The sequence below is a fragment of the Scyliorhinus canicula genome, chromosome 14, assembly GCF_902713615.1.
Source record: "Scyliorhinus canicula chromosome 14, sScyCan1.1, whole genome shotgun sequence".
In the NCBI taxonomy this organism is placed as follows: Eukaryota; Metazoa; Chordata; class Chondrichthyes; order Carcharhiniformes; family Scyliorhinidae; genus Scyliorhinus; species Scyliorhinus canicula.
Genome location: NC_052159.1, coordinates 48,236,563 through 48,380,741, shown reverse-complemented (window position 1 = coordinate 48,380,741; position 144,179 = coordinate 48,236,563). Strand labels below are relative to the sequence as shown.

The following is a 144,179-nucleotide window of genomic DNA, read 5'->3' as shown; positions in this document are numbered from 1 at the left end:
GGCCAAGAAAGAACGGAGCAGCAAGTGGGAGAACTGTGAGTTGCGCATCTATCAGGACCTGGGAGCAGATTTGGCCAAGAGGCGAGCTGGGTTTAATCGGGCAAAAACAGCCCTCTTTAAGAAGGGGGTGAAGTTTGGGATGCTGTACCCAGCCCACACATGAGGAATGGGACTTCTACTTTGAAACACCAGACGAAGTATGGATCTTTATTAAAGAAATGAAGCTGGAGGCGAATTAACAGACACTTAAGCCTTGGAGAAGTACTGTGGTGGCGATTTGTGGTGCTGGATTATATAAATTTAAGTACCTCTATGTCGAATAATGGGCTGTGTGGATGGTTAAAGGTGGCTTTGTCTTGCAGAGACCTTGTTAGAGGGGAAGATGTGGTTTGAATTTGGTTCTGCTTTTTGGGTGACTATTTTTCTAAAGTGGCTGTTTCTTCACTGTTTTTTCTGATATTTGTTTACTGGGGAATGTGATGCTTTTAAAATGTTTATTCATGTGGGGGGTGGAGAGAGGAGAGTACAATAGGGAGACAGACTGCTTGGTTCTAGGGGCAGGAGCTACCGAGTCAGCATGGGTCAGCTGACTCTCGGAAGCGCCGTGGGGGTGGACAGGTGTTAAGCTGGAGCTTGACTTGGGGGATTGTTTTTTAGTGTTGTAGCTAGGGGGAGGGGGGGGGGGGGAGCTGCTTTTCTGACAGGGGAGGAACTGTTACTAGGGGACAAATGGGAGGTCGTTGGCAGCCCCCCGCCCAGGCTGATCACATGGAACGTGAGAGGACTGAATGGGCCGGTCAAGAGGGTTCGCGTGTTCGCGCATTTGAGGAAACTGAAGGCGGACGTGGCAATGCTACAAGAGACACACCTAAAGGTTACAGACCAGACAAGATTGAGGAAGGGGTGGGTTAATCAAGTATTCCACTCAGGACTGGACTCAAAGACCAGGGGGGGTAGCGATCTTGATCAGCAAACGAGTGGCATTCGAGGCAGGGAGGTCAAAATCCAGGACAGGGAGGAGGCCGGTGCGGCAAAGGAATTGAAGGGTTTTATGGAACAGACGGGGGGAGTAGACCCATGGAGGTTTGCACAGCCGAGGACGAACGAGTTTCCCTTTTTCACATGTCCACAAGGTATACTGTTGCATCAACGTTTTTGTTCTGAGCGGGGCGCTAATACCGAAGGTGATGGATACTGAGTACTCGGCAATTGCAGTGTCGGATCATGCCCCACACTGGGTGGATCTACGGGTTAGTGTGAAGAGAGGGCAACGCCCGTTGTGGAGACTGGATGTGGGGTTGCTAACAGACAAAGTGGTCTGTGGGCGGGTGAACAAGTCCATCCAGAACTACCTGGAAATAAATGATACGGGGGAGATCTCTGCAGCAATGGTCTGGGAAGCTTTGAAGGCAGTGGTCAGAGGGCAATTAATCTCGATACGGACCCACAGAGAAAAGGTGGAAAGGGCTGAGAGAGATAGATCAGTGGAGGAAATGCTCCAGGTGGACAGGAGATACTCGGAAGCCCCAGACGCGGGGCTACTGAGGGAGCGGCGGAGGTTACAGGTGGAGTTTGGGCTGTTGACCACAGGGAAAGCAGTGGAACAGTTGAGGAAGGCAAGGGAGGCGATCTATGAATACAGGGAAAAGGCAAGCAGAATGTTGGCGCACCAGCTCAGGAAAAGAGAGGCAGCCAGGGAGATAGGTAGAGTAAAGAGTAGAGATGGTGATACTGTCCTGGACCCAGCGGGGATGGACGAGGTGTTTAAGGACTTTTATAGTAAATTATATGAGTCGGAGCCCCCGGCTGGGGTGGAGGGGATGAGCCAATTTCTGGATTAGTTGAGGTTCCTGAGGGTGGAGGAGGACCTGGTGGAGGGGCTGGGAGCCCCAATTGAGATTGAGGAAATAATCAAGGGGCTGGAGGGCAAGGCCCCGGGGTCTGACGGCTTCCCGGTGGGATTCTATGAGAAGTTTTCAGAGAAATTGAGCCCACTGCTGGTGAGGAAATTTAATGAAGCAAGAGAGAAGGGAGTCCTCCCCCCAACAATGTCGCAGGACTCAATTTCATTGATCCTGAAACGGGAGAAGGATCCGGAGCAATGCGGGTCATACAGGCCGGTTTCTCTACTGAATGTGGATGCCAAATTGCTGGCTAAGATATTGGCCACAAGGAAAAAGGACTAAGTCCTGGGGGTGATGGGGGAAGACCAGACGGGATTTGTTAAGGGCAGGCAACTCGAGGCCAATGTTTGAAGGCTTTTAAATGTTATTATGATGCCCTCAGAAGGAGAGGAGGTGGAGGTGGTGATCGCGATGGATGCAGAGAAGGCTTTTGATCGGGTGAAGTGGAATTAACTGTGGGAGGCGCTGGGAAGCTTTGGGTTTGGCAAGGGCTTTATTGACTGGGTGCGGTTGCTCTATCAAGCACCAGTAGCGAGTGTGCGTACGAACCGGCTGAGGTCGGGGTATTTTAAACTACACTGAGGGACAAGGCAAGGGTGCCCCCTCTCCCGGTTACTGTTTGCTCTGGCCATAGAGTTATTGGCCATGTCATTAAGAGCCTCTAAGTATTGGAAAGGGCTGGTTCAGGAGGGGGTGGAGCACCGGGTCTCGCTCTACACAGATTACCTGCTGTTGTACATTTCGGCCCCGTTGGAGGGGATGGGGGAAGTAATGCGAATCTTGGGGGAATTTGGCAATTTTGCAGGGTATAAATTGGACATGGGGAAAAGCGAGATGTTTGCAATCCAGGCAAGAGGACAACAGAAGAGACTGGGAGAGCTGCCACTTATAATGGTAGGGAAGATCTTTCGATATCTGGGAATCCAGGTGGCGTGGGAATGGGAGGCACTGCACAAGTTAAACCTATACCGGTTGGTAGAACAAATGGATTGGACTTTAAGAGATGGGACATGCTCCCGCTATCACTGGCGGGGAGGGTACAGACCATGAAAATGACGGTCCTCCCCAGATTTCTATTTGTCTTTCAGTGCCTCCCCATCTTCATCCCAAAGGCCTTTTTCAAGCAGGTGAATAAGGTTATTTCGGGCTTTGTGTGGGCGGGTAAAACCCCGCAAAGAAGAAAGTGTTGCTGGAACGCAGTTGGGGGGTAGGGTGGGTTGGCGTTTCCGAACTTCTGCAATTACTACTGGGTGGCGAATGTGGCCATGATTAGGAAGTGGGTGGTGGGGGAGGGGTCGGCATGGGAGTGGCTGGAGACGGCGTCATTTAAAGACATCAGTTTGGGAGCACTGGTAACGGCATCTCTGCCATTCACACCGGCCCGATACTCCACAAGTCCAATGGTGGTGGCGACTCTGAGAATCTGGGGGCAACGGAGGAGATATAAGAGGGGGAGGAAGCATCGATTTGGACCCCGATTTATAATAACCACAGGTTTGTACTGGGTAGGCTAGATGGCAGGTTCCAGAGTTGGCAAAGGGCAGGAATTAGAAGGATGGGGGATCTATTTACAGACGAGAGCTTTCCCAGCTTGAAAGCTTTGGACTGGAAACATATTGCTGGAGAAAATTCTCCTGAACCCATTCTAGAAACTCTTTCCCCTCTTTGCCCTTTACACCAATTATCTGAATATAGACTGGTATCATAGTAAAGCCCCCCATTATAACTACTCTATAATTCTTGCAGTTCTCCATAATTTCCTTGCATATTTGTCTCTCGAACACTTTCTCACTAGGGTGGCCTATAGACTACATTGAGCAATGTAACTACACCTGTTTTTTCTTTAGCTCTAGCCAAATAGATTTTTTCCTTGACTCCTCCAGCATAGCACTGTTCTCCTTAATCAATGCTGCCACCCCTCTCCTTTTTTTCTGTTCCATAGAAACTTCCAGAAATATTTATACCTGGTCTTGCCCTACTTTGTTGTCACAACATCATATTTCCATATGGTTCTCTGCACATTCAACTCACCAACCGTATTTACTACACTCTGTGCATTTGCATAGATGCACAGTAACCCTAATTTAAACTTTATTACTTTCCCGCTTACACCAAACTCACCCAATACCTTCCTATTTCCTATTCTAGCACTACCTATATCTCCAAATATTCTTTGCACCTTGGTATCCCTCTCCAGTATGACCTCATGTTTCCCACACTACTGCCAAGTTAGTTAAAACCTCCCCAATAGCACTGTCATATTTCCCTGCAAGGGAATTGGTCCTGGCTCCTTTGGATCCAAAATGCCCAGCCTGTACAGTCCCATCTTCCCCGGCACTCATCCCAAAGTCCAAAGAATCTAAAGCCCTCCCTCCTGCACCGTCTCTCCAGCCATACATTCACCTCCTCTATCCTTTTATTTCTCTACTCACTTGCACAGAGGTAATCTGAAGGTTTAAAAGAATTGAAATGATCCAGATCCTTTATTTTTATTAAATGCGTTTATAGCATTATGAAATATTAAATAATTCATACTGTATTTATTCTCTCGATTTTCCTTCAATCTGGTTTCTGTCTTTTCATGAAAACAGATGAATACTTTGCAGTATGCATTTCCAACAAGTCCAGAGAGATCAGGATTTTCATTGTGTGGATTCTGGACAACTTCTTAACACCATGTCAGGAAGAGATGCATGACACAATTTAAAAAGAAAAGGCCACTAATTGGCCTGAAGACAAGATCGCAAACCAATCAAGTGGGATTTACACAGAGTGGGCCCAATTTAAAGGGTACACAGTAACCACCATAGTGCTGATCCTCACATCCATAGGTGGAGGACAGAACAGATTTAGTTCCTGGTTAGTTTTGGGTCCCTATGTTGGCGGAGAGAAGCATTCTTTTTCCAGAGAGCTTGTCTCTCTTCAAGGTCCTTGCCTCTCTGGAGGGCCATGTTATGGATAGCGCTGCAAATCACCACAATGTGTGAATGGGTGTACATGAACTCCAACCAACTTGTCAAGACACCAATTCAGTATCTTCAAAAGTCCTGAATGCATGGTCTTCTGGATGGTGGTCCTTGTGACCAGATTGCAGAGCAACACTAAGGTATCAAAAGTAATCTCTCCAATATTGCCCAGCAGCCAGCCATGGATTCTCGCTGGTGTCATGAGGATGAAGGCATCATGAAAGCTTCCAGAATAGCACCTTCAGAAAATACTTGTTGCAGACCAGCTGAATGTTTAAAGATGGAAACTCTTCCGATTAATGAATCCACATAGATCTTCACCTTCAAATATGTGCAATTGCCTTTTTTGAATGGGGTATCTGTGACCTACCTAATACAATGAAGTTCTACTGCCTGAGAAATGCCACCAAGATCCACTGCTGATCACTGGAACGAGCCAAAGATGAAGACATTCAAAGCCATAGTGACTTTGATAGTTATTGACAGACCCTCTGAGCCTTTTCCCCCTTTATGTGCCATATCCCACTTGTTGCTTCCTCTTAGTGGATGAGTTTGAGAAACCTCCTATTTCCTCTACCTCTTTTTCAAGACAACAAACTGGCCCTCAACTAGTGTGGTGAACCACTGTGTACACCTGTATTAGGGGATGTAAGTTAGGACCTGGACTACAGGTTCACCGGTAGCCCCTGCCTGCTAGCTCCGCCCACTAGGAGCTGTATAAATACGCGTGTCCTCCATTGATCTGCCATTTTGCCAGCTGCAGTAGGAGGCCACGCATCTGACTGCAATAAAGCCACAGTTGTACCCAATCTGAGTCTTTGTGCAATTGATCGTGCATTAATTTATTGCAGTCAGATTTTCAACGAAATGAATATCAGAATCAAACCAGATCGCCTGCAGCTGGACCCGCATTCACCCGACGCCAGAAAGGACTTTAATCACTGGCTAGCTTGTTTCGAGGTTTACATCAACGCAGCGACCCCTACGCCGACGGAGGCTCAGAAGATACAGGTCTTGTATTCCAGGTTGAGCTCAAGCATGTTCCCGTTGATCCAGGATGCCCCGAATTACGCGGAAGCCATGGCACTCCCAAAAGAAAACTACACGCAGAAAACGAACACGTTCTTCGCCAGGCACGTACTCGCCACTGGCTCTCAACTCCCTGGTGAGTCCATCGAAGACTTCTGGTGGGCCGTAATCCCACCCGTCCAGGACTGTGACTGTCAGGCCGTTATGGCCACCGAACATTCTAATCTCCTCATGCGCGATGCGTTCGTAACGTGGATTGCGTCGGACCCCATCCAACAACGACTGCTGGAAGGGGCCACGCGCGACCTGGCGGAGGCAAAAACTTTAGCGCTCTGCATGACGGTCACATCCCGTAATGTTCAGGCCTACCCCCCTCGCCGTGCCGCCCACCTGTCCTATCCCTCCTGGACCCCGCCAACGACCCCCCCAGCTGGGGCCCTGCCTAGCCAATACGCCTGCGCCGCACTCCAATCCGCGCACCCCGGGGGTCCCCACTGCTACTTCTGCGGCCAACAGAAGCACCATCGCCAACATGCCCGGCCCGCGCCGCCATTTGCAAGTCCTGTAGCAAAAAGGGCCACTTTGCAGCAGTGTGCCAGGCCCGCGCAGTCGCTGCTATCGCCCCCTCTCCCCTGCCAAATGCACAATGGGCGCCACCATCTTCTCCTCCCGGTGCCACATGTGGCCAGTGGGTGCCACCATCTCCTCCCCCTCAGTCCACGTGTGGCCCATGGGCGCCGCCATCTTGTCCAGCACCACCAACGTGCGCCCCATGGGCGCCGCCATTTTGTCCTGCCCCCGCAATGTGCGCCCAATGGGCGCCGCCATTTTGCTCCCCACAGGACCTCCAGGCGCCGCCATCTTGTCTTCCCCACGGGGCGGGTACGCGAACGACATCCACATGTGGCCCATGGGCCGCCGACGCTCTCCATCCGAAACCTCTGACGACTACCCGCAGCTCGCCTCGATGACGTCTCGTCCACACAACCTGGCCACCGCTTCGACAACGGTGAAAATCAACTGCCACGTGACCTCTTGCCTGCTGGGCTCCGGGAGCACCGAAAGCTTCATACACCCGGATACGGTAAGGCGCTGCTCCCTCGCGGTCCACCCAGCAAATCAAAGGATCTCCCTGGTCTCCGGATCCCACTCTGTCCTGATCCGAGGATTCTGTACGGTCACTGTCACAGTGCAGGGCGTAGAGTTAGGCGGTTTCTGTCACTACGTCCTCCCCAACCTCTGCGCTGCACTATTGCTGGGCCTGGATTTCCAGTGCAATCTCCAGAGCCTCACCCTCAAATTCGGCGGGCCCCTAACTCCACTCACCGTTTGCGGCCTCACGACCCTCAAGGTTGACCCCCCCTCCCTCTTTGCCAATCTAACTTCGGATTGCAAACTCGTTGCCACCAGGAGCAGACGGTACAGTGCCCAGGACAGGGCCTTCATCAGGTCCGAGGTCCAGCGGCTGCTTCGGGAGGATATTATCGAGGCCAGCAACAGCCCCTGAAGAGCCCAAATGGTAGTTGTTAAAACTGGGGAGAAACACAGAATGGTCGTGGACTACAGCCAGACCATCAATCGGTACACGCAGCTCGACGCGTACCCCCTCCCACGCATATCTGATATGGTCAATCAGATTGCAAAGTACCGGGTCTTCTCAACAATTTACCTAAAATCCACCTACCACCAGCTCCCGATCCGTAAATCGGACCGTCCATACACTGCCTTCGAGGCGGACGTTCGGCTCTATCACTTTCTTAGGGTTCCCTTCGGCGTCACTAACGGGGTCTCGGTCTTCCAAAGGGAGATGGACCGAATGGTCGACCGGTACTGTTTGCGGGCCACATTTCCGTACTTAGATAATGTCACCATCTGCGGCCACGATCAGCAGGACCATGATGCCAACCTCGCTAAATTCCTCCGCACCGCCACTCTTCTCAACCTTACGTATAATAAAGAGAAGTGTGTGTTCAGCACGACCTGCTTAGCCATCCTCGGCTATGTAGTCCAAAATGGACTTCTGGGGCCCGATCCCGACCGCATGCGCCCCCTCATGGAGATTACCCTCCCCCACTGCCCAAAGGCCCTCAAACGCTGCTTGCGGTTCTTTTCGTACTACGCCCAATGGGTCCCAAAGTATGCGGACAAGGCCCGCCCACTCATACAGTCTACTCAATTTCCCTTTGCGGCCGAGGCACAACATGCCTTCGCCCGTATCAGAACAGACATAGCCAAGGCCGGGATGCACGCAGTAGATGAGACACTGCCCTTTCAAGTAGAAAGCGACGCTTCAGATGTCTCCCTTGCCGCCACTATAAATCAGGCAGTCAGACCCGTGGCATTCTTTTCCCGCACCCTTCATGCCTCTGAAATTCGGCACTCTTCCGTCGAAAAAGAGGCCCAAGCCATCTTTGAAGCTGTGCGGCATTGGAGGCATTACCTTGCCGGCAGGAGATTCACTCTCCTCACTGACCAACGGTCGGTAGCCTTCATGTTTAACAACACGCAGCGGGGCAAGATCAAAAACGATAAAATCTTGCGGTGGAGAATCGAGCTCTCCACCTATAATTACGAGAGTTTGTATCGCCCCGGCAAGCTCAACGAGCCTCCATGTGGTATTGTGCGAAGCAAATAATAGCATGATGGGAAAACTAGTCAAGTTTCTTGGTACGATGAAATTTAAACTGACTTCGCATAACCTAAGGCACAAATACAAGCAGCCAAGGTCAACTTGACCCGAAAACTTGCTGACTATAAACTCGGATAAAACTCAGTCGTCACACCCCAGAGCAGTCGAAATACACAAGATAAGCTAGAAATAGTTATTTTCGATACTTAAACAAATCTGCTCCGTTTCTTAAACATGCGACCAAAGGACAAGACAACGATATGAGACCCCGAGTCCGCTAAAGGTCAGCAAGGTGATGCCAGTTTTATGATATTCCTTTTACTTTTGATCAAATTCCTGACCAAGCTGTATTCATGTTATCTTGATTCTATAATGTATAAATATCGTCCTATTTGTCTGTACTAGTGCAGACTTGGGACGGACCCAGCAGTTTGTATTTGACTGCTCTCCGACTCTAAAAGTTTCAGCCAATTCTGCCTGCAATTGTAATTCGTAAATAAAGCTTTGTTTTGTTTTCTTAACGAGCGTTGTTGAATCTTTCTATCACAGTCCAGAAGCGGGAAAAATATTGATTACGACATTTGGCGCTGAATATTCATACTTTCAGAAAGTTTAAACATTTACCATCAGCAGCTTTAAGATTAACATTTCTCTTGGTGGATAGCTAATTTACACTTCACATAATAGAGTGAAATCTCGTTCAATGTCCGCTGCTTAATATTCAATAAAAGAAATGTTGTATATGCTATCATGAGAAAAATGATCAATTGACAATTCTGTTCAGGCAATAATGAAAATGTTCAAAATGTTTAGGAATTCACAAGTTAATTGAACCATAACGTTGCTTCCTGTACTCTTAACAACAGACATAAGGGACCATTCATTATGATTGGCCATTTAGTACCCCGGTAGACTTTCGATGATAGTTAGTAAACGGCAATACTCAAGACTTTTGATGTCACCCTGAAAAATCTCATTTGCTTTGGCACCTGACACAAATGTTTCAGTGATACATGCTCACTGTCAATTTAAACAACTGTAGGGTAGACTTCCATGAGTTGACTGACAGTGAGAACGCTGAGTTAAATCTTTCAATTTGGGCTGGACTCCAAGGTAAATGCTGATATTTTTCAGGAAGACATTGAAATTCTTTCAAACTGCCTCTTTCACCCAAGTCTGACTAAAAGATTACTTAGGATGCGAAAGGACAAACCATGGCAAGCCGTATGGTTCAGCTTGTTCGTGATCTGCTAATGACTTTTTTGTGTCAATTGTTATCATGGCAGCACGGTAGCACAGTAGGGCGGCACGGTACCACAGTGGTTAGCACTGTTGCTTCATAGCACCAGGGTCCCAGGTTCGATTCCCGGCTTGGATCACTGTCTGTGCGGAGTCTGCACGTTCCCCTGCGTGAGATTCCTCCGGGTGCCCCGGTTTCCTCCTACAAGTCCCGAAAGAAGTGCTGTTAGGTAATTTAGACATTCTGAATTCTCCCTCCGTGTACCCAAAAAGGTGCCAAAATGTGGCAACTAGGGGCTTTTTGCAGTAACTTAATTTGCAGTGTTAATGTAAGCCTACTTGTGACAATAAAGATTCTTATTATGGCAGGAAAATGACAGCTGAAGAATCTTTTCTTCAATTCTTTTGAGGCAACCAATGCACATTCCCGTGATTACATTAGAATCACAGAGAGGCGATGGAACAGATTGCTCTGCCTCAAAAGTGCAACAGGTACAGCATTCTGGTGGCTACTGAAATATCAGTAAGAAATGAGGCATCTGCACATGAAGTTAAATTCAGAAATCAGAGTTGTTGTCGGAGTTCTCCCTGCTCCTTAAGTTTCACTGTATCGTTACCTCACTAAGAAACACAGCATTCAAAAGTATAATGTGAAATTGTGCTACCTGCCCACTAGATGCCCATGAAACATGACAGAAAAAGATAGTGCTTGTCAATTCAAGTGAATCTTTAACAACTTGATAAGTGTGGGGGGAGGTCACGTGATGTGAGCGCGGGAGCGGCTACATTTTCATGATCTCTGGCTCTGCACGTCTTTTAATCGTTTATTTTATCTTAGTGCACATTTATAATTGTCTTTTTTGGGGGATATGTGTCCTTGACTATGTCCTTGCATGACCCTAATCGGTGTTTTGCAATGAGGAACAAGTTAAATCATAGAAAAGCCTCGTTTGACTGTGGCGGTCAGAGTGGCTGGGGTGGGGCCCAGCTTGCAGTGGAGTTGTCGCTGGTGAGCTGACCATCGTCCGGAGGTGCTGTGTGCATGAGGCTGATAGTCGTCACTGAGAACGTTGTTCTAAAAGAGGATCTTGACACTGTGGTGCAGGTCTTTGGATCTCACTTTGAAGAACTGCAAGATAACCTTGGGAGAATGGTGGAGGCGCAGAATAGATTCCTTGTATTCGGTAGAGCACTTTCCCTGGTGAGGGCCCGCCTTTGATTTGTTGAGATCCTGCTGCATAGTGTGTCATCAATCTTGACGGGTTCGGGAGGTAGGGGCCAAGCAACGAGTGTCCATGAGCCCGGTCCCTGGTAAGAAGGAGGAGGCGAGTTCCCGAATTGAGTTTAAGAATTGGCTGCCATGCTTTCGTAATCCTGATCCAGAGGCTGGGCATATCAGGTTTGATGTGGCACAGTGTGTCCAGTCTTCGATGCCTGGGGTTAGTTGGGGCCCTTGACTACTGGCCCAATATTATCCTGTTCTCAATGCTCGTCGAGAGGGGTTGGAGGCAGCCAATTCTGTTGAGTCGTCCTCCTCGCTGTGGTTGGGTTTTCCATATGGAAGCAATGTTTGTGTCTCTATTCAAGCAGGGCTTTCGTTTCTCTTAATATCCTTCTTGTAATAGCGTGCTGTGTGGGACGGTGGCTTATATTCATAGGTCAGCTCGGGGGCTCTTTTCTTTGTTTTCTTTTTCTTCTTATCTTCTGGGTGAGCAGTGTGTTGTTAAAAATCCTGGTCCTGTCTGGACCCTGGTCCCCCCCCCCGCCCTCCTTTCCCCTCCTGTCGCACCCAATTATTGGGTGTCTTGACAATTCTTCTTCTCTTTGGTAAGGAGGTCTCCCCATTGGGGCTGCCATGATCTTTTTGTTAGTGTAAATGAGGGTGGTGCACTGCCCGGTATCTGTGGTTGGTGAAGTGCAGGGTTGGCTGGGGTGTAGGTTTTGGGATGTGTTGGAGGTCCTTGGGATGCTGATACCTGTATATCAGTGTGTGCTGCACTAGGCCAAGTCCACTGCTGTGGTTCATATCCTGTTGCCCCCTGGAGCTCGGGTTGTCTCTACTCAAAGGCACTTGTTAGGGACACCCTGAGGACCTGACTTTTGCTTCTTCTGTGCACCTAGAGGGGGGAGGGGGGGGGGGGTGCTGGCATTGTGCCAAGTCCTGCACTTTGATTGATATCCTGTTGCTCGCCCCCCCCCCCCCCCCCCAATGGTCGGGATGCTTTCTCGTTTGAATGAGCAGCTTGTTCTCCTCTTCATTAATGGATGGTGGGTACGCGTCAGGGGACTCCTTTGTTTCCTGTGATCTGTTACTGATAGTTCTAATTCTTCTTCCTTTTTGTTTTTTTGGGAGGTGTTGATGGCACTGAGCATAATGTGAACAGGTTGCTACTGGTCCTTTCTGTATAAATGTTGGTTCGGTGCTGGGCATTATGTTGCGTTGTGTGATAAATATGTAACAACCTTTTAGAACTGGGGTTCTTGCATATTTTCATTGTAATATTCCCTTTTTCTAAGGGTAGGTGTAAAGAATACATGATTGTCTTCTGCATGGGTACAGATGGGTCTGGTATCCGAGGAGAGGAGGTTGTGATGTGTCATTGGTGCCTCTGGCACTGCTGGAGTTGAGAAAGAAATATATTGGTGCGCGCCTGAACATGGTGCAAAACATTTATTCTGAACTCTCATGGCAATTGTGAGCAATCGCTGCAAGGGAAGGGAAGTTTTCATGGTCCTATCCTGTGTCTCCATTTGTGTCTGCTTGGGTTTACAGAGGGATCACATTATATCTAATGATTGTATCGAGCTAGTTACACTGCAGTTCTCCTGTCCCCCTCTGTATTCATGTATCCTGAGCCTTTTTTCGCTTGCTGTGCTGTATCATTCTTGTGGTTTTGTTGCATTGTTTGTGAAAATGTCAATCCTTGATAAATATACTTTTAAGAAAAACAACTTAATAAGCCTTACTTCCTGCCAAATTATCTCACTGACTCTGAACATTTAGGGCTAAATTCTATGCCTCGGGGCACCACAAACATCAAACACGATCGGGCAGAGAATCGGGCGTCCGCCAAAATCGGGTGCTGATTCAGACGCCATGCTCCGGTCCCTTGCTGGTGGCGATAACGAGGTTAGTGACCTGCGCCGGCATTTAAATCCATGATTCGCGTGTTTGACCTACTATGCTCCGGGCCTTCACTATGCCCGCCCCGCTCAGGTGGATGTCACGCGGGCGTGATTTACGACAGGTATTTACAAACAGGAGCAGGGCAGCATGGCTCCCGAGGGGGAGAGAGAAGGTATGCAAAGCTTTAAAAACTTACAAATTGTAGTGCTTTCTGAGGTGGCTGCGAGGACCGAGGGGAGTAGCGGGGAGCGACTTGGTGACAGCTACGTGAATTCTGGGCACCCCCTCAGGATCGGGGTGGCCTGGCTCAGGCTGCCATCGCTGCAGTCTGTGTTAAACGCCCCCATTTGGTACAAGTTACAGGCCCCTGGCTGCTCACTCAGCTGACTGCTCACTGTGACCTGTAAATGTTCACAGAGCCTCTGGTTATTTGGGAGCCCATCCAGGCCACCCCTCCAGAAACCCTCAGTCCCAGATGACTTATCAATGGGATAGGCATGGCCAAGCTCCATCATTGACACACCAGGTGCTGGCACTCAGTGCACTCATCATCAAACCATAAGATCGTAAGACATAGAAGCAGAATTAGGCCACTTGACCCGAGTCTGCTCCGCCATTCAATCATGCTGATATTTTTCTCATTCCCACTCTGCTCCATTCTCCCCATAAACCCTGATCCCCTTATTGATCAAGAACCCATCTATCTCCGTCTTAAAGACACTCAGTGATTTGGCCTCCACAGCCTTCTGCGGCAAAGAGTTCGACAGATTCGCCACCCTCTGGCTGAAGAAATTCCTCCTCATCTCTATTTTAAAGGATCGTCCTTTTAGTCTCAGATTGTGTCCTCTGGTTCTAGTTTTTCCTACAAGTGGAAACATCCTCTCCACGTCCACTTTATCCAGGCCTCGCAGTATCCTGTAACTTTCAATAAGATCCCCCCTCATCCTTCCAAACTCCAACGACTACAGACCCAGAGTCCTCAATCATTCCTCATATGACAAGCTGTTCATTCCAGGGATCATTCTTGTGAACCTCCTCTGGACCCTTTCCAAGGCCAACACATCTTTCCTTAGATACGGGGCCTAAAACTGCTCACAATACTCCAAATGGGGTCTGACCAGAGCCTTATACAGCCTCAGAAGTACTTCCCTGCTGCAGTATTCTAGCCCTCTTGACATGAATGCTAACATTGCATTTGCCTTCCTAACTGCCGACTGAATCTGCACGTTAACCTGAAGAGAATCGTGAACAAGGACTCCAGTGATGGGATCATACTTTCCAGAAGCGCAATACCTGTCCTCACTACAGCTGGTTCCTGGGATCAGGCAGCCCTCTGACTGTCCGCTCCCTCAGGGGACCCTCCCTCCACCTGATGTACTGCAGCATGTGTGACGTGAGCACCAGAAGGTGGCCCAGGAGAACTGCTCACTAAAATGCCCCACTGACATGATAGTCCCTATGATGGTGGAGGGTGCAGGTAAATGCAGTACCGAGAAATCAATGTCTTCTCCGGAGTGGTCCTCCGGGTATGCTGGGGTTGTGGCTGGGGGTGAGGTACCTTCGAAAGGTCAGCCTGATTTGATGGTGATCCTGCCAGACAAAAGACAAGACACATGGTGAGATCTTGGGAAGGGATGGTCTGGAGGAGAGGTGGTCTGGAGGCGAGGGACATTATTTTGCATTAGGGGCTCACTTGATTGTCGTATGCTGACCTCCGCCTCAGAGATAAACCACAACTGCCCCTCCCTGGCTAATTCCATCACCTTTGCTCAGCAGGACTGAGAGCTTTCAGATCCAGGATGCCCCCTCCGATCTTATCCTGCTCTCTTCTAGGTCGCCGTTCCCTAGGGGACACATAAAGCACAAGGTGAGACGCACAGAGGCGAGTTACACGGGGGATTTGTAGCTGGTGGTATGCGTTTGCAAGGCACCCGGCCAAAGAGGACTGTACAGGTGTTGGGGTTTGGTGCAGGGTGGGATGTGAGGAAGATGTAGGCAGGTGGGTTTTGATCGGCCTCTATGGGAGTGGGGGTGTGACGTGAGTAGTGAGGGATAGGAGTTATGCCAGGGGAGCAGTGGCATTGGCTCACGCGAGCTGCTCTAAGGAGGTCATTTGTCTTCTTGTAACACTACGTGCCAGCCTGCCCGGTGAGGCTCACAGCGCTGACTGTCTCTGCCACCTCCACCCAGGCTCGTTTGATGACCGGGGGCGGGAGCTTCCTGTCCATCTGGGGATGGGGGTGTCCTGCCTCTCATCCACCGCATTCAGTATTGTATTGAGCTCCAAATCGGCGAAGCATGATGCTCCTCTCCTCTGGGCCATCTTCTAGGCTGGATTGAGTGTATGAGGAATGGAGACCTTAAAAGCAGCTCCAGTTTGTCAAGTTCTCCAGTGCAAATTCCAGCCCCAGCAAATCCAATGCGGTGGGAATGAGAATTACTCTAGATTCATGTGAGCAGAGTACTGGCTCATTAGCATGTACAGAATTGCACCACAGGTAGCGCCCCAACGGGAATGCGAACCGCAGGTAATTCAGTCCCGGCAGTCTCCCAACCAGATCATTTTGCCCTTAGCTCGAAGGCTCATTGTTTCAGATTTTAATTATTGTTGGAGATTGTAAAAATGAAAATAGTTTTCTTTGATCTCTTCCTCTTATTATCATCTATTGTCCCTCTTTATTTTGCTTTCGGCAGCTAATTTTACATTAAATTAAATATTCTAATTTAAACTTCTTCCTTTAGACTTTGTGTCATAATAAGGATTTTGGAATTTGAATGGTAAGGAGAGAGGCATTTGATAATCCTGTTCACACTGTCCTGGGCCCCCTGCAGATGAATTATGCACTATGGGCAGCATTCTCCCATTTCCCCCATGGGAGGGAGAATCTAGCTAGAGTCATAAAGTTAGAAACCCACCAGCATTAGAAGAGGCAGTGGCGTGGACTAGTAATCCAGAGACCCAGAGTCATTCGCTGGGGACCTGGGTTTAAATCCTGCCATGGCAGATGGTGAAATTTGAATTCAATTTTTTTAAAATCTAGAATTAAAAGTCCATGAAACCTTTGTTGATTGTAGTAAAACCCCATCTGGTTTTCTAATGTCGTTTAGGGAAGGAAATCTGCCGTTTTTGCCTGGTCTGGCCTACATATAACTCCAGCTCCACAGCAATGTGGTTGACTCTTAACTGCCCTCCGGGATGGGCAATAAATGCTGGCCCAGCCAGCTACCCCCATATCCCATGAATGAATTTTTAAAAAATAACTAAAAATAAACAAACAAAATCGTGTTGCTATTCTCCCAATGGCGGGTTGGTCCTCCTGCTGTCAACATGGCGGTTCAGTGGTTAGCACCGCTGCCTCATAGCACAGGGTGCCAGGTATGCAAAGTTATGGGGATAGGGCCTTGGTAGAATGCTCTTTTAGAGGGTCGGTGCTGACTCAATGGGCCAAATGGCCTCCTGCACTGTAGCGATTCTATGGACTAGTGGCATGAACGCCATTTGTAACCATTTACATCTCATTAAAACAGCTGACTGGCAGAATCCGATCAGGCCTCCCAATCTTGCATTGCACCAGTGGGAAATTATGTTAGTCTAAACCCAGTCGATAAAGACCGGCATACAAAGACAATCCTCAGTTCACAAGAGACTTTGAGGTGAGTGCAGTAAAGCTTTTTTGTCAGGAGCACTGCGCCTGATGCACTGTACTCCAGGCTGCCGGGGCAGACCAGTTCCTGCCCTCCATCTCCATGCCAAGCTGGTCTTCACAGGCAGCACCAGGTTGCTGGATCCATGGACCCACCTGTGTCACTGTCAGATTAATACAGTGCCAGGTGTTAAGGAATACCGGGAGTCCTTCCCCTTGGTGCCGCACACCAGTGTCTATCTGGACAGCACTGTGGCCCACAATGCAAAATCCAACCTGAGATAGAGAGCAAGGTGCCTGGGCTGACAAAGACAAGGGAGGCAATGTGGAAGAAGGGCTGTGCAAGGAAGGGGTGAAGGACAAGGCTTATGATGGCAGGTAAAGGGGCAAGGAGTTGGATGAGGTTGATGAACAATGAAAGACAAAAGGGAAGACAGAGGGGAAGGAAGCTGGACCCTGCCAAGGTTGCATGAAAAGCTCACAAACAAGTGAGTCAAAAGGATACTATATTGTTTCCTGGAAGGGAATGCACAAAAACTTCAGATGTGGTGGGTACAGATCTGTGAGGCATGGTGTTGGGCTTGGAGCGGAGGATGGGGGGGGGATGGGGGGGGGGGGGGGGGGCGACAAAGAGGGTGCAATCGAGGAACAGACTTCTTCTTGTAGCTGCTAACTGTTTTCCTCCATGATGTGGAGATGCTGGCGTTGGACTGGGGTGAGCACAGTAAGAAGTCTTACAACACCAGGTTAAAGTCCAACAGGTTTGTTTCAAACACTAGCTTTCGGAGCACTGCTCCTTGAGCATGGGGAGGTCACTATCTCATGTTGCTGCAGAGTTCACCTGAGGAAGAAGCAGTGCTCCGAAAGCTCGTGTTTGAAGCAAGCCTGTTAGACTTTAACCTGATGTTGTAAGACTTCTTACTGTTTTCCTCTAGGTTGCTAATGAAAACAGGTTGGATGGAGAGAGTGATGAGTATGCTGGACCGGTATTTAAATATGGTGGTGGGACCTTCAAACCCACCAACTGACAGCGGGCAGAGAAATCAGCTGCCAGGAGATTCGGATGGGAACTCACATGTACATAATCACTACTCCAGCAAATTATTGTGTTACTCCAATTGCACATTATCTGGTTCAGCTAGTTATTAATGCACATTTCCAACTCAGAGAAAATGAAGACTCGCATTTTCATTGCTGTGGAGCAAAAGTGACTCTGGAATGCAAGTGGTAGAAATGCTTAGTGAGGTTTTCTTAGAACATTCGACACCTCGATAAATCCAGTGTAGTGTTATTTTTTTTTTTAAAGAATTACTGTTGCTAGATTAAACGTTTTCAAAAAGCAAACTCTTCCAACCACCTCCCAGATACAATTTTCCAGTGGGTTGATAAATGAGTGATCAGGCTGCCTGCCTGAAACAGGTGTAAAATTATTTAAATATGTATATTGTGATCCCATGCCAGTTGCAGAAAGCAAATTGCAAGCTCAAAAAAAACTGTGTGGTGCTTGCTGACTCTGCCTATTTGTACTACATATTGGGCATTCCCTCCCTGTGCTGAGTTTGATGGTATGGGGGGGGGGGGGGTTTAATTAGGCTTGAGAATGACATGACTCCTGAAGGTGGGGGGCCTGATCATGGGGGGGGGGGGGGGGGGGGGGGGGGGGGGGGACTTCAACACGGTGCCCTGGAGGTAGGGGGCGTGATCATTTGGGGGGGGGGGGGGGGACTTCAACACGGTGCTGGATCCCCCATTGGATCGATCCAAGTCCCGAACGGGTAGGAGGCCAGTAGCGGCTAAGGTGTTGAGGGGATTTATGGATCAGATGGGAGGGGTGGATCCCTGGAGGTTTGCGAGGCCAAGGGCCAGGGAGTACTCGTTTTTCTCCCACGTGCATAAGGCCTATTCGAGGATTGATTTTTTTTTGTCCTGAGCAGGGGGCTGGTTTCGAGGGTGGAGGATGTTGAATACTCTGCCATTGCCATTTCAGATCATGCCCCGCACTGGGTGGACCTCGGGCTGGGGGAGGAGGGGGACCAACGTCTGCTCTGGCGCTTGGAGGTGGGGCTGCTGGCAGATGAGGAGGTGGCCGGGAGGGTTCGGGGGTGTATTGAGAGGTACCTTGAGGCCAACGATAACGGAGAGGTCCGAGTGGGGACGGTCTGGGAGGCATTGAAGGCGGTGATTAGAGGGGAGTTGATTTCCATCCGAACCCATAGGGAGAGGGGGGAGCAGAGGGAGAGGGAGAGACTGATAGGGGAGATGGTGAGGGTGGATAGGAGGTATGCGGAGGCTCCGGAGGAGGGATTGCTGGGGGAGAGGCATAGCCTTCAGGCCAGGTTCGACCTATTGACTACCAGAAAGGCGGAAGCTCAGTGGAGGAAAGCACAGGGGGCGGTGTATGAATATGGGGAGAAGGCGAGCAGGATGCTGGCACACCAGCTCCGAAAGCGGGACGCGGCCAGGGAGATTGGGGGAGTGACGGATAGAGTTGGGAAGGTGGTGCGGAGGGGGGTAGACGTTAATGGGGTCTTTAGGGACTTTTATGGGGAACTGTACCGGTCTGAACCCCCGGTGGAGGGGGGGAATGGGGCGCTTCTTGGACATGCTGCGATTTCCGAGGGTGGAGATGGGGCAGGTGGAGGGACTGGGGGTGCCGATTGAGCTGGAGGAGCTGGTTAAAGGGATAGGGAGTATGCAGTCGGGGAAGGCGCCGGGGCCGGATGGGTTTCCGGCCGAATTTTATAAAAGGTATGCGGACCTGTTGGTCCGGACCTTTAACGAGGCAAGGGAGGGGGGGGCTTTGCCCGCAACTATGTCACGGGTGCCGATTTCCTTGATCCTGAAGCGGGACAAGGACCCTCTGCAGTGTGGGTCATATAGGCCGATCTCGCTGCTAAATGTAGACGCCAAGCTGCTGGCAAAGATCCTAGCAAAGATCTTAGCCACAAGAATAGGGCAGCACGGTAGCATAGTGGTTAGCATCAATGCTTCACAGCTCCAGGGTCCCAGGTTCGGTTCCCGGCTGGGTCACTGTCTGTGCGGAGTCTGCACGTCCTCCCCGTGTGTGCGTGGGTTTCCTCCGGGTGCTCCGGTTTCCTCCCACAGTCCAAAGATGTGCGGGTTAGGTGGATTGGCCATGATAAATTGCCCGTAGTGTCCTAAAAAGTAAGGTTAAGGGGGAGTTGTTGGGTTACGGGTATAGGGTGGATATGTGAGTTTGAGTAGGGTGATCATTGCTCGGCACAACATCGAGGGCCGAAGGGCCTGTTCTGTGCTGTACTGTTCTAAATTCTAAATAGAGGATTGTGTGCCGGGGGTCATTCATGAGGACCAGACGGGGTTTGTGAAGGGAAGGCAGTTGAATACTAACGTACCAAGGCTCCTCAACGTTATTATGATGCCGGCTGTGGAAGGGGAGGCGGAGATACTGGTGGCATTAGATGCGGAGAAGGCCTTCGATAGGGTTGAGTGGGAGTATTTGTGGGAGGTGTTGGAAAGGTTTGGGTTTGGGGAGGGGGTTGTCCGTCGGGTGAGGTTGCTCTATTCGGCCCCGATGGCGAGTGTAGCCACGAATAGGAGGAGGTCGGAGTACTTTCGGCTGTACCGGGGGACGAGACACGGATGTCCCCTGTCCCCCTTGCTCTTTGCGTTGGCAATTGAGCCCCTGGCCATGGCGTTGAGGGAGTCAGGGAACTGGAGGGGTCTGGTGCGGGATGGGGAGGAGCATCGAGTGTCACTTTATGCGGACGACCTGTTGCTGTATGTGGCAGGCCCGGTGGGGGGGATGCCGTAGGTGATTAGGATTCTCAGGGTATAAGCTGAACCTGGGCAAGAGCGAGTTGTTCGTGGTGCACCCGGGGGATCAGGAGGAGGGGATTGGTAGACTCCCACTGAAGCAGGCAGGGAAGAGCTTCAGGTACCTAGGAGTCCAGGTGGCTGGGAGCTGGGGGGCCCTGCACAAGCTCAACCTCTCAAGGTTGGTGGAGCAGATGGAGGAGGAGTTCAAAAGGTGGGATATGTTGCCGCTGTCACTGGCGGGGAGGGTGCAGTCCGTTAAGATGACGGTGCTCCCGAGGTTTTTGTTTCTGTTCCAGTGCCTTCCAATCCTTATCCCGAAGGCCTTTTTCAGGAGCGTGAACAGGAGTATTACGGGATTTGTGTGGGCGCATGGGACTTCGAGGGTGAGAAGGGTGTTCTTGGAGCGGGGCAGGGATGGGGGGGGGCTGGCGCTGCCCAACCTCTGTGGGTACTATTGGGCTGCCAACGCAGCGATGGTGCGTAAGGGACGGGGAAGGGGCAGCATGGAAGAGGATAGAGATGGCGTCCTGTGTGGGCACGAGCCTGGAGGCACTGGTAACGGCGCCGTTGCCACTCCCTCCAATGAGGTATACCACGAGCCCGGTGGTGGCGTCTACCCTCAAAATTTGGGGGCAATGGAGACGACATAGGGGAGAAGTGGGGGGCTCAATGGAGGCCCCGATACGGGGGAAACACCGGTTTGTTCCAGGGAGCATTGATGGCGGATTTCTGGGCTGGCACAGGGTAGGGGCTAGGAGGTTGAGGGACCTGTTTGTGGAGGGGAGGTTCGCGAGCAATGGGGAATTAGAGGGGAAGTTTGGGTTCCCCCTGGGGAACATGTTTCGGTACATGCAGGTTAGGGCGTTTGCCAGGCGGCAGGTGGAGGGGTTCCCCTTGTTGCCCCCACGTGGGGTACAAGACAAGGTGCTCTCGGGGGTGTGGGTTGGAGGAGGGAGGATCCCGGACATATACTGGGTAATGCAGGAAGTAGACGAGGCCTCGGTGGAGGAACTGAAGGGTAAATGGGAAGAGGAGCTGGGTGAGGAGATTGAGGAGGGGACATGGGCGGATGCCCTGGAGAGTGAATTCCTCCTCTTCCTGTGCGAGGCTTAGCCTCATACAGTTCAAGGTGCTGCATAGGGCCCACATGACTGGGACGAGGATGAGTAGGTTTTTCGGGGACGAAGACAGGTGTGCTACGTGCTCGGGGAGCCCAGCGAACCACGCTCATATGTTTTGGGTGTGCCCAGCGCTGGGGGAGTTTTGGAAGGGGGTAGCATGGAAGGTGTTGAGGGTGGTGGGATCCAGGGTCAAGCCAGGCTGGGGACTCCCAATGGGGTTGCAGTGGAGCCAGGAGTGCAGGAGGCGAAAGAGGCCGGTGTCCTAGCCTTTGCATCCCTAGTAGCCCGGCGGAGGAGTCTTCTTCAGTGAAAGGATGCGAGGCCCCCAAGCGTGGAGACCTGGATCAATGATATGGCGGGGTTCATCAAATTGGAGAAGGTGAAATTTGCCCTGAGGGGATCAGTACAGGGGTTCTTTAGGCGGTGGCAGCCTTTCCTGGACATCCTGGCGGAACGGTAGGGAAATAGGCCAGCAGCAGCAACACAGGGGGGGGGGGGGGGGGGGGGGGGTTTGGTTCGGTGGGAGAATTGTGTACATGGGTTTGTTGGATGTGGCGGGTGTTATCTCTTTCATTTTTGTTGTTTGCTTTTTTTTTTGTAGTTGGGTGGGTTCTTGGGTTTTTACCATGGTTGTTGTGTTAATATTGTTTTGTTGTTTATATTTTGTGAAAATCTTAATAAAAATAATTTTTTTAAAAAAGAGAATGACATGACTGATACTTAATACAACATATCTTCCCTAAAAGGGGTGAAGTGGAGCTCTTGAAAGACCCGTTGCCTCCATTAAATACCATTCACTGAGTAGTCCAAATAGTTGTCCTTAAAAGGGACCAATAAATGTCCATTTTTATTGTTTTGGTCCCAGGAAGAGCAGGAATGCTACACAAAAACCTCTGGCCCAGAGTCAGCCTCAGATGGCCAGTCCCCTCCTACGCCCGACTTTCTGGCCGGCCTCGAACAATTTTCTCTAATACATGCATCGCACCAATTCTTAAATAGCCTGCACACATAATGCTTGCTCAAGGTGCATAACTACTCAATAAATTACTAAAGGAACAAATATGAAATTATACAAACACTGTGAGACATACAGCAGCGGAGACTGGAGGACAAACTTACAGACAGATCACTGGAGCGAGTCAGATACAAACAGCACATTACCTAACCTCCATTATGCTGATTTTGCACTACTGCTGAAGACCAGTTTTACCCCATCATGTATTATTGGGTATAACTAGCAGACGATATCAGCAAAACTCCTATGGCATTGCTCACCCTGATTAAAGGATATGCAGTGTTGGAACCATGTGTTTCCGCCATGTGGAGAGCATCAGTTCCACTAATTTAAAGTGACTGCATATATCCACTTCAAATAAACTGTATTTTGGGATTCTTACTGGCACTTCAGGAACTGAATTTCACAAATCTCCATCAGCTCAGCAGAGGGCAGCAGAGCTACTGATCAGCTGTTCTGGGGAAATTTGCATACGTGCAGTGCGGTCAGCCTAAGTTGAAGGTGAACCTGCGAAGAAGACCCAAGGAGTTTGAGTAAAGGCAAGCAACCAGTAGAGGGCAGCAGAGCTACTGATCAGCTGTTCTGGGGAAATTTGCATACGTGCAGTGCGGTCAGCCTAAGTTGAAGGTGAACCTGCGAAGAAGACCCAAGGAGTTTGAGTAAAGGCAAGCAACCAGTAGAGGGCAGCAGAGCTACTGATCAGCTGTTCTGGGGAAATTTGCATACGTGCAGTGCGGTCAGCCTAAGTTGAAGGTGAACCTGCGAAGAAGACCCAAGGAGTTTGAGTAAAGGCAAGCAACCAGTAGAGGGCAGCAGAGCTACTGATCAGCTGTTCTGGGGAAATTTGCATACGTGCAGTGCGGTCAGCCTAAGTTGAAGGTGAACCTGCGAAGAAGACCCAAGGAGTTTGAGTAAAGGCAAGCAACCAGTAGAGGGCAGCAGAGCTACTGATCAGCTGTTCTGGGGAAATTTGCATACGTGCAGTGCGGTCAGCCTAAGTTGAAGGTGAACCTGCGAAGAAGACCCAAGGAGTTTGAGTAAAGGCAAGCAACCAGTAGAGGGCAGCAGAGCTACTGATCAGCTGTTCTGGGGAAATTTGCATACGTGCAGTGCGGTCAGCCTAAGTTGAAGGTGAACCTGCGAAGAAGACCCAAGGAGTTTGAGTAAAGGCAAGCAACCAGTAGAGGGCAGCAGAGCTACTGATCAGCTGTTCTGGGGAAATTTGCATACGTGCAGTGCGGTCAGCCTAAGTTGAAGGTGAACCTGCGAAGAAGACCCAAGGAGTTTGAGTAAAGGCAAGCAACCAGTAGAGGGCAGCAGAGCTACTGATCAGCTGTTCTGGGGAAATTTGCATACGTGCAGTGCGGTCAGCCTAAGTTGAAGGTGAACCTGCGAAGAAGACCCAAGGAGTTTGAGTAAAGGCAAGCAACCAGTAGAGGGCAGCAGAGCTACTGATCAGCTGTTCTGGGGAAATTTGCATACGTGCAGTGCGGTCAGCCTAAGTTGAAGGTGAACCTGCGAAGAAGACCCAAGGAGTTTGAGTAAAGGCAAGCAACCAGTAGAGGGCAGCAGAGCTACTGATCAGCTGTTCTGGGGAAATTTGCATACGTGCAGTGCGGTCAGCCTAAGTTGAAGGTGAACCTGCGAAGAAGACCCAAGGAGTTTGAGTAAAGGCAAGCAACCAGTAGAGGGCAGCAGAGCTACTGATCAGCTGTTCTGGGGAAATTTGCATACGTGCAGTGCGGTCAGCCTAAGTTGAAGGTGAACCTGCGAAGAAGACCCAAGGAGTTTGAGTAAAGGCAAGCAACCAGTAGAGGGCAGCAGAGCTACTGATCAGCTGTTCTGGGGAAATTTGCATACGTGCAGTGCGGTCAGCCTAAGTTGAAGGTGAACCTGCGAAGAAGACCCAAGGAGTTTGAGTAAAGGCAAGCAACCAGTAGAGGGCAGCAGAGCTACTGATCAGCTGTTCTGGGGAAATTTGCATACGTGCAGTGCGGTCAGCCTAAGTTGAAGGTGAACCTGCGAAGAAGACCCAAGGAGTTTGAGTAAAGGCAAGCAACCAGTAGAGGGCAGCAGAGCTACTGATCAGCTGTTCTGGGGAAATTTGCATACGTGCAGTGCGGTCAGCCTAAGTTGAAGGTGGTTTGTGGAGGGGCTGTTGGCAAGTGACAGTTAAACCCGAAACACTTTGTGAGTGTTTCCCACCCTACCTCCTCCTCTAACCAACCCCCCCACTCCACGGTGGTTGGGAAGCGGGAGCAGGGGCCTGTCGTGAAGGTGAGTGTGCCTTTAAATTTGCTTACCTTTCAGCGGGATCAGGGTTTGAGGTAATATCAGGTAAGCTCTTCCTTTCTTTTTCTTTTTCTTGTTTTTTTTTTAATCTAGAGGGGATGTCAGGGAAGGCAGTACAATGCTCCTCCTGCAGAATGTTTGAGGTGAGGGACGCCGTCAGTGTCCCTGCTGATTTCATCTGTGGGAAGTGCACCCAACTCCAGCTCCTCAAAAACCGTGTTAGGGACCTGGAGCTTGAGCTGGATGAACTTCGGATCATTCGGGAGGCAGAGGGGGTCATAGATAGGAGCTTCAGGGAAGTAGTTACACCAAAGACTGGAGATAGATGGGTAACTGTAAGAGGGACTGGGAAGAAGCAGTCAGTGCAGGGACCCCCTGCGGTCGTTCCCCTGAGTAACAAGTATACCGTTTTGGATACTTGTGGGGGGGACGACTTACCAGGGGTAAGCCATGGGGTACGGGCCTCTGGCACGGAGTCTGTCCCTGTTGCTCAGAAGGGAAGGGGGGAAAGGAGTAGAACATTAGTAATTGGGGACTCAATAGTCAGGGGCACAGATAGGAGATTTTGTGGGAGCGAGAGAGACTCACGTTTGGTATGTTGCCTCCCAGGTGCAAGGGTACGTGATGTCTCGGATCGTGTGTTCCGGGTCCTTAAGGGGGAGGGCGAGCAGCCCCAAGTCGTAGTCCACATTGGCACTAACGACATAGGTAGGAAAGGGGACAAGGATGTCAGGCAGGCCTTTAGGGAGCTAGGATGGAAGCTCAGAGCGAGAACAAACAGAGTTGTTATCTCTGGGTTGTTGCCCGTGCCACGTGATAGTGAGATGAGGAATAGGGAGAGAGAGCAATTAAACACGTGGCTACAGGGATGGTGCAGGCGGGAGGGATTCAGATTTCTGGATAACTGGGGCTCTTTCTGGGGAAGGTGGGACCTCTATAGACAGGATGGTCTACATCTGAACCTGAGGGGCACCAATATCCTGGGGGGGAGATTTGTTAGTACTCTTTGGGGGGGTTTAAACTAATTCAGCAGGGGCATGGGAACCTGGATTGTAGTTTTGGGATGCGAGAGATTGAGAGTAGAGAGGTCAGGAGCACAGTTTTGACTTCGCAGGAGGGCGGCAGTGTTCAGGTCTGTGGTTTGAAGTGTGTCTATTTCAATGCCAGGAGTATACGAAATAAGGTAGGGGAACTGGCAGCATGGGTTGGTACCTGGGACTTCGATGTTGTGGCCATTTCAGAGACATGGATAGAGCAGGGACAGGAATGGTTGTTGCAGGTTCCGGGGTTTAGGTGCTTTAGTAAGGTCAGAGAAGGGGGCAAAAGAGGGGGAGGTGTGGCGCTGCTAGTCAAGGACAGTATTACGGTGGTAGAAAGGATGCAAGATGGGGACTCTTCTTCCGAGGTAGTATGGGCTGAGGTTAGAAACAGGAAAGGAGAGGTCACCCTGTTGGGAGTTTTCTATAGGCCACCTAATAGTTCTAGAGATGTAGAGGAAAGGATGGCGAAGATGATTCTGGAAAAGAGCGAAAGTAACAGGGTAGTTGTTATGGGAGACTTTAACTTTCCTAATATTGACTGGAAAAGATATAGTTCGAGTACATTGGATGGGTCGTTCTTTGTACAATGTGTGCAGGAGGGTTTTCTGACACAATATGTTGACAGGCCAACAAGAGGTGAGGCCACTTTGGATTTGGTTTTGGGTAATGAACCAGGCCAGGTGTTAGATCTGGAGGTAGGTGAACACTTTGGAGACAGTGACCACAATTCGGTGACCTTTACGTTAGTGATGGAAAGGGATAAGTATACCCCGCAGAGCAAGAGTTATAGCTGGGGGAAGGGCAATTATGATGCCATTAGACATGACTTAGGATGTGTTGGTTGGAGAAGTAGGCTGCAAGGGTTGGGCACACTGGATATGTGGAGCTTGTTCAAGGAACAGCTATTGCATGTTCTTGATAAGTACGTACCAGTCAGGCAGGGAGGAAGGGGTCGAGCGAGGGAACCGTGGTTTACCAAAGAAGTGGAATCTCTTGTTAAGAGGAAGAAGGAGGCCTATGTGAAGATGAGGCGTGAAGTTTCAGTTGGGGCGCTTGATAGTTACAAGGAAGCGAGGAAGGATCTAAAGAGAGAGCTGAGACGAGCAAGGAGGGGACATGAGAAGTCTTTGGCAGGTAGGATCAAGGAAAACCCAAAAGCTTTCTATAGGTATATCAGGAATAAAAGAATGACTAGGGTAAGAGTAGGGCCAGTCAAGGACAGTGGTGGGAAGTTGTGTGTGGAGGCTGAGGAGATAAGCGAGATACTAAATGAATACTTTTCGTCAGTATTCACTCAAGAAAAAGATAATATTGAGGAGAAGAATGCTGAGACCCAGGCTATTAGAATAGATGGCATTGAGGTGCGTAGGGAAGAAGTGTTGGCAATTCTGGACAAGGTGAAAATAGATAAGTCCCCGGGGCCGGATGGGATTTATCCTAGGATTCTCTGGGAAGCCAGGGAAGAGATTGCTGAGCCTTTGGCTTTGATTTTTAGGTCATCATTGGCTACAGGAATAGTGCCAGAGGACTGGAGGATAGCAAATGTGGTCCCTTTGTTCAAGAAGGGGAGTAGAGATAACCCCGGTAACTATAGGCCGGTGAGCCTAACGTCTGTGGTGGGTAAAGTCTTGGAGAGGATTATAAAAGATACGATTTATAATCATCTAGATAGGAATAATATGATTAGGGATAGTCAGCATGGTTTTGTGAAGGGTAGGTCATGCCTCACAAACCTTATCGAGTTCTTTGAGAAGGTGACTGAACAGGTAGACGAGGGTAGAGCAGTTGATGTGGTGTATATGGATTTCAGTAAAGCGTTTGATAAGGTTCCCCACGGTCGGCTATTGCAGAAAATACGGAGGCTGGGGATTGAGGGTGATTTAGAGATGTGGATCAGAAATTGGCTAGTTGAAAGAAGACAGAGAGTGGTAGTTGATGGGAAATGTTCAGAATGGAGTTCAGTTACGAGTGGCGTACCACAAGGATCTGTTCTGGGGCCGTTGCTGTTTGTCATTTTTATAAATGACCTAGAGGAGGGCGCAGAAGGATGGGTGAGTAAATTTGCAGACGACACTAAAGTCGGTGGAGTTGTAGACAGTGCGGAAGGATGTTGCAGGTTACAGAGGGACATAGATAAGCTGCAGAGCTGGGCTGAGAGGTGGCAAATGGAGTTTAATGTGGAGAAGTGTGAGGTGATTCACTTTGGAAAGAATAACAGGAATGCGGAATATTTGGCTAATGGTAAAATTCTTGGTAGTGTGGATGAGCAGAGGGATCTCGGTGTCCATGTACATAGATCCCTGAAAGTTGCCACCCAGGTTGATAGGGTTGTGAAGAAGGCCTATGGTGTGTTGGCCTTTATTGGTAGAGGGATTGAGTTCCGGAGCCATGAGGTCATGATGCAGCTGTACCAAACTCTGGTACGGCCGCATTTGGAGTATTGCGTACAGTTCTGGTCGCCTCATTATAGGAAGGACGTGGAAGCTTTGGAGCGGGTGCAGAGGAGATTTACCAGGATGTTGCCTGGTATGGAGGGAAAATCTTATGAGGAAAGGCTGATGGACTTGAGGTTGTTTTCGTTGGAGAGAAGAAGGTTGAGAGGTGACTTAATAGAGGCATACAAAATGATCAGAGGGTTAGATAGGGTGGACAGCGAGAGCCTTCTCCCGCGGATGGAGGTGGCTAGCACGAGGGGACATAGCCTTAAATTGAGGGGTAATAGATATAGGACAGAGGTCAGAGGTAGGTTTTTTACGCAAAGAGTGGTGAGGCCGTGGAATGCCCTACCTGCAACAGTAGTGAACTCGCCAACATTGAGGGCATTTAAAAATTTATTGGATAAGCATATGGATGATAAGGGCATAGTGTAGGTTAGATGGCCTTTAGTTTTTTTTTCCATGTCGGTGCAACATCGAGGGCCGAAGGGCCTGTACTGCGCTGTATCATTCTATGTTCTATGTTCTTTGAGTACCCAATTTTTTTCCCCCCCCAATTAAAAACAATTTAGCATGGCCAATCTACCTATCCTGCACATCTTTAGATTGTGGGGGTGAAACCCACGCAGACATGGGGAGAATGTGCAAACTCCACAGTGACCCAGAGCCGGAATTCAAACCCGGCCCTCAGTGCCGTATTCCCAGTGCTAACCATTGCGCCACGTGCCATCCCAAATCTCTATCATTCTGAAGAAACTGAAGGCTTTTAATTTCTTATACCTATTTATTTTTTAATCCCTTACTAGTTTTAAAGATGTGGGCTGCACGGTAGCACAGTGGGTAGTTCTGTTGCTTCACAGCTCCAGGGTCCCAGGTTGGGTCACAGACTCTGTGGAGTCTGCACATGCTCCTTGTTTCCGGGTGCTCCGGTTTCCTCCCACAAGTCCCGAAGGACGTGCTGTTAGGTACTTTGGACATTCTGAATTCTCCCTCAATGTACCCGAACAGGTGCCGGAATGTGGCGACTAGGGGATTTTCATAGAAACTTCATTGCAGTGTTAATGTAAGCCTACTTGTGACAATAAAGATTATTATTAAAAAGATGTGAGTATGCAATAAGATGGTACAAGATGTATCAGAGCTCGGTGACCAATATTTATTAATACTGGGAAGTAGAAATGGAGTTCGACTGCACTGAAAACGGTTCTATAGTTTGGAAGCACCAAGTGTGTGCTCCTGGGTTCTGAAAATATTGGTGGGCTGTTGGAGCTTAGCTGTGTGTGTGTGTGCCTGATGGTGGTGATGGGGGGGGGGGGGTTGTGGAGGGAATACATATAGTCTGACATCACTGTGAAAGGGGAACATGAGTTTTGTAAAACTGGTTCTCATATACTCTGCTACTCAGCAGAAACAATCTACGTGCATCTTTCCCGCTCAACTAAACGTTCTAAAGTTTATATATAATATTTATACATCAAACTTGAGCTGATTCCAACCTTCCCATGTTTGCGCGAGTTTCCTCCAGGTGCACCGCTTTCCTCCTGCGCTCCAAAGATGTGCAGGTTAGGTGGATTGGCCAAGCTAAATTGCCCCTTAGTGTCCAAAAGTTAGGTGGGGTTACAAGGACGGGGGATTGGGCCCAGGTAGGGTGCTCCTTTGGAGGATTGGTACAGACTCGATGGGCCGAATGGCCTCCTTCTGCACTGTAGGGATTCTAACCCCAAGCTATACGGACTACACACATCCTTCAGCTAATAGATTTTTACCTAGCATGGTGACACTTTCAAGAATAAGGCAAAGATTTTGGGAGAGGCCTTTAAGTAATGAAGGTTTTAAAAATACAATTTAAAAATAAAAGTGGATAAATCCAACCATATTATTGAGATATCATTAGCTTTGAATTTGACTTTAAACCTTACTTTGAACATTAGACATTAAATTGATGAAAAAAGGCAATTTACCTCTCAAAAACATACTAAATGATTTAATTGGTTCATTAAAAACCTTGGTGGTTAAATGTTTATTGTAAACGTTCATTATAAAATTGATACATGTTTATTTACAGAATCCCACTAATGGCTATATAGTACGGCTCCCGTATAATTATCTAGATTTAATTTCTATCTGCACAAACTCTTAGTACCCTGCTTTAGTATATATTCATTTGGTAATTTTTTTTTTTTTAAATGGGCAATTTAGCATGGCCAATCCACCTAGCTTGCACATTTTTGGGTTGTGGGGGCGAAACCCATGCAAACACGGGGAGAATGTGCAAACTCCATACGGACAGTGACCCAGAGCCGGGATCGAACCTGGGACCTCAGCGCCGTGAGGCCACAGTGCTAACCCACTGCACCACTGTGCTGCCCTTTTTGGTAATATTTATTACGAAAACTTGTTAGATTATAATTAAATTCCAGTCCCCTCCCAATACCCAGTCAATAAAGGCACTACAGCATCACCACTGGTGAAAGGGTGTAATTACAGCATGATAAATTTACATTATAAATATAGATATTAGAGACATAAAAATATACAGAATGCATGGTGTTAAAATGGTGACATCTGGTCCAATTATCATACAGTCCCAAAGAGGTTAGAGAAAGGCCACACTTGATTAAGTGTGCATTGCCAAACAAAATTAACTTGTAACACATGAAAAGCCTTGATATTTTCTCATCCTAAATTCTAATGTTTAAATTTTTAATAAGCATTTTCAATAGAAATGTGACGGTCTCTCATGAACCAACCCAACTCCCCACAGGTGAGGCATTACAGCGGGTAGGAGGGTGTAATTGCAGGACACGCTTTGATTAATTCTTCTATTATAAATGTACATGTAAGGGTTTATGATGGAAATTGGTGAAATAATTATATGACTTTAAAATGGGAACTAAATTATGGCTGCATGCTTTAGCCTAATTAGCTCCCGTCTTGTAACACTATTTCACCTAAAGACTCTTGGTCTTAACTCCCAATGACAGAGATCAACTAGTTCATAATAAGTGTTAGAACAGATAAGATTTGTGGACAGCAAGTGCAAAATATATATATGTTTTCAAAAAATAATATATGACATGTTAAGTGACCCACTGCAAGCAACACCATATGAGATCTGTTAATATATCCTAAAGCAATTATAGATTTAAGAAATTATGTATGTGGCTGACATCAATTGCAATTCCAGATTGATCATCCCTCCTAATATGAAGCCTCAGAGATCTTCTCAACATATACGTGTTAATCCTACAATAAGTTATTTGTCACTAATTAAGTTATTTATGACAAGTGCACAAAAATGTAAAAGCAATGTTGATGCTCAGTGGTGTGTAAAGAAAGGGTTAAACAAAACAAAGAAAACAAGTTACGAATATGTACTTCAAGAATAGTTTGTGTAATTACCACAACAAGTTAAACATAAAATTTAAGCAGTCTTTAGGCCTGTAAATTATCTTTTTTATTTCTGTAAGACAAAAACATAATTAAACAACAGGCCATCTCAATTAACCCTTTAAATACACCTAAAAATCAGTATCAAAAGTGCAATTTATAATTTAGAGTAATTTTTCAATATATATACATACAATATTAAGCTATCAAAGAACATACTTTTATCTGTAGAAATTTCTGACCCAATATACAAAATATTCAGCTGCTGTGTCCCAAAGAGCTTCTCGACAAAGACATTAATCAGTTGCATTATTTACTGGTTACTTTTTCCCCCAATCGCCCCGATTTCTGATGGCTAAAATGCAATTTTCTAGTATTTAAAATATCCAAAATCAAATTCTGCACCATTTGACAGCTGCACAATAGCCATAATGAACCAATTCCTAATGTTCATTAACATCCACAACCAAAAACATTTCTCCATTTTCTTTTTACAAATCCCGAGCATAATACAAGAACAAATGCATAATGCTGCAATAGTCTAACAAATCTCAATTAATCACTGATTTATTTTATTTTTTAATATGATTGAAGTATTCTTTTTTGAAACTATATATAGCAACCATTAAGCATATAATCTTCCAAACACGAAAATGGGGAGGTGGAGAGGAGGAGGAAAAAAAATTCAACTGAATGCGCATGGCTTCTTTATTCTTGAATCCTAAAGTGAGCTTTAATGCAGAAAATACAAGGGAATTGATTAAAGCACTATAAAGAATGCCTAACAGGCTTCAATTAAAAAATACAATTTTGGAAAAAATATTTTGGGCATTTCAGCTATCCATTGAGAAATAATCATCTGAATGCCTGCCCCCACAAGTTTACATCTTGCCCAAATAACATGATACTATTCTTTTAAAAAATACCTAAAGGTAAATGCTAAGGGTTAAATGGCATCAAATGTTAAGACCACAGCATTTCCTGAGCCAACAGGTCAAAAAAGCATTATTCTAAAAGCTACAGAATGTTCTCTGATGAATTAAAGTTCAGTTTAGCAGCAGATAGACATTCTTCACAGGATTTCAAAGTTTTGATATTAAGTACTGTACAAGAGAAAGGTGGTAAATTTCTCCACCTGATATATTCAGAACAGTGATTCTGGTCTTAAATCCTACTTTAACGTTTATACAGGCCACTTTAAAATTAATTTTGTCAGTCTTCAATATTCATCTATGTCATCAGCCAGAATTGGTGCTCAGATTCTATTGAATTTGAACTGCAATTAATCTACCTCCATTTACACATCATTCCTGCTTTAAATCAGAACAATTAATCAGACTGTCAAACCAAATGTCAGAGGCATGGGCTGGTGTGCACCACAGGAGGAGCTAAGAAAGAATTCATAAAATTACATCAGTTTGGTTCAAATTCATGACCACATTTTAAATTAATATGGGAGGTAGGATTTTTAACATAAAATTTACAAATGTATAGGTACCATACGAACAGTGTACTCTGATTCCCATAAAGAAATGCAAAACAGATCCGAATGTACACATGGTGTCTAAACAGGGCCTTGAGATATTACATTCATCTGTGACTGTGAGTTCAACTAAGTGCTTGGGAACACAGACCATATTTTTCAGGCAAACAAATTGGTTACTTCAATTGCAACATTGAAGAGTGCTTGATCAGGTTAGCAATGCAAACACTAATGCAGGAGAAATTATAAGATGTTACAATGAAGAATAATTATACTGTACATAATAGAAAATAACCAAAGATTTATAGAAACTGAAATGGTTTATAAAGAAACTAATGGATCTTAAACATGTAATCACATTATCTACATACTATATACAACAGAACATAATTAGTGCACACTCCAATATGGCAGAACAGAAGGGTGTTTCACTTCAGGTGAGACATTTAAAATATGGTCTATTTACTTTTTCGTGATGTTAGATGCATTGAGTCAAAAAGCAAATTGGAATTACTTTTATAACACTGTCACTTTACAGTTTCTCTGGGATAACAAAAATACTTTACAAAACGCATTTAATTATTTGACACTAACAAATTATTTCACTGCAGTATTTACAAGGCTCTACAACTCTTTGCCTGCCATTGCCTCTGCCCTGCATTTAACATCTACTCATAGTTAATGCTTCTTGTGCATTAGATCACTATCCAGCAATCAGCACCAGATTATGTTGTGAATAGCATCAAGTTGTGAATAGCATCAAGGTGTGAACAAGTGGTAAAACAAAAGAAACAATTGAATTTAACGCGAGTTGACACCAAGTCTGCAGATATATTATGTATTTACCTTGTGGAAATTGAAAGTAGATACAATTGCAAGGCTAGATGTCAGTCAAATATGTTTTAAGAGGTGTAAACACCTTACATAATCAACAATATCATATTCATCTTTGGTGGGAAATTTTGCCAAAATTTGTTAATATCAACTGTCATTGTTTTTGGTAATTTACTTTAAAAGGGAAAAAAATCTAATCTCAGTAGTTCCCAAATTTAAGAATGTAAAAATTATATAAATTAAAAAGCCAACAGGATGAAGCCAGAGAGAGATCAATCTGATAGAACATCAGTTCACTTTGGTTTCATACGTATGCATTTAGCATGCATTGCTTTCTCTTATGTCGATTTGAGCTCTGGAACTGGTATCACAGCATCAGTTCAGTGTCACTTTTACAGCGTTCCTTATACACAGCTGCTAATGCTTTATTTCAATGTGCTTTCACAATGAGTAAAACTGTTTTGTTTACATGGATATTTTTGCTTTACCATCACAATCAGTATTACTCTAGTGTGACCCAAGCTTTGCAAACAAGACTGAAAAGTTCTCTCATCCTCTTTCATTTGCATGGTCTCAATGCCTCGTTTCTGCAAGGGTAAGTGAATGAGGTGGAACTGTTCTCCCGCACTCGGCATCCATTTAATCCCTGGACTGGTAGAAAAGGATATAACCAGACTCAGAGTTCTTTGAGATATCGGATGTCAACCCATAGAACTCTTCGATGGCTTGTGCATCTATTTTCTGTGCAGTAGACAACATAAGCATTGTTAACAATTTAAAAAAAGAGTGACATAGAGTTTAGTTCAATTATAATAGCTGCCTAACAAACAAATGTAGTGCAATTATGTTCCCAAATATCTCACAGGAAAGTTAGGGCTTTTGCCCAAGTAGTAAACATACTACACGTGAAATAGACAATAAAGATTACTAAATAAAGACTACCTGTGTACCTGTCTCGCTTACTGTCAAAAGCCCTTACTTACTCCAGCTGAATAATAACCTTCACTATCAGCTGGGGCAACTCCCTACTTGATAAGTCAACAGGGATGAAATTTGTTTTCAGCAGCAATGTAAAAAGGTGATAGCAAATCAGAAGCCTCTTTTACATTGATTGGACAGCATAATAGGTAATCTGTTTTGCTTTATAAACCAAGGAGCATTTTACCGCCAATGTTTGACTATGTTTACATTGACCACAATGTTATTCCCATCCGATTTCTAATTCTTCCACTGCTGGATAAACTCTTCAATGTTAGCAAAGCAGCTATTGTGCTTAGTGCTTCGAGAGTTCATTCACCAATGTTTTACAGCTAAACCACTTCTTTAGAGTTCTAAAGTCATCCCACAGAATTGCTGGCAGGAGAATAGCAGAACCACAATGGAAACTTGGGGTCAAATATTCTGAAAGAAGTAAAAGCAATATACATTGAATAAAAAGGATTATTTTAATTGATGGAATCATCACTTAAACGTAGTTGCAAATATTTATGCACAATGCAGATTATTGGGAATAAGGATACCCTTGATTTAAGCAAATCACTCCTAGTGATGTACAACAAAGAGAGTTGCAATACTTGAACAAGCCCTACATCTCAAAATCAGCAGTGATCTTCAAAGGTAATTGATTAACAGTAATTGTGTGCAACAGAATTGCAAGAGGAGTATGGTACACAGAAATTAAATGCACCATTGCTCCAAAATGTTGTTTGAAAAGGTAAAGTTACCCTTTCTTTTGTGCCGTAATCTTGCTTTCATGCAATGCTGTATGTTACTGAATCACTGACGAGAGGTAATTTAGGATCAGAACTTCCTCACCATTTGACATCATGAAACCCCACTGGGTATTCTGCCTCTACCCAGTTCTAAAGCGTAACAATGGCCAGAGTAAGAAGGGACAGTTAAGACACCAGTCAAGATAAGTTTAACATTTAATTATGAAGTAGTTCAGCAGAGTATTTCAAAACAGGCATCCTACATTTTTTTCTTCATCTTCTCTAACTTTAGAATTTAAAAAAAGATTCTAAATGTACTATGTATGGATTTCTGCCAGAGATGAGAAATTCTGTCTGTTTACTGTTCCAAATTTAACCTTGAAGTGTGGTTAGAACTATGCTTTGAAGGTTTGCCAAACAAAAGAAAAATTACACGTCTTCAGTTGAGCTGCTTATCTCAGCATAGTTAATAACACAAAAAGGTGTGTTTCAGAACTGCAGATGCAGTGATTCATGTAGGAAAACATTCAGCCCTTCATGCCTGTCCTGGCTCTCTGAAAGAGCTGTTAATTAGGCCCACTTCCTGGTTCTTTGCCTTAGCTCTGCAAATCCTTCCTTTCTGTGTATACATCCAACTTCCTTTGGAAGGTTATTAATGAATCTACTCCCACCACCTCTTTTAATATTTTAAAATCTTCATTTAAGTAATGATGTCCTGAAGGGTAAGATAACAAACTTCATAAATGTTTCAGTTGCAATGCAATTACATTTTTTTCCCCAGAATGATCGAGCCTAACATGCCCAAACACAAGATCTAAGGAAGGAGCTATGTTAAGTATTTCACAGAATATATATTTATATATATTTACATATATTTTTTGAAACTAAATATTGATAAACTTGAAATCTAGAATTCTCACCCCCAAAAGGCGGCAGTTGTTGGGAGAATTAGCACTTTCAAAACTGAGATTGTTATTTTGATAGATATGGGTATCAACGGATATGGAGCTGATGAGGATAACTGGAGTGCAGGTACAGGTCAGCCATGATCTCATTGAATGGAGAGAATAGTGAATGGAGAGTCGACTCACTGAGCCAAACAGATAATAATAATCTTTATTGTCACAAGAAGGCTTACATTGCAATGATGTAACCTTGAAGGCCCCTCGTCACCACATTCCAGCACCTGTTCGGGTACACAGAGGGAGAATTCAGAATGCCCAAATTACCTAACAGCACATCTTTCGGGACTTGTGGGAGGAAACCGGAACACCTGGAAGGAACCCACGCAGGCATGGGGAGAACATGCAGACTCCGCACAGACAGTGACCCAGCCGGGACTCGAACCTGGGACCTGGAGCCGTGAAGCCACAGTGCTAACTACTGTGTTACCGTGCTGCCCAACAGAGTGTTCCTAAGAGAATATCGACAAAGTGGTCAGGGTCTATGTTCCGAAGGGTTAAAATAGTACTGGAGTTTGAGATAAGACTGATGAATGTCGAAAATAAAAGAAATAACTGAATAAAATAGTTAATTAAAGCTCATAGGCATGGCAGGACAGGTAATGTGTCAAGACTGCTGCATATGGGAGCTCATGGATACCACTATGATCCAGGACAAGCACGTCTGCAGTAAGTGTCTGCAGCTTGAGAAGCTTTGGCCCAGTCACACAGAAACATACATAGTAAATAGAAGCAGGAGAAGGCCATTTGGTCCTTCGAGCCTGCACCACCATTCATTATGATCATGGCTGATCATTGAGCTGCAGGTTGAGCTTTGGACATTGTGGCACATCAGGAGGGGTGAGAGTTATCTGGACTCTTTGTTTCAGGAGGTGGTCACATCTCTTAACGTAGAACCTTCTGGTTTGCAAACTGATCAGGGACAGAAGGGTGTGGCTGCAGCTAAGGCAGGAAAGGGGTCCCAAAGGCAGGAGTGTCAGTCTCTGCATTATCCAACAGGCTTGGAGGTTCTTTCAGCTTGCTTAGATGAGACTGGGACATGTGGTACAGAAAGTCATTCAAGTGAGGGGAGCATATACGAATGTAGTGGTAGATGGGACAGTATAGTGGGAATGACACTGTTCTCAGTAGCAAGGAACGAAAGCCCAGACAGCCGTGTTGCCTGCATGTTGCCAGTATTTGGGACATCTGCTCTGGGCTGGAGAGGAATCTGCAGTGGAAGGGGATAATTCATTTACATGCTCCATTTAGCTACCAATGACATAGGTAGAACGAGGAAAGAGATTCTGCATAGAGAATGTGAGGAGCTAGGCACTAAATTAGACAACGCAAACCCCCAGGGTTATAATCTTTGGATTAGTACCTGAGCCATGTATAAATTCCCATAGGGTATATAAAATTAGAGAGATGAATACATTGCGCAGAGTGGTGTGAGAGAAGTGGGTTTTGGTTCATGGGGCATTGGCATTCGCACTGAGGATGAGTGCTGTACCATTGGGATGTTCTACATCTGAACCTTGCTGGGCCCAGTGTTCTTGCACATCGCATGAGAGGGCTTTAAACTAAATAGAGAAAAAGGGCGGGGGGCAATGGAGAAGCGATACGAAGCTTACAAAGCAAAAGGATATGCCAGCATTGTAAGGCATCTAATCAGGTAACGATGCCCACAAATGTGACAGGAGGGACACCCACAATGTGACAGGAGGGACAAAGTGCACAAACATAGAAAAAGAAGCAAATAGGGTCAAAGAGGGAAAAAGTGGTTTAAAAAGCAAAATAAATAGCTCTTTACTTCAAGGCATGTAGTATTTGGCACAATGTTAATGGATTAACACTCAAATTGAGGTTAATAAGTATAACCTCATATTCATTACAGAGGCTTGGTTACAAGGAGATCAAAGTGGGCACTAAATATTCAGGGGCATGTGATTTTGTTTCGTAAGGACAGCAGGATGGAAAGGGTGGTGGGGTAGCTTTGCTGGCACAAGGTGGAATAAGTACGATAGCTAGAAATAATTTTGGATTGAAAGATAAGGCCGGGATTCTCCGAAAATGGGGCTATGTCCCCACGCCTGCCGGAAAAGGGGCGCGAATCACTCCAGAAATGTCTGGAATGATTCTCCAGTTTTAAGAGAGATAGCAGGACCCTGGCGTGCGCCGCGCAGCTCCTGCTGCCGATACGGGACACTGCACTTCCGGCCACAGGTCCGCGCATGCGCCAGCGGCCGTTTTCGTGCCGGCCCCTGCACAGCATGGTGGAGCCATACAGCGGGCCAGCGCGGAAGAAGATAGGACCCCCGGATCGCGCGCGCCCACCGATAGGTAGCTCCCGAACGCGGGCCTGTCCATTGTGGAGACCCCCACCAGAGTTTGATCCCCACCCTCCCCCCCCTCCCCCAACCAGGACGGCCAGCGGGGTCACGAGTCCGAGCCCGCTGGGTGGAACCAGGTTGGAACCACGCCGGCGGAACTTGGCTGGTTGATCACGGCGAATCGCCGTGGGGGCCTCTTTCAACTGCCCCTGACCGGCGCTGCGTCGACCGCGAGGCTTGCGCTGATTCTTCTTTCCGCGGAGAACCGCGTCCCGGCGCTGCGGGTCTGAGACCCTATTATCCGCCCCCGCACCAAGCGCAATTTCGGCACGGAGAAACCCTCTAACAGTAGCTATAAGGTAGAACGGAAAATATAAAAGGCAGTACATTAATCATGGGTGACTTCAATCGTCATGTGGATTGGGAAAATTAAATTGGCACAGGTAGCCAAGAGGAAGAATTAATAAAGTATACTTGGGACTATTTCTTAGCACAATATGTTGTGGATCCAACCTGAGATCAGGCTATTTTGGATCTCATAATGTATAATGAGGCAGGATTAATAAATAATTTCAGAGTAAAAGATCCCGTAGGAAGCAGTGACCATAACATGGTAGAATTTAGCATTCAGTTTGAGAGTGAGCAACTTGTGTCAGAAACAATTGTGCTAAACTTAAATAGGGTAATTACAAAGGAATGAGGGCAGAGTTGGCAGGAGTGGGCTGAGAAAGGAGTTGGGCAGAAAAGATGGTTGATCAGCAATGACAGATGTTTATGAAAATAGTTCACAACTCACAACAAAATTATATCCCAGCGAGGAAGGAGGATTTTAGGAAGGGGATAAACCTAGGAAGTCAAGGATAATATTAAACTGAAAGTAAAAAATATATGTGGCAATGTGGTAAACCAGAGGATTGGGGAAGTTTTAAAAACCAACAAAAGATGACCAAAAATAACAAAGAGGGAGAAGATAAACTATGAGGCCAAACTAGTAAGTAATATAAAAATGGGGGAGGCCAAAATGAACATAGGCCCCTTAGTGAATGAGACTGGTGAGTCGGCAAAAATTTGGCAGATGGAATATAATGTAGGAAAATGTGAAGTTTTGCACTTTCGTAGGAAGAACCTTGGCACGGGGCACAGTGGTTAGCACTGCTGCCTCACAGAACCAGGGACCCAGGTTCAATTCCAGCATTGGGTGACTGTGGAGTTTGCACATTCTCCCCGTGTCTGCATGGATTTCCTCCGGGTGCTCAAGATTCCTCCCACAGTCCAAAGGTGTGTAGGTTGGTGGATTGGCCATGCTAAATTGTCCCTTATAGTCCAGGGATGTGTGGGTTGGATGGAGTTATGGGGTTGCAGGGATAGGACTCCAGGGTGCTCTTTCAGAGAGTCGGTGCAGACTCTATGGGCTGAATGGCCTCCTTCTGCACTGTAGTGATTCTATTAAAAAAAGGGCGCCACGGTGGCACAGTGGTGAGCTAAATTTCCCCTTAGGTGGTTACTGGGTTACAGGGAAAGGGTGGAGGTATGGGCTTAAGAAGGGTGCTCTTTCCAACGGTCAGTGCAGACTTGATGGGCCAAATGGCCTCCTTCTGGACTGTAGGGATTTTATGAATAAAGACGCTGAATATTATTTCAAAGAAAGATACAGCAGAGGAGATTTGGGGGTCCTCATGCATAAATTGCAAAAAGTGAGTATGCAAGTTCAGCAGGTAATGGGGAATGTTAGCCTTTATTTCAAACGGTATGTAAAATAGGGAAGTACTATACTTATAGTATAGTAAAAATAGGAAATACTATACAAGGCACTAGTTAGACCAAACGTGGAATACTGTGAACGGTTTTGGTTTCCTTATCTAAGGAAACATATACTGGCATTGGAGGCAGTCCAGAGAAGGTTCACAAAGTTGATCCCAGGAATGGAGGGATTTTGTTATAAGAGGCCGAGTTTGTTTTTTACTCATTGGAGTTAAGAAGATTGAGAGGCAACCTTATTAAGACATATCACAGGCTCAAGGAACTTGGACAGGGTGACAGGGTAGATGCTGATAGGTTGTTCACCTTATACATAGAACAGTACAGCACAGAACAGGCCCTTCGGCCCTCGATGTTGTGCCGAGCAATGATCACCCTACTCAAACCCACGTAACCCGTATACCCGTAACCCATGGGAGTGTCTAGGACCAGAGACACAATCTCAGAGTAAGACAGAGATGAGGAGGAATTTCCTCTTTCAGAGGGTACTGAATCTGTGGAATTCTTTACCACAGAAGGCCGTAGAGGATGGGTTAAGTATGCTCAAGGCTGAAACAGACATATTTTTAATCAGTAAGGGAATCAAGGGTTATGGGGTTAAGACAGCAAAGGAGTTGAGGATTATCACGTCAATCCAGTCATAGAATCCCTACAGTGCAGAAGGAGACCATTCGGCCATTCGAGCCTACACCGACCCTCTGAAAGAGCACCCAATCCCCCGCCCTATCCACGTAACTCCACACAACCGTTAGACACTAAGAGGCAATTTAGAATGGCCAATCCAGCTAAACTGCACATATTTAGACTGGGAGTAAAGCGGAGCACCCGGAGAAATCCACTCAGACACAGGGAGGATGTGCAAACTCCACAAAGTCACCCGTGTCGGAATCAAAACTGGGTCCCTGAAGCTGTGAGCAGAAGTGCTAATCACTGTACCACTGTGCCGCCCAGTCATGATCCCATTAAATAGCAAAGCAGACGTGTCAGGCCAAACAGCCTATTTCTGTTTGTGCTTTTGATGGCTTTATGGAATATTGCGATTTCACCATTCAAGAGTAATCTGGAGAACCTTCAGTTTTAAAAATAAACTATATGTTTGTAAAATTGGAACATAAACTGTGAACTAGTCTGAATTCAGAGGCATTTCATGAGAGGTTTCATGAGTTATCAAGAATACAATTTTTTTAAATCAACCACTTTAAAACTTTTTTTCCTTTTGGGAGGGTATATACCTCAGTTTTTCAGATTATTTTTTCTTTTCAGTTTGGAAAACAAAGGTAGTTTTAAGGGATTTATAGTTTTATTGATAAACATTAGAAATACGGGTTGTTTTGAGTGGATTTAAATTAATATTTCTGAGCCAGGAAGGGTAAAACCTATGGTAAGAATCTTGCTGGAGAAGGTGTCTGTATGTGTGGGGGTTGTTTAATTCCCAACTGTGTTTCTATTATGCTTAGAGAGGGCTACGGCGTGAAAAACAAATAGTAGCAGCAGGGGTTTCTTAGTGACTGGAGGCCCCTGTAAGGGTAGAAATGCTTTTAAGTTTTAGCTGTATCTATATTGCAGTTGGAGACAGGACACTGGGGAGTGAACATCTCTCAACTTTGCCAGAAGATGCTGGACAGGACAAGGGAGTTACAGAGCTTCAGATTTGCCAAGGAACAAGTGGTAGTCCAGGGAATTGGGACAGAAAGAATGATTAAGATAATTGGAGTTAAGGGAAAAGAGACCAGGGTATTGTTCATAAGAATTCAAGGAAAGTAATCAAAATGTTCTGAGTTAAATAGACAATTATAGTACCAGATTTAAAGTGGGATAACAGGCTCCAGAAGTTACTCAAACATTTGAGTAATAAACGTCTAGGAATCGACAGTTAACGCATTTGTGAACAGTTTGCAAAGCATTCAAGATAAAGAAATCCTAAAGGGAGGGCTGAAAATCTTGGACTGGATTCGCTGTTAAAAGTGGAGCAGAAGCTTTGTTTAAAAGAGTAATTTGTAAAATTTGGACTAGTTTTCGGAATGAAAATCGCTAAGGGAAAGGATTATTATGAGAGAAGATTTTAAAGTGTGTTTTTGGGAGTGGAGCTTTGAAACTCTCATGTGACAATCATTTGGGGTTTCGGAGAAGAAATCCACAGACACTAACTTGGGTTCAGAGCGGAGTGTATTTGACTACAGCCAATCTGTGTGCTTAAAAAGGACTGTGTGTTAATGGGACCATTGTAGTTTAAGATGTACGTTAACCTTAACATCAGTGTAATTGTTAAACCAATGGGGGAGTAAAGGAATATTGTGTCATAATCTAATATTTTCATGTTTAATAAATGTTTTCTTATTGTTGTTCAAACTAATTAGTGGTCCTGTGACTCTTCCTCTGTGTTTTATAAAAAAAGTTAATGTTACGGTCTTTTGAGCCAGAGTTCCATTCTGGGATCCTCCTGCCCAGTTTTAATACCAACTGGGATCATAACACCTTTTTTCAGGTTTCTGTAGATTAAACAACAATAGTTGGGAAAAAGTCACCAGATCTGCTATCAGCCTAACATTGTTAAGGTCCCAGATAAATGGGTTAATAACTACATCAATATGGTTTAACACAGTTGTAGATACGGTAATAGAGCCATACAAACCTCCATGTTCCTTTTAAATTCAAGTTTCAAGTATATAATAAAATGATTTTCTTAAGTAGCTGCAATATTTGACATCGCAAAGCATAATCAAATCATACTTAATGCAAGTCGAAACATAAAAGGTGCTTTTCAAAATTGTGTGCTAATTATACTTAAATTCAGTATTAACTTTGAATAAACATACCTCTACTATGTCATCATCAAACAGCAACCAAAAGTCATGGCTCTTTACTATTGCAATGTAGTGACCTCGATTAGGACCACTAAAGAAAAGAAACAACTAGTATTAATACAAAATCTCTTTTTAATGTTTTTGTAGCGTCAGATAAATTTTATACTAACAAGAGTTGAAAACAAGAGTTGAAGTAAAATTCTAGCCGTTAAAGATGAAATTGCCTATCCATCATTTTCTCCTCTCCGCTCATATTAGACTTTGCCAGAAAATCTGGCAGGGAGCCAGGGTATAATGATTAATTTACATTTTACAGGTTTAATCAGTTTTTCACAAAAAAAAGGCTACAAGGGATATTTTTCAGCCTCAAAGGCTGCTGCTGGCCATATAGACATAGACATAGAACAGTACAGCACAGAACAGGCCCTTCGGCCCTCGATGTTGTGCCGAGCAATGATCACCCTACTTTAAACCCATGTAACCCATAACCCAACAATCCCCCCATTAACCTTACACTACGGGCAATTTAACATGGCCAATCCACTTAACCCGCACATCTTTGGACTGTGGGAGGAAACCGGAGCACCCGGAGAAAACCCACGCACACACGGGGAGGACGGGCAGACTCCACACAGACAGTGACCCAGCCGGGAATCGAACCTGGAACCCTGGAGCTGTGAAGCATTGATGCTAACCACCATGCTACCGTGAGGCCAAATATAATGTACGGACAACCTGCATTGCAGTTAACAAAATATTAGATTACAGACTGTCATAAAGGATGGCTCCAATAGGTTTTGATCCAGTCCTCAGATAATTTACAGTATTGCTGCAAAGCTTATTTTGTAAACTAGTACCAATATACTATAAGGCCAAGATTCTTAAAGCAGTTTCAAAATGCTTTGTAATATTTTTAACTCATCAGCTAAACAAGCTCAAACCTCTACCAGCTTCAATCACCTGTGTGTTACATAGCTGAAAATGTTCCCTTTACACACAACAAACGTTTATAAAGATATTACTTACAACTACTATTGGCTGCTTTTCAAACTTTGAATGAATATTGTGCGAACGATTCTCATCCATCATTACACTTTACAGATGTATTGGCAGGGTGCAGTGGGGCAGATAACGCAGGGACCGGTTTAGCACAGGGCTAAATAGCTGGCTTTTAAAGCAGACCAAGGCAGGCCAGTAGCATGGTTCAATTCCCATACCAGCCTCTCCGAGCAGGCGGCGGAATGTGTCAACTAGGTGCTTTTCACAGTAACTTCATTTGAAGCCTACTTGTGACAATAAGGGATTTTCATTTCATTTCATATCATTTACAGTACTCCCACAGGAAAACATACAAATTTCATATACCCAACATTGCATTATATTGAAAAGTGCAATTTATAAACATACTTTCTCCATACACAATTTCAAAAGATTTAAAACTACAAAAAAATGGTTCACGTGACTGCTCCATACCATAATAGTTCATTTCAATTAAGAAAACACCTCAGCATTTTCCCCCCAACAACAATGGACCATAACGTCCGACTAGACTAGCTAGGAAAGAGATGTCCCACAGGAATTAGAAGAATTTCATGCACAATTACCTGGTCTTGAAAACTGCGCTGATACGTCCAGCGGCCAGAGCAGCTTGGGGCCTGCATCAAAACACTCCCCACAGGCCCCAGCGGATTTGAAAGAGGTTATGGCTCCTTTTATACAGCACTAACAGTAGTAAAGCAGGTATGTTTGAAGGGCCCAGTGAAATTGGCAGATCAGGGAGAAGGGAAGTGTTTACAGTAAGTGGATAAAATTGGGGTGGTCTGAGGATGGGGTGGGTCCCGTGGATGTCGGTCTGAGTGTTTACAATAGTTACCCTGAAGTTCGAAGAGGTTTTAGTTTTTTTAACTTCTGGGTAAGCATTGGTGCAACCCTGGTGGAATCATTTGAAGTTAGTGAATTAAATTGAATTTTTGGATGGTTCCTTGCGCAGGGCAATTGTCTAGAAGAAGTTAGCACTTCTGGGCAATTGTCGTGCAAACCCTTACCGTTAACGTTCCGAGAAGAATTCCCCAGTATTTCTTGGGGTACCCCCATATCTAATGCTGGGAAGTTTGGAAGTTACAGCCCTCAAAGCAAATGGCAAACAAGTGACACAGGTTTTATTAAATTTTCTTTTTAAAAACCTTCCAAAACTACAAGATAACATACTTTCAATTACTTTAGACCTGATTGAGAAGGTTCTGGACCATGTACACTGGTTCACAATTATGCCAGGGAAATCCTGAATCCACTGCTCATTTGTCCTGTCTGCTTCCATAGGTGATCAAAAAGCTTCATGAATGACTCGCAACAGATCAATAGTATTTATTACAATTACTTGCATGTATGAGTTTACAAACATGTTCCTTAAAATAAATGCATCAAAAAATTATTTGTATACTGCATTAATTGTAAAATCATAATTTATTAATGCACTTTATCCAAATGCCCTCTCTTGCTCAAAACGCATATTTGCAAACCTCATACTTATGCAAAATGTATGTATCCCATACTTGCATACTGCCTGGGAACCTCTTGCCATTTTAAATTGCTGTGTTTGATTTTGTGATAGAAGTGTCTCTGTAAACGTTCCGCTCTGTAATTGCATCCTCCTCCAATGCAACGAGATGCTGCATCAAGACTGCAGCTCGGTGGCGCAGTGGTTAGCATTGCTGCTTCATGGCACGGGGACCCAGGTTCGATCTCGGCCCCAGGGTCACTATCAGTGTGGAGTATACACATTTTCCCGTGTCTGGGTGGGTCTCACCCCCACAACCCAAAAAGATGTGCCGGTTAGGTGAACTGGCCATGCTAAATTATCCTTAATTATGGGCAGCACAGTGGTTAGCAGCGCTTCCTAACAGCTCCAGGGACCCGGGTTCAATTCCGGTCTCGGGCGGCTGTGTTTGGAGTTTTTACTTTCTCCCTGTGTCTGCGTGGGTTTCCTCCGGGAGCTCCGGTTTCCTCCGACAGTCCAAAGATGTGAGGTTAGGTGGATTGCTCCTGACCACATAATGACTAAATTAACCCAGAAAAGTGCGAGGTGATGCACTTTGGAAGGAAAAACAAGACAAGGGAGTACTCAATGAATGGCAGGACACTAGGAAGCTCAGAGGAACAGAGGGATCTTGGGGCTCTTGTCCACAGATCCCTGAAGGTGGCAGGATAGGTTAATAGGGTAGTTAAGAAGGCACACAGGATACTTGCCATTGTCAGTTGTGGCACGGATTCTAAGAGTAGAGAGGTTATGTTGGAACTATACAGGACTTTGTTTAGGCCACAGCTAGTGTACGGTGTGCAGCTCTGGTTACCTCACTAATAATAATCTTTATTGTCACAAGTAGGCTTACATTAACACTGCAATGAAGTTACTGCAAAAGTTACTATAGGAAGAACGTGATTACACTGGAGAAAGTGCAGAGGAAATTCACAAGGCTGTTGCCTGGGATGGAGTATTTCATCTATGAAGAGAGGCTGGTTAGGCTCGGGTTATTTTCTTTAGAGTAGAGAAGGCCAAGGGGGGACCTGGTTGAGGTGTATAAAATTATGAGGGGTATGGACAGGGTGGATAGGATTCAGATGTTCTCCTTAGTTGAAGGGTCAATAACTAAGGGTCAATGAGGAGGAGGCATAATTTTAAGGTGCAGGGTAGGTGTAAAGGGGATTTGAGGAAAAACCTTCTCACCTAGAGGGTGGTCGGAGTCTGGAATGCACTGCCTGGGAGGGTACTAGAGGCGAGAAACCTCGCAACTTTTAAAAATAGATGAGCACTTGAAATGCCATAACATTTTAGGCTATGGACCAAGTGCTGCAAAGTGGGATTAGCATAGATTTAATGTAGTTTTGATCGGTGCAGAATTAATGGACTGAAGGGCCTCTTCTATACTGTATGACTCGAGAGCCAACACTAAACAACCTAATTCCCTCACTGTAATATCACCTGCTCTCCCGACCTTAGCTCATCTGCTTCTGAAACCCTCGTTTACGCCTCCGTTATCTCCAGACTTGATTAACCTGATGCAGTCCTGGCTGGCCTCCTGATATACCATCAAATTCACTGCGAGACTGTGAGAACGAGTGAACATAAGACTTGATTATCCAGGAACTTGCCTGCCAGTGTCTGCTGTACAAATGAGTGCCGCCCACAGGTGGCCGGTCTATATATCGCCCCGGAGAGGGCGGAGCCAGAGTCCACCGGGGTTCTAGTACAGTACCCGGAAGTAGACCGTATTATCATTTCCTGGTCATAGGTCACAGTACTATACAGACACTTCATACTCAGGTGAATGCATTCACCACACCTCCGATGTTCTACCTTCTGTAAGTCCAAGGTCACCCAAAACTCTGATACCCATGTTCTTTCTCACACCAAGTCCTATTCACCAATCGTCCTTGTGCTTGCTGACTTACATTGGCTCCCAGTCAAGCAAAACCTCAATTATAAAATTCTCATCTTTATTTTCGTATCCCTCTATAGTCTTTTCTTCTCCCCATCTAGGCACGAGCTTCTGGAATGCTCTTACTAAATCTCCCCAAAGCAAATTAGACTGATCCGTCTTCCATTAATTTGTTTCTTAAAACCTATACCGTTGACCAAGCTTTTGGTCATCTAAATATTTCCTTATGGGGTCGAACATTACTTTTTAATGGTCCTCATGAACACCGTTTGGCTTTTTTTTACATTAAAAGGCACTAGAAATTGCTGTTACTGTAGTATTCATTATGCATCAGTCACAATATTTTTTATATCTTGGGCCAGAAGAAAATTCATTAATACTTAAGACTACAACGAATCAATCCATTAATCCCCCTCTCTCTCTTGCATTTCATCAGCTTCTATCACTCTACGTTCCAATCTCTTCCTATTATTCTATCCTACATGCCTGCTCTCTAACTGCATCATTAATTCCCCTCTTCCCAGCCCCCCCCCGCATCCTTGCCATTCCATTCCTATCTCCCCTCCCATCCTACTCCCCTGCTCTTCTCCCTCTCTGCTAATCTTTTCTCTCTCCTTATTCCTTTGATCTATTCTCTTCACCACACACTTTCCAGCTCTGCTCTTTTCTACAGTCTAACTCCACCCCTGTATTAACATCCTGTGCTGGTTTGCTGCTATTCAGGCATTTCCTCTGAACTCCAAACCCACTTGGCAGCTTTCATTTCCATACCCACTTCCAAGATTCTAACCCCCCTCTGGCTTCATACCATGCTTTACCTTCCTCTTCTCTTAACTTTTAACCCTACTTTTTAAGGCCCCCGCCTTCTAATTCGTATCTGACCACTGCACTATCCCCAAATGTAACCCTGTGTTACGCTGCATCTTATCCTCTTCTATTCTTGCTCTTCCTTCCCCTCAAGCTTCCAGCACTACGGTTTTTTCATAGCCCTTGTCTGATTTTCTTTGTCCTCTAACTCAATTTGACCTGAAAATTCCACTTGCTCCAACGTGATGGGAGATTTGCTGTGAGTGCGCACCTCCTCGCTGTTCAGAATTATTGATCATAATTATTTTACTGAAGAACAATACACATACAATGCAGTGTAATAAGCAAACCATATTAACATTTTCTTCTTCATTCTCACGCTGAAGGGCAACACATCTGTTTACTCATATAATCCTAAATACATGTTTTGATTTTCATCTCAACTATCTTATAAAATGTAGAAAGGAAAATTGAGCAGAGTGGAATACACACTTATTAATGGAATCTGCTTAAGTTTTCTTCAATTCACTTAAATGAAAGAAAATGAGAGTGCTTTCAGCCAACAGTCTGCATTCCTCCCTGCATTTCCCAACTGGTAGGAAGGAGAGGCAATATAAATTAGAAGGATTCAATTCTAAAGGGGTGCTGGAACAGAGGTATCTGGGGTATATGTGTACAAATCGCTGACGGTGGCAGGGAAGTTTAGAAAGTGATTAATAAGTTGTACAGGATCCAAGGCATAAATAGGGACATAATGTAAAAAAGCAAGGAGGTTACGATGAACGTTTATGAAACATTGGTTTGGCCACAGCTGAGTATTGTATCCAATTCACAGGAATACATTTTGAAAGGATGGAGAGCCAAAACGAGGGTGTAGAAAAGATTTACTCGAATGCTTCTCGGGTTGAGGGACTTCAGTTATTTAAAAAGATTGAAGAAACTGCAGCCATTCTCTTTGGAGAAGAGAGGTTGGTAAGAGATTTGATGGCGGGTTCAAAATTTGAGTGGTTTAGCAGAGTACATAGGGGGAAACTGTTTCATTGGCAGAAAGGTCAAGAAGCAACAGACACAAACTTAAGATGATTGGCAAAAGAAGCAATGGGGACATGATGAAAATCTTTTACACAGTGAATGGTTAGAATCTGGAACGCGCTTCCTGAAAGTGTAATGGAGGCAGATTCAACCATGGCTTTCAAAGGGGAAATGGATAATTGCCCAAAGCAAAAGAATTTAAAGGACTATGGGGAAAGGCGGGGGAGTGAACTAGCCGAGTTGCACTTACAGAGAGACCTGGTATCGACATGACAAACTACAGTCGCTTTCTGTGGTGTAACCATTCTATGATTCAATCTAGCCATTACTTTATGCCCAGATGAGACAGACAAAAGTCTAGCCCTTGTAGTTTGGCAGTGACAATAATGCTGTGATACGATTCCACCATAGCAAATTGCCTTCACACTAAAGCTTAACTATTGAGATACTGCAGAAGCTGTGCCTGATCATATTCTCATCTTACAGTTATGAATGTGCATTTTCCAGCAGAGGTTGGTGAATGGTGGATTGTGATAAGAAGCAAAAGGGTGGGGGAGGGGGAGGGGTACATTACTGGCCCTTGAGGGGAGTCCAAGATATAGCTGAGTATATGTGCCCAAAAAGGAATGCTTTGATGGGTTTTTCTTGTTCTATACTTTTTTTGTATTCTTAAATGCAAAGAAGATTTAGTGCTTACCTTCCACAATGCACCACCACAGCAACCAGGTCATACATTCTGTCTGGATTGGTGGCATCACCTGATGTGTTGAATAGTCGGAGTTCTAGAGGAAAGACTACTCTGTAGGATAATTTTGTGTATCGATGCAATTGATCCATATATTTGAATCTCTTCAGGTGAAGGGCTAAAATCATAGGCAGTTTTTTAACTTTCATCCTGCAAAATGACATCAAAGGTCATGTGACAAATGTTATAATAAAGTTTTATTTTGATAATATATCTAAAAAGTCCTATAGTTTAGAACTAGCAGATTAGAATCAAGCTTTTTTAATTTGCACGTTACTTATAGAGCTACATTTTCCATCTATTGATTACATTAGGATTGTTTTTTTAAACTCTTCTACAGTCCCTGCCTTCTTCCTCTCCAAATCTTAATTCATCCAAGTAATATCTGTTATTATGATGTGATGTGGTTGTTCAAGTGTGTTTGCTACCAGCCTATCTGTGGTTTAATGACTTCTTTTGGACAGATGAAACATGGTCTCATATACTTCTTTCTATATCTACCAGATAAACATTGTCCTGAAGTTTAATTGGTTCCAATAAAGTTACGTTCCACTCAAAGGCTATTTAGTACATTGGACTTTTAAATAAATGATTCCTCACCTATTATACAAGCAGGACGGCATTTTTTATGTGTTTAGCAACTACTTACACATTTTGATACAAAGTATGCTGCAGCATAAAATCTGTTAGATTAAAAAAATTAATTTTGATATTTATGATAATAGTCAGCTTAGAAATACTTGCACATTTCAGGAAAACAATTGAATTTGGACTGGGCAAACTAAGACCAAATCAATTTGTCTGAGTTCATTGCTTTAAGAGCACCACAGAACTGAAAAAAATATCATTGATCTTTCACTAGAGTCCCTGATCTTATCTGTGCAGCTGTACTCAACTGTCTCTCTTGCAAAGAGGAGGAGATCAGAGAAAACACTAATGTCCCTAAAATCTCTGTATTTGTAACATTTGCCCGAGGGTGATTAGTTTCTTTAGTGTGTGCAGCTAGCTGAAAGAATCTCTGCCTTTGAGATTAGGTAAACTCCTGCATCTATCCTCCTAAACTCCTATCCTCCTCAGGAGACTAGCTGATCAAGAGCATAATCTTAAACAAATGTAACCTAAATTTGAAAAAAAAAATCAACCTGTTTAACTACTAAGCTGCACTACTTGTTCACATTTTCATTTATATAGAAGTCCATGGTGCACCATTCAGGTGATATTAGATCTCTGACAACACAAACAAGACAAGCCATTTGATCAAATACTACTGTAATTAGAAACTTGAAAATCACTAGGTATTGGGATAGCCATCATGTTAAGGGCTCAGATGGAGTAGAGTTCTAAAATGAATGCAGGAGAACCTTTTAGCTCAATTTGTAGAGGATCCAACAAGGCATGGTGCAATGCTGGACCTAATTCTGGGGAATGAAGCCAGACAAGTGGTTGATGTGTTGGGGGGGATAGCATTCTAGTGATAGCGACCACAACATGGACAAAGAAAATTACAGCACAGGAACAGGCACTTCAGCCTCCCAGCCTGCGCCGATCCAGATCCTTTATCTAAACCTGTCGCCTATTTTCCAAGGATCTACTTCCCTCTGTTCCCTGCCCGTTCATATATCTGTCCAGATGCATCTTAAATTATGCTATCGTGCCTGCCTCTATCACCTCTGCTGGCAAAGCGTTCCAGGCGCCCCCCACCCTCTGCGTAAAAAACTTTTCTCGCGCATCTCCCTTAAATTTTCCCTCTCTCACCTTGAAATCGTGACCCCTTGTAATTGACACCCCCACTCTTGGAAAAAGCTTCTTGCTATCCACCCTGTCCATACCTCTCATAATTTTGTAGACCTCAATCAGGTCCCCCCTCAACCTCCGTCTTTCCAACGAAAACAATCCTAATCTACTCAACCTTTCTTCATAGCTAGCACCCTCCATACTAGGCAACATCCTGGTGAACCTCCTTTGCACCCTCTCTAAAGCATCCACACCCTTCTGGTAATGTGGCGACCAGAACTGCACGCAGTATTCCAAATGTGGCCTAACCAAAGTCCTATACAACTGTAACATGACCTGCCGACTCTTGTACTCAATACCCCATTCAATGAAGACAAGCATGCTGTATACCTTCTTGACCACTCTATTGACCTGCGTTGCCACCTTCAGGGTACAATGGACCTGAACTCCCAGATCTCTCTGTACATCAATTTTCCCCAGGACTCTTCCATTGACCATATAGTTCGCTCTTGAATTAGATCTTCCAAAATGCATCACCTCGCATTTGCCTGGATTGAACTCCATCTGCCATTTTCTGCCCAACTCTCCAATCTATCTATATTTTGCTATATTCTCTGACAGTCCTCCTCGCTATCTGCAACTCCACCAATCTTAGTAGCATCTGCAAACTTGCTAATCAGACCACCTATACCTTCATCCAGATCATTTATGTATATCACAAACAACAGTGGTCCGAGCACGGATCCCTGTGGAACACCACTAGTCACCTTTCTCCATTTTGAGACACTCCCTTCCACCACTACTCTCTGTCTCCTGTTGCCCAGCCAGTTCTTTATCCATCTAGCTGGTACACCCTGAACCCCATACGACTTCACTTTTTCCATCAACCTGCCATGGGAAATTTTATCAAACACCTTACTGAAGTCCATATATATGACATCCACAGCCCTTCCCTCATCAATTAACTTTGTCACTTCCTCAAAGAATTCTATTAGGTTTGTAAGACATGACATTCCCTGCACAAAACCATGCTGCCTATCACTGATAAGTCTATTTTCTTCCAAATACGAATAGATCCTATCCCTCAGTATCTTCTCCAACAGTTTGCCTACCACTGACGTCAAACTCACAGGTCTATAATTCCCTGGATTATCCCTGCTACCCTTCTTAAACATAGTGGCAACATTAGCAATTCTCCAGTCCTCCGGGACCTCGCCCGTGCTCAAGTATTCTGCAAAGATATCTGTTAAGGCCCCAGCTATTTCGTCCCTTGCTTCCCTCAGTAACCTGGGATAGATCCCATCCGTACCTGGGGACTTGTCCACCTTAATGCCTTTTAGAATACCAAAAACTTGGTTCAATTTAAATTTGTTATGGACAAACAAATAGACAAACTGCAAAAAATAGGTTTTGGATTGGGGAAGAGGAAATTTTAACAAAATAAGGCAGGATCTGGGTGGACTGGAAGGTGTTACTTGTGGGGAAATCTATAGTAAAGCAGTGGGGTGTTCAAAATTGAAATGGGGAGGGTATAGGCCCAATATATCCCGTCTAATAATAGTAATCTTTATTAGTGTCACAAGTAGGCTTACATTAGCACTGCAATGAAGTTACTGTGACAATCCACTAGTTGCCACAGTCCGGCGCCTGTTCGGGTACACCGAGGGAGAATTCAGAATGCCTAAATCACCTTGGGTAATAGGAAGTGTAACAAACCCAGCAGAGAACCATGGAAGACCCAGAGACATTCAGGATATGATGAGAAGGAAAAGAGAGGCTTTTTAGCAAGTATAAGGGGAGCAAGACTGCAGAGTCATTAGTGGAGCACTGAAAGTGCAGGACAGAGCTTAAGAAATCAATTAGGAGAGCAAAGAGAGGATATGAGAAGGTTCTGGGTAAAAGTAGGGAAAAATCTCAAGATATTCTACAAGTATATCAATGGGAAGAGGATAACCAGGGAAAGCATAGGGCCCATTAAGGACCAAGGGGGAGATCTGTGGGTGGGACATTAAATTTAGAGTACTCAATTCTTTTTTTTCCAATTAAGGGGCAATTTAGCGTGGCCAATTTACCTACTCTGCACATCGTTTTGGGCTGTGGGGTGACACCCATGCAGATATGGGGAGAATGTGCAAACTCCACATGAACAGTGACCTGGGGCTCGAATTGAACCCAGGTCCTTGATGCTGTGAGGCAGCAGTGATAACCACTACGAAATCATGCTGCCCAGCCAGAGGACATTGATAGGGTGTTCACCCATCTTTCTTCACCCAAGAGATTGAGGAAGTAGTTAGAGATTTCGGGAAGAGATATTGTGAGGGTCTTGAGCAATTTAGCAATGTAGGGAGTGACAAGGTATTGGAGGTATTGACAGGCTTAAAAGTGGACAAATTTCCTGGTCCGGATTAATTGTGTCCTAGGCTGCAGTGGGAGGCGAGGAAAAGAAACATCTTCACTCAGAAGGCGGTGAACCTATGGAATTCTCTACCACAAAAGGCCAAGATATTGAATATATTTAAGAAAAAAGGGATGATTTCTATACTCTAACGGGGTCAAGGGGCATGGGGAAAGTGTGGTGTTGAGATAGAGGTCCAGCCATGATCATACTGAATGGCGGAGTTGGCTTTTAGGGCTGACTCACCTACTTCTGCTCCCATTTTCTACATTTCTATGTTTGTCGTACCAGAAACCGAGGACAGAGAGCACATATTCAAGTTAAGCATCCTAAAACATCAGTTCCTCATTGGAAAATAAATTTGAGGAAAGCAATCTCCAACACAGTCTATAATTGGTAAACTTTGGTTTACAAGTGCAACAGGTGATTAAGAAGGCAAATGGAATTTTGTCCTTCATTGCTAGAGGGATGGAGTTTAAGACTAGGGAGGTTATGTTGCAATTGTATAAGGTGTTAGTGCGGCCACACCTGGAGTATTGTGTTCAGTTTTGGTCTCCTTACTTGAGAAAGGACGTACTGGCGCTGGAGGGTGTGCAGAGGAGATTCACTGGGTTAATCCCAGAGCTGAAGGGGTTGGATTATGAGGAGAGGTTGAGTAGACTGGGACTGTACTCGTTGGAATTTAGAAGGATGAGGGGGGATCTTATAGAAACATTTAAAATTATGAAGGGAATAGATAGGATAGATGCGGGCAGGTTGTTTCCACTGGCGGGTGACAGCAGAACTCGGGGACATAGCCTCAAAATAGGGGGAAGTAGATTTAGGACTGAGTTTAGGAGGAACTTCTTCACCCAAAGGGTTGTGAATCTATGGAATTCCTTGCCCAGTGAAGCATTTGAGGCTCCTTCATTACATGTTTTTAAGGTAAAGATAGATAGTTTTTTGAAGAATAAAGGGATTAAGGGTTATGGTGTTCGGGCCGGAAAGTGGAGCTGAGTCCACAAAAGATCAGCCATGATCTAATTGAATGGCGGAGCAGGCTCGAGGGGCCAGATGGCCTACTCCTGCTCCTAGTTCTTATGTTCTTATGAGCTCAATATCTCTGGTTCCATGATTATATGCAACTCACTCAATTCCCTTTAGAGTCATTCCATTGCAGAAATGACATTTAATCTCCCCTCTTCATTCACATATCATTTGATTTTTCCTCATTTGGAACAATGGTTTAATATAAAAGCAACCCTGAAGGAATGTAAAGAACCATGAAGCAATTCACAGTTTTATTTTTCAGAAAATACTGCAACAATACATTTCCCTTTTTGATACAGATAGGGATTTTCAATTAATTTAATCAATTAACGTCTTTAATCAGAATCTGAACAATCAACTCTGAGTCATTACATCCATTGTATAATGGATCGAAACATGTTTGTTGAAACAATATTATAGATTCTTACCTTTTCTGAGCTTCTTGCTTACTGCAGCACACTTCACAATAATATTTATATTCGCTACACAGCGTCTCTGTATTACTAAACCCCCTGTGCAAAAAAAGGCAGATCTTGCATTTATCTCTGATACTTAACAATAAATTCAAGGTTAAAGAGATGAAAATTGACTACATATTTTAAAAGTCCCCCATAAATCATAAGTCTGATCATTTAACGTGATAAAAACCCTGATTTCTAAGAAGAATTACAAAGTTGGATATTGTTTCACATTTTACTCAGCATACCTCAAGCAATGTGTAATTGAAGTATTCTGCTCCACATCAACAGAAAGGTCTAAAAAGTCTTCATCTTTGCTACTTACCTGCGAAGTAGAGAATTTAAAGTTACTATCAGTAGTAATACAATAATCTGAAAGCATTTTTTCCTGAAGTACAAGAAAAGCATGCAATTCTTTCTGGGACACTTGTGGATAGCTAAATGGAGGGAAATGTAGTTCTGTTCTCAAAGCAAAATCTAGATCTAAATGTGATCATTCAAATTGAGTCACCCACACAGGAATTTCAAGCAAAATATTAAAGAAGCTGGGGAAAAGTGGCAAAACAGCATTAGAGTAGATATCCTGATATGGGGTTAGCACTAATACAACAGCTCAACTGACATCCACTGTATTTCAAGTAGCCACAGGCAATGAATGGAGTGGAAAATAAAAGTTTATTATTACTGTTACCCCCATATTTTCTTATGAATAATAAAATTGACAAGTTCAGAAATCGTGAATTTTTGAATGCTAAACTTACAGTTTCACAGTTAAGACAACGGGTTTCATTAGTCAATGTTCCTTGAAACATTTCATGCACCCAAGTTGGTTCTGGTACGTCATTGCTATTGCCATTATCATCATTAATACAGCCATTATGTAGCTGTCCATTCTGTTTTTCCTGCTTTTTCTCTTCCTGCAGGATATCGGCAATGGTGTTTAGCAAGTAGTTCAAGAACTCATGAGCATCTTGTTGCATGTAATTATCAAAAAGTTCTGAAACAAAAAAAAATGAGTGAACAATTCTATCTATATTGATAGGGAGCAAAATATGTGCTGCAATATATTTTTAATTGGAACAAGTACTCAATTTAACTTCATAATTGTGAGCTTCACCCTCGTATCAGAGTCAAAAAAGGGCAGACTTATCCAAGCTATTCCCCAGTTCCAGTAATCAAAATAACAGAAGATGATGTGGGAATAGTGGATGGTGTGGAATGAGTTCAGGACTGTACTCCTTCAACACACCCAAAGTAAATTGTCCAGCAACGATGTAATGCCTTTCATGAAAAATCTAACAGTGCTATGTTCTGGAAGCACCATTAGGTGGCAATTTTGCTTTTAGTCAGTCTTTAGCACAGGAGAGCAATAATTTCAACATCAATGTTGCTGAAATGGAGAGAAAGAATGTTTTGGAGGAAGATTGTGATGCAGGAGCACATGGAGGATGGCTGGGTGAATATTCTGGAGCATTGAAGTTCAGAATTTTCCTTCAAGAAATTAAATGGCCAGAATTTAAGAGTGCAGATATCTGAGGGTTATGGGGCTGAAAGAGATTAGAGATGGGGAGAGGCAAAGCCATGAGGGGATCTGAAAACAAGAATGAGCATATGAACGGACTAATATCATAATTTTCTTAATCTGCATACTTCTGTAGCATGTACCCTGTGCCTTTTCCAAAGACCAGAGCAAGATGGCATCCAGCTCAGCCTGCAACAATGTGCATTTGATGCAGACACAATTCTGGAACAAGAATGGTCCATGTAGCACCAAAATTATACAGAGATATTCAAAATGTTTTACCATTAAAGAATTACAGTGTTGGTATTCTTCAATATTCAGATAATCTGTAAATGTTGTGGTCAATTTTCAAATTATTGTGTCATTCAAAAAATAAAATCGATCCAAGATATCACAAGGCCAAAATGGTAAAATTGTTGGCTTTTTCCCATGTTGATTTCCCCAACATTATCTTACAATGATCAACCATCACCACTCACTGTGAGTAACACCCAAGTGCCAGCATTTAAAAATCACTGAGGTGTTGTCAGACTGATTGGGTGGAATCTTCCAGCCCTTCCTGCCAGCAGGGCTGAGTCAACACCAAATCGCCAGAGACTTCGGCGGGACTGGAAGATCCTGCCATCAACCAATGGCAAGCCACCTCCATGGGATAACACACTGCAGTGGGGGGGCTGGAGAATTCCAACCATTATATCTTTACATTCGTTCACAAGTTAGACTGACCTTGTCTCCCTTGAATAAGAATCTTACCATTTTCTTTCCGTAGTCTTGTTATAAACTTTTTGGGAGGTATTACACCAACTTTCTTCTTTTGTGTGGCTATGTTGTGGAAGAGATCTGCCAAGCACGTGAGTAGATTTTCCTTTCTCCTGGGTTGATTCTTGTAGGCTAGAACTTTCTCTCGAAATGGACGGCAAAAATAAAGTGCCTGAAGGACTGAATTACAGTAGCAGGTATTCCCAAACTAATAGCACAAGAGAGGACAAACAAGCTGAAATCAGTCACAAGGTAAATCGAAAAAAGTTCAGAAAAATACAACTCTTCACATAGTTGTATGAATAAATGCTTAGAATTTCCTAACCATTCTGTAAGTGTTGCCAACTTGAATATTTACTTTTCCCTATTGTTAACCAAAATGTTACCTTGCAGTTTTTGTATTTTCCAACCCAGCTAGTACATTACAGTACAAAAGCTACTACTTGTTTTACAAAAAAAAAGGAGAAAGTTACATATTACTATGTGCACATATACAAGAAATAAATAATGTTTTTTCAATTTTGCAAGTTCCAGGATTATTTTAACATATTAAAACATTGGGCCATATTTTCTTGAATCTAACATGCAGAAATTAATTATAGTGTAGGCTTCAGCACAGATCTTTTACTTTTAGAAGATTGCATAGAAAATTGCTATCAAACTCAAAAAACCTAATTGATGCTGATGTCTGTGATCGTGGGCCTTTCTGCATCCAAATGCTTGCATAGAAATCTACACCACCACATGATTTGTCTAAACCCAAGAACCTTGCATGAGCTATTCTTTGCACAGGAATGGAACTTTATAAATGAAGGCAGAGTATGGGGTAGTTGTATTTTACAGGCAGTGTAAATGATTGTGGATATTTCACCATAACTTACTTAGGTATACATTTAATATATGAAAGGATGGCACGGTAGCACAGTGGTTAGCACTGTTGCTTCACAATGCCAGGGACCTAGGTTTGATTCCCGGCTTGGGTCTCTGTGCGGAGTTTGCATGTTCTCCCTGTGTCTGCATGGTTTCCTCTGGGTGCTCCGATTTCCTCCCACATGTCCCGAAAGATGCGCTTGCTAGGCGAATTGGACATCCTGAATTCTCCCTCGGAGTGTGGCGAATAGGGGATTTTCACAGTAACTTAATTAAAATGTTAATTTGAGCATACTTGTGACACTAAGATTATTAAAATTTCCTCCAAACAGATGGTGCAACTTTACTCTCCTGGTCTTTCAATACAACTACTAATTTCCCAATTTGGAACCGTGTGAAATTAAAATGAGCTCTACAGGTAATTAATGTACTTATCATAAACTACCTGATCCTTTTGGAGGGAAACAAAAGATTACTTTGAATGTTCGCATAATTCTCATTTACTGTTACGGTGCAATGCGGATACTTTGGTAATGGAAACCAGTGATGGCTTAACCCAGTGATTCTATTCTTCATTATCAATTGAACTGATTATTTTTGAGGCGGACCGTGAATCACCACCAATCCTAGTCTCCAGAATGTTTGTAATATTTTGGTAAACAATCAGCAATGACTGTGCGATTATAAAGAATACAGACAGACAAACTCCCAGAAACCCCATCGAATAGTAGTTGAGGAACATCTCTTTCGGATGGATATTAAGGACCGTAAGCAAATATTGAGTAGCTGATACACAACTTGATTCTTAGATATATGAGCGTGCATCAAAATATATAATTAACACTAATATGGCTATCTTACTCAGATCAACAAGGGTGGATAGGGTAAAAATTGCCATTCCATTCAAGTGGGTCGAAAGAGGAGGAATGTGTTTGTGATGGGAGACAGTATAGTTAGGGACATAGATACTGTTCTCTGCAGCCACAACCGGGAGTTCTGAAGGTTGCCTGCCTGGTGCCTGTAGGAGGGTTAAGGACATCTCCTCATGATTGTAGAGGAACTTGAATTGGGAAGGGGAGGTTTCAGTTGTTGTAGTCCACGTGAGAATCAACGACAAAGCAAAACATCATTCCTGGTTCGACAAGAGAATTTGAGGAGTTAGGCTCCAAATTAAAAGGCAGAACATCAAAGGTAATCAGCTCAGGATTGTTACCTGAGGCACACGCTAATTGGCATAAGGTGGGAAGAAAGTGTTTCAATTCATGGGGTTTTGATTCATAAGGCACTGGCATCCGTACTCGGGGAAGAGTGAACTATTCTGTTGGGAGGAGCTCTGCTTGAATTAGGCTGGGATCAGTGTTCTGGTGAATCATATAACTAGGGCGGTGCGCAGGACTTAGGGTGTGTATGGGTGGGGGAGGGAGGAAATTGGGTGAATTGAGGTTTAGAAATCCAGAGAAAAGTTGAAGCATCAGAACAGTATAGTAAAGTGAGTAAAGACAAGAAGAGTGAAATGAAAAATTAAATGAAAATCGTTTATTGTCACAAATAGGCTTCAAATGAAGTTACTGTGAAAAGCCCCTAGTTGCCACATTCCGGCGCCTTTCAGGGAGGCTGGTACGGGAATTGAACCGTGCTGCCTTTGTCTGCTTTAAAAGCCAGCTCTTTAGCCCTGTGCTAAACCAGCCCCAGTGGGGCAGGAAGGGACAGATTACATAACGACGAATAAGGTAATTGCAGGAAACATAAGTTAAAAAGAACAGTAGCAAGTCTGAGCTTTAGCAGTGTATTAGAAATCAGGAGACGACCACCAAAATGTTGATGAAAGAGGGAAAAAAACTAGGAAATTAGGTTAAACTAGTCGCAAATATAAATCCAGACAGCAAGACCTTTTCCAAGTATATAAAAAGGAAGAGAGTAGATAAATTAAACGCTGGTCTCTTAGAAGCAGAGACAGGAGAAATTATGCATTCCAAGCATTGTCAGGCATCTCTGACTTTGTCTATTATAAATGTTTCTGGAACATACCTCTCCATTCACCTGAGGAAGGAGCAGTGCTCCTAAAGCTCGTGTTTGAAACAAACCTGTTGGACTTTAACCTGGTGTTGTAAGACTTCTTACTGATATCCAAGAGGAGAGAAAAAACAGTGAACTACAGATCAGTTAGCCTAACATTAGTGGTTTAGAAAATGCTGAAATCTATTATCAAGGAAGTCTTAACAATGTACTTAGTGTGATTAGAACAAGTCAATATGATTTTACTAAAGGAAAATTTATTAGAGCAGGTAAAATAGTAGGGTAGATAAAGGGGAACCTGGATTTCTAAAAGGCATTTGATAAGGTGCCATACAAAAGGTTAATAGGCAAGATAAGGGCTCAAGGAGGTAGAGTAATATTTTAGTATGGATAGAGGGCATTTTAACAGATAGAAAGTAGAGAGTGGGTGTACAGGGCTTTTTCCAGGTTACAGTGAATAGTGGAGTGCTACAAGGATCAGTGCTGGGGCCTCAGCTATTTTATGACTTAGATGAAGGGACAGAGTATTGTACCATAGTTTGCTGATGATACAAAGCTGGGTGGGTAGGTAAGCTATGGGGAGGAAACAAGTAGGTCGCAAAGAGATACTGACAGATTAAATGAGTAGCCAACATTATGGCAGGTGGAGTAAAATGTAAGGAAGCATGAAATTATTAGCTTTGCTTAAACGATTAGAGGAGCAGAATATTTAAAAGGTGTGACACTTGTAAATGTTCATGTTCAAAGAGACTTGGGTGTGCTCGAACAAAGAATGCAGAAAGTTAGCATGCAGGTGCAGCAGGCAATTAAGAAGGCAAATTGCATGTTGGTCTTTATTGCAAGAGGATTGGAGTACAGGAATAAAGACGTTTTGTACAATCGTACAGGGTTTTGGCAAGACCACATCTGGAGTACTATGTGCAGTTTTGGTCTCCACATTTAAGAAAGGATATATTTGTATTGGAGGCGGTACAGAGAAGGTTCACTAAATTGGGCCCTGAGCTGAAGAGAGTTGTCCTATGATGAGGTTCAGTAAATTGGGCTTATATTCTCTGGAGTTTAGAGAATGAGACGATCCCATTGAAGCCTACAAAGATCTGAAGGGGTTTGATAGAGTAGACATTGAGAAATGTTTCTGCTAGTTGGGAAATCTAAAAGACGGGTGTACAGGCTCTGAATAAGATGCTGATCATTTAGGACAGAGATTAGGAGAAATGACTCCATTCAAAGAGTTGTAAATATTTGGAATTTCCTTCCCAAGCGGGTTGAGGAAGCTCCATCATTGAATATATTTAAGCCTGGGATAGACAGATTTTTGTTCTCTCAGGAAATTAAGGGCCAAGGGAAGTGGGCAGGAAAATGCAATTGAAGCCCGAGATCAGTTATGATTGTATGAATGGTGGATCAGGCTCCTGTGTATTCCTGCTCCTTTTTGTGTTCTTGAGAGATTTAATGAAATGAAAATCGCTTATTGTCACGAGTAGGCTTCAATGAAGTTACTGTGAAAAGCCCCTAGTCGCCACATTCCGGCGCCTGTCCGGGAAGGCTGGTACGTTGAGAATAAAATATTAGTCAAAACAAGATAAAGGAGTTCACATCTCTTGTATCTCATCTAACTAATCTGGATTTGCTAAATGCAGTCATTGTTTGACTAGAGGTAAATATTTAACACCCCCCATCCCCGCAATGCCAACAGCATTAACTCTCACCATTAAGTACACAAATACACATTAAAAATGCCTTTAGTGATTAGTCCCTTTTGGAGATATTTATTAAATCAGTCTTCTCCACTTACATTGACTAAGCCAAAATAATGTTCATTGACTGGAAACTGTTCTGGCCCAATCTCTTTCTCCAAAGCAGAGGCATTGATGCCCTGTTAAAAAGGAAGGGAAAATGGTTAATGATTTGTGCTAATCTGCTGTAAACAAAGGTTGAGTTGAAAAGTGGAGAATGGGTAGACAATGTTTCACATACAAAACTGAATAGTTACACAGGGTTTATAACCCCTTGCTGATATCTTCACAACATCTGAAATCCGGGGTTCAGTCTGGGCAGGACTTTTAGGTTCCTGCTGTACTATTAAGAGCCATGCTGGCTCACTAAATTGCTAATGTGTACATTTCCTTCTGAACTTTATTTTTATCATTACTACGCGGGACTTTATCCTAAGACTTAAGTTTGTGGTAGAGCTGCTTAGAGCTTACAATGAGGATAAAGTAGCCAGTGGTTGTTTATTGACACAAAATACAGCCTTCAAAGATCATGAATAATTAAATATTAACTATTTTAAGCATTATCTGGTAAGTACAATGGCCAAAGCAGATCTGACCTAGCTTAAATATCAATGATTTTGAATACCACCAGAAGAAATTACATATTTCATTTTCATTTACAGAATGCTTCATCCTTGCATTTCCTAACTCTCCACTTGATTATTCCAATGATCTCCTGGCTGACCTCCAATCTTCCACTTGAGCTCATCCAAAACTCTACATGCTCATATCCTAAGTATCATTCATTCACCTATCGCCCCTGTACTCGCTGACCTAATTGGCCTCCGATGGGAGTCCAGCAACACTTCCATTTTAAAATGTTTGTTCTCGTTCGCAAATCTCTCCATCCCTTTGCCCTTCCCTATTTCTGTAATCTTCTCATCACTTCCGGCATCTTGCATATTTCCAATTTTAATCGTTCCACCACTGGCAGCTTTGCCTTCTGCTGCCTGGATCTTAAGCTCTGGAATTCCCTCCAAGTTTCTCCACCTCACTCTCCTCATTTAAGAAGCTTCTTAAAACCTTTTTGACCAAGCTATAGTCATCTGTCCCAATACCTCCTATGTGAATCAATGTCAAATTTTATTTGCTAAGACTCCTGCAAAGTGCCCCGAGACATCTTGTTACGTTAAAGGCACTATTTAAATGCAAGTCGCTGATTTTGTAGTAACTGATCCCCATTTTCATCCATCTTTCATACAAACTGTTCTGGAAGCAACTTAAAGAAAGTCCTTTTTCTTTGGGGATTATGCTACCAGCTGTGTACATTTTGTTCCAACATTTCAGCTGTGCACAACAAGTTGTTGTTTAAAGTGAAGCAACATTTATTTCCCAAAAGGGAACAAAGATACAAGTAGTATTAGCAGTGAAATGCTGGGATCTTTTCCAAAATTCATGGTAATCTTTTGTCCCTTACATATTTTAGTTTTAAAACCCATCACAAGTTATGCATCTAATATTTCTGCGCATGGCTCTCATTATACTATAATTGATTTTTCTTCCTCCAGTTCCTCTGTGCTCGAATTCTCCCAGCACTTTCTGCATGTTCTTCCAATTGTTACAGTCATATGCAGGAGATAACCAGAGTCACCAAATTTTATGACCTTGTTGGTCACAAAAACAGAACAGAATGACCCCAGATATTAACTTCAGGTGGCAGCATTTTGTAAGACAATCATGGGTTCGGTTAGAAGCAGCCATCTGTACATTTGGTTGTCAACCAAATAAAAACTTGCAGTTAAAATACATATATTTTATTTTGTGCAAAATTAAAATCTGACATGTTTTCTCATGTAATTCAAAATCTCCATCTCTCACTCCACCCTGGTCTTTGTTTTTACCTGCCATGCTGTGCTCTCCATATAGCCTCCAACTGCACTTTTTCTTTGCATCTCATAATGCTGTTTCCATTCCTTAATCTTGTATGTCAGGTTCTATCTTGCTCATGTTTAACCACTAACCATTTGAAATTACTACAGTATTTGTTTATCGGTTCAAATCTTTTTCTTGCTCAATTGTACGTCCCAGCAGCAACATAATTTCACAGAAATTTCATAGCTGCTATCTTCCCCCCCCCCCCCCCCTCAATTCCATTTTAAAGCTGTAATGGATACTGATCAACCATTGGTCCTGGTGGGACATTCCATATCCTAATGGGTTTCTGCAAAACAAAATTCTTTGTTTCTTGTGTTAAGAACCTCGCTGAAGTTTTCTGTGAATGTCTCAAAACCCTGAAGGATAACTTGAAACACTGGTTCTTAGTGGCGTATTTTTGTTTGGAATAATGTGAAGAACCAGTCCAGTCATTGGATAAACAGTAGCTGGAACTGCTTGGCTGTTAAGACGGAGAACAAACCTCCTTCCCCAATGAGGGTACTAGCATATATACTGATCAGTCTCTTTGATATTCCCCTCTGTGGATTCTGCTGTCTACCTCAAATTCCTTGCCTTTAAAAGTTACCATTTGAATAGCTTCGGGTGCTCCGGTTTCCTCCCACAGTCCAAAGATGTGCGGGTTAGGCGGATTGGCCGTGCTCAAGTGCCCTCAAGTGTCCAAATAGGTTAAGTGGGGTTACGGGGATAGGATGGAGGTGTGGGCTTGGGTAGGGTGCTCTTTCTAAGGGCCGTTGCAGACTCGATGGGCCAAATGGCCTCCTTCAGCACTGTAAATTCTATGATTCTAGAATGAGCTTGTTCAAGTGCTGGTCCTCAACTCAGGCTATTTAAAATCCAGGGTGGAAGAGGTCCTTCCTGCCACCCTGCCAACGCCAAGATGGGAATCCAACCAAGACAGGGTGAAATTATCTTTACATTTTCAGGTGACTGGGAGGCAGTTTCCTTCGCCTCAGTTTCCTCCATGCCTATGCATAAACTCAAAGGACCTGTTACAGCTTTGCAGAAAGAACTGCTGACAGAGGCAGAAACAGCTGTGGGGAGTCCCCTTGACGGGTAGAGAACAGATACAGCATGCTGAACTGGGTAAAGATGCAGAGCCTCTGGAATCATACACACTATGGATCTTCCTGAAGCAGTAATAGGTGTGCGCAAATATCAACATTTCCTGAGACAGTACCTATTCAGGGTCAGAGAACAGAGGGGTCATTCATGATATATTCAGAGCACATGTCAATGGAGGAGCTCAACCATTGCCTCATGGAGACCCATATGCAACAAAGGCTGAATGGATACAGGAACAGCATGCCACATTCTGTAGCACTAACCGGTAAGTTGCACTGATGGCATAAACGTTTAGCGTGGGTGTCAGGTATGCCCCAGTTGGCAATTTCCTCTGACATCCATGCTGTTATGATAAAGCTGAAGTAGTCAGCAATCATGTTGAGGAGCTAAACCCTCAGTAAGAATTGTCCTCATCGTCATCCACTGCTTTGGTTCCCCAGGCTAAGGTCATGATCAAGGCTGCCTTGCATCAATATGGATCGGGCAGCCTATGGTGTAGACCTCAATGGCCGACTGTATGCACAAATACATGAACAGACTGCTTCCACCTCATTCTCACCTCACAGGAGGAAGCACTCCATAGGAGCAGCAAGAACAGAAGGAACTGCCTTGGTAGTCACGTAGTGGCATATTTGGGAGACTTTTGTCATGGCTGCATTCATTCATAAAGGACTCTAATGAAATGAAAATGCTGATGATTGGATCAGACTTGTGCAATTCCAATGTTTGATAGTAATGCAGAAGAATGAAGAAGTGAAGGAGGAGAAAGAGACAAGGGATACACCAGTGTGTTTGTGGCAATTGCATTGGAGGCCTTTCTCCCAGGCAATGGAGAGAATGGAAGACCAATGGAAAGGCTATGTGTTATGTGAATTTTGGATGTGATCCCTCTCTCTTGGAGATGTGAGTTTCTAAGCTGTGCGCCTTACAGGTGTCCTCACAAGAAATGTGTCTGAATTAGTTCAACCCAAGCTTCCTTCCATCCTGGTCAATGCTTTTGAGTCCTCAGCCAAATTTGGTTGACCCTACTCCAACACTACTTCGTCCTTGGAAGAGGTGTGCCCCTCCTCTACATCTCTCTCTTCACGGTCCACAACTCTCTGGTGGACAGATCAACTTAATCCTACAGGTCATTGAGGGAGTGTACTGGACTGTGCCCAGGACCAGTTAAGGCCGGAGTGTCATCTTCAGGAGTTAAATGTTTTGCTCTATAGTGGCCCTTGTGCTAAGATGTCAGTGTTTAGAGCTGCTCTATGCAAGGAGTTTCATACTGATGTCAGCAGCCTCCTCAATGGAAAGCCATTGTCTCCTAGCAACCATCTATATATTACCTCCAGTGCTACAAACAGTTGTAACATCTGCAAATACCTAAAGATGGAGGTGCCATGGCAGAGCTGTAAGGATACAATGCACACCTGCAAAACACACTTATGGTGGTTACAAGCCAGCTGAACATTGAAGGAGTAGAATCCCTTCGTATTCATGAATAGTTCCTCATCAGCCGGTATCTTAATGGCCACATGGATGCAATCGATAACACGCTGCAGCCCAGGAAGTCCCATGATGAGGGCAAATACCACTGAGTCCGTGTGGCTCAATTAGGGGTGAATTTAATGTAATCAGAAACCCTCTTGAAAACAATAACCACTATCTGACTTATGCTGTGATAGGTAGCCACTTGCAAAATGCCCGTCAGTTCCACTGCCCGCCCCTCATAATGCCCACAGGCAAAGAAGTTCAATGTCACTGCCACTTGAAGAGCTACTACTAGGATATTCCTACTGACCAACAAGGAATGAGGCACTCCTCGGCAAAGCCAGACAATTCTGCCACCATCTGCTTGGAAGTCGCGTCCCCATTATGTTCAGCAAGCTCACTATCAGAACAATATAGCCTAAGAGTATCATTTTTGTGCCCACCCTGCTCCTCATTTATCACCTTACATGCTTCCTAACATGCATTTGCTGTTGCAGCACCTGCACAACATTGTTGTTCATCTCCAAAATAGAGTAGCTCAGCCCTCTTCCTCGCTTGCAGATGCACAACAATGGTTGCCTGGATCCCCTCACACTGCAGCCCCCCTTCCACTTCCCCACACTCTCAAATTGGTCTGGCACTCCCATCCACTCTCAAATTGGTCCGATGCCCATAGATCAAAGTGTTTGCAAACTCTAGACTCTCAATATCCCCAGTGTGCATCTGAATAAAGAGCTCACTGATCCTTCCCTTTTTACACCGCTCAAACACATCCATCTCAATGACTGCCCTCCCCACCACCCCCCTTCCCATTTCGAATCAGACTCCTGTTCATGGATCTAGTTCTGACCCTACGTGTTCCCCATGATTCCCCCTCCAAAAATGCTTTCTGAAATTCAACAAGCTTAAAACTGGCTCACTTGTATGGTGAATTAATGACCCATCACTTTGGGGAAGGTTACTCCTCCACAAAACCCACGTCACCACCAAAAGTATCGGGAGACAGGACCACATCGAGAAGCTGGCATGCCATTCTTTCTCACTTAAGACTTTGCCCCTCCAGCCCCATGTATGACAATGGGTGGCAGGACACCACCACTAGCTCCAGTCTATCAAAATCTCTACTCCAGCCCAGGTGGTGCCCCGCTCTTGAAGGTCCTCAAGTGTACTCCACAGCCTTTGGCCAGCCCAGGCTCCTTTTTCCATCTGGTGATGTCCAATCTGGTGGTGGGGGGGGGGGGGGGGGGGGGGGACCTTTGGGAGGCCAAATAAGTGTCCAGCCAGTCTGTGCAGGTGCTTCCGATCAATTCTCTGCAGTATTTCATCGGTGCTGCAGGCTCCCCATGTGTCTGCTGGTGGCTTCATGATCTCAATAAATTTAATAAGTGGCATCTGATACTCTAGACTCCGATGTTCCTGAGCATAAAGATTAGCTTACAGATGATGTGTCACCTGGAAACCTGCCTGTTTTCATAAAAGGTGTCATCTACTTTTGCTTTCAAATCTGTGAGCATTATGCTCAAGACCTTGCCTGCTACTGATTGGATTGCATTTGATTATTGTCACGTGTACCAAGGTACAGTGAAAAGAATTGCTCTGCGTATAGTTCAGACAGATCATTCCGTACAAGAAAATACATAGGGCAAACATAAAATACACACTGTAAATATATAGACACAGGCATCGGGTGAAACATACAGCAGTGTAGTACTACTCAGTAGAGAAGATGAGTGAAGAGATCAGATCAATCCATAAGAGGGTCGTTTAGGAGTCTGGTTTCAGCGGGGAAGAAGCTGTTTTTGAATCTGTTAGTGTGTGTTCTCAGCCTTTTTGTATCTCCTGCCAGATGAAATAAGCCAGGTGGGAGGGGTTTTTATTATGCTGCCCGCTTTCCCAAAGCAGCGGACGGTGTAGACAGATTCATTGGATGGGAGGTGGGTTTGTGTGATGGACTGGGCGATGTTCACGACTCTCTGTAGTTTCTTACAGTCTCGGGCGGAGCAGTTGCCAGACCAGGCTGTTATGCAGCCAGATAGGATGCTTCAATGGTGCATTTGTAAAAGTCAATGTGGACATGCCGGATTTCCTAAGTTCCCAGAGAAAGTATAGGTGCTGTTGTTGTGCTTTCTTGGTCGTAACGTCGACGTAGGTGGACCAGGGCAGATTGTTGGTGATGCGCATACCTAGGAATTTGAAGCTGTCAACCATTTCCACCTCGACCCCGTTGATGCAGACAGGGGTGTGTACGATATTTTGCTTCCTGAAGTCAATGACCAGTTCTTTAGTTTTGCTGACATTGAGGGAGAGATTGTAGTCATTACACCACTCCACAAGGTTCTCCATCTCCCTTCTGTATTCTGACTCATCATTGTTCGAGATCCAGCCCACTACAGTCATGTCGTCAGCAAAGTTGTAGATGGAGTTGGAGCCAAATTTTGCCACACAGTCATATGTTATAGGGAGTATAGCAGGGTGCTGGGTCCACTTCCTTGTGGGGCCCCGGTATGATGCCAGCAGTGTTATTCCCCTCCAGTTGTTGCAATTGCTGAGTGGTCTGACTTAATAATAATCTTTATTAGTGTCACAAGTAGGCTTACATAAGCACTGCAATGAAGTTACTGTGAAAAGCCCCTAGTCGCCACACTTCGGGTACACTGATGGAGAATTCAGAATGTCCAATTCACCTAACAGCACATCTGTTGGGACTTGTGCGATGAAACCGGAGCACCCGGACGAAACCTATGCAGACACGGGGAGTCTCCGCACAGACAGTGACCCAAGCCAGAATCGAACCTGGGACCCTGGCGTTGTGAAGCAAGAATGCTAACCACTGCGCTACTGTGCAGCCTTTGGCAGCTTGATGATTAATCCTCACCTCCAGTCAACTAGAGACAAACCCTGCAGTCCAAATCTTGTTGCAAAAGTCCGTGAACTCTGCTGTGATGCTGTTCTTGCTACTTTTCAATGGCTCTGCTCTTTGACCCCAGGTGTCTTGTTGTTCTGGATGCACCTTTGGACCTCTGATGTGTTCCATTTCCCCCAGGTTGGTGTGCAGTGCTGTCATCGAACTCCTAGCTGGGATGATTGAAGATCTTCCAAAAAAGTGTTCCATCCACCTCACTTTCTGGTTCTTATCTGTCAATCGTGTCCTGCCATCCTTGCCCAGTGGAATGTGGAATTGCTTCTGGCACCATCAGTTCCCATACGACCCTGCACAGCATCTTGGAGTCATTCCAATTTGCTGCTTATTGTACCTCCTGTTTTTTAAACTTGATCCATCCACGTTTGGCACGTCCTTTGATGATCCAAAATTGCCTGCTTGCCCACTTCAGTTTCGTACTTCTCAGCTCAATTCAGTCTGATATATCTAAGAGAACCTCTAAAGCATTATAAATTTGTCTTGTACTTTTAAAGAACTACTCCCTTCCATACAAATAAGTCTTCCCGCTTTCCCCTACCTCAGTTAAGATTCTTCACCCATTTTGAACTCTTCTTTGCAGCATTTTTTTTTAAAAGGGAACACAATTATGCATATAATTAAGTTGGCTTTGAAGCAACCAGTTCTTCGGGCCTACCACCTACTTTGGACATTTATAGCACAAGCTCTGGAACATTGGGGGAAAAAAACTAACACAGCAATCTACTTGTGTTTGATTAATACACTAAGTGACAGCAGAACTTTAAGCCGACTACACTGTTAGCAAAACAAATTTAAATTCAGATAAGGAGTCAATTACACCATAGATAAAAGACAGCATTCCACCTTACTGTACAGAGAAGTATTGTTAAGCATAAAGAAGAACATAAATGTGCTCAATACGTACAGAAATAGTTACCACCTGATGTAGGATATCATCCTTAATCATGATGTTTGGATTGTATTAAATAAGCTACTGCTCAAATTTATTTATGCCCCTTTTAGGTACATGCAGCACACACCATTCCACAATGGATAGTTGATTTTCTATTTTGTCTATGAAAATAGTACTTAACTTAGTGGGTGCAGAAAAAGGGGATAACCCAGCAATTTACCCAAAGGAATAAAAGCCCATCTATTTCCACAATCTTCAGCCATCTGACCTTGAAATTGACTTTAACAACTTCAAATCACCTCTCCCGTTTTCTTTGATGATGCGGAGGTGCCGCGTTGGACTGGGGTGGGCACAGTAAGAAGTCTTATAACACAAGGTTTGTTTCGAATCTCTGGCTTTCGGCGCGCACCTGATGAAGGAGTTGCTGTTGGATTTTCTTTGATGTAGGAGCTTGTAATGTGGGATGGGTGTACTCATGCTTCGGAGGTTGCAGGAGGGAATGGGTTGGTGCTTGGGATGTGGATTGTTATTGGGTTTTGACTGTAGGACAGCCTGAACCCCATTTGTTGATCTGCCTTGCTCTTCCACCAGACTCCTGGGCTACTGAGGCTTCTTTATTGCACCAGCTTTTGATATTTCCAATCTCTAATTTCTCACACCTTCACTATTAGTTCTCTCATTTAATCATCTCCTGTTCTCCAAATAATCATTTATAATAACAATCTTTGTCACAAGTAGGCTACATTAACACGGCAATGAAGTTACTGTGAAAAACCCCCAAGTCTCCGCATTCCAGCGCCTGTTCGGGTACACAGTGGGAGAATGTCCAAATTACCTAACATCATGGCCGGGATTCTCTCAGCCCGCACTGGCTCGGAGAATTGGAGATGACGCCGGGACACAATTCTCTGCAGAATCGCCGCCAAATGTGCACACGGTCAATACGGCGCCAGTCAGGGGCCGATGAAAGAGGCCCCCGCGGCGATTCTCCGCGGTCGACCAGCCGGGTTCCCGCCGGTGTGGTTCTAACATGTTTCCACCAGGTGGGAGCTCGGACTCGCGGCCACGGTGGCGTCCTAGTGGGGGGCAGGGAGATCAGATTCCCGGGGGGGGGGGGGGGCTCCATGATGGCCAAGCCCACGATCGGGAGCCACCGATCGGCAGGCACATGTGATCCGGGATGGGGGGGGTGATCCGGGATGGGGGGGGGGGGGTTACCTTCTTCCACGCCAGCCCGCTGTGTTGCGCAGGCCCGGCGCAGAAGCGGCCACAGCGCTGATTTGCGGACCCGCGGCTAGCCACACGCATGCGCGGATCCGCGGCTGGCCGTGCAGGGCCGCGTATCGGCGCCGGCGCTGCGCCCAGCACTCCAACGCCGTGCTGGCCCCCTGTGGGCAATGGATTTGCTGGGCCAGGAGGCCCGTTGACGCCGGTGTCAACACTTGGCCGCGATTTTCGGGACTTGTGGGAGGAAACCGGAGCACCCAGAGGAAACCCATGCAGGCACAGGGAGAACGTGCAGACTCCGCACAGACAGTGACCCAAGCTGGGAATTGAACCTAGGACCCTGGTGCTGTGAAGCAACAGTGCTAACTACTGTGCCGCCGTGCCGTCCATGCTACTGTGTCATTCTTTTTCTTTTCTTGTATTTCCCATCACCGTTTTCCCTTGCTGTGCTCCATTTTAAAAACTGATCATCTGCCATATCATCCAGTTCTGATAAAAGGTTGTCTCGAATATCAACAGCTCGCCTTTCTTTACATATTCTGCCTAAATTTGCAGCATTTTCTGTTTTAGCTTCTCCCTCACCGTATGAAGATCTGGCTCATGATCTCCCATCCCCAAAATCAGGCGAGCACAGGCGAAAATAAACCGTGTGGAACCATTCATATACAGTATACTTAATTTCTTCCTACTTCTATTTTCTTTTTATTCACGCCATAGTGTGAGCATCGCTGGATAAGCTGGCATTTATTGCCTTTCATTAGCTGCCTTTGAGGTGGTGATGATCTTCTTCAATTGTTGTATTGTAGAGGTTTGATACTCAGAAGCTTGCGAGGTCACTTCAGAGTCAGCTAGGTTGGTGTGGAACTGAAGTCTCCTATTGGACAGACTTGGGAAAGACAATTGGTTTCCTTTCTTAAAGGAAATTAGTGAACCAATTTATATGACAATACAACAGTTTAAATAGTCACTTCTACTGGTACAAGCCTTTATTTCCAGATTTTTGAGTTATCATTACCTCTCTCCTCAAAGAAAATGTGTAACATTACTCAAAGAGCAGACAAAATGAAAAATGCTGCTCTATTTCACCTTGATCTCTTTTTGCTTAACTGATGCTGAATAAGCTAGCTTTTTTTTCTTTCTGTTGAAACAAAATATTAATGCTAAACTTAAGATTTAAAACGTGGGATTCTTCTGATTGGAGCCATTGCGCTAGATCAATTGCTTTTTCATGAGAAGAGACAGAGAAAGTGAATGAGTCCAGCCCACTTTTACACACCTCCTGGGCACCAGTATTCATACAGAGGTCATACTGCATACCTTAGGGAAACCTTCAATACGGGAAAAGGTAGATAACTAGAGAATCTGTTCCAATTTACAGAACATTGCAAAGCCAGAAGACATGGTGTGTGATCTGCCAGCAATGCTGCACCCAAAAAGCAGCAGGCTGCAGCGAAAACGTGACCGATAGAAGCCGCAAGACCCCGCTCCCGGGATCTACCCAGCTCGCAAAGCCTCGCGAGATCTAATGCAATCTCACGAGATGTTGTGGCAATCACTTTTTGGCAAATCTGCATATTAGTGCGAGACAGCTCTAGTCTCACTCTAATATGCAATTTCCCAAGGCACCGGGATCTCAGGCAAGTGCTGTTCAGTACTGGTCTCCACAAGCGGTTCCAGGCGGAACAGCACTCGTGGGGGTCTCCCAGGGGTTCGGACTGGGTGCCATGTTGGCATTTTTCAAACGGTGGCGTTCAGACTGGGGGAGGGGTGCCCTTTGCGGGTGTTGGAAAGGGGACCTAGGGACCCCCTCACAGGGAGTTGGGGGTGAGGTCAGGGGTCACGCAGAGTCTCCAGAGATTGGGATGCCATTTTGACATCCCAATCTCTTGCTACACTGAGGAGTACCCAAAAACATTTTATCATCTTCATGCTTAGCCGTAAACAAGTTACAGTTTCCTAAAATAAGTTTAGGTGTTCTGAACCTTGCAAACGCCATGTATATAATAGATGTTCAGTATTCCGTGAACTATCCTCACAGTGTTAATGATCATTTTTAAAGTAAAATACTGTATGGTTAATAATATATGGGCAATGCCATCTTTACCTTTGTGCCTTGAAACAGATACTGGGATTGTATAAATTAAAAGGTTAAAACTTCTACTTCTATTTGCAGCACTGAACTTTGCATTTTAGAACATATTTGTGAAACTATATTAAGCAAATAACTGGACTAAATGCAGAAGAAGTAAAATAATTTAATTAACTGCAAATGTGAAGACTGAATACAAGATAAATATCACCTAAATTCAGAGATACGATCACTGCTTTTAACGCATTGCAAAATCTAGTATTTTAAATAATTTCAGAAACAGGGCATACAATATATATTATATATAGAGGAAATACTGTTGAAAGAGATGTTTTTCTAAAATGGGTATGTGAGGTGCTATTTCACTCAAAAAAACAGTATGAATCCACCTCTTGCCACTTTACTTGGGCCCACCCCTGAAGATGATAGAAGCAATCAATTTTATTGTGGCTTAAAGTTGTAGCACAAGGCAAAGGAGTATGTGATGCCTCTACAGAGTTGACAGCTGGGGCAGTATCTCATTGCAACTGCTATCTTTACTCCTTTTCCTCATACAGCTGGGGCAGTATCCCATTGGAACTGTTATCTTTACCCCTTCCTTTTCTCATACAGCTGGGGCAGTATCCCATTGGAACTGTTATCTTTACCCCTTCCTTTCCTCGTACAGCTGGGGCAGTATCCCATTGGAACTGTTATCTTTACCCCTTCCTTTCCTCATGCAGCTGGGGCAGTATCTCATTGGAACTGTTATCTTTACCCCTTCCTTTCCTCATACAGCTGGGGCAGTATCCAATTGGAACTGTTATCTTTACCCCTTCCTTTCCTCATACAGCTGGGGCAGTATCCCATTGGAACTGTTATCTTTACCCCTTCCTTTCCTCATACAGCTGGGGCAGTATCTCATTGGAACTATTATCTTTACCCCTTCCTTTCCTCATACAGCTGGGGCAATATCCAATTGGAACTGTTATCTTTACCCCCTCCTTTCCTCACACATGGAAGGAAAAATATGATTTCAGACAGAGATGGCACATCATTTATTTCATCTTACTGGTGTGTAATATCAATTTGCAGAAAGGAAAAATACCACCATTATAACAAAAGCAAAATACCGCAGATGCTGGAAATCTGAAATAAAAATAGAAAATGCTTGATAAACTCAGCAGGTCTGGCAGCATCTGTGGAGAGAGAAGCAGAGTCTATAAGACATGTACAGAACTGAAACAGGATCTGGAAAGCGGGGTAAGAATAGAAAATCAGGAATAGGTCAGATCTAAGGAGAGATTGGCAAAGATGTCATGGACACAAGGCAAAGAGAGGCTTAATAGTGGCATTAAGGACTGAAGTGCTAATAGTGGCATAAAAGCAAGATAGCACAATGTGTCAACAGGAGAAGGTCAAAGACCCCTCCCACCCGGCTTACTCACTCTTCCAACTTCTTCCATCCGGCAGGAGATACAAAAGTCTGAGAACATGCACGAACAGACTCAAAAACAGCTTCTTCCCTGCGGTTACCAGACTTCTAAATTACCCTCTTATTTACTGACCTCATTAACACTACACCCCTGTATGCTTCACCGGATGCTGGTGTTTATGTAGATACATTGTGTACCTTGTGTTGCCCTTTAAGTACATGAAAAGAAAATACATAAATGATCTGTTGCGCTGCACGCAGAAAAATACTTTTCACTGTACTTCGGTACACGTGACAATAAACAAAATCCAATCCAATCCAATGCTCAGTGAAAACAAAACTGAGAAACAAGGGACAGGTGGAGGGAGTGTTGGGACAAACTAAGGAAAACAAGAAAAAGAGGGCAGAGTTCAAGATGGACAGAAAAGTTCAGAGTCTAAAGTTGTTGAACTCAGGGCAGCACGGTGGCACAGTGGTTAGCACTGCTGCCTCACAGTGCAGGAACCCGTGTTTGATTCCAGTCTTGGGTGACTGTGTGAATTTTGCATGTTCTCCCAGTGTCTATTGTTATTACTGTTCTTTTTTGAAAAATTCTGCAAAACCTGAATAAAAATTTTTATTTTTTTTTTTAAAGTGTAATGGAATACTCTCCACTTGCTTGGATGAGTGCAGCTCCTACAACACTGAAGCTCCATACCATCCAGGACAAAGCAGCCCGCTTGATTGCTCCTCCTTCCACAAACATTCAAACCCTCCATTACCAATGAACAGTGACAGCCGCGTGTACGATCTACAAGATGCACTGCAGTAATCCACCAAGATTCCTTAGACAGCACCTTCCAAACCCACGGCCTTCTCAAAGGACAAGAGCAGCAGATACCTGGGTATCCCACCACCTGGAGGTTCCCCTCCAAGTCGCTCACCACACTGATTTGGAAGTATATCGCTTTCCTTTCACTGTTGCTGGGGCAAAATCCTGGAACTCCCTCCCTAACAGCACAGTGGGTGGATCTATACCTCAAGGACTGCAGCGGTTCAAGAAGGCATCTCACCACCACCTTCTGAAGGGCAAGTAGGGATCAGCTACAAATACTGGCCTAATTAGCAACGCCCACATCCCGTAAATAAATAATGAATAAAATAAGCTGAAGCATATTCAGCATTGCCTCAAGTAAAGTGGCAGTGTAAGAGTTGAACTGTTGTCCAGATTTCCTTTTTCTCTATTCCAGATAAATGCTCTGATCCTTTCACAATATACTGAAATGTTCAATGGCTACAGAATTGACAGCACCAATCTTGCTGTGGCAATGCGAGTTCAGCACTGAAATATTGAGGAGGAAATAAGCCTACCATCAAAACCTGTAGCAATGGCACATGTGCAAAAACAGGTGCAATTCATATTTGGACTGCATGTGGACAATTAGTTTGAAGCTAATTTATGTGCCAAGTTACTGAAAGCATTTGAAATTGTAAGATCTATATACAAAAATTTCTTCTAGCAAACATTCCCCAACAAATGTACATGGTTATCTGTGCAAGAAAATTCCAAATGAGATTACTGCTTTGAGGGCATAAAGGCATTGTTATAAAGGAACTAAATCCCAAAGTGAAATGTGTATTTTTAGCAGTCAATTGCATTTATAATATATATTTATTTTATTTTTTAAAGCTGCAATAAAGTTTGATCTTCGTTTTAGCAGATGACTGCATGGCAACGATTACAGGCCATGTCCCTAATGTTAGGAAGTGGTTGAAGGTTTGAGTGTATAGAATTGTTAAGTGAAGTGAGAACAGGGGATGATGGTTGTGAAGAGTTTAAAAAGTAAGAAAACGTCATCTGAGCAATGCTAGAGGAAAATAATTTAAAGTTCCGGTAGAGACAGGAAGAGGTCGGCGAGATCAGAAAGTGCTGGGTGTAGCAGTGATTGGAGGGGGGCTTGGGTATGGTGCAGCACTGGGATGTGTAGGAGCATTGGTAAGGGGAAATAGCAAGACATGGGAACACTGGGAAGGGGACTGCAGGGGATTATTGATCGAAGCGTATACTGTCAACAGGAAAAATAATTGGTACTCAGCAATTGATGGAGATGGATTGGTGGGAAATGGCACATCTGTGGGGTACAAGCATTCACTGTCAGTGGGATTTCTTAAATGTGACCTGCTGATGGCTGTATTATTGGAAATTTAGCTGAGTAATTATTTTAAAGCTAATGCAAGTTCCGCCACATTACTGGTGAAGAAAACTCAAATTTCCCTCCCCCAACAGTGACTGGTACCTCCTCTTGTGGCTGCAAATATCCTCTCCTTCAAATTCCACATACACTCCCAAATGTGGGCATCAGAAAATTGACTTGCGCTTTTGAAGTGTTTTCTCAACACTTAAAATTTAAAATGGCTGACGACGCAGTTCAAGAACTTCAAACCAATTCCCAATAATAACCAGAAAGCAGCTTTAGGAAGGATAGATGAAGACATAGGTCCAGTCATGATAGTTCTGTCTAACTGGAGTTGTGGGGATCAGGGGAAATGGGAGCACCAAGGAGGAAATGGTGGCCAAAAAGGCAACAGCAAGGTGGATGTTGTCAGTATCACATCTCTGGCCAACAAAGCAGTATTAATTAACTTGAGGACATAAACAGAAATTTCACATGACAAGCAACAATGCCACCGTAGGATTCAGAGATTAGAGGTGAGTTTAATGGTGATACAAAAGGTTGGCAAGTGTGACAGAAATAAGCACAGCAGGGGGTGCGATATTGCAGAAAGTGTACACATATAGTTAAATAAAAATGTCAGCTTGGTGTAGCGATGTCACTTATCAGAGTAAGAGGATTATGGGTTCAAACTCTGATCTAGCACAATCTAGGATAACATTTTAGTACAGTACTGAGGGAGTGCTGTGTTATCTTTCAGCACTAACTGAAATAGAACATGGAGTTCTTAGTGTGGCCTGGCCATTAGTTTATTTACTTTTTATGGGATCTTGCAATGCCCAAAATGGTTGCAGTGTTTTTCTCTGTGCCAACGCTACGTGGTCTTCAACATACATGAAGGTGTTACATAAACGGAAATTCTTTTCAATAATAATTTCTATAAAAATTTGCACAAAAGTACTGAGTTGTGAAAAACTCTGTGTGCTTTAAAGATGATCGAGGTGACCACAAGAGCATCAATTTGATAAAACTTCTTACATTTTCCCAACCCATCCCTGCGCTCCCAATTTCACTATTACTCGCATTTTTTTTTAGGTTTCAAATGTTGCACATCTTTTTATAGCCAAGTGTGTTAACATCAACCAGTTACAAACCTTTTAATCAATACTAATTTATACTTGTCCACTAGGATATGAATGGTAGCACAGTGGTTAGCACTGTCACTTCACAGAGCCAGTGACCCAGGATCAATACCCAGCTTGGGTCACTGACTGTGCAGACTAACATTCTCCCAGTGTCGGCATCTCCTTTGGGTGCTCCATTTCCTCCCACAAGTCCCGAAAGGCGTGCTTGTTAGGTGAATTGGACATTCTGAATTCTCCCTCAGTGTACCTGAGCAGGTGCTGGAATGTGGTGACTAGGGGATTTTCACAGTAAATTAATTGAAATGTTAATGTAAGCCTACTTGTGACACTAATAAAGATCATGATTATTATATGTACACAGTAGACGGTGGCAACTGGCATGACCATTTTATTGCTGGGTAAAAAACCTGGAAATCCCTACCTATACCAGACAGACTGCAGCCGTTTAAGAAGGCAGCTCACCCATCCAAGTGCCTTTAAGGATGGGCAACAAATGTTGGCCTTGCCAGCAACACTCGTATACCATGACAGAATAAAAAATACTAAAGCAGTCATACTCAAATAAATTGGGAACCCATCATGGAAGAAACATCCTACTCAGTAACAAGATAAGTGACTGAACATAGCAAAATTATAGAAAATTACAAAGCTGCTACAGTAAAAATGTTTTGAATTGCAAGCAGCAGTCATACGAAGAATACTGTGCTTGCATAGTCAAATTTTCCATTATATTGGATTTTAATTAGCATCATGTCTGAAATCATTAATGTTCTCCTGCTCCCTCCACCTTTAGGAGTGCAGAGTTTCCTGCTGGTTATTCTTAACACCTACTTGTGAGTCCACTAGCACTCAGCTCAAAAAACACTTTAAAAATCAGAGTTTGAATTTGTGTGTTAATATGAGAAACATGTGTCAAATACACAATCTGCTATTATAACAACCAACTAGAAATTGCTTCACTTTTTAGACCTGCTGAAACTCAATGCCGATTTAAAAAAAAAAACACACTGATTAAGTGTCATTGAACAGAGAAATTCATTTTTAAAATGTTTCACTGTAGTGTGAAATTCTCAGATGTATCCCGAATGTCAAACTAGAGCGAACCGCTTGTCCATCCATGACAATACAGTGGCAATACCACCCCCACATATCTAGTCTTGACACCACAGCTCCTACTCTCTCTGGCCACTTAATTTTTTTTTTAAAGAATCTATTTTACAAGAGGAGTTTACCACATAATCGACTTACAGTACCAAAATTGAAGAAGGCTGCACTACCACAGATCAATAAATGAAAAGTAATCTTCGGACAAGACGATAATATATACAGCACCATGTAAGATGATGGGCCAAATGGCCTATATGATCTTCCGTCAAATTAATCGCAAATTTTAATTGCAAATCCTAAGAAACACTATGTTGCGATAACTTCATCTTATGTGAAAGCACAAAATCTATCACAGGTAGTTTCCAATTAAATCTCAGTTTTATTAAACTCAATACAAAGTCAAGACCTCTCTTGGGGCTTGACTTGGGGTGGTTCCTTGAACAAAGTGACACACGGTAGGCTTTACTAATCCCGGAGAGGAAATCCGTGGCCTTTTTATACGCCCCTTTCAAAGATCCCTTGAATGAATCACAGCAAAACTAAATACACGAAATGCACCATAGTGAAGTGCAAACCTAGAGAGTGAGAAACAGAAGGAGCAGCCAGACTCTCGACACACGATTCTGCGGGTTTGCAGCGCTCAGCTCTTCCTCACTATCCCTGCACCTGCCTCCCGGCCTCGGGGGACGCTGCAGCCGCCGCCCGGCAGAGGGAAAGCCCGTTCCGGCCGCCGCTCCAGCACCGGCTGGCCGGGGTGGGGAAGAGGAGCCCGGCTCCAAGAGGCGGAGGCCCCGCTCCTTCACTAATTTTAATGGATGTTTTCACTTCATTTTCCCTGGGTCTGACAGCAGCAGGCCGAAGAAGAGCCTGGGACTGGGAGTCAAGCGGCGGCCCAGAGGCCGGATGGGGAAGAGATCGGGCGCCTCAGCCCCGCTCTCCACACCGGCAAAGCCGCGGCTGTTTGCAAAACGAGAAGCGAGTGATTCCCCTCCCTCTGGCCACCTACCATGGTACAAATGGAAGCGAGTTTCCCGACTGTCATTAGTATTTCCATCCGTCCAGCGCCATGTTTCATCCGCTCATTCAGCACCGACTGGGGGCGGGGGTGGAGGAGGGCACGGCGGCCGCGCGGTCCTAGCGCCCGCAAATCATCAGCTCGGCACACTGTACACACATTCACTTAAGAGACATTCGTACATGTCCTTATCGATGGAAAAAATAACAATTTTAGAACTGTGGAGCACATTTCTCGGCATCAGTAAACAAAAGCAGCGAAAAGTACAGAAGCAGGGAAAGGGGGAAAATAGAACAAAGGGAAAGGCGTGTGATAGGCATGTGAAATTAAACGACAAAGGGATGATGTTGCACAGCAAAAATTAAGGACAATAGGACATGTGAAAAACAATCTAGGTCCAGAGAAGATATAAATGTAATAGCAGAATCATTAACAACCGCTGCTGTTCAAAGAAATAGGACAAGTGGTTATGATCCGAATTTGTTGAACTCAGAAGTGGAGTCCAGAAGCCTGTAAAGTGCCTAACTGAAAAATGGGGTACCATTCCTGGAATTTATTTTGAGCTTATTTAAGGCAGTGTGGGAGGCAGAGAAATCAGAAAGATTTCCTATTGAATCTGGCAGGGCTGCCCTCCCGGTCTGTTCGTGTGTTGTGTGAAACCCCTTTGCTTAGTCCATCAGGAAGGATTTATGCATCGGAGGAGTGTGTCCTGTTATTCACCCTGGGGTAACACAGACTGCAACTGGATGCAGTTGATCTGTAAAGCAGACACCAAACTTAGACGTTGGTTCAATACGATTTATTGAACTTCTGTAACAATGCACACAGCTTGCTGTGGGTTGACACTCTACTACTCTAAGTGTGCTAACTCTTACTAACTAGACCAGACTAGCTCTGAGCCACGTGTAGAAGGTGCTAACTGACATATAAACCCTGACTGTTATTACAGTTGTCACCAGTGGAAAGAGGCAAAGTGCTGATGCCTTGTGTGTTTTATAGTTAGTCAGCCCCCCCTCTCGTGTTCTGTCTGGTGATTGGTTGTGTTCTGTCCTGTATGTTGATTGGCTGACCTTGGTGTCTGTCACTGCCTGTCTTTACCTCATGATGTGCATGATTTGTCAGTTGCTTAGAGCATATATGACATATATACAGATATGACTATTTACAGCGAGTGGCAAGTGAATGCATATGTACATGGAAGGTGTCCAGCGTGCAGATACAGAATATGTCCAAAAGAAATGTCTATAAGTCCAATCTGTGGGCTGGCGTTGGATCCTTGTCGATCGCCTGGGAGGTGGAGGTGGAGGTGGGGACGACAGCGCCTTGACAAGCGGGATTGCCGCCAGATTGGTGGCCTCGTGGAGCGAGGTGTCCGGAGAAGGCATAACGACAGCTGGAAAAGTGAGATTCGGTGGTGGGCAGGCAAGTTTGCGTACTGCCCTTCTGTTACGCCTGACAATGGAGCCATCAGCCATGCGAACCATGAACGACCTGGGAGCAGCCTGTCGAACAACAACAGCTGGAGCTGACCAGCCTCCATCAGGTAACTTGATGCGAACAGCATCTTCCGGAGATAGCACAGGCAAATCAGTAACATGAGCATCGTATGTCAGCTTTTGCCGGTTTGAGTTGCTGCACCTTTTGCAGCACTTTGAGGTGATCCAGGTCTGGTAAATGAATGGCCGGTACAGTCGTCCGCAGGTCTCGATTCATAAGGAGTTGTGCTGGAGACATACTGGTGGACAGAGGGATTGCCCTGTACATCAGCAGCGCAAGTTTAAAGTCAGAAGCCGTGTCCGCACCCTTGCACAGCAGTTGCTTCACGATATGTAGCCCTTTTTCGACCTTCCCATTAGATTGCGGGTAATGCGGGGTTGAGGTAATGTGCTTGAATTGGTACAGCTTTGCGAAGTTTGACCACTGTTGGGTGTGGAAGCAGGGACCGTTGACGCTCATGACAGTGAGCGGCATACCATGCCTGCCAAATGTCTCCTTGCAGGCCTTGATGACTATCCTTGATGTGAGGTCGGACAGTTTCACCACTTCCGGGTAACTCGAGAAGTAATCGATGATGAGCACATAGTCACGCCCATTGGCGTGAAAAATGTCGATTCCCACATTAGACCACGGAGAGGTCATGATCTTGTGTTGCTGGGGTGTTTCTTTGGGCTGAGCAGGCTGGAAACACTGGCAGGTCGGACAATTGAGGACCATGTTGGATATGTCCTGGTTGATTCCAGACCAATAGACAGCCTGCCGGGCCCTGCGCCTGCATTTCTCAACACCGAGGTGTCCCTCGTGGATCTGTTTGAGCACTAAGCTCTGGAGGCTGCGAGGAATAACGATACGACCTAGCTAGATGAGGATCCCCTCGACGACGGTCAGGTCGTCCTTAACATTAAAGAACTGGGGGCATTGCCCTTTCTGCCAACCATTTGCAAGGTGATGCATGACCCGCTGCAGAAGAGGGTCCTTGGCATTCTCTTCTCGAATGTTGACCACTCTTTCATCTGAGGCCGGGAGGTTGCTGGCACACAGTTGCACCTGTGCCTCAATTTGGTGGATGAAGTCGACCTGTTCACAGGGCGAGGTGATGGCACGCGACAGGGCATCCGGAATGATTAGCTCCTTGCCCGGTGTGTATACGAACTCGAAATCATACCTGCGGAGTCAAAGGAGAATGCGCTGAAGCCTGGGTGTCATGTCATTCCAGTCCTTATGAATGATATGGACTAATGGTCTGTGGTCAGTCTCCACTGTGAAGGTTGGAAGACCGTAGATGTAGTCATGGAACTTTACAATACCGGTTAGGAGGCCCAGGCACTATTTTTCTATCTGATCATACCTCTGGCGTGGGGCATGGATCACAGGCGTGGCATCAGGCCAGAGTAAGATTTTGTAGCAGTACGGCATCGTACCCTTCCCACTGAACACATCCGGGTATTGTGACTGGATTTCGTCAATGTCAGCCTGAAGATTCACTTTGGCAGAGGACATGGCATGTACGCGCTGCACGAGACTGAGTAGCTTGCATGAATGGGCACCAAGCAGGGAAGCCTGGTCAGGCTTGACGATTTCAAATCGCAGTGTGGCATTGATGGTCTTGTTGGAGACATGCAGGTGATAAGACCCTAACGCAGTAATGGCATTGCCATTATAATCAAGAAGCTCGCAGGCCGGTGGAAGAATTTTTGGTTGCCTTTTGATGCGAGCAAGATCTGCTTGAGATATGAGATTGGCTGAAGCACCGATGTCCAGCTTGAACCGGATGCTGCATTGGTTAACGTGTACGACAGCACGCCATGCGTCCGTAGAATCCATGTTGAGGATAGATAGGCGTGCTGCTGAATTTGAGGAGGCCTTGTCACACATAGTAATGATGCCCACACGATATGGGGACTCCAGGCAGTCGGGGGCTCCAGGCAGTCGTCCTCTGGATCCGTGGTGCTAACAGGATCAGAATCCAGCAGCCCTTGCTGCACACATCGAACTGGGATCGCTGGCTCACGACTGGTGGTGCAGACCTGCACAAGGCTGCATACTGTCCAGGCTTCCCATAATTCAAACATCGCCTGCCTCTTGCAAGGTATTGCCGCTTTAAGTGGACAGTGCCGCAGTTGGGGCACGTCATGACGTTGACGTTGTAACGCTCCGTGCATCGTCGCACATGTGCAGTGCGGTCAGCTGCCGTTCGCACCTGCGCAGTGTGGTCTTCGGCCGCTTCGTTCTCCCGTCCGTGGTGCGCATGCGTGGGACTCCGGGAAAAGCACACAACATGGCTGCCTTCATCGATACTAAGGCGCCACATCCGGGCGATGGCCTGTACACTCTCTGCCTCGTGGAAGGCAGGTTGGTCCTGTTCTGCCGATTTAAGGCGGGAGTAGCGACATTTCACCTGTTCATGCACTTTACACATCTCGATTGCGACTGGCAAGGTCATGTTTTTTATTTTTAAGAGCTGCTCCCGCAGGGCATCGGAGTGGACCCCAAACACTATCTGATACCTGATGAGGGAATCAGTGGTGTCACCATAGTTGCAGGACTGCGCTAATATACGAGGATGAGTTAGAAAGGCTCATCCTTACCCTGAAGGCGTTGCTGGAAGACATAGCGCTCAAAGCTGTCGTTTGTTTCGACTTCGCAGTGACCGTCGAATTTGGCTAAAATGGTCTTGAATTTGGTCTTGTCCTTGCCGTCGGCAAAAGTGAGCGAGTTGAAGATTTGGATAGCTTGGTCCCCCGCAGTCGATAGGAGCTGCGCAATTTTTCTGGAATCGGACGCATCCTCGAGGCCTGAAGCCTCAATGTAGAGACTGAACTTCTGCTTGAAGACCCGCTAGCTGGCGCCGAGATTGCTAGAGATCCGTAGCTGTGGAGGGGCCTGGATCTTCTCCATGCCGCTGGAAGGCAGTTGCTGGTCGTCACTGAATTATTCAAGGTAAATTACTTAGATGAAGTAGACTCCTGGTATCATGTCGTTATTCACCCTGGGGTAACACAGACTGCAACTGGATGCAGTTGATCTGTAAAGCAGACACCAAACTTAGACGTTGGTTCAATATGATTTATTGAACTTCTGTAACAATGCACAAAGCTTGCTGTGGGTTGACACTCTACTACTCTAAGTGTGCTAACTCTTACTAACTAGACTAGACTAGCTCTGAGCCACGTGTAGAAGGTGCTAACTGATATATACACCCTGACTGTCGCTACAGTTGTCACCAGTGGAAAGAGGCAGAGTGCTGATGCCTTGTGTGTTTTATAGTAGGAAGCCCCCCCTCTAGTGTTGTGTCTGGTGATTGGTTGTGTTCTGTCCTGTGTGTTGATTGGCTAACCTGGGCGTCTGTCACTGCCTGTCTTTACCTCATGATGTGCACGAGTGCATATTATGAGAGAGTGACAATCCCAGACTTGACTTGAGCAGTCACACAAGTCTGCCTCCCTGTACATGGACATCATCAATCTTCTGCTTGGATCCGCTCTCAGTGTGCAGATTGATCAACATCTGCAACCAGTTTGAACTGGCCTCAGGTGCCAAGGTACATCATGGCAAAAGCGTGGCCACGCTTTTTGAGAACTGGGCTGACCGATCCCTTGTCCCGTTCATTGTCAGGTCAGACAGCCTGAAGGTACTGGGGATATGGTTCGGCGGGTTGAGGGCATGTGTTAGAAACTAATGAATCAAAGACTGGGTATGTGGGAGCGATACTCCCTCCCCATTGCAGGCAAGAACCTGGTCACCAGGTGCAAGGCACTCTGTGTTGCTGTACGTGGTGCAGGTCTGGCCCATTCCTCACTCCAGCACCATGGCAATCACCCAAGCCATTTTCCACGTCTGGGGGTCAAAAATAGACTGTGTTTGAAGGAACACAATGTGCAAACCTCTAGAAAAAGGAGGAAAAAACGTTCCCAGCATCCTGATGGCCACCTTTTGTGCGTGGCTGCATCAAGCTGCATGTAGATTTTTGATACGCAAACACCAAGTGTCATTATGTTCTGAGGTCCTACCTGTCCACGGTGTTGCGAAGGATGGGTCTGGCCACGCTGTCGCGAAAGTTCCATGTAGTTGGACAGTGCCATACTACTTGTCCCTCGTGGAAAAAATTATGCAAAGAAACATCCTTTTTAAAAAATAAATTTGAGTTTCCAATTTTTTTTTTCCAATTGAGGGGCAATTTAGGTTGCCCAATCCACCTATCCTGCACATCTTTGGGTTTGTGGGAGTAAGACCCACGTAGACACGGGGAGAATATGCAAACTCCACATGGACAGTGACCCAGGGCCAGGATCAAATCTGGGACCTCAGTGCCGCGAGACAGCAGTGTTAACCACTCCACCACCATGCTGTCCTCAGAAACACCTTTGACCACAAGTCCACCAGGCAGTGTTCTACACGTAACATTAAGGATGCTCTACGGGAACAGGAGATGGTGGATCTGTTCGAAGTTTCCTGAGCAGACTGTCAATGTCATTTGGCAAAATGCCACATCACCAGAACTTTCAAACAAGCACCAAGACCTTGCTTGGTTGGTAGTGTGGTAAGCCATCCTCATCAGATTTCTCATACACCCCCGGAGTCTCACCTCTTCTGCCTATCGCCCTTGAGGTGACTGGTGGGGAAGAGACTTGCCCAGCTCCTTGTGGAATGTGCCTTTGCAAAGAAGGTATGGAGAGAAGTTTGCCCCAAGACAAACATTAAAGAGTTGGCGCTGACTGAGTGTTACAGACAGACACATTCCAAAGCCCAGGTCTACGTGCTGAGGGATGCAGTAAACTTTGGTGCAGCCATTGCAGAAGCGCAATGGGGAAAAGTTGCTGTCCAAAACCTTTCAGCCGTTGTGCAGCAAGGGCTGGGAACTGCATAAAACACCTCGGACTGTATGATTCACATTGAATGTATCTGGTGAATGCTACATAAGAACATAAGAACTAGGAGCAGGAGTAGGCCATCTGGCCCCTCGAGCCTGCTCCGCCATTCAATGAGATCATGGCTGATCTTTTGTGGACTCAGCTCCACTTTCCGGCCCGAACACCATAACCCTTAATCCCTTTATTCTTCAAAAAACTATCTATCTTTACCTTAAAAACATGTAATGAAGGAGCCTCAACTGCTTCACTGGGCAAGGAATTCCATAGATTCACAACCCTTTGGGTGAAGAAGTTCCTCCTAAACTCAGTTCTAAATCTACTTCCCCTTATTTTGAGGCTATGCCCCCTAGTTCTGCTGTCACCCGCCAGTGGAAACAACCTGCCCGCATCTATCCTATCTATTCCCTTCATAATTTTAAATGTTTCTATAAGATCCCCCCTCATCCTTCTAAATTCCAACGAGTACAGTCCCAGTCTACTCAACCTCTCCTCATAATCCAACCCCTTCAGCTCTGGGATTAACCTAGTGAATCTCCTCTGCACACCCTCCAGCGCCAGTACGTCCTTTCTCAAGTAAGGAGACCAAAACTGAACACAATACTCCAGGTGTGGCCTCACTAACACCTTATACAATTGCAACATAACCTCCCTAGTCTTAAACTCCATCCCTCTAGCAATGAAGGACAAAATTCCATTTGCCTTCTTAATCACCTGTTGCACTTGTAAACCAACCTTCTTATGACTCATGCACTAGCACACCCAAGTCTCTCTGAACAGCGGCATGCTTTAATATTTTATCGTTTAAATAATAATCCCGTTTGCTGTTATTCCTACCAAAATGGATAACCTCACATTTGTCAACATTGTATTCCATCTGCCAGACCCGAGCCCATTCACTTAACCTATCCAAATCCCTCTGCAGACTTCCAGTATCCTCTGCACTTTTCGCTTTACATCTAACACAATTGTATTCAGGCACCTCAGAGTGCAACATGAACTATGTAGAAAACATGAATATTATTGCACATTCTGTAATGGCCATTTTGAAATGTTTGTAATGTTTTTTTATATTTTATGAATAAAGTATATATCTGCGAAAGAAAATCAGGAATTAAAATCACAGGCAATCAGAAGCACAGTGTTAAGCTTGTTGTATGGACGTGTTGAGCAAACCTGTATTTGGTTTCCCCAATGGAAGAACCACATCAGGAGCAGTAAATACTGTATTTTAAATTGAAAAAAGTACAGGTAAATCAGTGTTTCACTTGTAAGAAGTGATTGGGTCATGGACAGTGATTAAGGAATGGACCAGGGTGTCCGAGAGGCAATGGTGCTTTCAGAAAGCTGAAAGGGGAGGGAATGATATTTGATATTTTGCATCATGTTTCAGATGACAGAAATGGTAGATATCCGTTAAATGTGGATCCCGGTCTGAAGTTGCCATCTATACCAGTGCTTCCAATACATTTTCTTTTTCCTCAATTGAGGATTCCTCGGGTGGCATGGTGGCGCAGTGGTTAGCACTGCTGCCTATGGCACTGAGGACCCGAGTTCGATCCAGGCCCCGGGTCACTGTGTGGAGTTTGCACATTCTCCCAGTGTCTGCATGGGTTTCGCCCCCACAACCAAAGATGTGCAGGTTAGGTGGATTGGCCACGCTAAATTGCCACTAAATTGGAAAAAAATAATTGGGTACTCTAAATTTTTTTTTTTAAATTAAAGGATTCCTCTCCCCTGTGGTTGGGAAGACCCTTGACCATGATCATACCATTTCCCACTTTTCCGCTCTCACCTCTTCCAAAACCACAATAGGGTTCCCCTTAGCCTCTCTAGCCTCCATATTATTTTCTATTTTAATTACCGATAGTAACATTTATTTAGCTTGGGGAGTCAATTGAGAATCAGTTCCCATTTACAATAACGACGGCCAACAGGCTAACACCACTGCAATAGAACTTAAACAACAATGTAATTCATTTATACACCAAAATAATAAAAAAACAAATTAGCAGTGAAAGTGAATTGATTGTTTAGCAAGGACATGTATCAATTGACAAAGCTTTAACCCTTTGGCGTAAGGCATCCACTATAATAAAATCAGTTAGCTTCAGCTTTAGTTGTTCCTCATTCCAGTAATTGGCAGCCGCAAACTAAAATTAATTATGACCAAAGACATGGTGTGACCAATTTGATAATATACTGTGAGATTCCACTTCTAAAGTAACATTTTGAGAGCATGGCTAGCAGTGATTCAACTGGTGGAAACCCATCACCTTTAAGTTCTCCTCTAAGTCGCACAACATCTTGACTTAGATATATTGCTATTCCTTCATCACTGCTGGATCAAAGTCCTGGAAAAGTACCTAACAGAACACTGGAAGTCGTTTCAACACACAACTGTAACGGTTCAAGAAAGTGGTTCACCACATCCTTCTAAAGGGGTATGAAGGATTAGCAATAAATGCTTCCCTTGCTAGTGGTACCCTTATCTGAATAATTCATTTTAGAAAGTATACGCATGTCCATATGGGTAGCTGCAAGGGCATACTTGAACAAATCTTGCTAAAGCTAGAGTGCCTATTAGGTGGATTTACAATTGTACTTTTACAGCTCAAAGTTGAGCTGATAATATTGTAGTAGGGACAGCAAAGCTTTTGGAATGTTTGGTGAACTCCAAGCAAGATGTTAAGATACTGTAATACTGTTAAGATACATAAATTATTGATAAATAAACAGAGGAAGGACTGAGGTGGACTGGGAAATGGAGTGGATCAATTCAATGTCAAATCAGGTAGAAAGAAAAATGAAGAAAAGGAAAACAAGATTGGATTAAGAAAGTGAGATAGTAAAGAGACAGAATGAAAAATAAGACAAAAATGTGTAATTTTTTCTTTAATGACATTTTCATAATCTAAAAAATTCATAACGTAAATGAGTCACACATTTATAATTGTTTACTTTCTTGGTAAGAGAGGTTCATTGGCAATAATCGCTAAATATCACATGATTTAAAGGGTACTTGCACTATTAATTACTGGACTTCACTTTCTGCATTCTGAGAGCCCGTTTGATTTGATTTGATTTATTGTCACATGTACCGAAGTACAGTGAAAAGTATTTGTCTGCGGCCGAGGGAACGTACACAGTACATATATAGTAGACAAAAGAATAATCAACAGAGAACATTGACAAATGGTACATCGACAAGCAGTGATTGGTTCCGAGGAGGAGTCGTTGAGGCGTCTTGTAGCTGTGGGGAAGAAGCTGTTCCTATGTCTGGATGTGCAAGTCTTCAGAAGGGTCTGGAAGAAGGCAATGCTTGGAAGAAGGCAATGCCTGGGTGGGAGGGGTCTCTGATAATGCTGTCTGCCTTCCTGAGGCAGCGGGAGGTGTAGACAGAATCAATGTGGGAGTGGCAAGCTTGTGTGATGCGTTGGGCTGAGTTCACCACACTGCAGTTTCTTGCAATCTTGGACCGAGCAGTTGCCATACCAGGCTGTGATGCAGCCAGATAGGATGCTCTCTATCGCACATCTGTAGAAGTTTGTGAGAGTCGTGCAGAGATGCCAAATTTCTTTAGCTTCCGTAGGAAGTAGAGATGTTGTTGGGCTTTCTTGACTGTTGCATCAACGCGAGTGGACCAGGACAGACTGTTGGTGATGGTGACCCCCAGGAACTTAAAGCTATCGACCATTTCCACTTCAGAGCCATTGATGCAGACGGGAGTGTGTGTCGTGCTACGCTTCCTGAAGTCGACGATCAGTTCTTTGGTCTCTCTAACATTTAGAGAGAGGCTGTTTTCAGTACACCATGCAACCAAGTGATTTCTCTCCCTCCTGTAGTCTGATTCGTCTTTGTTTTGAGATACGGCCCACCACAGTCCTATCATCCGCAAACTTATAGATTGAGTTGGAGTTAAATCTTGCCACACAGTTACGTGTGTATAGGGAGTACAGTAGAGGACTGAGCACACATCCTTATGGGGCTCCGTTGCCGAGGACTTTGTGGAGGAGGTGCTGTTGCCTATCCTGACAGATTGTGGTCTGTTAGTAAGGAAGTTGTGGATCCAGCTGTACAGGGAGGGATCAAGTCCAAGATTGCAGAGTTTGGAGTGCAGACATGATGGGCCGCATGGCCTCCTCCTCCACTGTAACAATTCTGTGATTCAGTGAGTTTAATGGGCAAGCAAATGCAGCATCTTCAAGAAAATCACAGAGATTAAAGCACCAGATGCTGTCTATGCAACATTAACAACAAAAATTGGCTGGAAACTAGTGGCAATTCACAATTCATAGGGTACCTCTTTCCTTGTAACAAGTTACCATCAAATTTTTCAATTAATAATGGCTGTACCATTAACATGACTTGTTTTACTGTGATTGTCTTCATACTTAAGCAGAAAATTCAACTGTGTGTGCTCTGTTGGAATTCTCTGCTGAACCATGAAGATAGTCACGTTGCTAAGGTGAGTAAGTTCAAAGAAAGAGCTGTTTGTCAAAGTCACTGTAATTTTGTTATGAATTTAAAACTGATTTTCTAACATTCATATTTGAAAAAAGTTTTTTTTTCATTTCTTAAATTTAGAGTACACAATTATTTTTTTTTCCAATTAAGGGGCAGTTTAGCGTGGCCAATCTGCCAACCTGCACATCTTTGGGTTTTGGGGGTGAGACCCACGCAGACATAGAGAGAACGTGTAAACTCCGCACGGACGTGACCTGGCGTTGGGATCAAATCCGGGTCCTTTGGGCTGTGAGGACACTCATATTTGTACAAACGTTACATAAATTTATTACCTATATTAGTTAAATGTTGACTCATCAATTAAAAAATTGCATCTTCTTTCAAAAAAGCAAGAATGTTAATTGTATTGTATTCAGATAGTGGGTATTAATTGGGGATGATATATGTATGTGTGTGTACACACACTATATATACTAGAAGCAGCTGAAAAGGAGTGTTCTTGTTTTGGGGGTTTACGGAATGCAATGTGTGTCTTTGCAAAGAAAAGCTTGCAAGTGAATGAAGATTAGACTCTAGTATTCTATCCTTCACAATCTGCCTATCACAGTTTCATACAGAATGACTATATATATATATATATATATCCCCAGCAGCACTTTTCACAGTAAATCAGGTGATACAGACAGTGATAGGATGATACCATTAAAAACATAATTCTGCTGTTAGTGATGTGTTTGAACTAGCCTTTCACTTTAAGACCAAGAAATATCGCTGCAATCCATTCCAGGTCACTGATGCTATTGAGTGATGCAAACATTTTGAATAACAAGTCCAGGTCAGAAGAAGAAAACACAATGAGCAGCCCCTGAAAAGCTAAATCTAAAGGTGCAAGAAGTGCGGATGAAAAATTTTAGGTGAATGGTGAGATAGGAAATGTATCGATGTGACGTGAGATTTGATCTTCAACTTCAAGTCAAACAGAGGTTGCACACGTCCGGCGGTGGCTATGAAGGAGTTAGTCGCACATTTGATGGCTCCCGCTCTGGTCGGACTTTTGGACCTTTCCCCCAGACTTTTTGCTGGTTTTAAACAGTGAATTCGAAGACTGAGGCAATTGGGCACCGTTTCCATGCATTAGCGTATGGAGAAAAGAACCAGAAGTGCACGGAAAGGCAGAAATAAGAAGCTAGGCAAGAGCTGTGCTGAAGCTTCAGCAGGAGACAGCATGGCCGAGGACCGGATCCCTGGGGTGGCAGTGCAGCGATCAATGGAGCAGTTGCTGCAGGTCATCCAGGACAGCTTTGCCAAGCAGAAACAGGACTGTCTGGACCCGATTAAAGAATCGATTGATCGGCTAGAGCATTGGATGCCCAGGATCGGGTGATCCAGAAGGTTGAGAAGGCGCTGGCTGAGCAGGTGGAGCATCAAACAGCGGTGGAGCTGGAGGTGGGGATGCTTCGGGACCAGCAGGAAAGGCTTCTGGAGAAGGTGGAGGACCGAGATAATCGATCCCGCCAGCAGATCTTATGAATTGTCGGGCTCCCAGAGGGGGCTGAGGGAGCGGACGTTGGGGCATACGTAGCGGGTATGTTCGAAAAACTGCTGGGGGAGGGGGCATTCTCCCAACCCTTGGAGGTGGACAGGGCGTATAGAGCACTTGCGAGGAAGCCGTGAGCTGGGCACCCTCCGAGGGCAATGGTGGTGAGATTCCACAGGTTCCTGGATAAGGGATATATTCTTCGGTGGACCAAGCTAACGCGGAGCTGTAAGTGGGACAACAGTATCCTTCGGGTGTACCAGAACCTGAATGTGGAAGTGGCTAGGAAAAGTTGGCTTCAACCAAGTTAATTCAATCTTCTTCAAGAAGCAGGTGAAGTTTGGACTGCTGCATCCAGCTCGTCTTTGGGTCACATATGAGGACCAGCATCATTATTTTGAATCGCCCCAAGATGCGTTGGACTTTGCTAAAAGAGAGGGACTGATGGGGGGCTGAAAACTCTCAAACTTTGAGGCACCTTGTTGGCCTATATTGGGCCCTCTTTTTTGTTTTAAACTGGTTTTGTCTCCTCTTATTGTTTCGTTTCAGCTTTTGAGTTCTGTTTTGGGGGGGGCGGGGGGGGAGTCTATTTTTAGTTTTCGGGTTCTCTTTTCGGTAGATGTTGGCAATGTCTTTTTCGTGGCGACATGCTTGTTTGAGTTTCGGTGGGTGGTGTTTTTTCTTGCTGCTGGGTGTTTGTGTGGGGATTGTTAGATGAGGTCATTTGTTTGTACGAGCCCGGGGGGGGGGGAGAGAGAGGGAACAATAGGTGGGAGACATTTTGGCACCGGGGGCAGGGGCCACCAACCTAGCTGGGTGAGCTAGCTCATGGAAGCACAGTGGGGGGGGGGGATGCATATGTTTAGTTTACTCAATGGGTTAGGTTTTAGAGTAGTGTTGCCCGGGGGGGGGGGGGGGGGGGGGGGGGGTAGTGTTTCTGCTGACAACGGAGGGACAGTGACGAGGTCAGTGACTAGGGCTGGAGGAGGTGCGCCGCAGGGGCTGGAGCGAGCCCAAGAAAGGGGATGGCTGATCGACGGAGGGGAGGGCACTTTGCCCCTCAACTAGGCTGATCACCTGGAATGTTCGAGGGTTAAATGGGCTGGTTAAGAGGGCATGGGTGTTCGCGCAGCTGAGGGGACTGAAGGCGGACGTGGTAATGCTACAGGAGACGCACCTCAGGGTAGTGGACCAGGTTAGATTGAGGAAAGGCTGGATCAGTCAGGTTTTCCACTCGGGGCTGGACACAAAGACTAGAGGGGTTGCGACCTTGATTAATAAGCGGGTGACATTTGAGGTGGGTAGAATAGTTTCGGATGTGGGAGGTCGATATATCATGGTTAGTAGTAAGCTGCAGGGGATGAAGGTAGTGCTGGTTAATGTATATGCGCCAAATTGGGATGATGTGGAATTTATAAAGAGGATGCTAGGGAAGATACCGGACCTGGACTTGCACAAGCTGATCATGGAAGGGGACTTTAATACAGTTATTGATCCCGGCCTGGACCGGTTATGCTCGAAAACGGGCAGGGTGCTAGCAATGGCAAAGGAACTTAAAGGGTTCATGGAGCAGATGGGGGGGGGGGGTGGATCCATAGGCAGCCGAGGGTGAAGGAACCGTGCTGCTGGCCTGCTTGGTCTATGATGTCAATAATCTCAGTTCCAGAACATCGCTGCAGGAGTTCCTCAAGGTGGTGTCCTAGGCCCAACTATCTTCAGCTGCTTCATTATTACCTTTGCTCCAACATAAAGTCAGAAGTGGGAATGTTCACTGACGATCGTACAATGTTCAGCACTATTCGTGACTCCTCAGATACTGAAGTAGTACGTGTTCATGTGCAGCAAGACCTGGACAAGATTGAGGCAAGTAACATTCACGTCATCCAAGTGCCAGGCAAGAATCATCTCCGACAAATAAGAGAATCTAGCCATCTCCTCTTGACATTCATATAATAGAATCTCTACAGTACAGAAGGAGGCCATTCGGCCCATCGAGTCGGCATCTGAAAGAGTATCCTACCTAGGCCCACTCCCTTGCCCTATCCCTGTCACCCTACCTAACCTACATTCAAAGACATTACCATCATCAACATATAGATGGTTACCACTGACCTGAAACTGAACTGGACCAGTCATATAAATACTGTGGCTACAAGATCAGCTCAAAGGTAACTCAGCTCCCGACTCCCCAAAGCCTGTCCACTATCTACAAGGCACAAGTCACAAGTAATGGAATACTCTCCATTTGCCTAGATGAATGCAACTCCAACAACACTCAGTAAGATCAACCCTATCCAGGACAAAGCAACCCGCTTGATTAGCACCCCATCCATTACCTTAAACATTCACTCCCTCCACTACCAAAGCACCGTGGCAGCAGTGTATACCATCCACAAGATGCACTGCAGCAACTGGAGTATTCCTTCAACAGCACCTTCCAAATCTGGGACCTCGAACACATTGACAACAGCTACAGATGCATGGGGATAGCATCACCTGCAAATTCCCCTCCAAGCCACACACCATTCTGACTTGGCGATCTTTCTCTGGTGCTGGCAGACATTTCATCTGTTCCCATAGCGTGTTTTCCTAGAACAGGTCTCTAGCCCGGCTTATAACTTGAGGGGCACCACACTGTATAAAGCATGGCTGACCATGAATCTCTCCCACTATTAGCACGCCATTGAAAGGATTCTGCAAGTTGATACTCAAACTGCTGGTTGCATCATAAACACACCTTCCTTGACCATCAAGTCGATGGGTGGGACTCAAACGCAAAGCTTCTGGCTCAGAGGCCGGGACGCTTTCTATTGTGCAACAAGACATTCCCACAGGTGTGCTTTAACTTATTTACGTTGTTATTATTGAATTATAAAGGCATTTACTTGTTTCCTTAGGTTGTGCAAGCTACTTTACAAGTTATATGGGGCCTGAATAAGTTGAAAACCTAGCCAATATGGCAAAGGCCGTTATTATATTACAGAAATTGGAGCACGTTATGACACGATTATTTATGTTATTAAATATATCATACTTTAATTTACTGGGAGTTAAGCATTTCTCTACACTTTCACCAACAAAATTGATCAGCACCCATTAAAATCAATGGCAACAGCAGGTTTGCTGCATTAACTTTATTGTGGTCACTGCAGCCACTCAGAATATTATAGAATGAACTGGAGGACTCAAACTATAAACTGTTCAATGGTTCAGCAATATTCCTGACGGTAACATTTTATTGACTTGCTCCAAGAACATCATTGAAATATTAAATCTCAATTAAGTAATAAAGTAAGAGTTTTGACAACCAGGCATGTTCTGATATCCCCAACTAATATTTTTATATGAATGTTTATTGAGCTTGTGCACAGAGCGTAGACCTCAACCGGTATTGCACATGACTAGGGATCACATGCAGTTCAGAAGCCAACTTTATACAAACTAACCCGTTCATAATATCGATTTACATCTCAATACTGTTCAGTACAAACGCATCAAGCAAATTACACACAAGCCGAACATTGTCCATCTGTACTGCATCACATCCCCACAATATCAGATTATTAATAAAAATTATTATTATAGAGCCATTCATCCTAAATGAATCCCAAATTAGCTAATGTTTAATTCTGTGTCAGACCCTTTACCTTTGATGTGCATTAGACATCGGGCACAATTTTCCTGATCTGTTTCAAATCTCTCTGCGGTGCACTCCAATTGTTTTTTTCCAACAAATGATGGCATGTGTTTATCACTAGAGGATCAAGAAATATGATTCACTAATGTGTGGCATCAGTACTGTTACTGTAGCACATTCTAGGCCATTTAGAGATGGAATTTGTTGGAACAAAGCATCTCATGATTATTGGGTGTTTTCCAGCATCCATTCAGCTCACAAAACAGTGCAGTCTTAACATGATGGATCGGCAAGTGGAAGAAAGGTCTTCTGTATGCCACATTTCCCACGCCCGTCAGGCGAGCGGGAATTTGGCGCTGGGTTCTTCCCTCTTCACTTGCAGTTACTTGGGGAATCCTTGTTAGTTTCTTTTCCTCCGCCAAGTAATATGCTTAAATTCAGTGGATTGCCATGTTTGATCTGAGGTCATGGGGCAAGTGGAAGCTGGCATGGTAGGGGTAACAGGATATCTGGAGCCTTAATTAACAACTGGGCTTTACCACTGAGATTAAGGGTTGAGAAAGAAACATGCAAGAACAATCAAGACAGATGAATTGGAGTGTGTACTTTAAGAGTTAAAAAAAATGTGCAGAAAATCTCCAACAACAATTGACTACATGAAGTAATGAGATTGAACACTACGATTGATCGGATTCTGTGCCAGCGAAGTTTTTTATTTATTTATAAATTTAGAGTACCCAATTATTTTTTTCAATTAAGGGGCAATTTAGCGTGGCCAATCCACCTACGCTGCACATCTTTTTGGGTTCTGGGGTGAGACCCTGAGCTGCACGGGGAGAATGTGCAAACTCCACACGGACAGTGACCCGGTGCCGGGATTGAACCGGGTCCTGGGCGCTGTGATGCAGCAGTGCTAACCACTGCTGTGCCGGCGAAGTTGATTGACATTGGATTAATAAATATGACATTGTTAAAAAAGTACTTAAATTCTTAACTACCAAATTTAACATGCAATTATGTGTTTAATGGGCAATAAATTGGTGGAAGCAGTAGTCATATAATTAGTGTTTATTTACTCTTTAACATAGAAGGCATTTTAGCTGCAATATGTTTGATATGAACTCAACTTCAGGACTACAGATCCCGATTACTTTCTTTGACCTTATTAGAAAAATGCAGAATGGACCTACCCGGATATTAATATGTCTACTGATAGGAGATAATATCTACATCAGAACTGAAATTTGTACGAATAAAGTTGTGGCATTGCTTGATTCCATTTCCATTCTGATGCTTGGAGTGATAGCCTCATTCCAGGTAGCAATTCCCAATGGGTATTGTCCAATAATAGTGTCACAGATTTAGGATGCTCAATGCACCCTTCCTCTTAAGGAAATTTTTAAAAAGCAAAAATTCTGCAGATGCTAGAAATCTGAAAATAAAAAAAATCACAACATGCTGGAAACATCGTCATTGTCAGCAGGTCAAGCAGCATCTGCGAAGAGAACAGACATTAGTGTTTCAGATGTTACGAATTTGGTAGGGACCAATAACATTTTTTTCAAAGAAATTGGCAACCCCAATTATTCATGAAGCCATAAGATTCCAAGGTTTTAAACAAAAGTCATTTCAAAAGCAAATATAAAATATTCTCTTAGCTATTCACCTAAACTTGTAACACCCCGAGTTAAACTTATGACATGAATCAACAGGAAAATTGCAACAATTATAAATTATACATTACACATTAAATGGAAGACACAATGAAGACAGATCTTACGAATTGGCTTAGCAAGTCCTCATAGCCAACAGGTCATCAAACTCAATCACAAAATCCTTCAAAGCTCTGGGAGGGATTTACCGAGCAACCCACCGTGAAAAGGCAGGCCGCCATTTGCCAACGACGGGATGTTCCAGTTCCACTGTTGACAACGGGATTGCGTCAGGAAACCCGCTGTGGGGATGTTCTGTCGGCTGGACTGGACAATCCCACCCGCCTGAATGGCTGAAAAATCTAGCCCTCTGTCTTTCCTACAAAAAATTGCAGCTAATTTCCTTCTAAGAGCTAGCCAGATCTCAGCCAAGAGTAGTGCAGAACCAACCAGAGTCCAATGGGCATGGTCTTCACCAAAAAGGAGCACACGCCTGCAGACATCATCAAGAATATCAAATGTAAAGGGAACAACAATTTTTACTTCATGTGATGGGCATGCTGATTGGTTAACAAGTTGAATCTTATTTGTAGAGGGCTTGCCATGGAGAATACACCCATTGATTGATGACTGACAGTTAATTGCCAAGCTTTGGTAAATTCAAACCAGATAGGTTGGCTCTGATTTGTCACGGCTTTGCCCTGGAGAATTGTTATAATCCATACAGAGGTCACGGGGTCTGGACCATTAGATTTCCCACGTTGCCTCACCCGAATACGATCTTATCCAACGAGGGGGCGGGGCTAAACCCTTAACAGGGAAGCTCTGTGGGCATAAAAACCCTGTCCCAAGTGTGGGTTGGTGCAGGAGACCCTTCGGGGAGTAGTGAGTGTAACTTGTTATTTGTGTATTAAATCCTTTTGTTCCATATTCTATATTTCTTCCACGTGGTCGCTTACCTGGATCCTACACTGGCAATGAGGATCAAGTGGAAATGTTGGAAGCATCATTTCCTTAGAACTTGGTCCACTTCAAAAAGGCCTCAGGAGGCCTCCGGCCAAGCAGATCTGACATATAGGGAAGTTAGAGGCATTTGGTGCTGATGCGGGTGATTGGAACCAGTACATTGAGTGGATGCAGTATTTTTTCTGTTTCAATACAATCATTGGAAATAAGAGGCAGACGATTACCCGCCTCACGGTTTGCGGGCCCGTAACATACCGCATCGTAAAGAGCTTAACCTACCCAGATGCACCTGATACGCGGTTGTTTGCGGAGCTGGTCACACTGGTGGGTGACCACTTTAATCCAAAGCTACACATTATAGTAAGCTGCTTTTGATTTCACACCGCCACCCAATTCCAAGGGGGATAGGTGACTGAAAAAAAACTTGTCGAATTTTGCGACTTTGGATGTAGGAACGGGGTGGGTGCAGAAATACCGCGTTTGTGCTGATGGGTCTACGAATATCTGGTGGGCCTACACACAAAGGAACAGGTTGGTTTGTGGAATCCGGGATGCAGCAAACCAGAGGAGGCTGCTGGCCAAGACCCACCTAGATTTTCAAAAGGCAGCCGAAATAGCTTTTACAAAGGGGTGAAAGACATGCAAGGGATGGCGGTCCTCAGCATAGGCACCCAATGGAGTGCAGAACGCCAACTTTCTGGACCGAAGTTTCCGACTCCCGTTACTGGGAGCATGTTTCCCAAGACCCTGACCATTGCCGACGGGCCCAGAGTATTGGCGATCATGGTACCCCAATTCAGAGGACCCAAATCAGAGGGGTCAACACACAAGTAACCGGAAGGACTGGACAGAGGGGCACTGGAAAAGAAGCCCATCGCCCACCCCACCCTACTGGGCGCGGCCGCCCCCGACAGCATTTCGTAGATTATGTCGATGACTGCCAATATTTGCACTTCATCGCGGCACAGAGGGGCGCCAATTCGTGTCACTATCAAATGAAAAAATGAAAATCGCTTATTGTCACAAGTAGGCTTCAAATGAAGTTACTGTGAAAAGCCCCTAGTTGCCACATTCCGGCGCCTGTTCGGGGAGGCTGGTCACTATCAGGTGAATGTTTCCTAATTCTAATGGAACTAGATACTGGGGCCACCGTTTCCGTGGTGAGCCAGTGCACGCTCGACCCCATCCAGTCCAGAGTCCAGCAGTTGGAGCTACCAGACATGGACACACATTTGGCAACTTGTATGGGGAAACCGTTGGTGATCGTAGATACCTCAGTGGTCCCTGTGGAGTACGAGCAAGAGTCTATGAATTTACCACTGGTAAGTCTGAGGGGCTGGGCCTAGCTTGTTGGGCCACGATTGTTTAAAGTGCCTCCATCTGGATTAGCAGCACGTTTGCCAGATGTGCCCTGATGGCCCAGATGCAGTGCTGGTGCAGTTTCCAGAGGTATTTAACAAAGGTCTGGGGACTATCCAGGGAACCACCACCAAGATATTCGTAGACCCATCAGCACAAACGCAGTATTTCTGCACCCACCCCGTTCCTACATCCAGAAACCTAAAGTACTCAGACCTAGACCGATCCGCCCGGGACAGTTGGTGGATTGGGCAGCATCGATACTGCCAGGCTCTAAACCTGATGGCAAAATCAGGTTATGCAGGGATTACAAGATGACAGTAAACCGCGCCTCCCATTTAGACGGTGACCCAGTACCCCAGATAGACCTCTATGCATGGCTCAGTGGTGGACGCACCCTCACAAAGCTTGACATGAACCACGCATACTTGCAGTTTTGGACCTGGATTCGCAGATGTTCTGGATGTTTCAACCGGTTGAAGACAAGGTGAGAGCGATCAGACAAGCCTCCATACCAAAGGATAGAATGGAACTCCTTTTTGGAGATAATAAATCATTATGGGAAGTTCATTACGAACGTGGCGACACAGTTGGCCCCGTTGGACCGGCTATTGAAGAAGGGCCAGACATGGTTCTGCGATCCGCTGCAACAGGCTGCAAACAGTACCTTTCATCCTCACAGCTTCTGAGACATTTTGACCCATCAAAACCCCTTCTGCTAATTTGCAATGCCTCGTCGTATGGCATCGGGGCTGTTTTGGCCCACAGATTGGACGATGGGACAGAACAGCCCATCAAGTTGACCCTCGGACCCTCGCAATGGCGGAAAGGAATTACCAAAATTGAGGACGACAGGTTGGCAGTGGATTTTGTGGTGAAGCGTATACGAACACACTTTTACAGTCCATACAGATCACACACTCTTACTGGGGTTATTCAAGGAGGACAGGGCATTTCCACATCGGCACGGATTCAGCATTGGGCATTACTATTGGTGGCCTACGAATACGTCCTGGAGCACAGATCAGGGGGAAGATTCTCCACGTGGACGCTGTCAGCCGGCTTTTGTTAGCGACCAGGTCCCAGCGACACTCTGCCAGTTACGGCAGCTCAAATCAAGGCAAGGACTTTTGACGGACCCAGTGTTAGCCGGAGTCCATCATATCGTATTGTATGGGGTTCAGCATCATGCGCTGCTGAATGACCTGAGAGCATTCGCAACAAGTGGTGGACTCAGTGTTGACAGTATTCTGCTGTGGGGTTTGCGTGTGGTGGTGCTGGAGAAAGGTCATGTGCCCATTCTGAAGAACCTTCACAGCGGCCACGCAGCAGTCTCAAAGATGAAAATGCTGGCCTGCAGCTACGTATGGTGGACTGGCACCGATGCGAACATTGGGCAAAGCAATGAGTGCAGTGCCAGGAACACCAAAAGCTGCTGACGGCGGCACCCCTCCATGCCTGGGAGAGTCAGGGCAGCCCATGGTCGAGGCTACACATCCAGGGCCCTTTCAGAGCTCATGTTCCTACTCATCATGGATGCCCAAAGTGGTTGCATGTCCACCGCATAGTATCCACTATGTCGCGGGCCACGATCGAGAAGCTTCGCCAAACATTCAGCATCCACGGAATCCCGCAGGTTTTGGTCTCAGATAACGGGACAGCTTTCACCAGCACGGAATTTGGTGACTTCTTACGGACAAACAGCATTAGTCACGTGTGGACTGCACCATATCATCCGGCAACAAATGGGTTGGCCTAACGGGCAGTGCAGAAGCAGACCACGGGTTCTCTGGAGACCTGCTTGGCCCATTTTTTGTTCTACTACAGGATCACACCACATGACACCACTGGGATAGTGCCGTCCGAACTCCTGATGGGGTGACGATTGCATACTTGATTGGGCCGCGTGTTGGCGATATTTGAGAGAAGATCCACAGTGGCAAGAACACTCCAACTCGTATTCGAGCAGGCACAAGCCTGCTGGAGAAATTTCCGCGGCCTCACCTGAATATGATCTTCCCCGATGAGGGGGCAAGGCTAAATCCTTAATCAGGAAGCTCTGTGGACACAAAAACCCTATCTCAAGTGCAGGTTGGCACGGGTGACCCTTCGCGGATTGGTGAGTGTAACTGGTTATTAGTTATTAGTGTATTAAACTCTTTGTTCCATATCTAAGATTGCTTCCTTGTGGTCACTTGCCTGGCTCCTACAGGAATTAACCAGAGAATGACTGTTGCTTATTTTCTTTTAGTTGACTAACAAAGGCTTCAGAAGATAGAATTAAGATAAAGGTATCATACATATTCTCCCAGTGTCTGTGTGGGTCTCACCCCCACAAACCCAAAGATGTGCAGAGTAGGTAGACTGGCCACGCTAAATTGCCCCATAATTGGAAAAAAATAAGAATGGGGTACTCTAAATTTTTGAAACATAAAGGGTATCACATACTAATCAATTGCATTTCTGGTTATTCATTTTCATTTCCATCTAGTGATCTGAAATCTACAGAATAGACATTTCTATTCTTCATCTGTAACTTCACATTGTGAACCAAGGTTTAAGAAAGTCTACTTTTAAGAAAGTCTGGTTCATCCAAGGATCCTGCCACTTCACAATTTGTGAAAGGTATCAATTCTAGAAGGAATATTTTAACCCTCTGTGGATTGATTGCACTTTTAAATGATTTGCTGCATCTCACTCCTTTTGTGTAATTTCATAGTTTTAACCTATGTTATGATTTGATAGTGAGGTGCTTTCCCCATTTCAGGAGTAAGAAGAGATTGATGGATATTCTATCTGATCTGGAGATCTGGCTCAAAGTAGGGCAAGGCTGAGTTTTAAATATTCCTGGATACAAGATGTTCAGGAAATATAGGAAAGGAAGAAAAGGGGGGCGGGGGGATGGTGGTTTTAATTAAGGTTACCATTGCAGTGCTGGAGAAAGAGGATGCCGGGGAGTCAAGGAAGAATCTATTTGGCTAGAGCCAAGGAACATAAAAAGTGCAATTACACCAATAGGTGTAGTCTATAGGCCGCCAACTAGTGGGAAGGATGTAGATGAGCAAATTGCAAGGAAATTACAAAGAGCTGCAAGAATTATAGAATATTTATAATGGGGGAATTCAGTTATCCAAATATAAACTGGAATAAGAGTAGGGTAAAGGGCAGAGAGGGACAACAGTTCACAGAGTCTGTTCAGGAAAGATTTCTACAGCAGTTTGTTTCCAGTCCAACGAGAGAGGAGGCATGTTCTGCACCTGGTTCCTGGGAATGAGGTGGACCAAGTGAATCAGTGTCAGTCGGGGAACAAATTAGGGGACAACGATCATTGTGTCATAAGGTTTAGGGTTGGCTATGAAAAAGACAAAAAAGTTAAACTAAAAGAAAAATAATTAACTGGGGTAAGTCAACTTCGGTAAGAATAGATATGGGCTCAATAAATTGGAATCAAAGATTGGCAGGAAAAATCATAACTGAAGTTGGGCTACTTTCAAAGCAGAGATAGTTTGGGCACAGTAAAGGTAAAGGTAAATTCCCTCAAAGGGGAAAGGTGGAATTTTAAAAATCCAGAGCTCCCTGGATGACAAAAGAGAAAGACGTTAACATGAAGAAGAAAAAGTGTATTTATGACCGTTGAGTAATATAACCAAAAACCAGGCTGAATATAGAAAGCACCAGGAACAAATGAAATGCATCCTTTTTTTCTTTCTTTTATAAATTTAGAGTACCCAATTCATGTTTTTCCAATAAGGGGGAAATTTAGCGTGGCCAATCCACCTACCCTGCACATCTTTGGGTTGTGGGGGCAAAACACACACAAACACAGGACAAATGTGCAAACACAAGACGGACATGTGACCCAGAGCCGGGATCGAACCTGGGACCTCGGCACCTTGAGGCATGAAACGCATCCAAGGATACCGCGCAAAGTGAGAGTAAAAATCAAAGAAGCACTGGCCATAATTTTCAAGTCCTTGATAGATTCAGGAATGGTGCCAGAGGACCGGATAATTGCAATTACATAAGAACATAAGAACTAGGAGCAGGAGTAGGCCATCTGGCCCCTCGAGCCTGCTCCGCCATTCAATGAGATCATGGCTGATCTTTTGTGGACTCAGCTCCACTTTCCGGCCCGAACACCATAACCCTTAATCCCTTTATTCTTCAAAAAACTATCTATCTTTACCTTAAAAACATGTAATGAAGGAGCCTCAACTGCTTCACTGGGCAAGGAATTCCATAGATTCACAACCCTTTGGGTGAAGAAGTTCCTCCTAAACTCAGTCCTAAATCTACTTCCCCTTATTTTGAGGCTATGCCCCCCAATTGTTGCACCTTTGTTCAAAAAAGGGTGTAAAGATAAGCCTAGCAGCTACACGCAAGTTGGTTTACCTTTGGTGATGGTGAAACTTCTAGAAACAATAGTTCAAGCCAAAATTACTAGTCAAATGGAAAAATGTGTGTTAATTAAGAAAAACCAGCACAAATCTGGGGAAAATGTTTTTAATTAAAGAATTTTTAAAAATAAATTTAGTGTACCCAATTCATTTTTTCCAATTAAGGGACAATTTAGCATGTTCAATCCACCTACCTTGCACATCTTTGGATTGTGGGGACAAAACCCACGCAAACACGGGGAGAATGTGCAAACTCCACACAAACAGTGACTCAGAGCCAGGATCGAACCTGGGACCTCGGCGCCGTGAGACTGCAGTGCTACCACTGTGCCACCGTGCTGCCCTGGGAAAATATGTTTAACAACCTCCGGGAGATTTTGGAAGAAGAGGTAACAGTGGGTTGATGAGGGTAATATGGTTGATGTTGTGTACATAGACTTTCAAAAGGCATTTATACAATGTCACACAACAGACATTTGAGCAAAGTTATAGCACATGGAATAAAAGGGACAATAGCAACATGGGGTTGCTGAGGGCCTCCCACTTTTAAGGGACCCCCCTGCATCATCAAATGGATTTCAATGCTAACGCCCTGTGGTGGTATGAATGTGAGCACTGCCATTGGAGCAGAGCATTGGTTTCCCATTGGCTCTGGCTGGTCATGTGCCTCTTGTCCGATTGGCTGGGACTAGTCATGTGACTGCTCACCAACTGGTCGAGAGGCAAGTAGAACCCGCTTCCGAGGTGGGGTATAAGTACCCAGAGTTCCCGGCGGTCGGCCTTTCTCTGTAGTCGACCACCGGGCTAACAACTAGCTGATTAAAGCCACAATTTGGATCTTCATCATGTCTCGAGTCCAATTGATGGTACATCACGCCCATGATGCCCAGCACAATTTGGATCATTCCCTTGCTGGGAGTCTTAAAACTCACTTAAATATGCGCAGCCTGTTCAAGGCCCGAGTCTCCCAGCTTCCAGGATTCACAAGCCCAACTAGCACAGAGTGAGGATCAGTACTGGTCCCCATCAACAAGGACCAGATATGATGACCACGCCAGGGGGCTTGGAGGTCATTGGAGCACTTGGGTGGTCTGGGAAGGCAGTGCCAGGCATCTCGTCAGTTACAACCTAGCACTGCCAGGTTGACACTGCAGGGGAGCCAGGTTGATGCTGCCCGGATACCAGGGCAGCGTAGGACGCCAATGGACACTGCCAAGGGGTGGAGCCTGATAAGGGCCATGACCATGAAATGGGGGGTGAACAGGGGGCATAAGGGGGGGGGGGGCAAAGGGGGGCATGAAGGGCGAGGGGTTGAATAAAGGGTGGGTGCATGAAGGGGGGGATATGAATGGGTGTATGAAGGGTGGGGACATGCTGGGGGAGTATGAAGGGGGAGGATTGAAGTGGGCACATGACAGGAGGCTGAAGGGGGAGGTATGCTTAAAGCGACCCCATAGTGGGGTATGTTCACTTGAGGGAGGGGGGGGGGAAGATGTCTCAATATCAACAAAGATGAATAGGGTGGGGTAGGTTACCCTCAAGCTTGCATGGTGTGGGGAGTGAGTGAAATGGACATTAAATGATGAGGGGCGGGGGGGGGGGGGGGGGGTTGAGGTGCCCTCTCCGGGGGCGAGGGTGTTGCCAGTGTCTGTGGTGGGCACAATGTCTGTGGGTGGGGGGCTGAGGCACTCTCAATTACGACACGAAAGTTAGGTCAGTAATCAAAGGCTTTAATAAGCAGTGAACAATGGCAGCCTCCATGAGAAGTGTGCTCCCAAAATGGAGTCTCATCTTAAGTACTGTTTCCCAGGGGGCGTAGCCAGAGGCGGAGTCCCCCAGGGTTCCAAGCCTCTTAAAGGGGCAATGTATTCCGATCATCACAAGCCTCTTAAAGGGGCAAGGTATTCCGATCATCACATTCACCCCATTTAAAAAAAAAACATAGTCCGTCGGGGATGAAGTGTTTTTAAATTATAAGTTCAGTCTTTGTGGTGGTCTGATAGTCCGTGCTGACTTTCGCCGCTCCGGTGGTGGCGCCGTGGATGCGGTCGGTTCCGATGGTGGTCTATCCGGGAGCACGGTTGACTGAAGCTTTGTCCGCCTTGGAGAGGGGGGGGGTATCAGGAGTGATTAGGGTGGTCGGTGTCGGCTGGGGGGCAGGGGGCGCTATGGAGGGGGAGCTGTTGAAGTCGGCGTTCAGTGTAGGGCCGGGAGCGTCGGTAGAAGGGGGGGGGGGGTCGGTGGGAGAGCCAGCGGGTGCCAGGTCTCGCAGGGATACAGTATCCTGCCTGCCATCGGGGTGCTCGACGTAGGCATAACGAGGGTTTGCGTGCAGCAGGTGGACCCTCTCGACTATTGCATCCGTTTTATGGCTCCTCACATGCGTCCGGAGTAGGACTGGACCCGGAGTCGTCAGCCAGGGTGGAAGCGAGACTCCAGAGGTGGACTTCCTGGGGAAGACAAACAAACGATTGTGAGGGGTCTCGTTCGTGGCCGTACAGAGGAGCGACCTAATGGAGTGCAGGGCATCGGGTAGGACCTCCTGCCAGCGGGCGATAGGGAGACTCCTTGACCATAGGGCTAGGAGGACAGCCTTCCAAACTGTCGCGTTCTCCCTCTCCACTTGCCCGTTTCCCCGCGGGTTATAGCTCGTCGTCCTGCTCGAGGCGATGCCCTTGCTGAGCAGGTACCGACGCAGCTCATCGCTCATGAACGATGTACCCCGGTCGCTGTGGATATAAGCGGGGAAACCAAACAGAGCGAAGATGCTGCGCAGTGCCTTGATCACGGAGGCCGAGGTAGTATCGGGGCAGGGGACAGCAAAAGGGAAGCGGGAGAATTCATCGATGACGGTGAGGAAATAGATGTTGCGGTTGTTGGACGGGAGAGGCCCTTTGAAGTCCACGCTTAGTCGCTCAAAAGGGCCCAGAGGCTTTTATCAGGCGGGCCTTGTCTGGTCGATAGAACTGCGGTTTGCATTCTACACAGATCTGGCATGCCTTAGTCATGGTCTTGACCTCCCCTGTGGAGTAGGGCAGGTTGCGGGACTTGATGAAGTGGGCAAGCCGGGTGACCCCCGGGTGGCAGACGTCATCGTGGATGGCTCTCAGGCGGTCCAATTGCGCGTTGGCGCATGTGCCGCGAGACAGGGCATCTGGGGACTCGTTGAGCTTCCCCGGGCGATATTTAATATCGTACGTATAGGTGGAGAGCTCTATTCTCCACCTCAGAATCTTGTCGTTCTTTATTTTGCCCCGTTGTGCGTTATCGAACATAAAGGCGACCGACCGTTGGTCGGTGATGAGGGTGAACCTCCTACCGGCTAGGTAGTGCCTCCAGTGTCGCACGGCCTCCACTATGGCTTGTGCCTCCTTCTCGACTACAGAGGGTCGAATTTCCGAGGCGTTGAGGGTTCGGGAGAAGAACGCTACCGGTCTGCCCGCTTGGTTGAGGGTAGCAGCCAGGGCGACGTCTGATGATTCGCTTTCTATTTGAAAGGGGATGGCTTCGTCCACCGCGTGCATGGCGGCCTTGATGATGCCGGCCTTGATACGGTTGAAAGCCGACTGGGCCTCATCCGTCAGAGGAAAAACCGTGGTCTTAATGAGTGGCCGGGCTTTGTCCCCATATCTGGGGACCCACTGGGTGTAATCGGAGAAAAGCCCCAAGCACCGTTTGAGTGCCTTGAGGCTACGGGGGAGGGGGGAGTTCCTTAAGGGGATGCATGCGGTCGGGGTCCGGGCCTAGGACCCCGTTCTCCACGACGTAGCCGAGGATGGCGAGCCGGGTTGTGTGGAACACGCATTTCTCTTTGTTGTAGGTGAGGTTGAGGGCCCGGGCAGTCTGGAGGAACTTCCTCAGGTTTGCGTCGTGGTCCTGCTGGTCATGGCCGCAGATGGTGACGTTGTCCAAGTACGGGAAGGTCGCCCGTAAGCCGTACTGGTCCACCATTTGATCCATCGCCCTCTGGAAAACGGAGACTCCGTTTGTAACACCAAAGGGGACCCTGAGGAAGTGAAACAGCCGACCGGCTGCTTCAAAAGCCGTGTAGGGGCGGTCCTCTGAGCGAATAGGGAGTTGGTGGTAGGCCGATTTGAGGTCAACTGTGGAGAATACCCGATACTGGGCAATTTGGGTCACCATTTCAGCTATTCGGGGAAGTGGGTACGCATCGAGTTGTGTGAAGCGGTTTATTGTCTGGCTATAATCCACAACCATGCGTTGCTTTTCCCCGGAGCGGACTACTAATACCTGGGCCCTCCAAGGGCTGTTGCTGGCCTCTATGACCCCCTCTTTTAGTAGCCGCTGAACCTCCGACTTGATGAAAGTCAAGTCTTGGGTACTGTACCGGCGACTCTTGGTGGCGATGGGCTTACAGTCGGGAGTGAGGTTCGCGAAGAGGCGGGGTGGCGCAACTTTGAGTGTCGCCAGGCTGCAGACTGTGAGTGGGGGCAGGGGTCCGCCGAACTTCAGTGTCAGGCTCCGGTGGCTTCACTGAAAGTCGAGGCCAAGCAGCAGGGGGGCGCAGAGTTGAGGAAAAATGTACAGTTTAAAACGGGAGTATTTCGCGCCTTGAATTGTGAGGTCAGCGACACAATACCCCGTGATCTGAACCAAATGGGACCCTGAGGCGAGGGCGATAGTTTGGGAGGCGGGATGGGTGCGCAGGGAGCAGCGCCTTACCGTGTCTGGGTGGATAAAGCTCTCCGTGCTCCCGGAGTCGAACAGGCAGGGAGTGTCTTGGCCGTTGATTCGCACCCGCATCATCGAGTTTCGCAGGTGTTTCGGCCGTGATTGATCAAGCGTGATCGCTCCTAGGTGCGGGCCGTCAGAGTCGGACTCACAAAATGGCCACCCAGAGTCACAAGATGGCCGCCGCTGCCGGTCGCATGTGTCGGGTTTCGAAGATGGCCGCCGCCAAGATGGCCGCTCCCACGACTCGCACGAGGTCAATGACGCGTCAGAAGTGGGCGTGTCTGGCCGCAGTGCAGCCGCGTTGCGGGGTCTGAGAGGCCGGGAGCTTGATTTCTGGGCCCGGTGAGACTTTTGTTTGTGGCCTTTGGGCCCAGCCAGGCAGACTTTCGCGAAGTGCCCTTTCTTCCCGCAGTCGTTGCAGGTCGCAGATCGGGCCGGACAACGCTGACGTGGGTGCTGGCCTTGCCCACAGAAATAGCATGGGGAGCCCCCAGAGTGAGTGGATCGACGCGTGGCACAGGCCTGTCGCGTGGCCGAGTCTGGAGGGGATCGAGAGGGATTCGTAAGGTCCGCGGAGTACGTACGGAGGTTACGGTGGGCCGTTGCGAGAGAAAAGCCGAGCGTTACCGTGCCTTGGAGATCCTTCGCCCCGTCTTCTAGGAGCCGCTGCCGGATGTACGATGACCTGATGCCAGACACAAGGGCGTCGCGAATGTGTAAGTCCCTGTGTTCTTCAGCCGTCACTGCTTTGTGGTCGCAGTTCCTCGCGAGCGCGGTGAGTCTTTCCACGAACTCGTCCAGCATTTCTCCGGAGCGCTGGCTGCAGGTCGAGAGCAAATGCCTGGCATGTACCTCATTGGTAGTCTTTATGAAGCATTTCTTCAATATTTCGATCGCCGCCTCATAGGTCGTAGCGGTTTCAATCATGGCAGAGATTCGATGGCTCACCCGGCCATGTAGGAAGCGCAGCTTGCGAGCGCTGTCGACATCAGACGGTGAGGAGTCCAAATAATCCTCAAAACACTGGAGCCAATGTTTAAAGATTTCAGAGGCTTCAGGCGTCCTGCCTTCCAGGTTGAGTCTCTCTGGTTTCAGACCGCTGTCCATCTTGGTGTGCACTGCTTATTAAATTGAGGCACTCTCAATTACGACACGAAAGTTAGGTCAGTAATCAAAGGCTTTAATAAGCAGTGAACAATGGCAGCCTCCATGAGAAGTGTGCTCCCAAAATGGAGTCTCATCTTAAGTACTGTTTCCCAGGGGGTGTAGCCAGAGGCGGAGTCCCCCAGGGTTCCAAGCCTCTTAAAGGGGCAATGTATTCCGATCATCACAAGCCTCTTAAAGGAGCCAGGTATTCCGATCATCACAGGGGCTTAGCTTTGAGATGTACTGAAACATGTATACCATCGCCTACAAGACTTATTCATCTCTGCATGCGTACTTCATTAATGTGAAGTCAAAGCCACCGGAAAAGTAAATTAACCAGCATTGGTTTTCAACCCGCTGGCCTCCATGAAGGAATATGGACTCTGATACTTACATGAAACAATCATTATTTTCCCTATGCTCTTTGCTCTACAAATCTTTTTCTCCATCCTCCTTTTACTGTATGAATGCAAAGGGGGCAACGTTGTGATCCCCCTCCAGCATTTGTAAACAAAAATAAACAATCCTTTCCAAGTTCAAACTACCTCGGGTTTGCTGTGGGGTTAATAGAAATTGAATCACTCTAAACTGAGGATTGGGAAATATGCCATCGCTTATAAAGGGAGAAGGAAATTAAAACACCTTTCTCTTTATAGACAGATGGTGAGAAGAGAAACTAGTGCTGTTAAATTAACCCCCCTCCTGTCCAAAATATTAATTGGGAGCTCAAATCTAGGATCACCCATTTGAATTTCAAAGAATCATAGAATCCCTACAATGCAGACAGAGGCCATTTGGCCCACCAAGTCTGTACTGACCCTCCAAAAGAGCACTCGACAGAGGCTCCACCACCCTATCCCTGTAACCCCACCTGATCTTCACAACTTTATACACTAAGGGGCAATTTAGCGGGACGTAATCCACCTACTCTGTGCATCATTCTCCTTCCGTGTACCCGAACAGGCATCGGAATGTGGCGACTAGGGACTTTTCAGTAAAGTTACTACTTTATTACAGTGTTAATGTGAGCCTACTTGTGACAATAAAAGATTACTAAATTAGCCAGAGTTCTTTAAGACGAGCCACATCTGATATAAAAAAAGTCAATTGGAAGCCAAAAGCAAAAACATAGTGGCTGCAACAAGTTTTAAAACATATGTAACTTACCGCAGCAAATTCCTTTTCCCAAATACAGGAAAATGGCAACTTCTGATGCCCAGATGTAGGTCAGGCAAGGATGTTTGAATGGTGAAACTTATGCCGTCCTTAGCACAGAGCAACTGAAAGCTGGAGCTAGGGAGGCAGTTAAAATTGTCTCGTAAAGTGAAGAGAAGTGAACTGATCCAGTTGTTGGTAGACCACCTCGTTAACGATAAGAGCATTTATACGTAGAGCTCAACCATGACTCTGAATGCCCTCCTTTAGCCAATTCGAGTTGGAAAAGCTTAGAATGCAGCTAGACTTTCCAGAGAGGGAAAGAGAAGCACAGGAGAGAGAAAGTCATACGGAAGAATTCCAGCTCCAAGAATTGAAAATGGAGCTAGCAGCTCAAAAGGGAGAGACCAGATAGCTGGAAGGGAAAAAATCTGTCTCTATCTGGTAGCACCGCTTATCGCCCTCACCCAGAACTACTCGAGGCCCTCAAAGTAGGCTAGATTCATTCCCAAATTCGAAGAGAGCGATGTAGAGTCACTTTTTGCCACTTTTGGGGAAGTAGTAGGGCAGCTAAAATGGCCATCGGAGGGAGATCTGGACATTTTAAAATCCAGAGCAGCTATCGGAGAGCCCAAGAGGTTTACTCCATGTTGACCCCTGATGTGACCATGAAATATGAGCAGACCAAGGTTGCCATCCTAAGTGCTTGAGTTAGTCCCAGAGGCATATTGCCAGCAATTCCAGAATACTTGTAAAAAAACTCGCACAAGCCTACATTGAGTTCTAACAGCTGAAGCAAATAGTATTTGACAAATGGGTAAGATCCCTAAGAATCCCCTGCAGCGGAGGGGTTGTGTGAGTTGGTATTGTTAGTGGAATTTAAAAATTGATTGTCCCCAACCTGTGAATACACTGAAGAGAATGTTCACAGCCATGGATGCAGCACTCTCAGCAGGCAGCTACAGTCTCACCCAAAGGCCTGGAAGCTCAGGCAAACCTTTCCAAACCATTCCCATAAACATTGGAAAGATAAACAAAGTGATCCCTCTACTCTCCACATCCAGAAAAGAAAACACAAGGCGGGTGCAAGAAGTCCTCCGGCAGTCAGAAAGGAAAACCCTTGACACTGGTGTCTTCCCATTCTAATAAAATAGGCTATTCCAGACCCGAATTATGGAGATTATGAGGGAAGCACATAGATCACAAAGCAAAATGGGGAAACATTTTTTCATGTGATGAGTGCTGAAGTCTGGAATACAATGAGATTCGCGACATCTAAAAAGAGAATTAGACTGTTGTCTACAGCAATACTCAAAAAGCTCAACACTATTCGTGTCAAAACAGCCCGCTTGATTGGCATTGATCCACAACCATTCACTTTATCCACTACCAATGCATAATGGCAGCAGTGTATACCATCTACAAGCTGCCCTGCAGGAACTCACCAAGGTACTTCGCACCATTTAAACCTTGATCACTACCATCTAGAAGGACGAGGGCAGCAGATACAAGGGAACACCACCTGGAAGTTCCCCTATGAGCCACCCACCATCCTGACTTGGAAATATATTGCCATTCCTTCACAATTACTGGGTCAAAATCCAGGAACTCCCTCCCAACAGCACTGTGGGTGTACCTACACCACAGGAACTACAGTGGTTTAAGAAGGCAGCTCACCACCACCTTCTCAAGGGCAATTAGGGACGGGCAATAAATGCTGGCCTAGCCAAAGTGCCCACATCCCAAGAATTATTTTTTTTAATGCAGGGTTACATGGAGAAGGTAGGAGGATGGCATTAGATGAATTACTCATTTGGAGAAGCTGGTATAGAGACCAAATGACCGCCTTCTGTGCCTTAACAATTCTGTGATTCTGTGACAAGTTTCACCCTCTTGAGATCTTTATTAGTAACTGCAGTTTGGAAGAGCCTCCAATAGCAGCTGGACTCTCTGTGCATCATGTTTGGGGGTGAAGAACTCAATGAGGTTGAAGTTGCTGCTTCTTTTTATATTTCCAACTACTTTTGCGCTGAGTGTGTGCAGATGGTGATGTGCCCGAGTATAAGATTTTGTAAACTTAAATTATACAATTTAAACAAGTATGGCATTGTGTGATATCATACACTAGGTTGTTGCCAAGGACTTCTCAACCAGCCGTATACATATTTAAATGTTCAGCGTTTTTCATCGCCCTCTTAGGAAAATCATTAAATTTATTTTCCCTTCCTAAAACAGGGCACCACTCTTTCTTACTGCCGGCAGCAGCTGCTCAGTCACATCATTAAAAACAAGGTGCCATTTTCTGCCCAGCATTCCTGGCTGACATAGCAACTGATTATAATAAAGCTAAAAAAAACTCTCATTGGCAATTCAACTTTAAAAATAATCTACTGGCAAAATGATTTCTCTGCAGCACTTCAAGAAACTTGGCTGTCGCAGGCTTTCAAGATTTTTAATGTTTCTTGGGCTACAATGTTTTCTTCACAGGCTTTTCCAGTGCCTATTCAACAAAGAAAAGTAACACTAACAAAAGGAAGAAGTCGGTGGTGTCGGTCAGCTGAGAAAAAGAACTGGCTTTTTTCCCCAAAAAATATACTTCATTCGTAACATTTCTAAAAGTACTGTTCAAATTTGACAATACATAAAGTGCAATACAGATCAGTTTATTTCAAGTACATGAGGTGCCTTATGCATTGCAAATATACCCCATAACGGCAATTAATTTAATCTCAAGCACTCCCGAGTGCATACAGCCAGTTGAGCCTCTTGGTGTACTATGGTTGGAGGCCTCAGACGGTGGCCTTTGCCAATCAAGTCTACAGCAACTGCCCCAAGCTTCAATGTCTCCCTCAGTACGTAGTCCTGGACCTTGGGATGCGCCAGACTGCAATACTGTCATCAACAGCTTTGCATTGGAAGACCAGCAAGTTTCAGGCAGACCAAAAAGCATCTGTCACAGAGCTGATGCTCCTCAGCAGCAGTTGATGTTTATCAGGGTGTTCATCCCTGGGGTCAGCCCATAGGGCACCGAGTCCTGCATAATGGTGCTGCTTAAGATGAACTGAACAAAACTTCTGTATTTCTTTCCAGACCTGCTTTGCAAAGGCACATTCCAGTGGATCTCTTCCCCACTGAAGATGCCTCAAGGGTAGCAGGTGAAAGCAGTGAGACTCTGAACATGCAGAAAGGAAATGACACAGATGGCCCTTCTCATTACCAAACAAGTTAGATCTTTGTGCTTGTTTGAAAGTTTTGGTGGAGGGTTAACCCTCATGACTCAAATAATCGTCTCAGGAAATCATCTGACAAGATCCACAGTATCCTTTTTCTGCAGGGCCCCAAGGACATTAAGTACAGACCACTGCTTCATGTACTGGTGGTCAAGTGCGGACCACTACCTGATGTACTAATGGTCAACGGTGTTGTTATGTACTGTCATGACACCTTGGGCTAGTGTGCGGTTAATTCCAGCCCCAATTTTCCTGGAGTCAAAACACAAGTGAAATTAGATGTTATTTTAAAACTCCTGAAGTCCTTGGCTGAGCCCAATAAACTGCAGTGACCAAGTTTGTAAAATTTACACGCAATATTTTATTGGGTACAGTATTATAATTAAACCGACAAAAATGTAACTGACCACATAATATCCCTTTAACAAACCCTGCCCCCTTTCCACCTACCCCACTCTTTACAAACATAAGGGCAGCCTGGTAGCACAGTGATTAGCACAATTGCTTCACAGCTCCAGGGTCCCAGGTTCGATTCCCGGCTTGGGTCACTGTCTGCACGTTCTCCCCGTGTGTGCGTGGGTTTCCTCCTGGTGCCTCCCACAGTCCAAAGATGTGCAGGTTAGGTAGATTGGCAATGCTAAATTGCCCTTAGTGTCAAAAAATAGGTTAGGTGGGGTTACGGGTGTAGGGTGGGGTGCTCTTTCCTAAGAGCCGGTGCAGACTCGATGGGCAAAATTGCCTACTTCTTATAGACAAACAACAGAGGTTGAGAGGGAAAGAAATTATTAATAAAAATAAACGATAAAGGATTTTTGATGCAGTGGAATGACTTCTAGTTAATATCTTTCGGAGGTTCAGCTTTATTTTGGTACTTCTTCCTTCTTAGACTTAAGATACATTTTCTCTGATAAGGATGTCTACTTTCTCTGTAGATTCAGAATCATTTCAAGGAACTTCCATTGGCTGCCATGGAGTAGGAGGTCGTGTATTTGGTATCTCCCCCTCGTGACTGACCTTTTCTCCTGACTTTTTCGGAATTTTATTGGAAATTAATCAATGGCGGGTGAGACAGTGGGAAGGAATCCCCCACCAGTATATGGAGACGTGGACCAGAAGTGGTCTTATAAGAATAAATAGTCGAGCAAAGAAGACGCGTGCAGAACCTACAGCACAGGAAAATATGGCAGAGGTACAGGATCCTGGCTTGGCGGCCCAGTGGTCAACGGTACAGTTGGTGAAATTCATTCAGGAGAGTTTTGGCAAGCAAAAGGAGGAAGGTTTAGACCCAATCAAGGCATAGATCGATCGGGTGGAACAGGGGCTAGGAGCCCACGGACTGGCGATTCAGGTGGAGGAGAAGGTGGTCGAGCACGAGGACCAGCTAACCGCGCTGGCGGCGAAGGTGGAGCTGATGAAGGTCCACCTGAAAAGGCTACAGGATAAGGTAGATGACCTGGAGAATAGGTCCCGTAGACAGAACTTGAGGATCGTCAGCCGGAGGGCAGCGAGGGATCGGACACGAGGGCAAATGTGGCGAGTATGCTTGAAATTTTAATGGATGATGGCGTGTTTGCTCAACCCTTGGAAGTGGACAAGCGCATAGAGAACTTGCGAGGAAGCCACTTGCGAATGAGCTACTGAATGCGATGGTGGTGCGAATGCACCGGTTCCTGGATAAGGAACAGATTTTGTGGTGGACCAAGCAGATGTGGATGGGGACTATACTGTTTTGAATATGTATGTTCGAGCGGGGGAGGTGATACCTCCCAACCAGGCTGATCACATGGAACGTTAGAGGGCTAAATGGGCCAGTTAAGAGGGCTCACGTGTTTGCGCATTTGAGGGGATTGAAGGCGGAGCTGGCATTGCTACATGAGACACACCCGAGGGTAATAGATCAGACCAGATTGAGGAAGGGGTGGGTCGGGCAAGTATTTCACTCGTGGTTGGATTCTAAGTCGAGGGGGGCGCGATCCTGATCAATAAGCGGGTGTCATTGGAGACAGGGAATATAGTTGCGGATGTAGGTATATCATGGTGAGCGAGAAGCTGGAGGGGATGTTGGTGGTGTTTGTGAATATTTACGCAGAATCGTTTCAAGTTTAGAGTAAAGATGTGCCAGGCACTCACTGGTTTTAGAGCAATAAAGGGAAGAGAGAGAAACACAGAGGCAGAGAGAGGACACAGAGACAGAGAGAGAGACAGAGAGAGAGAGAGACAGACAGACAGACTTTTCATTTCAATTCCAAGGTCTAAACACTTCTGCCAAGCTCTCTCAGAAAGCATCGCGCAGGAACCAATCGCTGTCGTCAGGCAGAACACTGTCCCTGGCCAACCCACAGGTACCCAGCCAACCAATCAAACTGACTTACTCCAAAACCAGTTCCTAAGATTCACTCAATGAGTCTGTTTCTCCTCTCCAAAATACAAAACCTAGCTGGGGTTCTCTTTTTAAAGTCACATACCGAATATGGGTTCACGCACCAAAAATAATAAAATAAAATGGGAACAAAATAAATAAACATGAAGGACTCTACAGTACAGACCTTTCAACGATGGACAGCTGCTACAACATGGTCCAACTAACTGTAGTGTTCCATGACAATGTGGCCAGGCCCCATCCTTCACAACACTGGTGGGGTGATAACACCTCCGCATGTAAAAGGAGTGGCAGCACCAACTTATACTTGAACTGGCAGTGAAAGGCTCACCAATTACATGCCCATAAAGGGTGGGATGGCGGTAAATCTAGCCCACAACTGACAAGGCTCAAAATCCCAGGAGTCAACTTAGCAGTTGTTCAGTACTGAACTCCAGGCCAAGTTTCTCTGTTTTGCTGCTGTCAGTGGTGGATTATTAACATGACTGATGAGGTATGTAATTAAAGCTTAAAAGTCATATCAATGAGAGTGGACTTCCCTACCTTCACGTTGTGCGACTTTGCCCAGACAAATATTACCCGTATCAGTAAAAACGTCAATTTAAGCTTGAATTTTCCGAACGATAATGTTAACTTGGTCCATTTAGTTAACAGCATTGATTTGTTTTCAAATTTATCCTTTAAATGCTATCATTTTTCTTTTGTAATTCAATTTAAGTACCCTAAAATAGCAAGGAGGTTATTCTCTTGGGAATTCATTCTTCTCACCAGGAGAGGCTCAATTAAATTCAGGTTAAATTAAATAAATTACTCAGTTTGACAAGAGTCCAAACACTTCATTTGTAGGTTGTTGCAATTGATCAAGTAGTAATTTTAATGTGGGGGTATCTACAAATCCATTTATCCGTGGCATCCATCTGTATAATGCCTGAATTACAGGTATGAGCATAATCAAAGGTAAACTGGTGAATTGGCAGCCACATGGCAAATGAAATTTTAATGCATAGAAATATTAAGTTAATCATGTTTGTAGAAAGAAGAGGCAATATAAAGTAAATTATACAATTTTAAACGGGGATGTTGGAACCGAGACCGGACGATATACATGTACATATCTTTGACGGTAGCAGAGCAAGTTGAAAAGACAGTTAGAAAGGTATATGGATTCTTAGCTTAATTAATAGGGGCATATAATACAAAAGCAATATGAGGTTATGCTAAATGTTTTAATAAGGAACAGGTTCCAGCTGGTGTGTTGTGGCCGACACTGGCACAAAGATTTGGGAAATGTCACAGCCTTAAAGAAGAGTGCAGGAGAGATTTATCAGAATAATACGAGGGATAAAAGGTTTCAATTATGTGCAGAGGTTAGAGAAATTGGGGTTGTTTTTCGTACAAAGGAGATTTAGTAACTGTTCAAAATCTTAAATTTTGATTGAGTAATTGAGGAAAAATTGTTTAATAACTGAGCATCTCCAGCCCTTGAGGCACAGAATTCCAAAGATCCACAACCTTTCTTAATAAAGAAATTTCTCATAATCCCAATCCTGAATGGCCGACCATTTCTTCCATGATTATGATACTTTAGATTCCCCAGCCAGGGGAGACATTTTCTCAGGATTTACTCTGTCTAGACCCTTAAGAATTTTACATGTTGCTATTAAATCTCTTCTAATACTTCTAAACGCCAAAGAACATAGATCTAGGCAACTTAATCACTCCATAATAATTTTATAATAATCTTTATTGTCACAAGTAGGCTTACACTGCAATGAAGTTACTGTGAAAAGCCCCTAGTCGCCACATTCTGGCACCTGTTCAGGTACTCTGAGGGAGAATTCAGAATGTCCAAAATCCTAACAGCACGTCTTTCAGGACTTGTGGGAGGAAACCAGAGCACCCAGAGGAAACCCACGCAGACACAGGGAGAACGTGCAGACTCCGCACAGACAGTGACCCAAGCCAGGAATCGAACCTGGGATCCTGGCGCAGTGAAGCAACAGTGCTAACCACTGTGCTACCGTGCTACCCATATAGAACAATCCCCTCATCTCAGGAACCAATCTAGTGGAACACCTCAGTGCAGTCCGCAAAAATTACTGAGCTTCTATCAATTGTCATTTCAATTCTCCACTGGCTCCCACTCTGTGTTTTCTGTCCATTGAATCCATATAGTGCAGAAGGAGGCCACTCAGCCTCCAAAAGAGCACTACACCTAGGCCCATTCCCACCCCACTCCTCAATCTCCATAACCCCATGCACTGATCGCAGCCAATCCACCTAACCTGCACATCTTTGGACATGAAGCAGCAATTTGACATGGTTAATCCCCGAACCAACACATATTTGGACAGTGGGAGGAAATCAGAATACCTGGAGTCAACCCACGCAAACACAGAGAGAACTCCACACAGTCACCCAAGGCCATAATTGATCCCAGGGTCCTTGGCATATCAGTGTTCCAGTGAAACTCAATGCAAGCTTCAGGAACATCTCTTTCGACTTGATACCTCGAGCCTTCTGGGCTCAACACTGAAATCAACAATTTTAAATCATGAACACTGCCTCCATTTCCTTTTGCTGGTTTGGTTTATTTATTCCTTCACTTTGAATTCAGACAGTTGCTATCCAGCCATTCATTCACACCTCATCTGGACACTTTGTTTCTTTCTTAGTTTACCCATTACCACAAAAACACTTTGTCATTTAATCTCTCCTACCCTCCAAGCTACTAGACCTTCCCGATTGTTGTTCCTCCCCTTCTATTAGTTCAAAACCCATTTCTATCTTTCCTCAGTTATGATGATGGGTCATAGTGACCCAAAATGTTGGAAACGAACTACCAGCCACGTCGCACCCCAGTGGAAGCGTGATGTGGCCGATAGATCCCGGGTGAAGTTTTTTCCGGGCTTCCTGACAGCCACGACGCCTCATGCGTTCTATCCAAGTTCCGCGAGGCGTCGGGATCACCACCCACAATCAGCGGGACCAAGCCGCGCTCGCATAAGTAGGCTTTAAAGATACTTAAGGCCTACTTACCCAGTATCTACCGGCCTCCTGGGATTCACCTCCCAAGGGAGGTCGCAGCTGGGCACCATTCAGTACTGGTCCACACAGACGGGTCTAAAGAAGTGGGACCCCATAGCGGGGTGTCCTCACTTGAGGAGATTGGGGGGGGGGGGGGGGGGGGGGGTAATGCCCATGTGTGTGGGGTGTGACATTGCCCATGGGTGGGGGGGGATGAGGGAACCACAATTTCACTTAGAGATTGGGGAACTCTTTCAAAATGGCAGCCTGATGTCGGAGTTCAGCTCCACAATTATGAAAATAATTCTTTTTTTTTTTTTAAATAATTTTTATTGAAATTTTTTGAAAAATATATATCAACAAAATACAATAACAATAACAATGATAATAATAAACACCCCCCAGCACCCGTAACAACGCATATAACAAACCCCCCACCCACCCCCATCCCAATAAACAACAGAATAAATTAATAATAAGCAAATTGCTTAAACACTATCCCCCTAAACCCCCCCCCCACCCCTTTTCTTCCCCCCGTTGCCTCTTGTTGAGCCAGAAAGTCAAGGAAAGGCTGCCACCTGCCACCTCCTAAAGAACCCTTGTATCGACTCCCTCAGGGCGAACTTAACCCTTTCCAACTTAATGAATCCCACCATTAATCATTAATCCAGGTCTCCACACTCGGAGGTCTCGCATCTTTCCACTGCAGCAAGATCCTCCGCCGAGCTACTAGGGACGCAAAAGCCAAGACATCGGTCTCTTTCGCCTCCTGCACTCCCGCTCCACCCCAACCCCAAATGTCGTGAGTCCCCAACCTGGCTTGACCCTGGATCCCACCATCCTCGACACCATCCCCGCCACCCCCTTCCAGAACTCCTCCAGTGCCGGGCATGCCCAGAACATATGGGCATGGTTCGCTGGACTCCCCGAACATCTGGCGCACCTGTCTCCGCCCCCAAAGAACCTACTCATCCTAGATCCGGACATGTGGGCCCGGTGCAGCACCTTGAACTGGATGAGACTAAGCCTCGCACATGAAGAGGAGGAGTTCACCCTTTCCAGGGCGCCCACCCATGTCCCCTCCTCAATCTGCTCCCCCAGCTCCCCCTCCCACTTAGCCTTCAGCTCCTCTACCGACGCCTCCCCCACATCCTGCATTACCTGATAGATGTCAGACACCTTCCCATCCCCAACCCACACCCCCGAAAGCACCCTATCCCTTACCCCTGCGGGGGCAACAAAGGGAACCCCTCCACCTGTCGCCTAGCAAACGCCTTGACCTGCAGGTACCTGAACATATTCCCCGGGGGGAGCTCAAACTTCTCCTCCAGTTCACCAAGGCTCGCGAAGCTCCCGTCAATAAACAGGTTTCCCAACTTCCTAATGCCCGCCCTGTGCCACCCCAGGAATCCGCCATCCATGTTCCCTGGGACAAACCGGTGGTTCCCCCGCAGCGGGGTCTCCACCGAGCCCCCCACTTCCCCCATGTCACCTCCACTGCCCCCAAATTTTGAGGGTGGCCGCCACCACCGGGCTCGTGTGTACTTCGTTGGAGGGAGCGGCAACGGAGCCATTACCAGTGCCTTCAGGCTCGTGCCTCCACAGGACGCCATCTCCATCCTTTTCCATGGTGCCGCCTCCCCCTCCATTACCCACTTACGTACCATCGAGACATTAGCCGCCCAATAGTACCCAGAGAGGTTGGGCAGCGCCAGCCCCCCTCTATCCCTGCCCCGCTCCAAAAAAACCCTCCTTACCCTTGGAGTCCCATGCGCCCAAACAAATCCCAGAATGCTGCTGTTCACCCTCCTAAAAAAGGCCCTCGGAACGAAAATGGGGAGGCACCTAAACAAAAACCTCGGGAGCACCGTCATTTTAACGGACTGCATTCTACCCGCCAACGACAACATGTCCCACCTTTTAAATTCCTCCTCCATCTGCTCCACCAACCTAGTAAAATTGAGCTTGTGCAGAGTCCCCCAGCTCCTATCCACCTGAACCCCCAGGTACCTAAAACTCCTCACTGCCCTCTTTAGCGGGAGCCTACCCAATCCCCTCTTCCTGATCTCCCGGGTGCACGACAAACAGCTCACTCTTGCCCAGGTTCAATTTATATCCCGAGAAACTCCCGAACTCAGCAAGAATCTCCATCACCTCCGGCATTCCCCCCACCGAGTCTGCTACATACAACAGCAAGTCGTCCGCATACGGCAGCATGGTAGCATTGTGGATAGCACAAATGCTTCACAGCTCCAGGGTCCCAGGTTCGATTCCGGCTAGGGTCACTGTCTGTGCAGAGTCTGCACATCCTCCCCGTGTGTGCATGGGTTTCCTCCGGGTGCTCCGGTTTCCTCCCACAGTCCAAAGATGTGCAGGTTAGGTGAATTGGCCATGATAAATTGCCCTTAGTGTTGGGTGGGGTTGCTGGGTTGTGGGGATAGGGTGGAGGTGTTAACCTTGTGTGGGGTGCTCTTTCCAGGGGCCGGTGCAGATTCGATGGGCCGAATGGCCTCCTTCTGCACTGTAAAAAAAAATTTTTTAATTCTATACAACGACACTCGGTGCTCCTCCCCCCCTCGCACCAAACCCCTCCACCTCCTCGAATGAAAGTGTAGGCTGAACCGGTGGTAAACTCCTCAGGGCTCAAAAGGTGACTAAGTGTCATAGATAATGGTGGGGAACTAGCCGACTGGAAACTCCCAGCAAATCCCATCACAAATAACACATAGAAACTTTTCCATTAAATCGCACCCCAACTCTGTTTATCTCCACAGAAGCTGCCTGACCGTTTGGTATATCTAGCATTTTGTTTTTATTTCAGATTTCAAGCATCTACTTTGGTACCAGTCTAAATAATATTTGCTGCACTCCCTCTCTAAGGCAAGTATGTCCTTCCTTATGCAAGGAGACCAAAATTGCACACATTGCTCCAGGTATGGCCTCACCAATGCCTTGTCATAAGACTCCTTTTCTAACATTTGCCTCCCTAATCACTTCCTGTACCTGCATGTTAACTTTCTGTGATTCATGTAGAAGTATACCCAGTTCCTTCTGAATGCAAACACTTCAGTCTCATTATTCAAAAAAGTGGATAATTTTACATTATAATCCTTGGTCATGTTCTTGCCCACTCAACCAACTAGTTCATATCCTTTTGTCCCATTTCTGAGTCCTGCACAATTTTATCATCACACAGCAAGCGAAAGGGAAAGGTTATGCAGGTCCAGAAGTTGTCAAAGATGAGGTTCCAATTGCCAGTAAGAAGGCAAATACCCTACACAAAGCGGAAATGCAGTTCAAACAATTTATTACCCCAAAACTGTTTGGTATGCTGTAAACTTATTTTTACCACTTGGTGCTTCACTTCTGATTATGTAGGATAGGATTCCCTATGGGCACTCTAGTGGAGAAAGGAAAGGAACAGGTTAGCTATGAAGTGTCTTTGAAGATTCCTGGAATAAAAAGGTGGCTCTTTATCTTTATTAAATGAAGAATAGAAAACAGAGCACAATGCCACCAGGGGTAGCAGCATGGTTGGGTGACCTGTACAACTTCCTGCGGTTTGAGAAGATAAAGTATGAGTTATGGCAGCCTTCTTCGAGGTAATGTCCTAAGTGGTGGGGATGAGAGTGGAGCCATGCCCGAAGGTGGCAGTCTTCAGGGTGCCAGATCTATTCCTGGGGAGGAGGGCGGACGCCGTAGAATCCTGTTCAGCTGGCAGTCAGCACCACCACCCAATGCTGCAGACTGGCTGTCCGACCTCTCAGAATTTCTCCAAATGGAGAAAATCAAATTCGCCATCCGAGGGTCAGACGGCAGCTTCCACAGAACGTGGGAGCCATTCACCCAATTGTTCCGGGACCTGTTCGTGGCCAATGAACAAGCAAAAGAATAGCCAGGTAGCCAAGAATCAGGGGAAAGTAGCCGAGGCGGGGAGGGAGGGATAGACCGGGAGGGGGGGAATAGCAGCTTAACCTAAGAGAAAAGAAAGGCGAACCACAGGGGGAGGGGGGGAAGAGGTAGGAAACAGGGAACAATAGAGGGGAACCAGTGAGGTGGGAGGGGAGGCAAGGGAATGACAGCCGGAAGGAGGGCATGGGAAACAATAACAAACTTGGCATCTACAGGAGCAGAGAACAAGGAAAGTCCGGGCGAAGGACTGAATCAGAGGTGATCGCGAGGCAACAACAGCAGTGAAAACCGTCCGGGAAAAGCAAGCGACAACACCAACACCAGAACCATTCACGTATTGCCCTCTAATTGTTCTGTTTTTGTTTCCCCGGTGCCCAAATGTATATGTACCCCCCCAAACAGATGCCTACTTATGTGTTAAAAACAATACTGACAATTGTGCAGAGCTGCTGTTGTTGAGCTAACACATAATACCTTACCAGTTATTTTATTTTAAACTTTTTTGTTGTTGTTTGTTTTTTTTTGTGTTCCCTTCTCTTCTATGTATATATGTATTCTATTTTGTGTACATAACGGTAAATATACTGTATTCAAAAACCCAATAAAAACATTTATTAAAAAAAGTCAGTTATGGGGCTCAGCAGGGGGGGTTTGAGAAAAGGTGGGGGATGTTTGTGAGCATGTTTGAGGAGCTGGTCGTCGCATGGGAGAGGGGGAGAATATGTAGACTGTATAGTTAATTGTTGGGAAGTATGTTTCCTGGGGTGTTTATTTCCTGTAACCTGTTTTGATGCATATGTGGAATAAAATACATTTTTTAAAAAAAGACAGCTTATCTGTCCTTCTGAAAAGCAACCAGGGATGGTCAATAAATGCTTACCGTGCTCTGCAAACGTATAAATATCATGTGGGACAATGAAAAAAATCAAAGAAAAGACTTATTTGACAACATTTTTAGGTTAATTTTAAGAATTTGAAACAGATTTTCCTGCATTCATGTGTGCAACTTTAATTTCCCCTCTTGGGTAATTCAGTTAAACATTAGCTCACAGCAATTAAAGAGATAAGTAAAGATGTGATTCCCTTCATTGTATGAATCATTTCATTTATGCAGTGTAAACATCCAAGTATTAAAGAACTGTTCATTGATTTGTCAGCATATTGGGAAAATTGACACATGATAGAAGAATGTTATCTTTATTAAAAAATCCTATTTTGAACTAAGTTGAATGAACTAGATCATGATTATATTAAGCATGTTATAATAATTAGTTGAATTCACCAACTCATCTCAATTTCATTCCTTCTCCACTCATCTGTTGCTGAAATCCTATTTTGAACTAAGTTGAATGAACTAGATCATAATTATATTAAGCATGTTATAATAATTAGTTGAACTCGCTTCATCATCTCAATTTCATCCCTTCCCCACTCATCTGCTGCTGAAATCCTTATTCATATCTTTATTGCCTTTCAAATGAACTATTCCAAACCAACCCTCGCCAGCCTCCCATGCTCCATAGACCTGAAATCATCTAAAACTACGTTGCCTGTGCCTTAACTTGTAAGTCTCGAACACCCGTGTGGCTCCCAGTTAAAGCATTACCTTGCTTTTTAAATTCTCATTGTTTTCAAATGGCTCTGCGAATTCATCCATCTTTAATCTCTGCAACGCTTCCCATAACCTTCAGAGATATCCCATTCTGACCTCTAGTTTCTGTGCTACACATCCTCCACATTTGCTGACAGTCCAGAAGACGTTAAAATCTCTGCACCGCCACCTCTCTTTCTTCCTCAAAACCTACCTCTTTGATCAGGTTTTTAATCATCTGTCCTACTATCTATTGTGACTTACTGTCAAATTCGGTTTACTAATTACTCCTGTGACGAGCCTCGCCGCATTGGGAAACGGCGCTTTAGAAATAACCGCTGTCACCGGAAAAACCTGGTGTTGGAAAACAAACTAACCCGAGTCACGTGACCGACAACGTTACAGGTCCTTCAAACTATCTCGCAGCCTAATTTAAAAACTGGTCACCAAGTCAATGTATATTTGTACAGATTTAGCCGAATGCGATATTTATTAATTAAATAGAATGCCGTTGTGATTAATGTTCCCCTTCTGATCTGGCGCCGCGTCAGCCAGCTCCGATAGCCATGTTAAGGCGGTTGGGGTCCTCACTCTCTCTTTCTGCCGGGCTCCGCCATCTTGCAGGTACCGAGCCGCTCAAGCTGCGCCCGGATTGTGGGTGAAAAATGGGGCATTGGGGGTGGTGGTGAACGGTCAAACTCGGCTCCCGGCCCTTGTTCGCGGCTCGTAATGTTGTAACGAGCGGGTTGTGGTGGGATAAATTGTGTTTCGCGTTGGGCAGGTCCCTCCTCTTCCACACTGGAAGGCCGAGTCACTCCTGCGCCCTCTTTTTCGCCACATGGCCGCCCAGACCGGGGCATGTGGCTGCCAAAGAGAGCAAAATATTCAACCCCGCTTTAAATGGGACGGCGACAATGGTAGGAATGCAGCCACTGGGGCTGGGGGCTTCAGGTCATATCGGGCTGGGGTAGAGCGTTGTAAAAGGAGCTGGTTTGAGGTGGCAGACGTGTCTCCCATTAGTTAATTCATTTCAATTAGCCGACACAGTAAGAGTGGTTAGACTCTGGAATACATCCCCCGAATTCAGTCGAGGTCTAAAAAAGAGAGTTGGATAATTAACTAAAAATCTACGGCTATGGAAAATCGGAGGGGTTTGCAACTGGATGAGTTGCTTTTGGGCAGAGAGCCTGCCCTCGGACACGGAAGGGCAGAACGGTCGCCTTATAAACTGATGTAACTATCCTCAACAATAATTCTGTGTTGGCGTTTATGGAGATGCGTGACATACACGGGAATCTAAATAACGTTTATTTTTCTTCAGTAAAGTTTCAAGATGACGAACACCAGGGGCAAGAGGAGGGGGACTCGATACATGTTTGCAAGGCCCTTCAGGAAGCATGGTGAGATTCCTTATTACAACCGCTGTATTTTTTTAATTGTTTAGAAAATTTATTACTGATCAGTACAACATTTCTTTGATTTATAGACATTTCTTATGATTGTTACCTTTCCCTATCTGCTGCTGGGCTGTGAATAAGCCATCCTGTTGGTAGGTTATGCATTTTGGGCAAGTCCGATTAATCCCGTCTTTCTAGAAAATTAATGTAATGAACTCTGCACCATTCTTTCTGGTTGGTTAGCGCATTGGATGCCAATGTGGGTTCAGTTCCCCCCCCCCCCTTTCCCGGCTGAAGTTATCCATGAGGTTATTCTCAACTTCTGCCTTAAAGTGTGGTAACCCTCAGATTAAATCATCTGTCATTTCTTAGTGCGATGGGTTGATTATATTCAGTTAATGATGTTAGTCTGTGGACTTCGTTGGTGCCTGGTGCTCAATGATGAATGAACTCTAATGATTGCCTTCTGCAACACAATAAGCAAGTTAATGTACCGGCACTAAGAACAAACTTTGCTGATCTGTTTCAGATTCCACATTCCCACCTGTCCCTGATAATGGTTGATTCCCTTAATATACAATGAAAATGCCTTCTGGAGCAGCGTTCTAAATCGCACAGCCCATGAAAAAAAAATTCTCATCTCCTAACTTGACCCATAAATCCCTAATTCTGGACTCTGACAAATGGAAACATCTTTTCCATGTCCACCTTGTCGAGACCGTTCAGGATCTTATAAAGATCTCCCCTTGTTCTTCTAAACTAAATGTGAAAAACAAGCCCAGTCTGTCCAATCCTCCCTCCCAAGACATGCCACTCAATCCTAGCATAAATATAGTAAAGCGTCTCCAAAACATTTACATCTTCCCTTAAATAAGGAGACCAAACTCGAGAGCACAATAAAATGTGGTCTCCCCAGTATCCTGTATGAAAAAAATATTTTTATTCTCCTTTTTCACATTTTCTCCAATTTACACCCACCAACAATAAACAATCAGTAACGAAAATGTCAACAACGATTCCATCCTCCCACCAAACCCCAAATATTAGCCCGCATGTTCGTTCACATAAACAAATGACAAAAAGGAATTCGGAATCACCCATGGTCACCATTAACACGCAGTCTCTTCCCACCCCCCCCCCCCACTAATGTTCGATGTTATCCCAATCCTTGAAAGTGCATAATGAATAATGCCCATCCTATGCCTCAGTTCAGATTTAACCTTCTGAAGAGTCAAGAATTCCAAAAGGTCCCCCCCACCACGCCAGGGCACAGGGTGGAGAGGTTGCTCTCCATCCCATCAGGATCCGCCTTCGGACCATCAATGAGGCGAATGCTACAGCATCTGCCTCCGCACCCGTTTACAACCCCGGCTGGTCCAACACCCGGAATATGGTCTCCAGAGGGCCTGGGTCCAGTTTCGCGTGCACCACTTTAGAAATTAGCCTAAAAACCTTCTTCCGGTAATCCTCTAGCTTTGGACAGGACAAAAACATGAATGTGATTTGTGGGACCCCCGCAACCTTCACACACATCTACCCCTTCAAAGAATCGGCTCATCCTCACCCTTGAGGTGTGCTCTATATACCACCTTCAGCTGTATCAGCCCCAACGTCGTGCACTAGGTGGAGGCGTTCACAGTCCGGAACATCTCGCACCAGAACCTCCCCCTCCATACCCTCTCCCAACTCTTCCTCCCACTTCACTTTGAGCCCTTCCAGTGGTGCCTTCTCTTCGATAGTAGCTCTGTAAACTGCCAACACTGCCCCCTTCTCCAGTCCCCCTGTCGCCAGCAATGTGGAGGCTGGCTCCACCAGGAAGCTCTGTATCCTTTCTGGCAAAATCTCGAACCTGCATGTATCAAAACATTTCCCCCTGCTCCAGCCCATACTTTGCTTGCAGCTCCTTCAATCCTGCAAACCAACCCCCAAGAAACAAGTCTTTGTGTCTTAATCCCCTTCTCCCATTTCCAAAAGTTTCTATCCCACGTCCCTGGCTCAAACAAATCTGTGGTTCCCCCGAATCGGCATTTCCCTTCACCCTGACCCCAACCCGAAGTGTTGGCGAAACTGTCTCCAAATTCTCAATGAAGCTATTATCATCAGACTCCTGAGTATTTGCAGCATAACATTCTTTTATGTTCAATTCATCTAGTAATAAAATAAAGCCTACCAGTAGCCTTAAATTACTTGCTGTACCTGCATACTAACCTTCTGTGACCCATGCATCAGAGCACCTAGATCCCTTTTGCAGCTCTGAATTGTGCACCTGTCCTTCATTTAATATTTGGATTTTATTCTTCCTGCCTCTCCATCTCTTCAGCCAAAATGCATCATCACTTCTCTATATTAAATTGTTTGCCACACCTCCAGGTTCGGTGTGTGATAGGCAAATTTAGAAATTTTACTGAGTTTGCCATTCTCCAGTCGGGAAAGGGACCAATTTACTAGGACTTGCTGTTTTCTGTCCTGGAGCTATTTTGTCCTAGCTGACACAGAGCCTCTCATTCCATAAGCCTCAATTTTGTTTACAGAATATGTCTTCATATGCACTTGTCTAAATAGAATACACAGCATTAACTTGTTATTAGATAAAATACTATTAGTTGTTGTGCATTAAAATTTAAGTGTTTTTTTTTAGGACCCGTTCCTCTCTCTACTTATTTCCGTATCTACAGGAAAGGCGATATTGTTGACATTAAGGTAACATATCTAGCCATTAGATCTTGTGTACCTTTAATCAATGAAATTATAAGCGATAAGCAGGTGCGCAGATCTGCTTCAATGTACTGTAAAGTGGGATGCTTGGTTTTCTAGAATCCAATAATGTTGCTATTTTCAGTACTCTAAGACTATGTAGTCATAAGATTTTAGAATATGTTTCATAAGATAATTAATGACTGGTGATTCATCCCTGACAAAACATATTACTGCCGCTGACACCCCATTTCTCTGATTAAACATCTAATTGCTAAATTAGTTCCTTTCTGTCTGGAAAATAGAGTAATCAGTAAAGGGAAGGAAATCTGCCATCCTATCTGGTCTGCCCTAAAATCATGGCCTAAATGTGATCTAGGACCACAGCAGTGTGGTTAAACTGCCCGTTGCAATGGCATAGTAAGCTGCTCGGTCCATGGACAACAATTGCCCATCTTGCTGGTGACACCCACATCTCATCAGAAGTTTATATCCACTTATGTCAATCACTTGTGAATAACTTTTCAATTTTAAAATTTGGCCTTTGCTTTCTACTCATTTTATAATTATATACTTCTGTAAGATGTCTGCATAAGCGGTAATGATTTACGCTCTGGCAGCTTGCACCGAATCTCCTCACACCCTGATGTAACTTCCAACTTTTAAGAGTAATCCAGAATTCCTGGCACAAGCAACCTTAGTGAGCCTTGGTTCTAGTGCTCTGTGGAAGTCTAACTTTTTTTTCCATGGTCCACATAGTTCATCTCATGCGCAGAAACCTTTTTTGGAGTATATAGAGTATGATTGCCCCCTTCTTGAGCCATATTAAATGCTGTTAACTAGCACTAATGAAAGTTTGGCTCTTTAGATTAATACATTCTGTCCATATTAGTAAGACTGGTACATTTGTGTTTTGTCAGGAAAATGTCTTTCCAGATAACACTTGCATGCGCTTGCCCTGTCACATTGCTTTGTATATTAATGTGTTCTAATGTAAAAGTCCATGATTGTACAGCTGTTCTTCATTCTTCCAATTCTGACTTGCGCACGCATGACTTCCTTGGGCCCATCCATTGGTTACACCTTGCCTCTCCAAATCGCTTTGCAACTTCACTTCCTCAGAGAAATGGGTTGAGTTAAACTTCAGGTTACATTTCCAAAATGTAAAAAAAGATTAAAAAGGAAAATAGTCGTGCTAAAATACTTTTTTCCTATTTGAATTTCATGCTTAATAGCATAAATTTGATTTCAAAACTTGCTAGAGTAAGCTGAACTGTTGCTTTCCCTTTAGGGTACAGGCACTGTACAAAAGGGTATGCCTCACAAATGTTACCATGGCAAGACTGGAAGAATTTATAATGTTACACAGCATGCTGTAGGCATTATCATCAACAAACAAGTCAAGTGAGTATAAACAGTTAAAACTTTGCACTTGTATTGTGCTTTAAATATCAGAAATAGCCTGAAAACATTGGAGGTCCAACCTCAAGAAATGGATGCCGAACCATGAAAGGAGATCGTTGGATGGCTGAGCAAACCATGGTTTGGAGGGACGATGAGATTGTCAATAGAGAGAAAGCACCAGAGGTCAGAATTATGAACTGGAGAATGTTAAAAGATGAAGCCATAAAAGGATGTTTGAACGGGGATTTTCTTTCTTTAATGATTTGTGAAAATCACTAGAGTGGTTAGCAGCAAGGAATGGACTTCGTGCAACAGAACTTTATATGAATTGAAGAAAAATGTAGGGAAGGCCAGCAGGAAAACATTGAAATCAAATTTTAAGCAAACAAAGCCTTGATGATACCAGAGGTCAGTATGTGATGGTGGTCTCTAATATAAATTTTTGGATCTCAACTCAATTGAATAGAACAGTTGAGGTTTCAAGCAATGTGGTTCAGCTTGTGATGGTGTGTTAAATCAGTGCAAGGCATGCAGTGTAGACTGCAAGATGATTGCCATCCTGGTATTGGAAGAATTTGCAGACTGGTTATTAGACAAACATTGAGTCAGGAGGGATAGAGCTGGGTGGCAGTTTACATACATGTGAAAATCGACCTCATTTTTAAAATTATGCTGCCATGGGGCGCAATGTGGGCAATGGCAATAAAAATAGATTCTTGAGAGACTGTTAGTGGTACCAGGAAAGGGATAAAATGCATTGCTGGTGATTCAGCTTACATTTATATCACGTCTGTAATGTCCTGCGGCTTTCCCGTACCAGCCTCCAGGAACAGATGTGGCGACGAGGGGCTTTTCACAGTAATTTCATTTGAAGCCTACTTGTGACAATAAGGATTTTCATTTCATTTTCATACAAGCATAATCAGGTTAAACCTGGTCCTAAGTTAAGTAATCAGAGGGAATTTAACATTTGGTGGGGGGTTTGCAGAAAACAGGGTTGAATTGTTAGAAAGATCTAGAGGGAATCCTAGACCATATACAAGTGCATATGCAAAGCCTGGAAGAGGCAGCAAAGCTTTAGATGATCAAGTGTATGGAAGTTTGTCAGGAGAGCAATAAAATAACGTGATGAAGGGGTGCAAAGAGTTTCATCTACAGGTAGGCTGACTGCAGGGCTGGTGGTGGGCAGGTAAATTCTGAATTGATGACAAAGGTTTGGTTTTCCCGGTGTTTAATTGGAGGGAATTACAGGACTAAATGACACAAGTGTCCATCTCAATTGAAGGATTGTGTGGTAGGCAATCAGCAATACAGGGCACAGTGGTTAGCACTACTGCCTCATGGCTTCAAGCGCCCAGGTTTGATTCTGATCTTGGGTAACTGGTGTTTGCTTGTACTTCCTGTGTCTGTGGGTTTCCTCCGGGTGCTCCAGTTTCCTCCTAGCCCAAAGATATACTGGTTAGATGGGGATTCGGGGAAGGGGTGGGGGAGTGGGCCTGGGTGAGATGCTCTTTGAAGGGAAGGTCGGTGCGGACCCAGTAGGCCGAATGGTCTCCTGGCTACGAATGAGAGGTAAATGAACCATGGAATGGTGACTTGTTTTGCTGCTGTGTAACCAGTTTTGTTCCCATCCTCCCCCCCCCCCCCCCCCCCCCCTCTTCACTTTACCATTAAGACGTGTGGTGTCTACTGGTCATTAAAGTGGGGTATAGGAAAATGCCCTTTTAAAAACCCAAGCAGATTTATATTTGACTTGGTTCCTGTCAGAGGGTACATTTCAGAATATTTGACTAATTAAATCTTGCTATGACAGCTTGTACCATTATGCATAAACTATAAAATCAGTTTTGATGAATAATTTTTCCATAAATGATACTTATTCAAAAAGTGCAGTATTATGAAAGTATCCATCAGGCTTACTGTGAGAGACTTTAATATTTGGTGTTCATGATTTAATATGGGTACTTTCACAATAGTGGTATATATTAATGTGACAAAGATCAAAATTCAAATCTCATCAAAATACATGCAAAAATGTAATTCTTCAAAAATTCTGCGAGGCAGCAAAAAAAAAAATTCATGGCAAATTTATTTTGAAATTGTATTCTAACAAATGCCCGGCATTGTGTATCAGTTATTACAGCAACATTCAGGACACTACAAAAATATGAAATGAACTCAACTTTTAATCATATCCCATTGCAATTATCTCAATGGAAATGTTATCGCAAGGATGACCTTTCTGCTTCAAAGGGAAAATAAACAAGGTCAGGAATTAATTTTTATGTCTCGACAATCTGGTGTTTAACAGTTGTTAAATGCTAGAATGCCAGCTGTGATGACTTACCATGATTTTGGTAATCTTGTATCTTGCTAGTCCTTTGCATTATCCTAACTGCATTGAAGTTGATTTTTGAAAGTCAGCTGTCGGTGCCCATCTTTGCAAGCTAAAGCAAAGTTGCCATAATCCCAGATGCCCATAGGCTGCTTTCCCCTTTTGAGGGGGAGAGCTGACTGGTGGTGATTTAACCCAAGATCACCACACCTCAGGAGACAGCCATGGTTGAAGGTGGGACTTCATGGATAACATTCCCATAAATAATTTTTCCATAAATGATACTTATTCAAAAAGTACAGTATTATGAAAGTACACATCGGGCTTACTGAGTGAGACTTTAATATTTGGTGTTCATGATTTTAATACGGGCACTCAATAGTGGTATATATTAATGTGACAAAGATCAGAATTCAAATCTCATCAAAATACAGGCAAAAACTTTAGTTAATTCTTCAAATTCTGTATGGGAATTGAGCCCATGCTGTTGGCATCACTTCCGCATTACAAACCAGCCTTCCAGGCAACTGAGCTAACCCCCGCTTCCCCAAATAGAGTAATTGAATCTTAAAGAGAATGTCATCAGTTATATCCATTATTTAACATTCGTTGCAGAAAGATTTAGACAGTTTAGGAGAATGGTCCAAGAAGTGGCTGATGAAATTCAACGTGGGCAAGTGCGAGGTCTTGCACTTTGGAAAAAAGAATAGAGGCATGGACTATTTTCTAAACGGTGACAAAATTCATAATGCTAAAGTGCAAAGGGACTTGGGAGTCCTAGTCCAGGATTCTCTAAAGGTAAACTTGCAGGTTGAGTAGTAATTAAGAAAGCAAATGTAATGTTGTCATTTATCTCAAGAGGCTTGGAATATAAAAGCAGGGATGTACTTCTGAGGCTTTATAAAGCACTAGTTAGGCCCCATTTAGAATACTGAGCAATTTTGGGCCCCACACCTCAGGAAGGACATACTGGCACTGGAGCGGGTCCAGCGGAGATTCACACGGATGATCCCAGGAATGGTAGGCCTAACATACGATGAACGTCTGAGGATCGTGGGATTATATTCATTGGAGTTTAGGAGGTTGAGGGGAGATCTAATAGAAACTTACAAGATAATGAATGGCTTGGATAGGATGGACGTAGGGAAGTTGTTTCCATTAGCAGGGGAGACTAGGATGCGGGGGCACAGCCTTAGAATAAAAGGGAGTCACTTTAGAACAGAGATGAGGAGAAATTTCTTCAGCCAGAGAGTGGTAGGTCTGTGGAATTCATTGCCACAGAGGGCGGTGGAGGCCGGGACATTGAGTGTCTTTAAGACAGAAATTGATAAATTCTTGATTTCTCGAGGAATTAAGGGCTATGGGGAGAGAGCGGGTAAATGGAGTTGAAATCAACCATGATTGAATGGTGGAGTGGACTCGATGGGCCGAATGGCCTTACTTCCACTCCTATGTCTTATGGTATCTGGTCCATTTGAAATTAAACTACTAAAAGCTTCCAGTATTGAAAAAGACTCATGCTTTTATAGTGAACAATAGTTTGATTTAGCAATGGTTTATCCAAGATATTTACATAATGCCAGGCATTGAAACTTAATTCAAGAAGACCTTGCACAGTGAAGTCTCATTGGAACTTATCACATGAAATTATAGTAGAAATCTAGAGCCATGTTACAATTTAAAGCTGATCAACTTGGATAAGATAGGATCTCAATGCAGTTCCAATTTTTACATTGATGTACTAGAGAGGGCTTCAGATGTTACGCATGGTTTTTAGTGGTACTCTGAATTCCTTGCTTTGAATTGTACCCTAGGGGCAAGATCCTCGCCAAAAGAATTAATGTGCGTATTGAGCACATCAAGCATTCAAAAAGCAGGGACAGCTTTCTGCAGCGTGTGAAAGCAAATGAAGAAGCAAAGAGAGAAGCTAAGGAAAAGGGGACTTGGGTTGAGCTGAAACGCCAGGTAAGGAACAGAAGTGGAATGTTACCGGTATCAAAATCAGATACCCAATGTTGTGTCACCACAATGTCCATTACTGATCAGCTGGTTTTTACAGTTTAAATCTAATGACCAGTGGTTAGCACTGCTGCCTCAGCACCAAGAACCCAGGTTCGATCACAGGTCACTGTTTGCAGAGTTTGCTTCTTCCTGGGTCTGTGTTGGTCTTGCCCCCACAACCAAAGAGGTGTGGGATAGGTGGGTTGACCACGCTAAATTGGAAGTCGGTTTATTAAAAAAATATTAGGGGTCTCAAAGCTTTCCTTTTAAGCCTAGCTGGAACATTTTACTGTTCTTGTTATCTCAGTTTACCTTTATATGCTGAAACACTCCACAACTGGTTGCATCATACAAGACCTGAAAATATGTTTGAATGAACACTTGGATGTTAAGACGGAGGTAGAGCAGACAAGATGTTAATTGATGTACAAAACTAGCAGCTAAACATTGTGAATGATTTGTGAAACAGATTGATTTATGTCTTGGATATACTAGTTTAACGCCCGTGGTTCTGTCCTATTTTGATTTCAATTTCAAGCAGAATTTTGATTAATTTAAGGTTAAATATCGGAATAACAATACCAGTTAACTAATGTGCTGATTTTCTCCTTTGCAGCCTGCTGAGCCCAGAAAGGCACACTTCGTACGAACCAAGTCAAACAAGCCGCAGTTGCTGGAACCAATTCCGTATGAGTTCATGGCATAATTTTTGATACCAAATCAAATAAATTTACTCTATCAGATTTTGTATAAATGTTCTGCATTCTTTGCCAACTTCTCCTGATGTTAGAACACGTGCAGCAGTAGGCCATCAGTTCTTCAAGCCTACTCAACCATTTATTGAGTGTAATTCAACACCATATTCTTGCAACATCCTTTGACTTTTTAATAAGTTGAAATCTATCAGTCTCGGTCTTGATCATACTCTTGAGTGAACCTCCACGGTCCTTGTGGGCTGAGAATTTCAAGGTTCCCCACACCCAAGTGGAGAAATTCTTCCTCATTTCAGTCGTAAATGGCTTGCCTATTCAGAGACTGTTCCCCGATTCCAGCTCGGGGAAAACATCCTTGCTGCTTTTACACTATTGAGCCCTGTAGGAATTTTGTATGTTTGCATGAGATCACTTTGCATTCTTACTCCAGAGAAAAAAGGCCCAATCTATTTAATCTTAATAGGAATTAATCTTTCAATTATACAGATTGTAATTTTACAGACAACCTTACCATTCCCAGGTATATCATGTCCCAACAGTAGGACAGACCCAGCAGAAGTGGTGGCGCAGTGGTATACAAGTGAGAGGGGTTGCCCTGGATGCCCTCGTTACCGACCCTGCCCTTATGAAGTCTCTTGGCATCAGGTAAAGTATAGGCAAGGAAACCTGCTGATTACCAGCTGAAATCAATCCATGAACACAACTTGAGGGAGAGTTGAGGATGGTGTGGTTGCAGAGTGTACTCTGGGTGGAGGACTGCTCCCATCACCAAGAGTGGCTTGGTTGCATCACCACAGACTGAGCTGTTCAAGTCCTAAAGAACAATGGTGCTAGACTGGGTCTGAGGTGGGTGGTGAAGGGAACCAACAAGAGGGAAAAACATACCTCATTCTCACCAACCTGCCTGATGCAGATGCATCTGCCCATCAAGGCAGTTCTTGGAGATGCAGCTCTGCCATCATATTGAGGATTCCCTCCATCCTGCTGAGTGGCACAGAAACTGCTAAATAGGATAAACTTCGAACAGATCTACCAACTGCTAAACACCCATGAGGTGCTAACCAGCAGACTTGTACTCAAGCTCATGGCCAAGCATATTCCCCACTCTACCATTGCCACCAAGCTAGGGGATCAGCCCTGGTTCAAAGTAGAATGCAGGAGGTCATGCTAGGTGCAGTATCAATGAGGTGCCAATCTAGTGCAGCCACAATACAGGACCAGCTGCACTCCAAGCAGCACAAACAGCAAGTGTATGCAATATCAAAACTAACAAAAGATCTGAGTTCTGCAGTTCTGTCGCATCCAGCCATGAATATTGGTGGACAATTAATTAAATGGAGGAGGAGGCTCCACAAATATCCCCATTTGCACATCAGTGTGAAAAATCATTTGCAACAATCTTAAGGCTCAAATGGATGATGTACTTTCCCCGGAGGTCTCCCATCACTGGCATTCTTCAGCCAATTTGGTTCACTCCACTAAGAAACAACTGAAGGCACAAGATACTGCAATGGCTATGGGCCCTGACAATATTCCGGCAGTAGCACTAAAGACTTGTGCTCCAAACCTGGTCGTGCCTATAGCCAAGCTGTTCCAGTACAGCTACAATGTGGGCATCTTCCTGTGGAAAATTGCCCAGGTGTGCAAATCATAAAAAGCAGGTCAAATCCAACCTGGCCAATTACAGCCCCATCAGTCTAGTCTCAATCATCAGTAGTGATGGAAGGCCATCATAGTGCAATCAAGCGGCCTTTGCTTTATCATCTCACCGATGCTCAGTTTGGGTTCTGCCAGGGCCATTCAGCTCCTGACCTCATTACAGCCTTCGATCAAACATGGTGGAAAGAGCTGAACTGAGGCAAGAGTGGCCCTTGCCATCAAGGCAGTATTTGACCAAGTGTTCAAACGAGGAGCCTTAATAAATCGGTAGTCAGTGGGAATCAGGAAAAACTCCAATGGTTGGAATCATACCGAGCATAAAGGAAGGTGGTTGTTCGTCAGTCATCTCGGCTCCAGGTCATCACTGCAGGAGTTCATCAGGGTCAAACAATGAACGTCTCCAATCATAATCTAATCATCGCCACTCTACATTCAATGGCATTACCATCACTGAATCCCCCATTATCAACATCCTTGGTGAAACGCTCTCCCTAACAACATTGGATGTTACATACACCATAAAAGATACCACCACCACCTTCTTGAGGGCAAATCGGGAAATGGACATTAAATGCTGGCCTACACAGTGAATCCCACATCCCTTGAATGACTAAAAAAGGAACCTTTATTGCACTCCCTTGGTGGCAAGGAGAATACTATCTCACAATGAACCTATATAATTGTAGGAAAATCCTACACTCAAATCCTCTTGATAAAGTCCGCCTTCGTAATTTCTTGCTTTACCTGCATGTTACCTTTCAGTGACTGATGAGCAAAGCCATCCAAGCACCTTTGTTCAACACTGACCAGTCTCTTCGGATTTAAATATTCTATTTCTTCAATCTGGAAAACACCACATTGCATTCCATATACCAATTTTTTTCCCTCTTGCTTAGCCTTTCCGAATCATAATAAATTATCCTCTGGGGGAGATTAGCAATATATGACATAATTTGAAAAAAAAAAATGAAAATCGCTTGTCACGAGTAGGCTTCAATTAAGTTACTGTGAAAAGCCCCTAGTCGCCACATTCCAGCGCCTGTCCGGGGAGGCTGGTACGGGAATTGAACCGTGCTGCCGACCTGCTTTAAAAGCCAGTGATTTAGCCCTGTGAGCTAAACCAGCTAAGTATGAATATGATGTGGTACTTCCAAAACTGGAGATTAAAATTTGGTTAAAATAAATACTGGAATTTTGAGCAAATATACATTCTTTGGATTAAAACATTCATTCGAAAGCTGGTGCAACCTTGAGGACGGCACGGTGGTGCAGTGGTTAGCACTGCTACCTCAGCACCAAGTCCGATCCTGGCCCCAGGTCACTGTGGAGTTTGCACATTCTCCCAGTGTCTGCCTAGGTCTCACCCCCACAACCCAAAGATGTGCAGGGTAGGTGAATTGGCCACGCTAAATTGCCCCTTAATTGGAAAACAAAATTGGGTACTCTACTAAATAAAAGGTGTTGCAATCTTGGCTGGTTACAAATACCAAGGATAATAGAATAGATTAAAAGAAACTGCCAAATAGCAATAAATCAGTAAAAGATTGATGGAGAAAATAGAATAAAAGTAAACTGGCAAAAACATTTTTTTTAAAAAAGGACTAAGATCAAGTATGCCCAAAAAACAATTAGTGAAATGGGGAATAAGGAAATGCAGACGGTCAATATGTTGTGCCTTATTGGGAATAGCCAAAACAATGGGAATCCAATTATATAAGAATGTAAGAAATAGAATCAGGAGTGAACCATTCATCTACTTGAGGCTGTTCCTCCATTCAATTATTTCATAGCTTATCTGAAATCATGGATCACTACAATGCAGGAGGCCATTTGGCCCACTGAGTCTGTACCAACCCTTGGAATACTACCTGCTTGGCTCCCTATATCCCTTTATTTCCTGTCCTGAATACAGTGAGGGATGGACCACCACAACACTACAATTTCATATACATCTCAGTTCTAAATGATGAATCTATTTTCCTTAGTCTGCCGGGTTCTTAACAGGTTCTTTCCGAAAGCTGAATGATGTGTCTACTCGGTCAAGCTCCTTCATCTTGTAATCTTCATTCACATTAGAATTCTAAATACTATAGGCCCAATTTATTCAATCCTTCATTGGACAACCCTCATCCCTGGTGAGCATATTTTGTTGTGCCACCTCTAAGGCATCTTCCTTTGATATGGAGACCAAGACTACACTCAACCCAGCTGTAGTCTCGACTGTCCAATTGTGGCATGCCTTCCTTACTCTTGTTCTTCACTGCCCTTACAATAAAGATCAACATGGTAATTACTTATCATTTTTTGCTGAACATGCATACTAAATTTCCACACAAGTATACCCAAGTGTCTCTAAATTGACATTTAAAATGCTTTTTTTTTTAAAATAAAGTAATTTTCATTATTACTGCCAAAGTGAAAAGTCTACATTATGCTCCACCTGCCAGTATCCTCACTCATTTAACCTGTCTACTGCTTTGCAACCATTGTGTAGCCTTACTGCTACATCCTCATCTAATGTATCCTCAACATGTTGAACTCAATAAGTAAGTCATACAAGTCATATGAATGAAGGAAGTACCAGAGATGGTTGCAGAAGACCATGCGGGCTTTGTTAAGAGTACGCAGCTGACGAAATTCTTCAGGTAAGGGATAGGGCCGGGAAGTTGGTGGTGGCTCCGGAGCGGATTAACGAGGTTTTTGAGGAATTCTACGAGAGGTTGTACAGGTCAGAGCCACCTGGGGGAGACCGTGAGATGCTGGAATTTCTGGATGGGTTGGAGTACCCGAGGCTAGGGGAGGGAGACAAGGCTGCATTAGAAGGAGCAATACTGGAGCAGGAGATAAAAGACGCGATTGGGAGGATGCAGTCGGGGAAGGTGGCAGGGCCGGATGGGTTTCCGGTGGAATATTATAAAAAATGTAAGGATAAGTTGGCACCCCTGATGGTAGGGACATTTGAAGAGGCGATAGGGAAGGGAGTGCTGCCGCAAACCTTGGGGCAGGCATAGATTTCACTGTTGCTTAAAAAGGATAAGGATCCGACGGAGTGTGGGTCGTATAGGCCCATTTCACTTTTAATGTGGACGCAAAGGTACTGGCGGGTAGGCTGGAGGGGTGCCTCCCGAAGATGATAGGTGAGGATCAGACAGGGTTCGTGAAAGGGAGGCAGCTGTTTTCGAATATTAGGAGGGTCTTGAACGTCGTTATGGCACCGGCGGAAGGGAAGGAAACAGGTGGTGGTGGCACTGGACGCCGAGAAGACGTTTGACCGGGTAGAATGGGGGTACCTGATGGCAGTGCTGGAACGGTTTGGGATTGGACCAAGATTTGTGAACTGGGTAAAGTTATATAAGGAGCCGAAGGCGAGTGTCCGTACGAACAATATCAGTTCGAGATACTTCTCTCTCAACAGTGGCATGAGGCAGGGATGTCCCCCCTGCTGTTTGCGCTTGTGATTGAGCCGTTGGCCATAGCATTAAGAAGTTTGGGAGCATGGAAAGGAATAGTGAGGGGGGGGATAGAGCATAGGGTGTCCTTGTATGCCGACGACTTGCTGCTATGTGTCGGAGCCAAGTGTGTCGATAGGAGGAATATTGGAGTTGCTGCAGGTATTTGGGTCTTTCTCCGAGTACAAGCGGGACTTGGACAAGAGTGAGTATTTTGTGGTGTCTCAACCGGGGGTGGGGGCAGGGGTGGTGGGGCTGCCATTCCGTAGGGCAGGGATTCACTTTAGGTATTTGGGGGTGCAGGTTGCCCGGGAGTGGGGAAGGCTTCGCAGATACAACATCACTAGTTTGGTGGGGAGAGTGAATGCTGACCTGGCGAGGTGGGATGGTCTCCCTCTGTCACTGGCAGATCGGGTGCAGGCGGTTAAAATGAATGTGTTGCCTACCGATTTTCCTGCCAAAGTCTTTTTTCAAGGAGATTGAGGGAAGGATTACCTCGTTTATATGGGGAGGGAAGGTGGCCAGAGTGAGGAAGGTGCTGCTACAGAGGGGAAGGCAGGCTTGGGTTTGGGTCTCCCGAACCTGATGTACTACTACTGGGCGGCGAATGTGGAGAAGGTGCAGAGCTGGGTCAGTGGGGTTAATTCCCAGTCAGTCAGAATGGAGGAGAGTTCGTGCAGGGGGTCGGGGCTGAAGGCACTAGCAACGGCCCCGCTCCAGATAGCTCCGGGGAAATGCTCCGGGGAAATACTCGGAGTCCGGTAGTAATAGTCCCATGGAAAATATGGAGGCAGTTTCGCCAACACTTCAGGTTGGGGGCAGGGTCGAGGGAAATGCCGATCCAGGAGAACCACAGATTTGAGCCAGGGAGGTGGGACGGAAGCTTTCGGAAATGGAAGAGAAGGGGAATAAGACTCTAAAAGATTTGTTTCCGTGGGTCGATTTGCAGGATTGAGAGCTGGAAGCAAAGTATGGGCTGGAGCAGGGAGAAGTGTTTAGGTATATGCAGGTTCGGGACTTTGCCAGGAAGGAGATACAGAACCTCCCGGAGGAACCGGCCTCCACATTGCTGGAGGAGGTGCTGGCAGCAAGTGGACTGGAGAAGGGGACAGTGTCAGCGGTATACGGAGCTATGTTGGAAAAGGATAAGGCACCACTGGAGGGGATCAAAGCGAAGTGGGAGGAAGAATTGGGAGAGGTTATAGAGGAGGGGGTCTGGTGTGAGGTGCTCCGGAGAGTGAATGCCTCCACCTCGTGTGCGAGGTTAGGGCTGATACAGCTGAAGGTGGTGTACAGGGCACACCTCACGAGGGCAAGGATGAGCCGATTCTTTGAAGGGGTAGAAGATGTGTGTGAATGTTGCGGGGGGGGGGGGGGGGGGGGGGGGGGGGGGGGGCGCTAATCACGTTCATATGTTTTGGTCCTGTCCAAAGCTTGGGGAGTACTGGAAGGAGGTGTTTAGGGTAATTTCTAAGGTGGTGCATGTGAAGCTGGACCCGGGTCCCCGGGAGGCCATATTCGGGGTGTCGGATCAGCCAGGATT

General features: G+C 45.1%; 2 protein-coding genes, 1 long non-coding RNA gene and 1 other non-coding gene across 5 annotated transcripts; 2 read left to right on the top strand and 2 right to left on the bottom strand.

Moving 5' to 3' along the window:
* Positions 1-31,678: 31,678 nt before the first annotated feature.
* LOC119977820 (ubiquitin carboxyl-terminal hydrolase 12) lies at positions 31,679-81,588 on the bottom strand. The gene is made up of 9 exons (XM_038819044.1): positions 81,460-81,588; positions 63,093-63,173; positions 58,406-58,619; positions 56,892-57,127; positions 56,379-56,455; positions 56,101-56,184; positions 50,467-50,664; positions 43,507-43,585; positions 31,679-34,687 (listed from the first exon to the last, which is right to left on the bottom strand). Exons 1-9 carry the CDS (start codon positions 81,526-81,528, stop codon positions 34,586-34,588), a joined length of 1,140 nt encoding a protein of 379 aa, XP_038674972.1. The 5' UTR covers positions 81,529-81,588; the 3' UTR covers positions 31,679-34,585.
* A 9,891-nt stretch (positions 81,589-91,479) lies between these two features.
* Positions 91,480-127,367, bottom strand: LOC119977822. Its single transcript, XR_005463284.1, has 5 exons — positions 127,000-127,367; positions 124,831-124,881; positions 98,665-98,969; positions 97,485-97,591; positions 91,480-92,034 (listed from the first exon to the last, which is right to left on the bottom strand). It is a non-coding gene; the product is annotated as an uncharacterized LOC119977822 (long non-coding RNA).
* An 87-nt stretch (positions 127,368-127,454) lies between these two features.
* On the top strand, positions 127,455-137,558 carry rpl21 (ribosomal protein L21). 2 transcript variants are annotated; one of them, XM_038819045.1, is made up of 6 exons: positions 127,455-127,608; positions 128,306-128,384; positions 131,020-131,081; positions 132,367-132,479; positions 136,629-136,779; positions 137,432-137,558. In XM_038819045.1, exons 2-6 carry the CDS (start codon positions 128,318-128,320, stop codon positions 137,519-137,521), a joined length of 483 nt encoding a protein of 160 aa, XP_038674973.1. In that variant the 5' UTR covers positions 127,455-127,608; positions 128,306-128,317; the 3' UTR covers positions 137,522-137,558. The 2 variants fall into 2 exon arrangements, with proteins under 2 accessions (XP_038674973.1, XP_038674974.1); XM_038819046.1 differs by lacking the exon at positions 127,455-127,608 and adding an exon at positions 127,614-127,638.
* Positions 134,129-134,257, top strand: LOC119977934. Its single transcript, XR_005463330.1, has one exon. It is a non-coding gene; the product is annotated as a small nucleolar RNA SNORA27 (small nucleolar RNA).
* Positions 137,559-144,179: the final 6,621 nt, after the last annotated feature.

What these genes read in the sequence shown, in the direction of transcription:
- LOC119977820 (XM_038819044.1), bottom strand. Translation starts at nt 81,528, where the DNA reads ATGAAACATGGCGCTGGACGGATGGAAATACTAATGACAGTCGGGAAA. An exon ending in TCGCTTCCATTTGTACCATG is followed by an intron (nt 63,174 to 81,459) that starts GTAGGTGGCCAG and finishes CCTTTTTAACAG; the next exon opens with GGCATCAATGCCTCTGCTTT. An exon ending in TTGATGATGACATAGTAGAG is followed by an intron (nt 34,688 to 43,506) that starts GTATGTTTATTC and finishes TCTACTGCACAG; the next exon opens with AAAATAGATGCACAAGCCAT.
- rpl21 (XM_038819045.1), top strand. Translation starts at nt 128,318, where the DNA reads ATGACGAACACCAGGGGCAAGAGGAGGGGGACTCGATACATGTTTGCA. An exon ending in AAGGCCCTTCAGGAAGCATG is followed by an intron (nt 128,385 to 131,019) that starts GTGAGATTCCTT and finishes GTTTTTTTTTAG; the next exon opens with GACCCGTTCCTCTCTCTACT. An exon ending in GCGATATTGTTGACATTAAG is followed by an intron (nt 131,082 to 132,366) that starts GTAACATATCTA and finishes CTTTCCCTTTAG; the next exon opens with GGTACAGGCACTGTACAAAA.